Source organism: Lithobates pipiens, unplaced genomic scaffold (genome assembly GCF_037356315.1).
Source record: "Lithobates pipiens isolate NorthernLeopardFrog02 unplaced genomic scaffold, aLitPip1_a1.2 Scaffold_18, whole genome shotgun sequence".
NCBI lineage: Eukaryota > Metazoa > Chordata > Amphibia > Anura > Ranidae > Lithobates > Lithobates pipiens.
The window spans coordinates 77075295-77219473 of NW_027507758.1; the positions used below are offsets into that span (position 1 = coordinate 77075295).

At 44.7% G+C, this 144179-nt stretch overlaps 1 protein-coding gene across 1 annotated transcript; it reads right to left on the bottom strand.

Moving 5' to 3' along the window:
• Positions 1-10599: 10599 nt before the first annotated feature.
• On the bottom strand, positions 10600-96188 carry HHIPL2 (HHIP like 2). Its single transcript, XM_077485797.1, has 9 exons — positions 95734-96188; positions 55997-56646; positions 47243-47386; positions 44235-44566; positions 37846-37972; positions 32242-32387; positions 28956-29037; positions 14708-14790; positions 10600-12691 (listed from the first exon to the last, which is right to left on the bottom strand). The coding sequence occupies exons 1-9, from the start codon at positions 96070-96072 to the stop codon at positions 11787-11789; spliced, it is 2808 nt and encodes a 935-aa protein (XP_077341923.1). The 5' UTR covers positions 96073-96188; the 3' UTR covers positions 10600-11786.
• Between the last annotated feature and the right edge of the window lie 47991 nt (positions 96189-144179).

Consider the following 144179-nt stretch of genomic DNA (forward strand, 5'->3'; position numbering starts at 1 on the left):
ACATCAAGTCCGCCAGACCCACTGCTTGGCTCCCCCACTGGCCAATCGGAGAGAGTATGAGCGCACCCACGAAAGCTAGTGCACGAATTGCTGTACTGCTAGGCGATTTGCGCAGCTGAGTCACCTTGCCACAGTACATCTGTGATGGGTGGTCGGCAAGTGGTTACGTTGCATTAAAGTGCAACTGAACTAAAAAAAGTGAAGATTTGCTATGTCATAGGAAACATCTAAAAAAAATAGCAGTGCACTTCCTGTTCATTCTGTTCTGTAGCCTCATAGCTTTATATCTGCAGTCTCCCTTGATGCAGTAGTCTTGAGCTCAGTTGAGAGGTCTCGCTCCTGTGATGGTGAAGGTGAACAGCTAGGCAACCCTTAGCAAACATCCTTAGCATAATCCTAGGAGTTTTCTCAGTCAGGCTTCATGAGGTACGTAAATGATCTACAACTGTAGCAAGGGCATTTTTCCACTTTGGTCAAAACTGTTCTCCTTGTGCCTGCCTGGGTTTCCCCTGGGTACACCATGTTCCTCCCACAGTTCAAAGACATGTTGGCAGGTCAATTGACTCCTGTTTTCCCGAAAATAAGACCTAGAGCAATATAAGCCCTACTCCGAAAATAAACCCTAGTTTAAATTGCTTGTGTGCTTTTCAAGAAAACACTGTATGATCCTCTGTTACGGTGGTGTGCAGTGTGTGTGTCTCTGATTTCCTGGCTGTTGGCGGGGGATCTCGGCCCCCCCTCCCTGCAGTGTTCAGAGCAGAGAAGATGGCTTGGGGCTGGCGATATAAGCGCTGAGCGGCAGCATAAATAGTAAGGGTGTTGGCAGTATTGCAGCAGCACCTTTTGCATTATATGATGCTTTTACTGGTATGTTCATATTGGGGATTCCTGCATGGCAAGCCCTGCCTCAAAAATAAGCCCTAGTGTGTTTTGGTATATATACACACACATGCACACATGGCATGAACATGATGCATACATATGTTTCAGCGTGGCAGCACAAGAGAAGTATTGAATATTTATAAAAAGGTATAAATACAAATATGTAAGATGTCATAGAAAAGGCATTTGGCAATAAGGTGAAAAATATCAATCTTGAGCATGATTAATTGTAGATATAATACATTTCATATAATTGACGCAACTGTTTCCCATGAATCTCCTAAAATCAAGAGGGTTCATGGGAGATGGGGATTTTCAACCACTTATGGACCGGGCCTCTTTTTGAGATTTGTTGTTTATAAGTAAAAAAACATTTTTTTTTTGCTAGAGAATTACTTAGAACCCCCAAACATTATACATTTTCTTTCCAACACCCAAGAGAATAAAATGGCGGTAATTGTAATACTTTCTGTCACACCGTATTTGTGCAGCGGTCTTACAAGCGCACTTTTTTTGGATAAAATACACTTTTTTGAATTAAAAAAAAAATACAACAGTAAAGTTAGCCCAAATGCGACAGGTTGTATGTTTTGAGTTACAGAGGAGGTCTAGGGCTAGAAATATTGCTCTTGCTCTACCAAACGTGGCACTACCTTACATGTGTGGTTTGAACACCGTTTTCATATGCGGGTGCTACTCACGTATGCATTCACTTCTGCACACAAGCTCGGTGGGACGGGGCACATTTAAAAAAAAAAGTTTTTTCTTATTTGACCTTTTATTTTTATACTGTTCTTTAAAAAAAAGTGTCACTTTTATTCCTATTACAAGGAAAGTAAACATCCATTGTACTAGAAAAAAAGCACAACAGGGCCTTTTAAATATGAGATCTGGGGTCAAAAAGACTTCAGATCTCATATTTACACTAAAATGCAATACATTTTTTTTTTTAATTTGTCATTTTTAAAAACAAAATAAAAATGACCCTTTAAGATAGGGTGGCCAGACATCCCCCCTTTCCGGGGACAGTCCCTGGATTGAGGATACTGTCCCCGGACCAAGTCTGTCCCCGGTTTTGTCCCCGGATTGGATTTGAACAGGGAATTTGGCAATTTCAAAGACAGTCAGTGCAGAATAATAATAAAAAATAAATAAAAAATCTGAATTACAAACCTCCGCTCCTACTAGCTTAGGGGGGGTGTATTTTTTTCCATTATCTGTGGCCCTTTCTGATAATCATGTGCTGGTCGGAGCGGAGGGAATATTTCTTAAGTTTTGGGCGCATGCCCATCCAGCTCTGCTCGCATGTTCTTCTGCCTTGGCTCAAGCCCCGGCCAGCCGCCTGCCTGCTTATCTCCTTGCCTTCCCTAGTGGAGTGATCTTCCTCTGCTCCCCACCCAGTAATAGCCGGGGCCTGGAGAGTAAGACTTGACACGCTGTGAGGCGGGTGGCGGTGGCAATGGGTAGAGAATCACTGATTGGCGCCATTACCAGTAAAAAAAAAAAAATAATTTTAAAAATCTGGTCACCTTACTTTAAGAGCTATAGGCGGAAGTGACGTTTTGACGTCGCTTCCACCCAGCAATGGTATGGAGACGGTTGGGGGCCCATCTTTTCCTCACTCGTCTCCATACCCAGCAAGGGAGAAGATCCTATCACCTACGCCGCTGCGGACGGCTCTGGAGGGCACCGGAGCGCGGCAGGAGGGGGGCCCCTTTCTCGCCACCGATAAAAGTGATCTTGTGGCGATTCTGCTGCAGAGACCACTATTATAGGAAAAAGGACCAATAGCTCCTGCCATAACATTGATATTCCACTATAACCAAAGTTAGGACGTATATTATCTTGCCGCAGTCCGGAAGTGGTTAAAGTGCCCAGATAATAATAATTATTCAAACAAAAAAATAATCTAAAATAAATGCATTTTATTTATACAAAACTTTAAAATGTTTGCTAATAATTTTTTTGTTTGAATAATTATCATTATCTGGGCACTTTATAAACCCCCTTTATTTTAGGAGATTCATGGGAAACATTTCCCCTTCCAATATGCATGTAAAGGAGATTGTGCCAGAATTGTACCTACAGGTACTCCCACCTAACATTCTGATGTGAATGTATAATACATATGTAAAGCGCTGCTTACATTGACAGTGGGGGGCTATATAAGTACCTAAAATAAATAAATAAAATAAACAAAGCTGCACATTTTGTTTTTATCTATAGACATACCTTACCTGCATAGGTAGCTTTTTTGGTAAAGGTGTACTTTGCCTTTAAAGTCACAAGAAACCTAGAGTTGGGCTTTTAATTATTCTACTTTTGCTTAAGGATCTATTACTTTAGCTTGTCATTTCTTTTGATGAATGCTATTATAGAAGTCTGGACTGCCTGTATTGTTTTTAATCAATAACATCAGCAGATGGCAGCAAAGGACTATTTGTGCTCCGGTGGAAGTTTTTTGATCAAAGTAAATTAAAGTTGAATTCCAATCATAGTAGAAAAATGTTTAAAACCTCCCTCACCATCCCCCCTAAAATCATTAGAAAGAATTTTTCATTTACGTGGCTCTTTTTTCTTGAGTTTCATTCCCTGTGATATCATCTCAGGGTTCTCTTCCAGATCTCTGCAGCAAAGTCTGCAAGGTGCCCTACAAGTCTTCCTAAACACATACTGCATTTGAATGTGTTTTCAGTGCATTTTTCATGCATTGCTATTGACTACAATACCAAAACACATAAAAAATGCAGCAAGTATAAGTTTTCAAAAACACAATGCACTGCAATGTGAAGAGTTTCATGCGTGCGGGAGCCGCCGGTCATGGCACAGGGCCTTGAAGAAACGGCACGGACGGTACTTCCACCCGCATCAGCACTTCTCCTGTCCAGCCACTTATGTACTATGGCCAGATGGGAAGCAGTTAATACAGGAGCACCCATAACATAGATCCCAACAGTCCCTGATTTCGAGGGACTGTGCCTGATGTCCCTCTGTCCTTCTTTTCTCCTCATTTGTGCCTCATTTCGGTCTGATCTATATAGTTGTATATAAAATGCACTATTTCTTTTTTTTTTTTAAAGTGTTTCTCACTGCTAAGATTTTCATCCAATTTTGAAATGGCTGCATCTGTAAATTTTGAAAGTCAATATAAAGGAATTAGTAGTGGTAAAAAAAAAGCATGTGTGGCTTTACCTGATCGTTTTACATTTTTTTTGTATAATTCTCCTTCAAGGGGGCATGGCAGGGGGTGTGCCCTATGCCTACATAATTTTGCTAATAGATGTTGCTTGTTCCCATCTCAAAAAGTTGGGAGGTATGCCATTATACAAAATCCACGGAACATTGTAGCCTACCAAAAGCTATTTCCCTTCAGTCTGTCTCTCTCTAATTGAAACTTTATACGGAGCCATCTAAAAAGAGCAGAAGAGAAGAGGAATAGTCACTGCTCTGACTCATTGATGTGTGTGTAAAATTTCAGTTATTGAGCTCTAGACATTTTAACCAGCAAAGTAGATAACTATAGATGTGTGTCCGCAGCACCACCTATTGGCTTAAAATGAAAAATACAATATATACATGTTGGATATTACTCAGGTACTCGGGTACTTGTATGGACTGTGACAGGCACTCAAGTACTCAGGTACTCATATAGACTGATATGCACGCGCAGTGTGCTCGAGATCGTGCGCATGCGCTGTGCAAAGTGGGGTGGTACCACCTGTGATCGGCCGTGACTTCATCACGGCTGATCACGTGGTAAACAGCCATGCCCAATGGCTGTTCACCCCCCCCTCGGTGGCGAGCGGTGTCTCCGAAGGAACAGGAATGAGCGCACACGATCGCACGCATTCCCTGTTTAAATGGAGGGATGTCATATGACGCCCTCCCAGAACGAGAGCCGTGCTGCCTGGCTGTCATACGATAGCCTGCGGGCACCAAGCGGTTAAAACCATAAACATAAACAAATAATATATAGTGTGTTCCTGTGCAATATATAGTGTCCAACGATGTCGTAAATGACGTGCTGAAAATAAACAACACTGCAGGAGATATGTGATTCAGGACATAATAAAATTGCCCATCATGTGCATATAAATTGCATCCAAATTGCATCCAACTGCGTCTCTAGTAATGTGATAAAAGTTTGTGTAATTCAGGAACAATAAAAAGTGTGATCCAAGACGTGCTGGGTTGTCTTCACTCAGGTGTTCCCCCTTAGGTAGTAAACGCTCATCTTGGAGCGTGCGACTTTATCATGGTACTAGAGACGCAGTTGAATGCGATTTGGATGCGATTTATATGCACATGAGCACTTTTTCTTGTGATCTGAATCACATATCCCCTGCAATGTTGTTTATTTTCAGCACGGTCATTTACGACATATTTGGACACTATATATTGCACAGGAACACTTTTTCTATATATTATTTGTTTATGGTTTTAACGGCTTGCCGCTGTAGTGTCACAGTTTGCTGCCTATCACAGGATGGTGCGGAAGTGACGTTGTTGCGTACTGCGCATGCGCGATGCGTTCCAAACGCTCGCGCCGTGCGTTCCAACATAGTTTCGGCAATACAGTTCAGCGAAACCATCACATAATGTTACGGAAGTGATGTTACACACAACACAAACACGGGCCACGTTGTTGCGTACTGCGCATGCGCGATGCGTTCCAAACACTCGCGCCGTGCGTTCCAACATAGTTTCGGCAATACAGTTCAGCGAAACCATCACATAATGTTACGGAAGTGAAGTTACACACAACACAAACACTGGGCCGTTCGTTACAACACTAATACTTCCCTTGTTACCTAGTAGGTTTTGCATTGCTGGGACTTGTAGTGCCTATCCTGAGCTACATGCTTCAATGTTCAGTGTCCTCATCCCTATCCCCATGCTTCAATGTTCAGTGTCCTCATCCCTATCCCCGAGCTTCAATGTTCAGTGTCCTCATCCCTATCCCCGAGCTTCAATGTTCAGTGTCCTCATCCTTATCCCCGAGCTTCAATGTTCAGTGTCCTCATCCCTATCCCCCTGCTTCAATGTTCAGTGTCCTCATCCTTATCCCCGAGCTTCAATGTTCAGTGTCCTCATCCCTATCCCCCTGCTTCAATGTTCAGTGTCCTCATCCCTATCCCCGAGCTTCAATGTTCAGTGTCCATCCTTATCCCTGTGCTTCAATGTTCAGTGTCCTCATCCCTATCCGCAAGCTTCAATGTTCAGTGTCCTCATCCCTATCCGCAAGCTTCAATGTTCAGTGTCCTCATCCTTATCCCCATGCTTCGATGTTCAGTGTCCTCATCGAAGCAGGGGGATAAGGATGAGGACACTGAACATTGAAGCTTGCGGATAGGGATGAGGACACTGAACATTGAAGCACAGGGATAAGGATGGACACTGAACATTGAAGCTCGGGGATAGGGATGAGGACACTGAACATTGAAGCAGGGGGATAGGGATGAGGACACTGAACATTGAAGCTCGGGGATAAGGATGAGGACACTGAACATTGAAGCAGGGGGATAGGGATGAGGACACTGAACATTGAAGCTCGGGGATAAGGATGAGGACACTGAACATTGAAGCTCGGGGATAGGGATGAGGACACTGAACATTGAAGCTCGGGGATAGGGATGAGGACACTGAACATTGAAGCATGGGGATAGGGATGAGGACACTGAACATTGAAGCATGTAGCTCAGGATAGGCACTACAAGTCCCAGCAATGCAAAACCTACTAGGTAACAAGGGAAGTATTAGTGTTGTAACGAACGGCCCAGTGTTTGTGTTGTGTGTAACTTCACTTCCGTAACATTATGTGATGGTTTCGCTGAACTGTATTGCCGAAACTATGTTGGAACGCACGGCGCAAGTGTTTGGAACGCATCGCGCATGCGCAGTACGCAACAACGTGGCCCGTGTTTGTGTTGTGTGTAACATCACTTCCGTAACATTATGTGATGGTTTCGCTGAACTGTATTGCCGAAACTATGTTGGAACGCATGGCGCGAGCGTTTGGAACGCATCGCGCATGCGCAGTACGCAACAACGTCACTTCCGCACCATCCTGTGATAGGCAGCAAACTGTGACACTACACCGCCCACCGGCTGTCACATGACGGCGAGGCGGCGTGGCTCTCGTTCTGGGAGGGCGCATATGACGTCCCTCCATTTAAACAGGGAATGTGTGATGAGGAGACCAAAGAAGGAAACATGCAATCAAGTTAAAGCTTTTGGCTAGATACCTCCCCTCTGGCACTGTCTCCAAAGTTTCTGTACCACTAACTCACCACTAGTTCTCATTCTCCAGCATCAGCTGAAGAGATGTCACCAGGACCATGATAGAAGGACACAGGTGAGATTTTTTATCTGAGAGAGGTTCTAGCCCATCCTACCTTTGGAGAGATATTCTATCTATCACATCCTGTCCTTGTGAGGTGAAAAGAGTTGAACCTACTAACCCATATAAGTACCCCCTAAGCTTCTCTGGGTGAGTAATTGTAATAAACACAGGACACATGTAAAGAAAAAAGTCCAGAACTTTATTATAAGGCCACAGCAAGCAAAGTAACCAAAATTAGCTTGTATTTACTGTCAACGATATGAGATAATACCCTGGGGATTGTGGAAGAGGAATGAAAGTGAGGAGAACAATAAAAGAAATGAAACGATCTTCAATTTTTTTATTTTTTATTCCTTAAACTTATTTATAAAAATATAGTGAGGAAAGACATTTCCCCAGATGGCTCATAGGAATCAATAAGATTCACAATTTTTACACCAACTACTTTATAAGTCACTTCTTTCAACAAAAAAAGTGAACTCTACCAACTCCCAGCAATCATGGGATGACAAAAATGGAGCCCTGAGCCAGAATGGTGCACATGTGCAGAAGTTACATCATCAATGGTCACTCAATGGATGAAGAGTAAGGGTGTTGGATGCAGAAGACTGGCAGAATATAGCAGCAGCCAAGGGTGGAGTGATGAGGGGGAGCATAAACCTCACAACGTTGGAGAAGGGCACACTAGAATGTATATCTATCACCAGCTTCTAAATTGCCAAACATTTTGTCCTCAAAAAGATATTCATCCCGTGAGAAACAGGGATGTTGGAGAAAAGAGTAAGTGGGAGAGATAGTGAAACCAGAAAAATAACTTTTTCCGATCGTTTGTAGAGAATTCCGACGGACAAAGTGCTGCGCATGCTCAGAATAAATTACGAGATGAAAGATATTGGCTACTGGCCTCTACGTAGTCCCGTTGTACACAACGAACGTCACCGCGTTCAGAACGATCAAATTTTCCGATAACTTTGTCCGACCATGTGTATGCAACATAAGTTTCAGTCAAAATCCGTCGGAAAAAACCCAACGGATTTTGTGGTCGGAATGTCCGACCGTGTGTACAGGGCATAATAATCTAATTATACCATCTGGCCCCCTTCTCCTGGAAAAATCAATGCGCAGGTGTAGAAGTTACCTGTGCAGAAAAAAAAGCCCTTCTGGGAAGATTCCTGCAACATCTTTTCAGAGGATTTCAGCTGTCCTGTAAAATTCACTTGCTATTATAGCTAGAGGCTGCTATAGCCGCTAGCAATAATCACTGTCGCCCCCCCCCCCCCCCCCCCCCTCCTCGCCAGAAGCAGAAAATTGCTCATCAGGGGGATTTCTCTGTCAGCACTGTCTGTGTTGATGGGGGAATCATTCCCCGTGGATGCAGGAAAGAAAATTTCACCACCTGTGGCCTGCTTAAGACTTATGGGGCTTCCACAGTTGGAGGGCAATAGAATGCCTGAGAAAACAAATGATCAGCATGTATAAAATGATAAAGCTAAACAAAAGTTAGATCCAAGACAAGTTATGACATCATCAAAATTAACTTTTTGACCTCGCGCATTGACCTTGCAGCCATTTTTAATATTTGTTTTTCCTAATGTGTTATTGTGGTCCCTGTGTTTTCTATGACAAAAAATCGATGCCCCGAGTCTCTAAATATTGAACACATATACATAAATGATCAGCATGTTTAAATTGATGACACAAAAAAAAAGAAAATAGAAGACAAGGCATATGGCAGCAACAATCAAAAAGTTCAAACGTAGAAAGGAAAATATAAGCCATACTTTAAACATTATTTGCTGTACGAGTTGTAGAGGTGGGTGAAAATAAATAAATAAAAATGTTATATGTATGCACCACTTGTACCGCCTCCAAGGTCCATTGTGGTGTCAGAGTTTTTCACTGATCATGTGTACCATTGTATGTTGGACAATTCCACAGTACAGCCACCTATATACTTCTCCACAGAGTTGCTCAAACATCATTTACTGTCTTCATGTGGGCATGGGACAATGTAAGAGGCTTCTTTTGGGACTGTTCCAGCCATGTTTCAGCCTGGAGGTCCTGCTTTAGCAGGGCACATGTTGGATTCGTCTTGGGAGTTTCTTGGAAACCCCAGGAAGAGGTTGCGTCTGTAGCTGAACAAAAAGAGAAGTTTAGATGGGCTTACTCATCCAACCGTTGAATAACTCCCAACAGATGATAATTGAAATAAATGCTAAAATAAATACTATTCAAGGGTGGTTACAGATTCCCTCTATTTATTGCATATATGTATTAACTTGTCTACTCCTATAGTTAGCTAGTCTATTAAAACACTGGTAATGGTACTGTTGATAAGCACAATGATATAAGGTTAGCCAGTGGTGGCTTGTGCTCAAACGTTTTGGGGGGGCGCAAACAAACTGAAAAGTATTGAACCCCCCCATCAATTGCAGCCTCACTGTGCCCATCAAATGAAGCCATTGTGCCCATCAAATGCAGGCACTGTGCCCATCATATGCAGCCACTTGTGCCCATCATATGCAGCCACTTGTGCCCATCATATGCAGCCAATTGTGCCCATCAAATGAAGTCAGTTGTGCCTGTCATATGCAGCCACCTGTGCCTAATATATGCAGCCACTTGTGCCCTTCAAATGCAGCCACTTTTGCCCATCATATGCAGCCACTTGTGCCCATCATATGTAGCCACTTGAGCCCATCAAAGGCAGCCACTTGTACCTGTCAAATGCAGCCACTTGTGCCCATCATAGGCAGCCACTTGTGCCCATCATAGGCAGCCACTTGTACCCATCATATGCAGCCAATTGTGCCCATCGAATGCAGCCACTTGTGTCCATCATATGCAGCCTCTTGTGCCCATCAAATGAAGTCAGTTGTGCCTGTCATATGCAGCCACCTGTGCCTAATATATGCAGCCACTTGTGCCCATCAAATGCAGCCACTTGTGCCCTTCAAATGCAGCCACTTTTGCCCATCATATGCAGCCACTTGTGCCCATCATATGTAGCCACTTGAGCCCATCAAATGCAGCCACTTGTACCTGTCAAATGCAGCCACTTGTGCCCATCATAGGCAGCCACTTGTGCCCATCATAGGCAGCCACTTGTGCCCATCAAATGCAGCCACTTGTGTCCGTCAAATGCAGCCACTTGTGTCCGTCAAATGCAGCCACTTGTGCCAAGTATATGCAGCCACCTGTGCCCATCATATGTAGCCACCTGTGCCCATCATATGCAGCCACTTTTGCCCATCATATGCAGTCATTTGTGCCCATCATATGCAGCCACCTGTGCCTCTCTGCGCCCTGAGCTTACCCTATTTTGGTGTGCATGGTCCCCTACCGAGGTTAGCTAAGAAAATAAAACACACTGCTTAGTAAAACAATGTCTTATTTATTTCCCAAGAAAATAGGAAAATGTTAACATGAAAACACTAAAGGAAAATATTATAGAGCATATAACAATAGAACATCAAATATACTTATTGCAAGTCTGTCCTCTAGATTTTGTCTTGTCAGCTGGGCTCAAAATTGTAATAGAGTCATTAGGCTCAAAGAACCATCAGGCAAGAACGAAAAGGGACAATTTCCTTTCTGTGTGCACTTTGTACACTTTCATTCAGACCCACTCGTAACCACACCCCACTAGCCTCCTTTCCAATGAGATTATGCCAAGAGGCAGCCCTTTTAATATATTATATTTCTGTCCATCCTGATGTATTGGCCTCTAGGGGCAGTATGCGTCCATGGCTTAGATCTTTGGCCTTTGAGCTTCTGTAACAGGACATTCATCAATCATCTTGTCAGCCATGGTCCTTTGTGAAGCTTGCTTGCAGAGTGCTAATCAAGGATTTCCATCTTATCACACCAGTTGGACAGGAGCCAAGCTTTTGTTTTACAAAGCTTTGATTTGCAACTTGTTACATTCCAAAGGCCACCTGTCTGCATTAACCAAGAGGTGAAACTCCAGAAATATGATTTTAAATCATGTTGCCTTTCAACAATAATGAAAAGAAAATGATAATTCAACTGATGATACCAATACCGAACAATGCATATCACACTCCGGGTTATGAATTCCTCAGTTAGTATATTGATTTATTTGGTATGTGGTATAGTTGATTTTTAAAACTCAAGCTACATTAGAGCTGATCTCTAGGTAGATACAATGGCATAAATTAATGCAGCCCTGTAATCAATAATACATCATAAAATATATTTTTAAATAGAAGCAGTGCTGCCATTTGACCTGGTATCAGCATCTTGTAGTCCCTGTACAGCAGGGCAGGAGTGTGAGAGGAAGAAGCAGCACAATAAGCCAATGTAACAGGCTAGTGGGCAGGATGACCTGGGAACTGAGGAAGTGGGTTGAATGATGCTGCCCATCAAACTGAGAGCATTCAGCAGCAGAATAAAAGTGCTGAAGGTAAAATGTCTGGATTGAAGTGAATAGCGTAGAAAAATATGGTGTTGGTATTTTATCTTTTAATGGGCTATTCATTTTTTATCTTGGGATTTTTGAGTTCTGCCTTACGTAAATAGAGGTATATGCTGCATGGCTTCAGTCTTTTTTGTCAACTTTTGTATCTGAGTTTTGTTTCTCTGCCTTTCTTTTCAATGAAAATGCAATGTTTCTGTCCTCTGAAGTCTCTAATCTGAGTTTCTTCTTGTTTTGGTTTCTGGTTTTATCTTTTAAATCTTTAGATTTCCCAGATTTTTTGCCATTGTTGTTGAAAATAACCTTTGGATTTTTCGATTTTTTGTCTTTTGTTTTTGGAGGTTTAGTTGAAGTTGGCCTCTTTGGCACCTTAGTGGTCAAAAGCATTTTGATATTTGTCCTATTAATCATTTTTGTATGCTCTGTTCCAGTTGGGTTCTTGATTGTACTTTCAATAAGGGAAGCTTTGGGGGCTTTGGTTGGCTTTGTTGAAAATTTAGTTGGTGATGGTTTTTTAAGAATATTCTTTGTCGGCTTTTTTATGCTTTTGGTAGGTGTGGGCTGTTTAACACTTGGCTTAACGCCCTTCTTTTTATCTTTGGTTGATGATGTTGCAGAGATGGTGACTTTTTTAGGCCTTATCGGTGTCATCAATGGGGTTTGGGTGGTAATGGAAGTTGAAATATTTATCTTTTCAGTTGGGTCCCACTCTGTTACAATAGGTTCTGTAGGTGCCTTTGTTCTCTCGGAGGGGGCTACAGTTGTCAGAACACCAGTAATGACAGTTGAAATATTTGTCCTTTCAAGTGGATCATACTCTATGTCAATGGATTCTGTAGGTGCCTTTGGTAGCTCAGTAGGTGACACATATGTCTTTGTCAAAGGTTTCTTAGTAGTTGTCAATTTGACTGGAGGTTTAGTTGTACGTGGAGGCCTGGGGGGCCTGGGGGGCCTGGAGGGTCTGGGGGGCTGTTTGACTGGTTTCTGCTGTGTTTCAATTTCTTCATTAAGAATTTCAAGAACGGTCCCTAGAAAAAAATGGAAAACCGTATAATCAATGTTGCATATTAATTGGAACTTTTGTGACCAGTATTTTATTGACCCCTAGACATTGAAGCCAAAATAAGCAAAAGCATGGGGCATATTTATAAAAGAGTGAATGTGACTTTCACCGATCATTCACTACATGAATTGCTGTCATTTAAAATGCATATACCAGGAGGATTTATCTACAGTGAATGTTTGGTGATTAACAGATTCACTGATTTATAAATATGTCCTATATTTCTGGCATTGTGACAATAACTCTATGAGTAATATTCCTACCTAGATTATTTTTATGTTTTTCAAGGGACATAAACTTCTTCTTTATCACACGATGTCTATATATTATTCTGGAAGATTGAGGGCATATTGTGAGTGCAAGTTGTCATGGCCCACCCCCTGAGGGGGGGCACCAGCACAACATCTTGCACACAGAGTGTATAGATGTCATGCCAACCCGTGCTCCTCTTTGACATTCTGCAGTTATAATGAAATGCATCAGTATACTGTACATGTGGTGACTCATTTTGCTGCATATTGAGGAGGAACAGATGTACATATGTACATGACACAATAATTTTTATGATAATGGTGTCTGAGCAGAAACATGGATAAATAGCAAAACCTCTAATACATTGAATGAGAACTGAGGGTTGCTGGAAAAAATATTTTTTGTATTATTAAAGGGGATTTGTGAATCCAAATTCTTCAGCCTTATATCTTAAAAATATTGCTAGATTCTGTAGAAATATAGGTTCATGAAATGAAATAGGTATGAAAACTGTGGAATGTACACTAACCATAAAAAAGACCATGTTTTGGGAAAAGTCCCTTTTTACAGTAAAAACTATAGATTTTGTTTTTGATGGTGTCTATATATGGAAAAGGGACATAAAGGAGGGTATTATAATGCTTATTTTCTGCAAATATGTGATGAATTATGCACAGCCCTGTAATGAATTTAAAGGCTAAGTTCACTTTAAAAAATAAATAAAAAATAAATGCAAATCTTTTTGCAGGTAACAAAATGTGCATTTATTATTTTTTTATTCTGCAGCATGTAATGCATTGCACCTGTGATCGGCAGATTGTGGGTGCAATGCCTGGATCCTGCAGACTCTCAGTATACTGTCTGCCCGTACTTCTGATACAGGCAGACAGTTATTTAAAGGCAGGAAGAATCAATAAACTATGAGAGCATTCACCAGCGCCCTGGCAGTTCATTGGGAACTTCAAGCTGTTGGCCGCAGAGGCTGATGGTACTTGTAGCTCGTTCATTCACAGGATTCTATTAATAAATGATACGCGCTGATTTTAAATTCTGACAGCGGGTGCAGGGAGAAGATCCTCTGCCCGCTGTCACAGCCAGGGGGTATTGGAAGGAGAGGCTGCAGGAACTGGAACATGTTACATTTTCCACCCTAAATACGAGTAGAATATGTAATATGTTCCAAAAATGAACTTCTCCTTTAAAATGTTTTTAACCTTTTCTTCTTTTTTTGTACAAATAAATTAAATGAGAATGCAATTAATGTGCTGTTAAACTCTAAAATTTAAATTGTCCCTATGGGTTAGATTCTAAGTCTTACCTGGAGGTACCATGAATATCTCCTAAACTTGTGCCAATTCGATTCAGCCAATGATGTCACTGGTGCATGCACAGTACGCTCTGCATTCAGGGCACACGGAGTGTTCCGGGCCATAATAATGACTCCCAATCGCACCTGCAGGAGTATTGTCATCACAGCCCCGCCATTTAAATAGACAGAGAGCATGAACCCTAAATGAAGACTTGGCAAAAATGTAAGTGCTCAGTGACAGCTCAATCCTGGAGGGCTTCCTTTGAAAGGGAAATTTGTCATAATGTGCTATTAAATGATGCATAAACCTGCAGGGGGCCTATTTAAAAAAAGTTTATTACCCCTTTAATAAAAGTGGATTGACCAGCTAGTGAAAATAGGCTATATGGATAACAGAAATGGGTATTTATATCTACTTACGTTCACGTGGAACAAATGGAATGACTTTGCTTCTGGTCTTTACTGGAGTAGGATTATAGTTACACTTCCCAGGGGGCGCTCTCCTGAAAAGAAAATAGAGTTATATAGTTAGAAAGTGGGCTTGTTCCCAGCAAACATGGCTCTATTTGGAGCTCATGTTGCCAAATGCACAAGAAAGAAATAATTGACTTAATAAATTGACTAGGTCAATTCAGGGCCATTCAGAGTGCATTTGCGTTGCATTTTTCCTAAGTATTTGTCTACTTACATTTCCTTTGAGGCCACTTCCGCGTGTGCTGCCATATATTGCATTTCAGCATGGTTACATGCATTTGCACTTGTTTATGCACATTTACAGTGTAAAAAATTGAAGCTTGCTGTACGTTTTTCATTGCAGTGCATCGTAATGTAATGGCATGAACTATGCCCATAGGTCTAACCTGGATTTTGGACTGTCTATATAGTGGGAATACATTCACAAATATGAATGGGCCCTTAAAAGATTCACCAAAGTATACATATAAATCAGAGATTTCTGCTTGTTACTTGAGTGACAGAGAGCCTGTTGACTAAGTAGACCATTTCCCAGGGCCCCCACAATTTTAAGGACCCCAAGAAGTTTCTTAACTGTCCTCCATCTCTCCACCTTACGAAAAAATGCATCCTTACAGCAGCAATGAAACAGACACTCAACAGCACTCTGATGACGTCACGGACATTAAAACCTTTTTTCCACACAGCCAAAAAAACCGAAGCACACACTCCCTACATGTTTCACTTACACAAGCTTAGATATGAAGGTGGGGAAATCAGACAGAGGATTCCATATATACACATATTGGGTTGAATCAGTTAAGAACAAAAAAATTCTTTACGGAATAAGCACAGTGTGGTTTAGTCTGTCTAAAGTGATATATTTAGCCATATGAAAAAAAGATTACAAATATGTGTAAATCAATACATTAGGTCAGCCTTTTTCAACCAGGGTGCCTTGAGGTTTCTTCAGAGGTGCCTTGACAAAATGCCTAAAAAGGTATCAAAAATTGTATACAAGCCAGTGTCAGGGCTGGGCTCAGCCCTTTCTTCTCTGAGCTGGCCACTCAGCTGTTGGCTAATTGCCAGCTCCTATCTCTCCACAGTGACTCTCTGTTGATGTCCTGCACGTCAGTCCTGCCTACTTATTCTGTACAGTCCAGATGATCTCTGCCTTTGCCTTGGTCACATCTCTGAAGGCGCTCTCCTGTGTTCCTGTTACAGACTTGCTTGGCTGGCATTCCTTCTGGTTCCAGATCCTGCTTGCTGTACTACTACACTGTTCTCTAGCTCCCTGACGTTTTGGCTTGTCTGACTATCCGTTCTGGTTCCTGAACTCTGGCTGTTTTGACTATGTTTCCTCTGTTTACCTTTTTTTATTATTATTAAACAAGTGTGATTTAACTGTACTCCTGTCTCAGTCTGAGTCATGGTTTCCAACAGCCAGCAGGTGGATCAAGCCTGCCTTTTAGTTACACAAAGCCTTTCTAGACACTGGCATCATAACAATCAGTGACATCAGTTAATAATATCTGTTACCTCTGCATCCTGGTTTTACCCTCCTCTGCCCCTCTCCCTCAGCACAGGGGTCACATTAGCTGACTGATGGAGATAAGTTGAGGGAGAAGTCAAACATTGGAATTTTAGTCAGTACCAGTGTGCAAAAATGTATTTGCTTCGGAAGTGTAAATCACCTCAAGCCTTGGGTGTCCTATGTGTGGATGTTGTTACATTATGTAAAGCTATTAGAATATTTTTTTACATTTTAGAATGGGGTGCCTCAAGACTGTCCATAATTTTAAAGGGTCCCTTGACTGAAAAAAGGTTGAGAAACACTGCATTAGGTTATCCAAATTACATATCATGTGCATAACCATAAATACATCAAAAATATATCCATAAAAAAATCTATCAAGACTATTTATTATTGAACTGTCAAGAATATTTATAAACCTGTTAAGACATCAAAAACTTTTCATTTTAAAAACCAAAGAATCCATATGTTCCATTCCTGGAAACAGTGGACAAGGACTTTGAGAGAAAGAGCTAAAGAGTGTGTTTTCTATGTTCAATAAAAGAGATATACAACGGATGGAATGGGGAAACTGTGGGAAAAGTGTGGAAGGAATAAATTAAGATATAGGAACCTGAGGAGGGGGATTGGGGGGAAGGATATTTTATACCTTGGGATATTTTATTCATAAAAATGTGTCACATACCACTCATAATGCATCCCCTGGGGATCCTAGCATCCATTTTAAATATCCAATAAACTTCCGTTTTGCTCCAGAGAGAGAGGCTATCAGCTCCTCTGGTGGGATGATACACTCTATTATTTGTACTCTAAAGAACAGCAAATCCTGATTATGGCAATCTACAAAATGTCTTACTACATTAATTTTTTTTGTTAGTTCTGATGTTAGAAAGATGATCTCTAAGCTGGTCACACAGACATCTTGTTCTACCTGCAAATTGCTTACAAGTTATGCAAGAAATTATATATACCACATACCTGGTCATATAAGGTGACCATTGTTATATGACCTAACCGAGTGTGGATCATCAAGGTAGACACAACTCGAAGAACGACCATGACCTCATTTGCACATGATTGTCTTGCTCAACCATGGGCCTGATAACATATTTCTAATGGTAGGTTCTCTCCTAGCTACAAAATTACCCTCTGTATATAATACCTGTTTCCTACCCTTGTCACCATTTAAAAATGGTAAGTACCGGAAAACAATTTGTTTCATTTTCTCAAATTCTAGGCTATAACGGGTAAAGAAGGTGGTAGACTGGTGGTCCATTCTCACTTTTTTCTTTTAAGATTGTTGTTTCTATTCCTTCAAAATGATTTCTCTGTGAGTCTGTTTAGCACTAGAGTATGCTTTTCTTATAATTGACTGATTTGGCCATACTCTAGAAATCTCTCCATCATTTGCACACTTCTTTCTAAACCCTCTAAAGTAGAATAATTTCACCGGCCCCTAATGAGGTTGGGTAACAGCTATCAGCATTGGCGTGGGGAATTACTATAGATTGTCACTTGAATGACAGTTCTGAGAATGTTGGGGCTGCTGACATCATGCCCAAGATGTCAGCACTGAGCAGCAGTCTCAGGGCTTTTAGATACCTGCACAAGGGAGGCTTTACTTTAAATAAAATGCATAAAACACAATAGATGTAGAAGATTTTTGTTGAAATACAATTTCTTGCAATATGGTAATTGTATTTATAAAAAAAAAGAAAAAAATGAAGGGTAGAAAGATGCATGGGAGTGGAACATTCAGTACCTAATGAACTGGGTCATGTTGGAAAGCCTGCCGTATCTGGCTAAAGTGGCTCCAGTATGATTCTGCCCAGAGCCCCATATCATCTAAAACCAACCCTGCCCCCATCTTCATAAACCCTGCTATATTTACATAAAAGTGGTGTGTACAGCCTTGACTGTTAATTGAAAACATGGACACAGAAAGGAAGTATGTATGCAGGATAATGGACCCTTCAAAGGAAGCAGACAGTTATGGCTGTAATAAGTACCTCCAATGGAGAACATGTGTACATTTCTCAACAAGAAGAAAATATCAGAAAGCAGAAATAGGACAGATATGGTCCAGCGGGCACTTATATTCCATTATAGATGTACTGGATATTTACACTACTTTAATATACAAGGAACAGGTGGGATGGGTTGGACTGTGCTTTGTAATCACTGAGCTATGTGGAGCCTAAACTGTAATTCAAAATTATTCATACAGAAACCCTAAAAGAGCCCCAACATCCACAAGGCACCTTCTCTCTGCCTGTCTCTCAATTCAAAAGCATCTATCTATCTATCTATCTATCTATCTATCTATCTATCTATCTATCTATCTATATATCTATCTATGTGCCATGGTGTAACAGTGGTTGATGGGCATAGTGCAACATGGGTGCTTCTAAAGGACATGGTTGCTTGGAACATACGTTTATACATTTTCCAGCATCAGTTTCTTTTTCGGCTCTCAGCATTTGGTCACGTGACATCTCAAGGCCACCAATGAATTTGGTGCTGAAAGACTTTCCTCTGCCAGATGCAGATCTGAGTGGGGAGCATGTAGCCATATAATGGCCATCATGCGTCATGCACTGTGAGTTCCATTCTGACTAAGGTCTTAACAGGGACCATCTCCCCTAAGGGGAACCATTATCGCCATTATTACCAATCTATAGCTATCTATCAAAAAGTTTGTGGTCAACATAAGCTATCTCAACAGACTAAAAGTGCAAGCTTTGGGATTCTTTGTCAGAAGTGGTGTAACTACAGTTCATGAAGCCCCATAGCAAAATTTTGATGGGGGCCCCTGGTCACCTCTCTCTGTGGCACCTGACAGTGTTAACTGTGAAACTGCTATCGTTGATCCCATCATACAGTATGCCAAAATCAAGGACCAGTAACATGGTAGCTTAGCTTAGTCAGTACTCTACAACAGACCAGTGCTGTGCATGAAAGCTTTTAGAGGGAAAGGGGCAGCAGTGCAAGGAATTAACGGATATGTAAATGTTTGTTTTAAAAATAAAAATAAACAAACATGTCATACTTACCTTCTCTGTGCAGTTGGTTTTGCACAGAGTGGCCCCAGTCCTCCTCTTCTGGTGTCCCTCAGTGGCACTCTTGGCTCCTCCTCTTCTCAAGTGCCCCGTTGGAGAGCCGCTCTCCCTCAGGGCACTCGTGTGGGTGCGCTCCCATGTCCTGCCGCTACGTCCATTGACACAGACAGCGGAACTCGGCCCGCATCATTGAATTTCATTGACAGCAATGGTGCTATAAATCTATCCAATCAGGACCTGAGACACCGGCTGGAGCTGGTGTGCTCGTCCCTATCGCTGAAAGGACCGGGTTCAGGTAAGTAAAAGGGGGGATCTGGGGGGCTGCTGCATCACAGGAGGTTTTTCACCTTAATGCATAGAATACAACCCCTTTAACTTTTAACCTTAAAGTTCCAACTTACTACTCTGTCTAGTACTCTATAACCCTAGTGCAAACTTTTAAGGTTAAGTTAAAGACTTTCCAGTGTGCCTCAGAAAGCAATAACTAGCTTTTCAAAGCAAGATTCATGTTGCCTCCACATTTACCAAAAAGCCAGTAAACAAACCCAGCAGTGGGTAGAATATATTTTTTAGGGCAGTCACAGCCAAAGTACCTAACATTCAACATCCTGTCCCTCACTGTCGCTCACAGTCAGTATAGCAGGGTGCATGAAAAACAGATTCTATCTTTCATTTTCAAATCTTAAGGGCTCTTTCAAACTGATGCACTTTTGTTCAGCTTAAGGGCCCTTTCACACTAATGCGCTTTTGATACCTTCCCATTGACTTTTAAAAAACTGCATCAAAAAAATGCAGCATACAGGACTTTTCAAAGCACAGCATATGTGCTGCATGAAGAATTCCAGTGGACTTAAAGCGGGATTCCGCCGGGACTCCGCGTTTTTTTTTTTTTTTTTAAAGCCAGCAGCTACAAATACTGCAGCTGCTGACTTTTAAAATAGTGACACTTACCTGTCCAGCGTGCCCGCGATGTCGGCACCCGAAGCCGATCTCTAGATCGTCTTGTCGGGTCCTGCCGCCGCCATCTTGGGTATGGGAATCAGGAAATGGAGCCTTTCGGCTTCATTTCCAGGTTCCCTACTGCGCATGCGCAAGTCGCGCTGTGCAATAAGGACGGTCCTCGCTGCCTCTGGGATCTGTGTGTTTCCCAGCAGGCAGCGGGGCACTTGCGGAAAGGGGCGGGCACTTGCGGAAAGGGGCGTAATCTACGCCCCTTTCCGCAGAGAGCTATCCCGGAAGTGGGTGCAGTTACCTGGATTATACAGGTAACTGCACCCCCTCCCCCCTGAAAGGTGCCAATTGTGGCGCCGGAGGGGGGGAGGATTCCGATGAGCGGAAGGTCCACTTTGGGGGGGACCTCCGCTTTAAAGAGATACATCTTAATGCAATTTTCTTCAGTTTTTTTAAGCCCTTAAAAGTGCATCAAAAACTGATCAGTGTGAAAGGGCCCTATTTGAACAAGTTTAAGGTAGAAGCTGATTGGTTGCTATGCACTGCTGATCCAGATTCTGTCTGCACCAGTTTTGATACATTCCTCTGATAGTGTTTAACCGGTTCCCGACCGCCTCCTGTACTTATATGTCGGCAGAATGGCATGGCTAGGCAAAGTAACGTACCTGTACCTTACTTTGCATTTCCTGCCGTGCCCATGCGCGCCTGCCGCGAGTTACGTGGCCGTGCCCACGGGTCCTGTGGACTCGATCACTGCGGGGATACCCGTGATCGTGTCACGGAGCTCAAGAATGGGGAGATGCCGATGTAGACAGCATCTCCCCGTTCTGCCTAATGACATCACACTGATCATCTGCTCCCTGTCATTGGGAGCAGCGATCAGTGTGGTGTCACACACAGCCACATCATCAGACAGTTAGAAACACGCCCCTAGGTTACACTTAACCCCTCCCTGCCCCTAGTGGTTAACCCCTTTACTGCCAGTGACATTTTTACAGTAATCAATGCAATTTTATAGAATCGATCGCTGTATTAATGGCAATGGTCCCAAAAATGTGTCAAAATTGTCCAATGTGTCCGCCATAATGTCGCAGTCATTATAAAAATCACTGATCACCGCCATTACTAGTAAAAAAAAAAATTATTAATAAAAATGCCATAAAACTATCCCCTATTTTGCAGACGCTATAACTTTTGCGCAAACCAATCAATAAATGCTTATTGTGATTTTTTTTTTACCAAAAATATGTAGAAGAATACGTATCGGCCTAAACTGAGGAAAAAAAAGTTTTTTTATATATTTTGGGGGGATATTTATTATAGCAAAAAGTAAAAAATAATGCGTTTTTTTCAAAATTCTCGCTCTTTTTTTGTTTATAGCGCAAAAAATAAAAACAGCAGAGGTGATTAAATACCACCAAAAGAAAGCTCTATTTGTGGGGAAAAAAGGGCGTCAATTTTGTTTGGAAGCCACGTCGCTCGACTGCATAATTGTCAGTTAAAGAGACGCAGTGCCGAATCACAAAAAACGCTCTGGTCAGGAAGGGGGTAAATCCTTCCGGGGCTGAAGTGGTTACGGTGCGCTGGCTAGTTCTTTCGTTTGGTTCTATACGGCACAGATGTTAGACACGCAACGCTCTATACTGTCTGACGGCTCATCCCTTTGATCTGCAGAAGAGTGCAACACATTAAATACAAATGTTACTTTGTATCTCTCTATCTCACATCCTAACAGTGTTTATAACTACTGTGTCAGATGATAGTAGCAGCTTCTACAGCAGATGTATTTACACAGTGACACTGCTATAATTTTTACGCTTTATATTTGCTGGCAAATGTAAAAGGGGGAGCTAAGCCCAGTAGGGCAGAAAGAAGCACTTGGATGATGTTTTCTGGGGCGTGTGTAGTATGCCAGATGTCTTCAACTGGTTAAACCCTTTGAGGACCATAAGATTACCGTCATCAATATAAAAATAATTATATTTTTTTCCCTTTGTATTAGAACAATAAATAAAACCATTTCCACACTTGTGTCATTTTTGGGAGAGGAATTATGATCCGATAACATCTGACTTATTTAGGTTACTTTTTATGGAAAAGAAGCTATTTTTATTTTTGGACAGTTTCGTAAGTTTGTACACTTCAGTTGCTGTAACTAAGCCATTTCATTAAATAACTGGCAAAAAGCTAGATCCAATTGTTGAAAAGAACTAATATTTTTACTCAAAACGAAAAAAAAAAAAAAGTATTTTAAGTTCTTAATCAGATGATACAGGCAATTATTTGATATGTCCCTTGGTCCTCAAAGGGTTAAAGTGGTTGTAAACCCTTACAAACCACTTTGACCTACAGGTAAGCCTAGGTCCAAGAAATATCTCCTAAACCTGCACGGTTTAGGAGATATTTGCCGAAAGACAGCGGTGCGCAGGCGCACTGAGCGTGCTGCTATCAACCGCGATATGCCGCGAGTGGCGGCTCCCGTGCGCATGTGCGGGAGTGACGTCATCGCGGCTTCGTCGAATGACAGCGGCGGAGCAGCGAGACCCACCGAGAAGATGGATGCTCTGGACTACAGGGGACAGCGGTGACTTCGCTGGCTCCTGTGTCAGGTAAGTGACACATAATGGGCTACTATGCGATGCATAGTAGTCCATTATGCTTTACCTTTGCAGGAAATCAAAGAGGAAGTAAACTCATCAGGGTTTACTATCTCTTTAAACATAAATGTTTAGACTCTTGAGTAATAATCATGACTGCTCTTTAAACCCTCAGACTCCCTAGCTGATCCATAACACACCTATAAAGTGTTTAGTTATTTTTACATTTTATCAAGGCAAAATATTTTTCTTACCCCTAAAGGCAATCACAAACACATAGAGGCAGGGTCTCCACTAGACCTCTGAAGGTATGCTTTTGTATCTACATCCGCTGGCTTGCCTTCTTTCCATAGTGCATCCTGGTGCCATCTCTTCCCCAGGTAAGCGATGCACACTCCCAACCATCCACATGATGTAAAAGAAAACTTGATTCATCAGAAGAGGCCACCTTCTTAGATTGCTCCATGGTACAGTTCTGATGTTCACGTACCAATTGTAGGCACTTCTGGCTGTGGACACGGGTCAGCATGGGCACCCTGACCCAAGGCCGTCTTTAATATTGATTGGACCCTTGGCAAACATGCTCTTGGGCCCCCCTCCATGCAATTTCATTCTCTACCTGCACACCATGGACTGGGGTGGTGAGAGGACCCATCAATAGACAGAAAACTCATAGGTATCCTAGAACTCCTGGGATAAGTGGCAGTGCTAGGGGAAGGGGAGGGTGTGATCAATGGCAATGCTGATTTATTTTTTTCCAACTACCAATATAAAGAGGAGTTTCAACATTGGCCACCAATGTAATAGGGATTTACACTGATCACTAATGTAATAGAAGCATTCACAGTAACCACCATGTAGGAAGGGGGACCTTCACACTGGTCACTAGTGTGAATAAAAGGAATGGACACCGAGCCCCAATGTAATGAGAAGATTTACAATGACCACCAATGTAAAGGGAATTTACACGGACCACTAATGTAATAGGAGCATTCACAGTAACCACCAATGTAAGGAGAGATTTACACTGACCACTAATGTAAGGGGGACCTTCCCACTGGCCACTAGTGTGAATGAAATGATCCAACAATCCTACACCAAGCCCCAATGTAATAAGATTTACACTGACCACCAAGGTAACTGAGACATTTAGCCTGCGTTTCACATTTGTGTGGGTCAGGAATGCATGCAAAATCACTTTCCTGAGACCACAGAAATGTGCTGCCCTTTAGCAGATACACAGCAGTGGCATTAATTGTTAATGACACCCTCACACATCTTCTGACATGTGCTGTGCAACCGTGTGATTTTAAAAAAGCGTTAAGGACTTTCTTCCTCATTTCTAGTGCATAGATCATCCCATTGAAATAATTGGGCTGCCCTACATCTTTATCCACCCTGTCAGTACACCTTTGCATCCTAAAACTCTGCTAACCTCTGCACCCTAAACCTCCCCCACCCTCTCCACTCCAACCCTCCTCATCTTTAACTCTACCTGCCTCCTTTGCTCATCTTTGCACCCACCTTCCTTACCTCTATACAGCCCCTCCTTGCTCACCTGTGCACCCCAAACAATAATTCCTTCTCTGTCTACCTCTGCACACCCCACACTACCCTCCCCCCACCAATTTGCACCCTTTGCAGATGTTAGGCTGAATGACCACAGTTGCAGGCAGGACTTTCAAGCATGCCCCTTTATCTCCCCAGTGGGCAGCATTCAGTATAGGTAATGGTTTTTATTACCTCAGGGGGTCATGATATACATATGAATGTTGCCTCTATTTACATATGAATCCCACCAGTCCGCAGGTATTTACATATGAATGCAGCCACTATTTACATATAAATGCTGGTTAATTACATGTAAACACAGGGTCTGCAGGTGAGTACACAACAATAGGGCAGAGCTGAGTAGCATTACTAGCAGCACTTCACACTGAGATATCGGGACTAAAACTTCAAGAGACAAGGGAATTTAAACCAGAATATTTGGCAAGTATGAGGTAGCTGCTTTGGGCCCCACAATAGTGACAGGGCCCAGAGCAGCTAGCCCCTTTTGCCCTGCCTTAAAGACAGCAACAAACTGTAATGCACTGTGTATTCTAACACCTTTCTATCGGAACCAGCATTATTTATATTGGATTCTTCTATTGGATCGGACTACACAGACCAGCCTTCGCTCCCTACGTGTATCTTTGAACCTTGGCTACCCATGACCCTGTTGTCGGTAGGCTGGTTTTCCTTCCTTGGACTTCCTTTGGTCGGTCCTGACCATTGAAAACCAGGAATATCCAAGCACTGCAGTTTTGGAGATTTTCTGACCCAGTTGTCTAATGCTGCATACACACGATCAGAAATTCGGCCAGCAAAAGACCGATGAGAGCTTTTGGTCGGAAAATGCCGTGTCTATGCTCATCGGACTTTTGCTGGCGGAATTCCTGCCAGCAAATATTGAGAGCAGGTTCTCTATTTTTCGGTCGGGAAAAGTTCAGATCGTCTGTAGCAATTCTGACGCGCAAAATTCCTACACATGCTCGGAAACAATTCAACATATGCTCGGAAGCATTGAACTTCATTTTCTTGGCTCTTTGTAGTGTTGTACGTCACCGCGTTCTTGGCGGTCGAAAGTTCCGAGAACTTTTGTGTGCCCGTGTGTATGCAAGCCAAGCTTGAGTGGAATTCCGTCAAAAAAACGTATTACAATTTGACAACATGTTTACTTGCTGCCTAATATATCCCACCCACTTTCACTTGCCATTGTAATAGAATAATCAATGTTATTCACCATCAAAGGTCATAATTTTATGGCTGATCAGTGTACAACAACATTCTGTTAAAGAGTAACTTTTGTTGAGGAAAAAAAACATTCACCCCCCTGGGTGAGCTATGTACATTGCAAGGATTTTAACAAATTTTGTTGCAGATTCCTACCTTTTATTATTCTGAAGAAATCCCTGTGTGTTGGTCTGTGCGCAAGGGCAAAGTGGGTCTAATGGGAGTGGTTTCATAATTATCAACCAGCTGCTGGACCTGCAGGACTCTAATGACAAAAATTGCAGGGTCTGCATCCTTTTTAGACATGATTTCCTGTTGGCAGTATCTCACCAAAAATCAAATTTTTGTTGCAGTAATGCCTGAAATCTGACTTGTATTGTAGTCCAGACTTCTGGGAAAATCAGTGAGCCAATCACTCAAGCTTGAAATTGTGTTTCTGGGGGCGTTATGTACACATTCTATATCTTTCTTATCCAACAGAAGTTATCACAGTGATCAGGAGACCTGGAATAGGACTTTCTGGGTCCTGATCATTAGAACGGGGCCCGTGGCTCTCGCGGCTGCGCTCTCCCAGCACAAAGGGAGATACGCAAATATGAGGACCCATGGCAAAAAGTCCAGTCCAGTGGGGCCGCATATCTGTGTAACGTCGGCGCCAAGGTGTTAAAGCTGAAATCGAGGCAGATATGAAGGACAAAAACTATACAACTTTGTATCCATTAGTGCATCATCAAATACTGTATGTTTTTTCAATGTAAACAGTAAGTACCTTAATTTGACTTGGTATTAGCCTCTTGTAGTCCCCGTACAGCAGAGCTCAGACTGGGAGAACAAGAAGTAGCACAAGATTCCAATATTCTTTGCTGTGGTGCTCATGTGCTACCATGGAGCATGTTGATTGGAGGAAAGCCACAGTGATAGAAAGATTAACTCATCAGTCAGCTGCCACTCTTTAAAATAATTGCAAAGCTTTATTTTTTTATTAAAATAAAAAAAGATGTTATACTTACCTGTTCTGTGCAAGGGTATTGCACAGAACAGTCTCCTCTATGGAATCCCTCGCTGGTGCTCTCCATGACTTCTGTTCGCGTACACACGGCTGGAATTTCCAATGGAAACAGTCCGATGGGAGATTTTCATCGGATTTTCCGACTGTGTGTATGCCCATCGGTCTTTTTCTGTCTGCATTTCCGACCGTCTTTAGATTGAGAGCCTTTTCCTAATTTTTCCAACGGAAAACCTTTCTATCGGATTTTTCGTTTGTGTGTATGTAATTCCGACACATGCTTGGAAACATTTTGACGCATGTTCAGAAGCATTAAACTTCCCTTTTATAGTGCCATCGAACGTATTGTATGTCGCAGTGTTTTTGACCGTTGGAATTTGGTGTGACCGTGTGTAGGCAAGACAGTTTGAGCGAAATTCCGTAGGAATTCTGACGGGAAAACCATAAGAGCTTTTTCCAACGAGAATTCCGATAGTGTGTATGCGACATAAGAGTTTAGAACCACTTTAAAATGTAAGTTCACCTTTACAGAAAATCTGTAAAGTGAACTTACACTGGGCCCCCTCCCCCCCCCCATTCCCACTGTACAGTTCCTAAGGTCGGCGATCACCTGCTAGGAGACATCAGGTCGCCGTTTTACCGGTCCAGGGATTTTAAATCCCAGTGGCTTCCTCTCTTCTTCTCCTCCCGCTGCCAGGACAGGCTAGACGGGTTTTTATTGGTCGGCGCCATCTATGTGACAGCACCTACCAATTAGAGTGCCTCCTATATGTACTTTTATGAGGTGCATTTAGATTATTAAGCCGCAGGGATTTCAAATCCTCGAACCGCTGAAGCAGCGACCCAATGTGTCATAGTGGGTGATCACCAGGTACAGCAGGACCGGGGGAGGGGGTCCAGTGTGAGTTCACCTTACAGATTTTCTGCAAAGGTGAACTTAACCTAAGTCTGGTGGAGGGACAAGACCTATAAGCATTAAATAACTGCAGCAGAGAAAAATAAGGTCATCTGCCCTGCCAAATATAGCTGTACCACAGAGTTGTGTCAATATGAGGACAGGATGACCAATAGTAAAAATTATTTTGCAAGTAAAAAAAAAAATCTCCCATAGTAATTTATCTGCATATTTGCCCCATTGGAGTTCAGCTTTAATCCTATTACAGTGCTAATTACTGAGACAAGAATGCAGAGAGCACATCATAGAGTCACTTATAGTCTTCTTCCCTAGACCTGTTGAGACTACGTTCCTTACACCACTGGCTTTATATCCTAGGAAACACAATTTAGGGTTGAGCTCTAAAGGGCACTCTAAAGTAAGACCATTCTAAGAATATAAAAGACATGCTCGGAGCTTGAAGGAAGTGAATAAGCATAGGGAATACATGACAGGGTGGAAAGAAAACCAGGCAGTAGTGGGTTAGATTAGTTATTAGGATGTGAAAGGGCAGGACTCTTACCTTATTGGCCAAGCAGATGGGGCAATGGGGAGGAATAAAGGGGGTTCAATTGCAGACTGGAAATTGTAGGAGGAGCGTCCCTCCCTCTTATCCTGGTGATTGTTTTGTGCTTCTGTTAAAGAGGTTGGATGTTGGGGTCCTTGATGAGGGTCCCAAAACATGTTGTCTATCGATAAAACAGTGGGATCCATCTCAGGTGTGGAGCCCTCAGGTTGGTCTGGTTCAGTCTAGACCGTTCGGGTAGTGTTAGGTGGTAGGGGTCTGGGGTCAGTTAGGATAGTCCTCAAGGCCGTGTTTGGTGGCTGGGAACAGAACCTAGATTAATGGTACAACAGACTCCAAAGTTGTGGAAGATGGTATCTGCAAAGATCTGCAACCGTTCTTTGATCTGGATTGTTCTGACTGTTTTATGTTTTCTGTTATTCATGGTTTTGTTTAATATAAGGCCAAACTGGCCATTTTGCTCCAATGTGGATTTAGTGTCATTATTTAATGGTAAAGGAGGGTGTAGTTGGGTACTGAGTTATGTGAGTACTGTTAAACAGGTGGAATCTAAATTACCCTAGTCAAGATAAAATATGTTTAATTCTTTGGGCACCTACATAGAGTGTACATGTCCACTATAGATGAATAAATGTATTAGGAGATACATGACATCTGACGCAAATCAGGTGACCGCAAGTATATGAGCATACAGTATATTGAAGAAACAAGCAACTGCGATTCAGCATCTATACTTTTGCCACTCGATCAGGATAATACGTCACAAATGTTTTGCACCTTTAATAACGCAAACAGTACATATTGAGCTCTGAATATTCTCTAGAGATACCAACCTGGATGGGTCTACGAAACGGTACAGGGTTCCATAGGGGGACAATGAGGTTGGATCCGATGTTGACAGAAAATACAGTTCCCCTATTAAGAATATGAAAGAAAATGTAAGTTTAGCTCTATGTGCACATACATATGGGTATCTGAGTATATGTGTGTTTGCATGCCTAGCACAAATCCTGCTTGTCATGACTGCTATAAACAGGCTACCTCATCTGGCCACTGGAGGTTGTTGCCCATTGTGACGTCATCACACACCAAAAGGATATACACTGCATCTTCCAGAGCCGAGTATTTGCGAATATCTAAATGACTGTTAAGGGGGCCATGCACCCCCAATGTGTACAGCTGTTTACTTGAGCGCACTGGAGGCAGTGTACCTACAAGTCTGAGTGTCATTCTGAATCTTTTTAAATAAAATAAAAAATGTTATAAAGTTCATCAGTTTCTCTAATTTTATGAGCACATTGTGTATGAGGTAAACCATACAAGTGTCCCAGGACCAACTGGGAAGCTGGCAGCCATTGGAGCTATTGGGTATTGGGTCTTTCTATGAGGTAAGTGTGACCGGTGGAGGGCCCATGCTATTTATGTTCGAAGAACACAGTATTCACAGAAGCTTGATATGTTTTAAGGAATGTTATCACAGATTGCTTGGCATGTTCACTTTGTGGACTTTAGTTCACATCCATTAGCTGTACACATAAACCTTATATCATGTGTGTCATAGCCAGTAGAGACTTTATTATCACAGGTATTTTTGTATATTCATTTGTGTATTTATTATTATTGCCTTTTATTGTCACTGAACCATACACAGATATTATGTTGGCTTATTATTTAGGGGTTATGACCATTATTGCAACATTGCAAGAATTACAAATACCAGTAATTGATATACTCACTGTCCCTTGAGTATTGTGTTATGTTTGTTATTTCACTTTGTTAGATAAGTAGTGCTTCACATTTTATTGTCATTATAATTGTTTGTCATATGTGGGAACACATACAAGTGTTAAGCAGCAACCGCCGGACATACTACCCCATTGGTGGTCATTTCTAGCCTGCAGATCCATTCATAGTAGTGTTTTTATATTATATTATTATTATTATTCAGGATTTATATAGCGCCAACAGTTTGAGCAGCGCTTTACAATATGAGGGCAGACAGTACACTTACAATACAAATCAATACAGGAGGGATAAGAGGGCCCTGCTCGTTAGAGCTTACAATCTAGAAATTAAATATATATATATATATATATATATATATATATATATATATATATATATATATACCATATATGTTCTTTTAGTGAACACTGATTGGGCCTCATATCTAATGAATATAAAGGATGTTCTGTCTTAGATCATCTGTGCTTGTAGGCTGGCCAGGTGGGGTCTATAGCGGTAGATAGGTTGCTTGTCACGTCCTCCATGTTTCCCCTTAACTTGTTGGGTGCCAGGTGCTGGGTTACATGGAAGGCCAACCCTGCGTGGGTTCTTCTGGGCACTCAATTACAGGGTCACTTTATTGCACACATGGGGTACCTTTGTGCCATCTTAAACAATGCACTGGGACAAGGCTGAGGCTGCCATGGGGGAATACTCCTACTCAAGGTAGACCTCTACAATTAGAGATGAACGTACACCATGTACACTAACACCATAACTGTTCTCCAGTCTCCAGTTAACTTTCGGTTCTCCATGAAAATATACACCTTCACCATAACTTGTATTTAGGGGGGCCCTCAACCACCTGTCCATCATTTTCTACTACAAATCCCCAGTAGCGGCGTGGGCCCTGCTGTGCACCCAGCATTGACGCCATACATACACTCAACTTAACTCTTGAACCTCCATACAGGGTGGGGAACCTCTGCGGTGCAATGAGCTCCTGTTGCTCTGGCAGACAGACTGCTGGCAGAAGAAGTGCTGATAAAATCTCTCCTGCTGCTAGAGGCCATGCCTCCTATAACAGGTACACGCTACTGACAGGCTGCTTGTCAGGCTTTTTCAACCATGGTGCCTTCAGGTTTCCTTAGGGGTGCCTTGGCAAAATGCCTAAAAATTGCTCAAAAATTGTATACAAGCTAGCGGAAGGATGAAGCTTGCCTTTAGTTACACAAAGCCACAGGCTTTCTTTGTGCACCATTACAACATTCCAGCTACCAGCATCCTGACACATTATCTGTTGCTAAGGAGGACGTTGGGCACCTGCACAGTATCCATGTTTTCCCCTCCCCTGCCCTTCTCCATCAGCATTGGGGTCACATTAAATAAACAAAGGAGAAAAACTGATGGAGAAGAGAAACATTGGAATACTAGTCAGTACCAATGTGCAAAGGTGTATTTGCTTTGGAAGAATAAATCACCTCTAACATTGGGTGTCCTACCTGTGTGGAGGTTTCTGTTTTATATAAAGCTATTAGCTTAGTTGTTTTACATTTAAGAATGGGGTGCCATGGGATTGTGCATAATTTTAAAGGATACCTTGACTGAAAAAAGGTTGAGAAACACTGCTCTAGGTAACCACTTGCGTCTTCATATTACTTCATTCCGCAAGAATACCTTCATAACCCAATGTGTTCAGACCCACTGGTTAACTGTCTGTGTGCCAGTTACTTGCAATACACCTCTTAAATAACTTCAGATCAGGCATGGACATTATTCATTACTTTACTTGAAAAAGTTAAAAATAGAAATTTCTTAGTCCAACATATAAAGGCAATATTATTCCTAACTTCCTAACTATAACTACCAGCTTATATGCTGCCCTGGCATACCTGCAAAAGGTCATTCCAATAATCATAGTCCTTCAGAGGTTCTCTCACACAAGTGTAAGTCCTTCAGAGGCATACTCGAGTTCTGGTGTCTTCAGGGTGAACTTCAAGTTCAAAGTCTCTACACGTGGACAGTAGCACACAACATCCTTTTGCTATTCCAGGTTCCATTTTCAGTCTCAATCCCTTACGGGTCTCACGTCCCACAGCTGCGCTGGAACTTTTTGGACTTGATTGTCTCTTTTCCAAGAAACCTCTCTGAGCCGGACCACTGACCAAATTTATATCACACAGGACAAGGGGGCCGAACCCAGACAGGATCGTGCCAAAAAGGCCAGGAATCCGTCATGGAATTAACTCTCACCTTCCGGCTGGGCAGCACCTAACTGTTTCAACCCGCCCACATGCTGGCTACATTTTGTTTTCTCTTAGAGAATAAGGAATCTGATTTGTTATTGAGACAATGATGTCATAATGGTTTAGCTTCGTCTGTTTAATGAGTTACCTGCTTCATCTTCTGCAAAAGAAATTATGTATTTGGTGTATTTGTTTATTAGCTTCGGGAAAGCGCAGACTGAATTGTCTCCCATACAGATATCCTGCCTTGTCCATGTCTTGGTTTTCTCATCCTCATGCAATGCCATAAGCCGACTGAAAAAAAAAAAAAATGTTAATGCATTATAATAAAGAAAACTTTTTCTTCTACAGATGGATGATGAAAGTATTTGTCTTCTATGTTATGGAGGACCCATCAATGGAGCATAATGTAACAAATGGGTGGAGTAGGGATGAGCTTCGTGTTCGAGTCGAACGTACGTTCGACTCGAACATTGGCTGTTCGGCGAATTCCGAACGTTTGGGCCGTTCGCGTCAAAATTCGAGTGGCGCGCGCGGACCACAATGCACTGCGGTGGCGCAGTGCATTGCTGGCTCATGATTGGCCAAGCATGCACTGTGACCCCGCATGCTTGGCCAATCGTAGCGCCAGCAGCGAGGAGAGCCATGATTGGCCATCCTGCCTGTGGCCAATCATAGCTCAGGCTGTGTAGTGCACGCCCCACACTATATAAGGCCGCCTTTGAGGCGGCCTCGTGTAGTGTGTTAGCATCTGAAGCAGTGGGTGTTCTGTGTACCTTCAACACAGTACACGCCGTTTTTGGCTGATTTCCTATCTTGCTGCTGTGTAGTGGTTGTTGTCTGTGCCCTGACCGCAGTATACACCACTATATTCACCTCACCTATATAGCTAGTGATCTAGCTTTAACCACTTAACAACTGCCCACTGCCGATTAACGGCTTCAGGGTGGTTGTTTAACTCTGAGAGGCCGTTAATTAACGGCCTTCCAGAATTCTGCTCTCGCGCGCCCCCTGGGGCGCGCACTCGAGAGCATCCGTGACCGACGGGTCCACAGGACCCGGCGCATCACGGATCACGGTAAACGGCCGCTCATCGCGGCCGTTTACCACGTGATCGCTCCGTCAAATGACGGAGTGATCACTTGTAAACAAACCGGCGTCATGTTATGACGCCGGTTCCTCCCTCCCCTCTCTGTACCGATCGGCACATCGGAGGGGAAAGAGATCGGTGTCAGCAGCGATGTGGGCTGCATCTGCAGTGCCCACATCGCTGCTCACCGAATTTAACCCCTCAATTCCCTGCCAATACTCTGCAATACCAGTGCATACTCTGCAGTACCCCGCCATTACTCTGCAGTACCCCGCCATTACTCTGCAGTGCAGTACCCTGCCATTACTCTGCAGTACCCTGCCATTACTCTGCAGTACCCCCCATTACTCTGCAGTAACCCCCATTACTCTGCAGTACCCTGCCATTACTCTGGAGTACCCCCCAATACTCTGCAGTACCCTGCTAGTACTCTGTAGTACCCCGCCAATACCCCGCCAATACTCTGCAATACCCTGCCATAAATTGCCATACCCAGCCATACTCGGAGATACCCAGCCATACTCGGTGATACCCCGAAATACCCAGCCATAGACGCCCCCCACCCCTCACCGCCCTCCGGTGCTTCTACCAACTCGCCAGTACGATCAAAGCCAGAATCTTTTTTTTATTTTTTATTTCAGGCTTCCCAGCCTAGAGGTGAGATGTGGGGTCATATTGACCCCCAGATTTCACTGTAAAGAGGACCTGTGACCCCATATTCCTATTACAAGGGATGTTTACATTCCTTGTAATAGGAATAAAAGTGATCAAAAATATATTTTTGGGGGAAAAAATGTCAAACTAAAATAAATAAAGTAAAATGAACAATAAAAAAAAAAAAAAAAAATTTAAAGCGCCCATGTCCCCATGTGCTCGCATGCAGAAGCGAACGCATGCGTAAGCCCCGCCCACGTATGAAAACGGTATTCAAACCACACATGTGAGGTATCGCCGAGAACGTTAGAGCGAGAGCAATAATTCTAGTCCTAGACCTCCTCTGCAACTCAAAACATGTAACCAGTAAAAAAAAATTTAAAGTGTCGCCTATGGGGATTTTTTAAGTAGCGACGTTTGGCGCCATTCCACGGGCATGTGCAATTTTGAAGAGTGACATGTTTGATATCTATTTACTCAGCATAACTTCATCTTTCACTTTATGCAAACATTGGGCTAACTTTACTGTTTTTTTTGTTTGTTTTTTAAGCACAAAACTGTTTTTTCCCCCAAAAAAACGCTTTTGAAAAATTGCTGTGCAAATACCGTGTGAGATAAAAATTTGCAACGACCACCATTGTATTCTCCAGGGTCTTTGCTAAAAAAAAATATATATATAATGTTTTGGGGTTCTCTGTAATTTTCTAGCAAATAAATGATGATTTTTACATGTAGGAGAGAAATGTCAGAATTGGCCTGGGTGCTCCAGAACGCCTGATGGCGCTCCCTGCATGTTGGGCCTCTGTATGTGGCCACGCTGTGTAAAAGTCTCACACATGTGGTATCGCCGTACTCGGGAGTAATAGCAGAATGTGTTTTGGGGTGTAATTTGTGGTATGCATATGCTGTGTGTGTGAAATAACCTGATAATATGACAATTTTGTGGAAAAAAAAAAAAAAAGGAAATAGGCCGTCAGTACTTCAGGTGTGATCAATTTTCAGATATTGGCACCATAGCTTGTGGACTCTATAACTTTCACAAAGACCAAATAATATCCACCAATTTGTACTTATTTTTACCAAAGATATGTAGTAGTATGAATTTTGGGCAAAATTTATGAAGAAAAAATTACTAATCTGCTAAATTTTATAACAGAAACGAAGAAAAATTCATTTTTTTGCAGAATTTTCGGTCTTTTTTCTTTTATAGCACAAAAAATAAAAAACTGAGAGGTGATTAAATACCACCAAAAGAAAGCTCTATTTGTGTGAAAAAAAGGACAAACATTTCCTATAGGTCCAGTGTTGCATGACTGAGTAATTGTCATTCAAAATGTGAGGGCACCGAAAGCTGAAAATTGGTCTGGTTATTAAGGGTGTTTAAGTGCCCAGTGGTCAAGTGGTTAATAATAGAGCTTGCAGTCAGTAGTGTTAGGAGTGCGTGCTGTCTGCGTGCTCTGTACCCAGTACATACCGCTATAATATAGGGCAGGCCCCTACTTTCAAACATCCAACTTACAAACATCTCCTACTTGCAAACGCAAGGAGACAGCAGCAAGTGAGATGAAAAAAGATGGACGACAAAACAAATTATACAGGGGTGATAACCCTTCCCTATGTTTTCCAAAAAGCTTAAAAATAGTTTTTTTGACTGGAGCTACACTTTAAAAATGTACCGGTTGAAAATTACAAACAGATTCAACTTAACACAACAAACCTACACAGTCCCTGTCTTGTTTGCACCGCCTGTATACTGCTGTTCTGAGTATATAGGGCCTGGGGGCCACACGCATTTGCTTTTTTTAATATGGGTACGGGGTTCCCCTTAATATGCGTACAAGACCCAAATAGGCTGGTAATGGGCAGGGAGGGCTACCCATGCCATTTTTCTGAATGATTTTCAACCATATTGCAGGAACCAGATATAACATTAAAACCGCAAGCAGTTTTAAATGGTGTTATTTCTGTTTAATGTCATTTTGTGCAGGGACTGTTCTAAACACGGGAAACACGTGGCACTTCACAGGCATACTACAGACACCCCCCAGGCACCATATTTAAAGGAATATTTCACTTTTTTTTTTCACTTTAATCGTCATTAAAATCAGTGCTCCCGCCAAAACGGCCGTTTTTAAAACCTTTTTTTGCATTGACCCATGTCCCCTGAGGCAGGAGTCAGGTCCCCAAACCCTTTTTAGGATAGTATCTTGCATATTAGCCGTTAAAATTAGCACTTTCCATTTCGAACGTTCAAGTCCCATAGACTTCAATGGGGTTCTAACGTTCGTTTCGAACGCGGGGTCCGTTCGAAAGTTCTGGTGCGAACCGAACCGGGGGGTGTTCGGCTCATCCCTAGGGTGGAGGTGGGGATGGAATCACTGGGGTTCCCAAGGGTATTTTGATGTGTGGATTGTATAGAAGATGTTTTTGACCCTCAGAACTTTCATAACAATGTGTTCCAGCACCAGACTTTTTTATTTATCTTACCAATAGATAAATAGATTAAGCATGTTCAGTTTTCAGTAATAATGCTAGTATAGCCATTAAAATATTTATCAGCACATTAGTGTCTTTATTACAGTGACATACGTTTCCCTTCTGGTTTAGAGTTAGGTTTAAAAGGCAAGGTCAAGAGGTAAATAGAATTAAAAGCAGATGCACTCCCTGAAAAAAACTTTAATGCAAACTCTGGGAATGAGACAAAGGCTTAGTTCACATGGGCATACTTAAGTGTACGTCCACCCGCGGGCTGTGGTTTCCAGTATGGAGATGCACAAGTGTTCCATGCATCCCTGTGCAGGCAGTCCCATTCATGCCAATTGGGATGCAGTGGCAGCATGGACACAGCCACTGTTCCAAATTTGAAAACCGTGTGGGTGCCAGTGGGTATGGGTTCACGAACACACACCGCCTGCATTCCAAACCTCCACATACCCACATAGCTGTCAAATTGAGACCAGCGGCTGTCTCCCAAGTAACATGAATGGGACTGCCTTCATGGGAATGCATGAGACACCTATGCATCCCCATACAGGCAAACAAGGCCCTTGCACAGGCATACACTTAAAGTAGAGCTATAGGAAAATGTTTTTTTTTTCATTTTGGATAGATCAAAGATTATAACCCCATGTCAGACTTTTTTCTGCCATCTGTGTCCCATTAACCTTGCATTGTATATGATAGGCAGACCTGCAACTGCAACCTGAAGCTGCTTAGAGTAGATGCATAAATTAGCCAGATCGGGGAATAAGGTAAGCAAAACACCTTGTCTCCGCACCCCTGGTCTAAACCGGAGTGCGGGGTGGGGAGGGGGGCCCACTGCAAGGGTAGACTTTGTTTCACTCGCCCACACAAATTTTCCACTTATACAAAATATTGGTGCTGGGGGTTTATACACTAAATGTTCTTTTTCAAAACAACCATACCAATTTCAAAGTGAACCCATGCTTCTCCCATGCAGGGCAAGTCAACGAGTTAATTTAAATGCCGGTCCCTAGAGCTGCTTATGCTTAGGTCCCTTCACTCCCCTGTCATGTTGACCCCAAAGAGTAGACACCCTGCGTGAGCTCTTGTTGTTCTGGTCAGAAATTACACACGAAATAGGACCCTCTGCCCACCTCTGACTGACAATATTGATGCATAGTGATTGGCAGCAAAGGCACCCAGTGCTTCCTCATAGGAGGATGGAAAATGAGACGCTTACTTCTCATACTCGGAACCAAAAAAACAAAGAAAAGGGGGTTAAAAGGAAACGTATGGGCATGGGCAAAGCACAGGCTCACTTTGAGAAAATAAGAACTAACTTCCATACCTGAAAGATAAAAGAAAGCATATGATTCAGAAACCACTCAGAACTGAAATATTAATGTTCAGCGGAGGTGGACTTACAGCCTTTACAGTGCAGGCAACCACTTTGTTGACTGAGCCAAGATTTCACCTTTGATTGTCTGGAATAGGTGACATAGGTATCACTATGATATCTGCAGACCATATTGCCTCAATTCTTACCCATTCATGAAATCTCCGAAGATGTAAAGGCCATTTAAATTTGGTGAGTGGCAGCCCCGGTAGACATACCCACCAGTCACTGACTTGCCAACATTGTGACCATAAGAAAAAATTGGTGGAATATCACCTATAAAAGACAAACCAAATGAAATAGTCATGAATGCACAGTCACAGAAAAATTAGTTACAAAAGAAATATACAAAATATGAATTCCTTTAGCAGGGAAAAAAAAATCTGATCTGTAATTTTCTAAACAATATTATAAACAAAAAATAAATATAAAAGTAGTACCACCTTCTGCTAAGCCAAAGAGATGAACCAGAGGAATTGACCTTCTTCTCAATTTAAAAGCAGTGTTTTCTCCTATGGGGAACTCAGAAGACCTGTTTCCAGACCTTCATCTTTGAACATACATGGTCCTAAATACAAGTGCCACTCGGTACACGTTCAGCCACAGTCTGCCATAGACTTTGACTGGCGGCAGGGTCCTGCACCTATCCCTCCCAAATGGAATACACCTAGATGGCCACACGTTCAAGGGGCCTGAAGCTGAACTCCAGGCTAAATGCACAAATGACATGAATATATGGAAGCTATTTTACCTACCATTATTATTTGTATAATTGTCCATTAAGTTCTGAGATTTACACAGCGCTGCCACACAACACATCCCCATCTTGCAAGGAGGAAGACCTGATTTTCTCTGCTGCAGTTCAGTAACACTTGCCCCACCCCAGTGAAACAACTGAAAGGAGAAGCAGCAGACTAATGCGGTCATCTCTTGGTCACTCTCTGTCACAATTGATTGGCTCCTTGTCCTGCTTCTTCCTCATCCCCTTTCCCCTCTTCCCCCACTGTACATGGACTGGAAGAGGTTGATACCAAGTCAAATTTAGGTACTTATACTGCTTGCATAAATATGGTAAGTATAAAAATGTAATCATTAACACAGAGCTTCATTAATTTGTGTGTTTTATATGTGACTTAAAAAATATAGATTTGTCTACATACGGTTACTGCCAGCGGCTATAGCGTTAACCATTGTATTCTGCTGGTCAGGAATATATCCTGTGCCCCCGTGCTGGACCTTGTTTGTGCACTGGTGTCCAGTCATGTTGGAACAGGAAGGGGCCATCCCCAAACTGTTCCCACAAAGTTGGGAGCATGAAATTGTCCAAAATGTCTAATGCCCCATACACACGGTCAGATATTCCCACCACAAAATCCATCAGATTTTTTCAGACGGATTTTGGCCGAAACTTGTGTTGCATACACACAAGTTGTCAGAAAAGCCAATCGTTCGGAACGAGGTAACGTACAAAAGGTACTAGGGGACTACGTAGAGGCCAGTTGCCAATAGCTTTTCTCTCCAAATTGTTTCTGAGCATGCATGGCACTTTGTGCGTCGGAATTCTCTACACACAATTGGAAAAAGTCAGATCGGATTTTGTTGTTGGAAAGTTTTAGATCCAGCTCTCAAACTTTTTCCGTTGGAAATTCCGACGGAAAAAGTCCGATAGAGCCCACACACGATCAAATTTTCCGACAACATAATCCGATCTGACTTTTTTCCATTGGAATTTCCGACCGTGTGTATGGGGCATTAGTATGCTGATGCCATAAGAGTTCCCTTCACTAAAATTAAGGAGCATGTCTATGTCTCGGACATAGGAGACATGGGAGCTGTTACTCTTAATATGGCAGCCAGCCAGTCCTTTCCATAGCAGTTCTCCACTCCTTATCATCTGTGATTGGCCATCTCTGGAGCCAGTATTTGGCTTTTTAGCTATGAAGAAAAGCCTGTGGAAGTTTATGGAAGCTCTGATTAACAGTCTACAGCTGTGCCGCACAGTGCTGCCTTCATAAGCTCTACACAGGCAGTGAGTAATTGATCCATCTGTATCATCGAGTTTTGCTATCTGAACCATTGTCATTTTCTCACTTTGAACTGTATCATTGTCCAGTAACGGATCACCATTTACTATTGTTTTCCAGTGAAAGTTTCTGCAAATCATAGCAGCTTTTTGATTACTCATCAATGAATATGAATTATAAAATATTGGATCACATTAAATCTATGGACATGCAGCTCTGACTATTTTCCATAGCTCAGTGGAGTTTACATGATCTGTATCTGCAGACGGCTCTTTTGTCCTTGCCTCCCCTTTTCTCCAATCCCTTGGATTGATTCTGTCACACAGTCCCTCAATTTAGCCACGGACTGGTATATACCCTTTTATATATATTTTTTTGAATAATGCAACGGCCGTTGCTTTTCAGTCAATTTGACCCAGGTTTGATGGTGATGCGGTTCACCGCAATTTGCATTTACGATATTATATTGATGATAATATTTTTGGGTGGTCTCCATCATTTGTCTTGTGTGTGTTTGCTGTTTGTCCCTGTCTCCAGACCTTTATGTTTATTTTTTTATAGTTTTAGGTGTGGAACTGCTATATTTTTAACAATTGGTCTTTTTTCAATAAATCATATTTAATTCAACATTACATTAGTCTGGTAATTACTTCCCAGGGCTCACCTATGTGGCACTTAGTACTGGGTTATCTTTCTGACACAGTGCACAATTTTTTCATATGCTTTTTTGGTCACTAAGCCCTGCCCATTTTAAGTGTGTGGATAAATACTGGTTGGTACTGTTATGTACCCTATTCCATTGGTTTCACTCCCTCTTTTCTGTTGAAGCTGTTATAACTGCAAAGGGTGGGCCAACTCAATATTAAACTCTATGGACGAAGACTGGGATGTCATTAAATTTCATGTGTGTGTAAAGGCAGGTGTCTCAATACTTTTGGTAATATAGTGTATCTACTTCCCTTTGATTTATCAAGACCTTTATTGAACTAACATATCCTGAAGCAATCAAGTAACTGTGGGGGTTGGATGTAATTACTCATGGGTCAACAGAAGTAGTGGCTCCACATATTATCTCATCTTATTTTTTAGAAATGGTTATAGTAATGTACGTGGAGATCACTATCTTACCAGGCACAGGAACATGTGTGTTGCTCTCATACAATCTAGCTATCACCATAGACTGATTTGCATTGCCCCACTCTACAGCCTTAATAAAGAATCCATCTTTCTTTGGTTAATGATTAAAGTTATACCCGGTATATACTGTATTTAAAAGGTTAGTCCACCCAAACCTGATATTCCAGTTTTGAGTAATTGAAGAGTTTGAACAGTTAATCCACCAAATGGTGTCTCTTATGCCGCGTACACATGTAGCCGACTATCCGGCGGACTTCCCGCTGAACTTAGTCCGGCGGACTTTCCGAATGGGCTACTTGCCCACACACTGCACTTTTTCAGCGGACTAATACGGCGCACTAAGTCCGCCGTACTATCCGCCGTACTTTTGAAATGAACGGACTCGCCCACACACGCGGAGGAAAGTCCGCTCACTTTGAGCGCGTCTCCAGGTAGGCGGGGCCCGCGAAGGAGACGTCGCTGGCCCCGCCACCTGGTATGGACTTAAAGGGGAACCCCAACGCCGAAAAAATCGGCGTGGGGGTCCCCCCCATCCACTTTAGACCCTTGTCCGAGCACGCTACCCGGATGGCCAGGAAAGGGGGGGGACGAGCGAGCACCCCCCCCGAGCCATACCAGGCCGCGTGCCCTCAAAGGCCCCCCCACCCAAAAGCACCTTGTCCCCATGTTGATGAGGACAAGGGCCTCTTCCCGACAACCCTGGCCGTTGGTTGTCGGGGTCTGCGGGTGGGGGGCTTATCAGAATCTGGGAGCCCCCTTTAATAAGGGGGCCCCCGGATACCGGCCCCCCACCCTATGTGAATGTGTATGGGGTACAATGTACCCCTACCCATTCACCTGTGAAAAAAAGTACCAAAAAAAAACACAACACAGGGTTAAAATAGTTTATTGCACAGCTCCGGGGGTCTTCTCGCCGGACTCGTCTGCTATCTTCTGCTAGCTCTTTTGCTAGCGGAGGAGCCTGGCTTTCTTCCTCGCCGCCGGCCTTTTCTTCTGACCTCGTGGTCTTGTCCCCCTCTTCGGTTCTTCTTGCCGGGCCACTGCGCCTTCTTCTAGCTCTTTTACAGGTGGTGGCCCGGTCTTCTGTCGTCGCCGCCGCCTTCTGTTCTTCTCTTCAGATGTTGCCTCATGGCTCCCTCCGCTCACAATGACGGGGACCGGGCTGCGGCGACTTATATAGGGACATCGCCGGATGATGATGTCACAGTCTATTATATATTATTATGATGTCACAGTCCCAGAGGATCCAGCATCCTCTGGGTCAGAAGACCGAAGAGGGGGACAAGACCCCCGAAGTCGGAAGAGGCCGGCAGCAAGGAAGAAAGCCGGGCTCCTCTGCTAGTAAAAGAGCTAGCAGAAGATAGCGGCACTAGGAGTCCGGCGAGAAGACCCCCGAAGACGGAAGACCCCCGGAGCTGTGCAATAAACTATTTTAACCCTGTGTTGTGTTTTTTTTTTGTACTTTTTTTCACAGGTAAATGGGTAGGGGTACATTGTACCCCATACTCATTCACATAGGGTGGGGGGGCCGGTATCCAGGGGCCCCCTTATTAAAGGGGGCTCCCGGATTCCGATAAGCCCCCCGCCCGCAGACCCCGACAACCAACGGCCAGGGTTGTCGGGAAGAGGCCCTTGTCCTCATCAACATGGGGACAAGGTGCTTTGGGGTGGGGGGGCCGCGCGCCCCCCCCTTCCCCAAGGCACCCCCCCATGTTGAGGGCACGCGGCCTGGTACGGCTCAGGAGGGGAGGCCGCTCGCTCGTCCTCCCCTTTCCTGGCCGGCCGGGTAGCATGCTCGGAGAAGGGTCTGATGTGGACCTGGGGGGCCCCCATGCCGATTTTTTTTGGTGTTGGGGTTCCCCTTTAAGTCCATACCAGGTGGCGGGGCCAGCGACGTCTCCTTCGCGGGCCCTGCCTACCTGGAGACGCGCTCAAAATGAGCGGACTTTTCTCCGGGCGGGAAAAGTCCGTTCATTTCAAAAGTACGGCGGACTGGCATACGCATGGCCGGATTGTCCGCCGAAATGCAAGTCCAGTGGGAAGATTGGAGTGCAAAACTACTTTCTAAGTCTGGCGTACTTTCGGGTCAAAAAAGCCCGCCGGAGGCTACACACGGGGGGATTGTCCAGCGGACTTGAGTTTGCCGGACTTTTCCACCCGATTGTTTGATCGTGTGTACGCGGCATTAGGGACTCTGTTGGTGAGATATCTGTACTGTTCCCAAATTTGCACACCATGCCTTATTGATCGTTTATTTATTTGACATCATGGAAAAATAAATGGAAGGAGCTTGGACACATGATGTTGGATGAGAACACCCCAAAACCCCAGGTGGACAGTAACAGAGTTAGCAATTAAAAGAGAAGTATTGGATATATAACAAAAAAAAAAAAAAAAAACCTTAAACTCACTAAGGTGGATGCGGCATCGAACCCCTGCCACCTCTGCAGCACTGAGAACTGAGCAATTAAACATAACCGATCGCTCAGTTCTCCCTCTTCACTCTGAGCAGAGAGCTGTGATTGTCAGTCACTGGCTCTCTGCTCTGCCCTCCTGCACTCCCTGGAGCGCTGGGGAGGGAGCAGCTGGCTCAGTCTCCCAGGGGTGCAGCTGACAGGCTGAGCCAGCTGTCGGTCCAATCACCTGGGTAGATCCCGACTATAAAGTTGGGATCTTTCCCCAACCTGGACCGACTGAGTGATCTTACTTCTTTAAAGCAGGGAAGTCTCACTGTTGGAATTTCCAAGACATATATGGAGTTGACTCAGCTTACCAGACTCCACCTTTGATAAAAAATGTAGGGAATTATAATGCACCTCCTAATATCCAAACATGGAACATTGGAGTGGAGGGATGGATTAAGTGGCACTACTGACAAAATATAAAAGTAAATACAGGTTTATTTATACAATAAAACATACAAACTTGTTAAAAAATTATCCATATCCAAAAGAGTATATAGTCACGATGATGCACTTTGTAGAGCTTAGTGGATCCTATACTCTATACGCTTTTGGATATGGATAATTTTTTTAACAAGTTCATATGTTTTATTATATAAATAAAGCTGTATTTATTTTTATATTTTGTCGGTAGTGACACTTAATACATCCCCCCACCTTAAAATCCCTTGTTTGGATAATTGGAGGTTGGTTATAATTCTCTGCATATTATGCACAGTTGGGGGAATGATGTCCAATTTCTAAAGACATACTATAGCTCTTGCACCCACATACACAAAAGAACTTTGATTAAATATCACTTTTGGATGGACTGACCCTTTTAAGAAGTAATGCAATATGTCATCTGCTATATCCAGAACACATTCAGAAGACAGAAATATGCAGGCTGAATGCAGGCCCAATGGCAGGACTTACGTAAGGAAGAATTGAAGCACAACATGAGATCAAAACATTCAGGGCCCTCCTTGGCCCTCCATCCAAAATTTCCACCTTTGACAATGATGTCGATTTCTTCATATCTGCTTTGGCCAACATCCCCACAAAATATCCTCCCCCTTCCTTTTCCTGTCACACGATCACCTTGATCGACAGAGCACCGCCACATGTTACGACATCCATAGGCATAGACCTCCGGAGCAGCACCACGTTCAGACACAAATGGATTGTCTTTCGGAATTCCATAAGCTTTTCCAGGAGCGTGTTCCCCATCGACATTTATCCGGAGAACCTTACCCAGCAGGGCACTCCTACAGCAGATTCAAAGCATGGAAGGAATGTCAACAGTGTGAAAAATTACATATTCATATAGTTTGTAATTAAGTGTAAAGTGGACTTAAATATATGCAGGGTAACAAAACCCAAACAAAAGCTGACTTTTGAAATCTAAACGATAGAAAAAGAAAAAGCTCCTGGAACTGATTAGAAGGTAACATGTTATGTGAGATGGAGTGTGGAGGAGACACATATGTGATTTTTGATCAGGTTGTCTCTCTGTAAATTTGTTGAAAGTCTTAGCCCTTGTACACACAGTCGGACATTCCGACAACCAAATCCGTCGGATTTTGTCCGACGGATTTTGTCCGAAACTGTTGCATACACACAGTCGGACAAAGTTGTCAGAAAATCCGATTGTACTTAACGTGATGACGTTATTTCATTAGGATGGGACTACGTTCAGCCTAGTAGCCAATAGCTCTGGTCTAGGAATTTGATCTGAGCATGCGTGGCACTTTGTCCGATCGGAATTCTCTACACATGATCGGACAAAGTCCGATCGGATCATGTTGTCGGAAAATTTTATAGCCCAGCTGGAAAACTTGGTCCGTCGGATACTCCGATGGAAACAGTCCGATGGAGCCCACACACTGTCGGATTATCCGACAACACGGTCCTATCGGACATTGTTCAATGTCCGACCGTGTGTACAAGGGCTTAGGGTAGTTTCCATGACCCAATCCCATTCCCATCCCAATGACCTCATGTGACATTTAGAGAAAAAATTCTGCCATGAGAGGAACTCAGGTAAAGAAGAGTCTGCTTAGGATGTGGGCAGTCTTTCCCTGTTTCCAGTCCACAAGATATTGGACAAGCAGGACCACACATTGCAGTACATGAAGGGTGTGACCGAATGTGCAGAAAAGCATCAGGTTCATTTAAATAGAGACCCCACCAGCAGCTTATACTTTTATAAAGTAGAGGACTCAAGAAAAGTATCAGAGGGTAGCTTTAGGTTGAACTTTCCTAAACAGTTCTAGAGTTGGATTAAAATGAAAACAGGGTCAAAATAGCAAAAGGATGTGCATATAGTACAGAATAACATTAAACAGATTATGAATCTGTAAAAACAGATGCTTGTAGTAGCAATGTCTTTACAACTCAATAAAGACACAATGTACTTCTATAAGGTGCTTTATCCACAGATACTAGAGAAGGCCACTATTTTAGTAAACAGTACAATACATAAACAGCTATTTGTGCTTAGCCTCTGCAGCAGTGTCTCTTACAGTGAATTCTGGGGTATGGCTCATAAACCAGGTGAACAGCTGGTGGAATCTCAGTGTTGGTAACACAGGTAAGTGGCTAGAAGAATCCCAGGGCTGTACCATAGGCGAGTAGCTGGGGAGTTATAGTCACTCCACCTGTGTGCTTTTGGGCTCATGCCTAGCTGCCTTAAACAAGAACAGCTACCTCTATGTAAGCTCCAAGTGCTCGGAGTTTCCTGCCCCTAATGACAGTACTGGATCCCTATGTAGCCAAGCTCTAGGCTATCATGCTGGCCTTTAACCACATGCCAAACGGGCTCCTGTAGGTATACATCGGCAGAATGGCACGGCTGGGCAAAGTAACGTACCCGTATGTTACTTTGAATTTCCCGCCATGCGCACCCCTGCCACAAGCTCCGTGACCGCGCCCACAGGACCCGAGGACTCAATGTCCGCGGGGATACCTGCGATCGTGTCACAGAGCTGAAGAATGGGGAGATGCCAATGTAAACACAGCATCTCCTCATTCTGCCTAGTGACAGGACACCGATCGTCTGCTCCCTGTCATCGGGAGCAGCAATCAGTGTCATGTCACTGCTAGCCCACCCCCCAGACAGTTAGAAACACTCCCTAAGACACACTTAACCCCTCACCGCCCCTAGTGGTTAACCCCTTCACTGCCAGTGACATTTTTTACAGTAATCAATGCAATTTTATAGCATATTTTATAGCATGTATTAATTCCAATTAATTAATTCCAATGGTCCCAAAAATTTGTCAAAATTGTCCAATGTGTCCGCCATGATGTCGCAGTCACAATAAAAATCACTGATCGCCGCCATTACCAGTAAAAAAAAAAACTATTTATAAAAATGCCATAAATCTATCTCCTATTTTGTAGACGCTATAACTTTTGCGCAAACTAATCAATAAACGCTTATTGCGATTATTTTTTACCAAAAGTATGTCGAAGAATACGTATCGCCCTAAACTGAGGAAAAAAATGTTTTTATATATTTTTTGGGGATATTTATTATAGCAAAATGTAAAAATAATTAGTTTTTTTCAAAATTGTCGCTCTTTTTTTGTTTATAGTGAAAAAATTTAAACCGCAGAGGTGATTAAATACCACCAAAAGAAAGCTCTATTTGTGGGAAAAAAAGGACGTAAATTTTGTTTGGGTACAACATCGCATGACCGCGCAATTGTCAGTTAAAGCGACGCAGTGCCGAATCGCAAAAAGTGCTCTGGACAGGAAGGGGGTAAATCCTTCCGGGGCTGAAGTGGTTAAAACAAGATAATCAAACCCCCAAATCCTTATCCAGCAAGACTAAGCTCATTTACTGACAATAGGACAATGCCTCTCCAGCAGAAATAGAAAAAGCTTTGCTTATAGTTTAGATGTCTTAGAAATTTCCTACATAATTTTCTGTGACTTACTTGTTCTGTGCATTTCCAAATTCTCCATGTGGATCACCCAGTTCTCCTCCATCTCCAGTGAATATATAAAGATATCCGTCTATGCCAAACAGCAACTGACCCCCATTGTGGCTTCTGGCTGGCTGCACAATCTCCAAAATATACCTATGCAGAAAATAATGTAGACAGAAGACAACATTGACAAAACTGACTTTGGGCTGTGCATTCCCCAAACTGACATTTAAAAGGTAACTATGGACTGCCATTGCTGATCGTCTTTTAAAAATGCTGTTTTTTAGTGAGGTCTTCAATAGCAGACTTCATATTCTCTCCTTGTTTCCTTTACCGTTCTTCTATAAAACTGTCAAAAAGCACTCAGATCCCCCCAGATTCTGGTGAAGCTTGCAATGATCATATTTGTTACCATGATGAGTATGCTGCATACTCTTCCTTTTCTTCAAATACAAAGATATCATTTTTCATTACAAAATGTAGCATCTGACTGAGACACAGACATTTAGATACATTAATAAGCAGGGTTGGAGATTAGAAGTTATGTCATATATGTATGTATTGTTCTCTATCCAGGATTTACATGATTGATCATCTCTGAGTAGGGATCTCATGATGCCTGAAAAAAGATAGCTCCAAGGTATTGTAAGGTTATATGTGCGTTTACTGTATTTTATGCTTGGTATTTACCTGTAAATGCCCCCCTTCATGTAGACATCCAAAAGTCGCCAGAACGCAGCTTGGTGCCGCCATCTTGGATGTGATCTCAGCAGCCCCAGCATAGTAAAAGTTGCCGCTCCAGAGATAGTCTATAGCCAGGGGCGGACTGACAACTCATGGGGCCCCCAGGCAATAGGAGATTATGGGGCCCCCAGGCAATCAGACATTATGGGGCCACACAGTATACACAAACACACCCACACACAGTATACAGTCACACAGTATACACAGACATGTTTCTATTAGCTGAGAAGGTACTGGAGAGGTGGGGCAGCTATAATCTTGGGATTTTTAGACCAAAAGGATGTTGGTAAGGGACATTTCAGAGACAGATGTAAAAAAAAAACACAGATTTTTACATACTTTCCCTGGTTTTACTGAGGCTGGCAACCCTGATGGGGCCCCCTAGTGGCATGGGGCCCTCGGGCAGTGCCCGAGTGGCCCAATGGTCAGTCCGCCCCTGTCTATAGCATTCCCTTTCCCCACTTTACCAGCTACATATATGATTATGTAGGGAGGTGAGAGGTGGAGGAGCTGGGCCAGCAGAGAAAGTAATTAAAAACTCCCAGAAGAGGATAGGCATATGAAGTTCTGGGGAGTGAGGCAGGGGGACTATGGCCGTGCCAGAGAATTGTCATTTCCTGCAGTGGTTAAATTCCCTAACAAGGCCACACATACATTGCAAATTAATAAAAAAATGTTAATGGAAAGGAAAAACATAGTCAGCAAGCAATTTAAATCCTTGATTTCTCTGTGTTTCTGCTTGCAACCTTCTATATCCTTTTTAGGCAGCTTTTTAACTCTTACATTTCACATGGGTAATGAATCTGGATCACTTTATCAGTGGACAGGGATCCTAGGGCTGGATTACTCTGGGGCTGAATACTGATGGGGAAAGCGGAGGATTTTTTGGGGGTCTTTCCACTTGAAATACAATCCTAGTATTGGAAGGCACATAGGCTGCAATCAGTATAGCTGATGTTTGTACACTGACCAGCCCTATAGTTTAGAAGCTAGCAGCCCATATACCTAGACTGCCAGGCTGGTATCCTCTGGTAGCTGAACTGTGCCATTTTTTAAAATTTTTCATACAAAAACTATAAAGAGAATGAAAATAATGAAGCATTCAAAATCTGTAATAGCAGAGGGTCAGTGCTGGACAGCTCCTGAAAATGTGGTGCTTCTGGTGTAAGATTAAATGAAGCTAAGGAGAGCACGACAGCCAGGCACCAGACATCAGATTTACAAACTGTGACACTTTCCTTACTTTGTTTCCACCCTATGGCCACCTATAGACGTTTATGGCTAAATTCATCAAGAGAACTATACAGGGAAGAGGGTGCTAACGATGGAAGTGGAATCTTTAGGCTCTTTAAAGTTTAGGAAACATGAAACCATCCATTTTATTATTTGGAGGTCTGTACCATTAAAAAGAATTGCTATATGTAAAAGAAGACCCCGTGCTTCCTCCAATAGAGAACTATAGGGGAAAGGGGGTGTTGGTGATGGGAGTGGAATATTTGGCCTCTTTAATACTCAGGAAACATGAAACCATTTCTCCGTTCCATTGTTTGGTGGTCTGTGTAACATTTAAAAAAAAGATTTCCTAAGAAAGAAAAAAAAAAGAACCTGTTTACGCCTAAATCTTATTCCATCTATAATTTTACCAAAATTTGACATCACATGGCATGCTTGATGATAATGCCAGTACAAAAAAGTGTCATCAACCAAGTATCCCTAGGGTAGCATGGTGTCTAAATACACCTCCACACATGGTATAAATGCAACTGGTGCAATGCACAGTAGCACACCAAGCATGATGCATTAAAATGCATTTAATTTTGAATGGCACCCCATCACAGAAGGCACCTGCGCTACAGCACACCACTGTAAATTATATGCATTGGTATCAGTAGAGACCAGTGGTAATTTTTTGGGGGGGCTGCCATTAATACCATTGGTCAGGTATGGAGAACTTACCCTATCTTTGGTGGGCAGTGCTTTTCCTGGGCTTCACCGGCGGCTTCCTGTTGTAACACCCGGGTGGGCTCATGGCACAATGCTCTGCGCCACGAGCCCATCCTATTTTGAAGCCTGTTAGAGCCTATGGCTCTAATCAGGTGTTTTAAAAAAAAACACCTCCCACTGTAATTCACGTGCCTGGTGTCTTGAAAGGGGCCAGATGCATGAACAGGGGGTGGCCGCAGCAGCTGTGGATAGATTCACTCATAGCATGAGCTCTATCTATTCGTACAGGGGATAGCATTGATAAAGGGGCGGCCCCTGATGGACTGATTGGTATGTGTAGCTTTAAATAATTTAATACATCAGGAGAGATTTTTCCTGCACTGATGCCCATTCAGAATGTATTGGTTGGGAGTGCTTGCTAACTGGGGGGGGGGGGGGGGGTGGAGGGGGTTTGCTCTGACTGGGGGAAGACAGAACTTAGTGATCCTGCTTAGCAGAAACACAAGATCTCCATCTTCTTCTGATTGGCTCCCCCTCTGTCCAATCAGTACTTGATCATGGTCACTTAAAGTATAATAAATGCACATTTATTTGCAGGTAAAAAAAATATGTGAAACTATTTTTTCTCTTAGGAGCCTGCATAGCATTGCATACACCATCAGCAGATTGTGGGTGCAATGTCAGGCTCCTGCAGATGCTTAGGACTACAGCTGTCTACCCGAACTTCCCATTTGGGCAGAATGAGAGGTGCAGCATCCTAAATTCAGGTGTAACATGTTACTAAAGGTGAACTAAGCCTAGGACACAACATTAAATATACTTTTGTAATGCACAATAAAAATTTAAATTTGACGTGGTATCTGCCTCTTGTGGTCCCTGTACAGTAGAGCTCAGAGTGGGAGAAGAAGAAGCAACACAGGGAGCCAAATAGTTGTGCCTCAGTGTTCATATGCTAACAATGAACATGCCAATAGGAGGAGAGAACAGATTGACACATACAGTGGTGTGAAAAAGTGTTTGCCCCCTTCCTCATTTCCTGTTCTTTTGCATGTTTGTCACACTTAAGTGTTTCGGAACATCAAACCAATTTAAACAATAGTCAAGGACAACACAAGTAAACACAAAATGCAATTTGTAAATGAAGGTGTTTATTATTAAAGGTGAAAAAAAATCCAAACCATCATGGCCCTGTGTGAAAAAGTGATTGCCCCCTAAACCTAATAACTGGTTGGGCCACCCTTAACAGCAACAACTGCAACCAAGCGTTTGCGATAACGTGCAATGAGGCTTTTACAGCGTCCTGGAGGAATTTTGGCCCACTCATCTTTGCAGAATTGTCCTAATTCAGCTACATTAGAGGGTTTTCGAGCATGAACGGCCTTTTTAAGGTCATACCACAACATCTCAATAGGATTCAGGTCAGGACTTTGGCTAGGCCACTCCAAAGTCTTCATTTTGTTTTTCTTCAGCCATTCGGTGGTGGACTTGCTGGTGTGTTTAGGATCATTGTCCTGCTGCAGAACCCAAGTTCGTTTCAGCTTGAGTACACGAACAGATGGTCGGACATTCTCCTTCAGGATCTCTTGGTAGACAGCAGAATTCATAGTTCCTTTTATCATGGCAAGTCTTCCAGGTCCTGAAGCAGCAAAACAGCCCCAGACCATCACACTACCACCACCATATTTTACTGTTGGTATAATGTTCTTTTTATGAAATGCAGTGTTCCTTCTACGCCAGATATACTTGGACACACACCTTCCAAAGAGTTCCACTTTTGTCTCATCGGTCCACAGAATGTTGTCCCAAAAGTCTTGGGGATCATCAAGATGTGTTGTGGAGAAATTGAGACGAGCTTTGATGTTCTTTTTGCTCAGCAGTGGTTTTCTCCTTGGAACTCTGCCATGCAGGCCATTTTTGCCCAGTCTTTTCCTGATGGTGGAGGCATGAACGCTGACCTTAACTGAGGCAAGTGAGGCCTGCAGTTCCTTGGACGTTGTTGTGGGGTCTTTTGTGACCTCTTGGATGAGTCGTTGCTGCGCTCTTGGGGTAATTTTGGGCGGCCGGCCACTCCTGGGAAGGTTCACCACTGTTCCATGTCTTCGCCATTTGTGGATAATGGCTCTCACTGTGGTTCGCTGGATTCCCAAAGCTTTGGAAATGGCTTTATAACCCTTTCCAGACTGATAGATCTCAATTACTTTTTCTTTCTCAATTGTTCCTGAATTTCTTTGGGTCTCGGCATGATGTGTAGCTTTTAAGGATCTTCTGGTGGACCTTACTGTGTCAAGCAGCTCCTATTTAAGTGATGCCTTGATTGTGAACAGGTGTGGCAATAATCAGGCCTGGGTGTGGCTAGAGAAATTGAACTCAGGTGTGGACAACCACAGTTATAGTATGTTTAACAAGGGGGGCAATCACTTTTTCACACAGGGCATGATGGTTTGGATTTTTTTTCACCTTTAATAATAAACACCTTCATTTACAAATTGCATTTTGTGTTTACTTGTGTTGTCCTTGACTATTGTTTAAATTGGTTTGATGTTCCGAAACACTTAAGTGTGACAAACATGCAAAGAAACAGGAAATGAGGAAGGGGGCAAACACTTTTTCACACCACTGTAGGCTCATCAGTGTGCTGCTTCTCCTTTACTGTTAATTAACCTAACCTTGACTTGATATAAGCCTCTTGCAATCCCCTGTGTAGCAGAGCTCAGCAGGAAGTGGTAGAAGCAGCACAGCATTCTCCTCATGCTGTTTCTCTGCCTCTCATTCTGAGGAATGTAAGGCTGACCATACAACTTTCTTGTAGCAATCAGCACAAATAAAAACTCGAGTGTGTTTCGTTTGTGCTGTTTTGTGTCCTAAAAATCTACATTCGTGCTGCAATTGTTTTTTCCAGACTATGACATCACCCAGCCCCCTTACAACAGCCAAATGGCTGGTTAGGTAGTTCCGCGTCTGTGCTGGTTTGTGCTGTTTAATTTTCCGTTCTATCTTTTATAATTTTTGTGTTATTAATGATTTATTAAAGGTCACCAAAGGTCACTCAGCCCCCCTACAACAGCCAAATGACATGAATCTGGTTTTGTTGGTTAGTGCTACGTTTGTACCAATTTGTGCTGCTAAAATGTATATTTGTGCTGTTACAGTTTTTAAGTTATAACAGTTTTTTTTTTAAACCCCACTCACGTTGCCCCCCTACAATCAGCACAAATGTGTTTATATAGTTCTACATTTGTGCTGTTTACATTTTCTTTCTATCTTTTATCGTTTTTGAGTTATTAATGATTTATTAAAGGTCACTCTGCCCCCTTACAACACCCAAATCACACGAAACTGGCCTTGTTGGTTAGTGCTACGTTTGTGCTGCTAAAAGTTTTATTTGTGCTGTTACAGTTTTTAAGTTATAACAGTTATTTTTTCAAACCCCACTCACTTTGCCCCTCCCCCACAATCAGCACAAATAAAAACTCAAGTGTGTTTCTTTAGTTCTATGTTTGTGCTTTTTTAATTTCTGTTGGACCTGTTATCGTTTTTGCGTTATTAATGATTTATTAAAGGTCACCAAAGGTCACTCAGCCCCCCTACAACACCCAAAAGACACAAAACTGGTCTCCTTGGTTAGTGCTACGTTTGTGCTGGTTTGTGCTGTTATGGTTTTCAAGTTATAACTGTTTTTTTTTTTTATCAAACCCCATCCACTTTGCTCCCCTACAATCAGCACAAATAAAAACTCAAGTGTGTTTCTTTAGTGCTACGTTTTGTGCCGTAAAAATTTACATTTGTGCTGCTTTTTTTTTTTTTTTAAAGATGTTAGCAACTTTCAATTTGTATGCAATGAGGCAGGCCCTTGCACTTCATAGTTGAAGGTAAATCTTGAGGAAATTGAACAGGAAAATTGTATATATTATAGACCACATATAGAAACATTTTTTTACAACATTAACATATTGATATGCCTTGTACACACATTTTTTCAGACGGATTTTGTCTGAAACTGGTGTTGCATGCACACGGTCGGACAAAGTTGTCAGAAAATCCGATTGTTCGTAACGTGGTGACACGTGTTGCGTACGATAGGACTATGTTGAGGCTAGTAGACAATAGCTTCGGTCTCGTAATTTGATCTGAGCATGCGTGGCACTTTGTCGGAATTCTCTACAAACGATCAGAAAAAGTCTGATTGGATTTTTTTGTCAGAAAAGTTTAAATCCTGCTCTCAAATTTTTTCCCGTCAGAACTTCTGACGGAAAAAGTCCGATAGAGCCCACACACGATCGGATTTTCCGACAATATAATATGATCGGACCTTTTGCGTCAGAATTTCTGACCGTGTGTACAGGGCAATACAGTTACAGTGCCTTGCGAAAGTATTCGGCCCCCTTGAACTTTTCAAACTTTTGCCACATTTCAGGCTTCAAACATAAAGATATCAAATTTTAATTTTTTATGAAGAATCACCAACAAGTGGGACACAATTGTGAAGTGGAACGAAATCTATTGGATATTTTAAACTTTTTTAGCAAATAAAAAACTGAAAAGTGGTGCGTGCAAAATTATTTGGCCCCTTTACTTTCAGTGCAGCAAACTCACACCAGAAGTTCAGCAAGGATCTCTGAATGATCCAATGTTGTCCTAAATGACTGATAGTGATAAATATAATCCACCTGTGTGTAATCAAGTCTCTGTATGAATGCCCCTGCTCTGTGATAGTCTCAGGGTTCTGTTGAAAGCGCAGAGAGCATCATGAAGACCAAGGAACACACCAGGCAGGTCCGTAATACTGTTGTGGAGAAGTTTAAAGCCGGATTTGGATACAAAAAGATTTCTCAGGCTTTAAACATCCCAAGGAGCACTGTGCAAGCGGTCATTTTGAAATGGAAGGAGTATCAGACCACTGCAAATCTACCAAGACCTGGCCGTCCCTCTAAACTTTCAGCTCAGACAAGGAAAAGACTGATCAGAGATGCAGCCAAGAGGCCCATGATCACTCTGGATGAACTGCAGAGAACTACAGCTGAGGTGGGAGAGTCTGTCCATAGGACAACAATCAGTGGTACACTGCACAAATCTGGCCTTTATGGAAGAGGGGCAAGAAGAAAGCCATTTCTCAAAGATATCCATAAAAAGTCTTGTCTAAAGTTTGCCACAAGCCACCTGGGAAACGCACCAAACATGTGGAAGAAGGTGCTCTGGTCAGATGAAACCAAAATCAAACTTTTTGCCCACAATGCAAAACGATATGTTTGGCGTAAAAGCAACACAGCTCATCACCCTCAACACACCATCCCCACTGTCAAACATGATGGTGGCAGCATCATAGTTTGGGCCTGCTTTTCTTCAGCAGGGACAGGGAAGATGGTTAAAATTGAGGGGAAGATGGATGCAGCCAAATACAGGACCATTCTGGATGAAAACCTGTTGGAGTCTGCAAAAGACCTGAAACTGGGACGGAGATTTATCTTCCAACAAGACAATGATCCCAAACATACAGCAAAATCTACAAAGGAATGGTTCACAAATAAACGTATCCAGGTGTTAGAATGGCCAAGTCAAAGTCCAGACCTGAATCCAATCGAGAATCTGTGGAAAGAGCTGAAAACAGCTGTTCACAAACGCTCTCCCTCCAACCTCACTGAGCTCGAGCTGTTTTGCAAGGAAGAATGGGCAAGAATTTCAGTCTCTCGATGTGCAAAACTGATAGAGACATACCCCAAGCGACTTGCAGCTGTAATCGCAGCAAAAGGTGGCTCTACAAGTATTAACGCAAGGGGGCCGAATAATTTTGCACGCCCCACTTTTCATTTTTTATTAGTTAAAAAAGTTTAAAATATCCAAATAGATTTGGTTCCACTTCACAATTGTGTCCCACTTGTTGGTGATTCTTCACAAAAAATTAAAATTTGATATCTTTATGTTTGAAGCCTGAAATGTGGCAAAAGGTTGAAAAGTTCAAGGGGGCCGAATACTTTCGCAAGGCACTGTACATACACCAAGAGTCTCCCTTCCGTATATATGTTTAAAAAGCATTAAAAAAATAATTTCTTTTTGTCATATTTATGTAATTCTGCTTACCTTTCGGTTCTCCTATCTGCTCTATTTATGTCATAGCGTGAAACCCGAAACTCACTGATTCTGATTTTCTCCATATACTCATCATCCAAGATGGAATAGTAAACATAAAATTTGCCATTGTAGCGGAATTGTGGGTGAAAAGCCATGCCAAGGAAACCCCTTTCATCTCCATGCCATGGAGTGGACACCACGCTGTCCTGCAAGTACAGAAAGGGCTCCACTAAACGTCCACCATCTGGTAAGTAGACCCAAACTATCCCAACCTGCTCCGCTACGAACATCCTGTGAGTTCCATCATTAGCATGGATCATGAGGACAGGATTTCTAAGGCCATTGGCCATCTCCACTAAGCACATCTTAAGACATCCTTCCTGGTCCTCCACTACCGCCCCAAGCCTGTTATTGAGGTCCATGTTTTGTATCACATCTGGGAAACAGTAATCTGGATCAGGCAGTTCCATAAGATTACAAAACAGGTCCATGTCCTTTGCTGACTCCCTTATGGCGGAGTCATTGGTGAGAAGGGTGATAATGTATTGGCAGTTGTAATAGAAATCATAGCAGTAATCGAAGCACAGGCCGGGGAGGGTCCTTAGAGGGGTTCGTGGGTCTTCAGCATCATACAGATGAGCAGCATATGGAGAACACTCCTGTAGGATAAATCAAATAAAATATTAAATTAACAGCACTTTAACAAAATAATTGTAGTTTAGCACAGGGACTACAGGGTCAACTACAGGGCTAGGGCTTCGCTTCACCTTTACATTTTCAACAATACAGGAATACAAAATTTGCCATATTCTTTTATTGAGAAATAATTGCTCAGTTGTAGTTTTTCTCTGTGAAAAAGGTTAACTACTTCTAAAGGTAGGCAAACGCTATAGTTTTCCTCATCAGGACACTGAGATTGCCCCAGGTGGTTATAAGGAGTGCTGACTCTTCCATTCAGGAACCAGTCTGGAAAGGATAAGGTGAAAAACACAGCTATTTCTTCAGAACAGAAAAAAGTAGGAATCTTCAACAAGGATTATAAAAATGATTTTACTCTATAGAGATCACCCAGTGGGAATTGTTTTTTTTTTTCTCAACAAAAGTGGAATTACACTTTAAGATTGGACAGTGAGTATGATAATAAGGGCACAGCCATCAAATGTACAAAACCTGCAAATAAGAATAAAAAAAAAAAAATAATAATTTATGAAAATTCTTAGGAAACAATATTACCCATTTCTAAAGTAATTTCCTACAATGAAAGTGAGTCTAGTATTAAAAGATCAAAGATCATTTAGGAAAACAGTTACACCAAACTTTTGCCACATGTTGAGCTAGAAATGTATGTTTTCTATTAACCCCTCGGATTCAGGATACTACATAGACGGAGAGGCATGTGCTGATTGTAAACACATCTTTATTTAATGCAGTAATTTTCTTAAATGTTTCTTTGTAGTAAATCTTTTTTTTACATGATTTTGCTCCATGACGCAACTTAGGGCCCCTTGGTTAAATTCTGATCCATCCCACCGACCAACGCTTTCCATTTGTATTATTTATACATGCTTTTATTACCATAGCTCCCAACTGTCTCTGGTTTTGAGGGACTGTCCCTGATTTGGAGCAATGTCTCTCTGTCCCTCTTGTCCTCATTTGTCCCTCATTTTGGTCTGATCCATATAGCTGTATACAAAATGCACTTTTTGTCTTTCAAAAAGTGTTTTCCAGTACTAAACCTTTCATCTAATTTCTAAATTGCTGCATTTGTACATTTTAAAAGCCAATATAAAGGAATGGTAGTGGTTACAAAAAAAAGCGCTTGTGGATTTATTAACCTTTTTTTTGGTTAATTCTCCTATATGTTTGTTAGTAGTTGTCCCTTATTCCTATCTCAAAGTGTTGGGGGGTATGTATTACCACTACACAATGTGAGCTTTGAAGCAGTTGCATGTAAACACCCTCACCCATGTCTTTATGCACCTTGGTTTATGCAATGGTCCAAATCATTTGGTGGAGTGGGGATTATGATGTGGGGTTGTTTTTCAGGGGTTGGGCTTGGCCCGTAAGTCCAAGTGAAGGGAACTCTTAAAAATGTTACGAATCCCAGGACCCAGCATTTACTATATCTGGTTTCCCACAGTACACAGAACATGGAAATGCAATCGTTTTAGTAAATATAAACTGCTAAATACCTTTTCTCATCAGCAGTATATAGAAGACTTATGACGTCTATCAGTGTCTGGTTAAAGCTTGTAGGAGGAGTTTTCATTCTGCTCTAATTGGCTTATCAGGCTGCAGGACCCCGACATTCTGTCTGGACAATGCTAATTGTCCCTGTGCTAATCACATGCACCCTCCCAAGGGAAAAAAAACCCTAACCCTCTAGCGCAGGGGTCTCAAACTGGCGGCCCTACACCTGTTGCAAAACTACAATTCCCATGAGGCATTGCAAGGCTGACGGTTACAAGTACAACTCCCACAGGGAGAGGCATGATAGGACTTGTAGTTTTGCAACAGCTGGAGGGCCAACAGTTTGAGACCCCTGCCTAGCAGAAGCTGACAGTGGAACAGAGTTCTTTGAGGATATACCAACTGAGATTTAAAGTGTTAATAAACCCAGGACCTTGCATTCACTATAATCTTCTGAAGTCTTTCAATGTCCAGCAAAGCACTGGGTAAAGCTTGTTGTTCTCCCCTGATTGTCCTACGAGGCTGCCATGGGCGTCCGCAGAACTTTTTCCAAGGGGGGGCATCATTTCAAGGCCACTCATGCTCCGCCCCTTTTCGACAATCTCATGAAAATCTTTCCACTGGTAATACATATGTGTTATATAACAGATAATTCATCTTCACTTTGTATTGGAAGTTACTCTGGCAGCTGTGTTCCATGCCCATATAGCCTAGAGAATGTAAATTTTTTTACATTGCAATAGATCTGTTGTGGCCATATTTTGAACTCATACTGTCACTGTATAGGCTGTTTTCATTAAGATAAAAATATGGCAACAACAGATGTATTGCAATGTAAAAAGATGTACATTCTCTAGGCTATATGGGCATGGTACGCAGCCACCTTGCGGACGCCCATGCTTTCAAAAACCAGGCCTGGAAAAAAATTCATACCTGCCTTGTTATACCAGCCCAACAGCATAATGTCATTATTTTCTTGTTCATGAAAGGGAAAACCATACATTTTAAAGCACATTTGATGAAGAGAGTGTTAGATATAGATATGAAATCACATAGGGAGATATATATATATATATAATTTTTTTTTTTCAAATTCCAGTTAATAGTGGTAAGTGATCAATCATCAAGGGGGGCCCGAGAAACTCAGAACGCGGGGGGGGCACCTTCTGCAGAAAGAATACTCTAAGGTAAGGGGGGTGGGTTACTAATATAAGGAGGAAACCCTTTATATCAGTGCCCCTTACATTATCATATTCACTCCCCCTTACATCAGTGACCCCCTCCCCCCCCTTCAGACTGGCCTGGTGGTGCTTTCAATTACCTCCTCTGCACTGTGCAGGGCTCAGTCAGTCGGCTCCAGCTTGGTGGTTCTGGTTTTATCCTATAGTCTCCTGTCCACACAGGTCTGACTTCTCCCATGACCCCCATCCCGGTGGTGCTCCCACTCTTGACTCCTCTCCAGAGTCCCTCAGAGACTGCAGACATGCTACAGGAGATGGTTGGAGACTGCAGACTTGATGCAAGAGCTCAATTCAGCCTCACCAGTGGCCATCAAATGCAGCCCCACTGTGCCCACCAAATGCAGCCTCACTGTGCCCACCAAATGCAGCCTCACTGTGTCCATCAAATGCAGCCTCACTGTGTCCATCAAATGCAGCTTTACTGTGCCGTGAATGCAGTCTCACTGTGCCCATCATTGCAGCCCCTCCTGTGCCCCATGTCCCAGTCTGCAGTCCCTGTCTGTGGGAAGGTGTGTTGTTGATGCTCGGTACGGTACCTTGCATGCCAGCAGGATATCCATGACGGCCAGCAGCAGGCAGGGTCTGGGAGGAGTGGAGGGCACTGGGGGGGAGAACAGGGGGGAGAGCACTGGGGTAGAACGGGGGAGAGCACTGTGGAGGAGAACGGGGGGAGAGCATGAAGGGGAGAGGACTGGGGGGAGTGGAGAGCACTGTGGGGGGGGGGAACTGGGGGGAGCACTGAGCGGAGTGGAGAGCACTGGGGGGAACAGGGGGAGAGCACTGGGGGGGGCGGGACAGGGGGGAGAGCACTGGGATTATGGCTAGAGAAGGATGGGGAGAGCTGGAGAGCAGCAAGAACAGGGGAGGAGAAAACTGGGGGGGGGGGGCAGGAGAGTGTGGTGGAGGCTGGAGGAGAGCACTGGGGGAAGACAAGGGGGAGAGCACTGGGGGGACAGGGGGGAGAGCACTGGGGGGAGTGGAGAGCACTGGGAGGACAGGGGGGAGAGCACTGGGGGGTGAACGGGGGGAGTGGAGAGCACTGGGATGGTGGCTAGAGAAGCATGGGAAGAGCTGGAGAGCAGGGAGGGCAGCAAGAACAGGGGAGGAGAGAACTGTGGGGGGGCAGGAGAGTGTGGTGGTGGAGGAGAGCACAGGAGAGGGGGGCAGGAGAGTGTTGTGGTGGAGGAGAGCACTGGGGGGGGCAGGAGAGTGTGGTGGTGGAGGAGAGCACTGTGGGGGGGGGGGTGGCAGGAGAGTGTGGTGGTGGAGGAGAGCACTGTGGGGGGGGGGGGGGGGCAGGAGAGTGTGGTGGTGGAGGAGACCATTGGGGGGGGGGGGCAGGAGAGTGTGGTGGTGGAGGAGAGCACTGTGGGGGGGGGGGGGGGTGGGCAGGAGAGTGTGGTGGTGGAGGAGACCACTGGGGGGGGCAGGAGAGTGTGGTGGTGGAGGAGACAACTGGGGGGGCAGGAGAGTGTGGTGGTAGAGGAGAGCACTGGGGGGGGGGGGGCAGGAGAGTGTGGTGGTGGAGGAGACCACTGGGGGGGCAGGAGAGTGTGGTGGTGGAGGAGAGCACTGGGGGGGGCAGGAGAGTGTGGTGGTGAAAAGCACTGCAGCCCCCCTCCCATCCTCCTATCCAGGCACTATGGCACACAGGGCGGGCTGTACGGGCAGCATCTACTCCTCTGGATCACACAACGCTGGATGGCTCTGTGTTCGGCGGCCACTCTGTAACACAGTCCCGCCCCCCCCCAGACCGGCTTGTGTGATAGGCGGAATGTTGATTCCCTCTACTATCACACGAGCAGGTCTGGGGGGGCGGGACTGTGTTACAGAGCGGCCGCCGAACACAGAGCCATCCAGCGCTGTGATCCAGAGGAGAGAGTGGAGGATGCCAGCGGACTCAGAAAAAAAAATTGCAGCATGGTGGCGGCTGCAACACCTTGGGGATTCCAGGGGGGGGGGCACTTGACCCCCCTTGCCCCCTGCTGAGGACGCCCATGGAGGCTGCAGGAACCCTGACCCTCTGTATGGAAAGTGCTGATTGGCCCTGTGCTGATGACATGTACTCTCCCAAGAAAAAAGAAACAAAAAACACTCTAGCAATACACAACAAACTGAGCATGTGCAGCTTATCCACTAGCCTCTGTTCCATCAGGAGATGGCTTGGGGGGGGGGGGGGGGTCAGAGAAGACAGGGTTAAACAACCTTTTTACACAATGCGCAGGATTAACCCCTTAGGTTCCACAGTGAGTACAACAAGCATGCTTTAATGCATATAGAGACTGATTTTACTGTTGTGGGTTTAGTAACACTTCAAGGCATCAGCATAACAAAGAAATTTGGGATAATTTCAATGCTTCCAAGTTTGTGGGAACAGTTTGGGGATGGCCCCTTCCTGTTCCAACAGGACTGCGTACCAGTGCACAAAGCAAGGTCCACAAAGACATGGATGAGTGAGTTTGGGGTGGAGGAACTTGACTGGCCTGTACAGAGTCCTGACCTCAACCAGACAGAACACCTTTGGGATGAATTAGAGCAGAGATTGGGGGCCAAGCCTTCTTATCCACATCAGTGCCTGACCTCACAAATGCACTTTTGGAAGAATGGTCAAACATTCCCATAGACACACTCCTAAACCTTGTGGACAGCCTTTCCGGAAGAGTTGAAGCTGTTATAGCTGCAAAGCGTGGGCCAACTCAATATTGAACCCTACGGACTAAGACTGGGATGCAATTAAAGTTCATATGCATGTAAGGGCAGGTGTTCCAATACTTTTGACAATATAGTGTAATTGAAATTCAGGGTGTAACTTAAAATGTGATTTTACAATTTAACCATTGATACTTTAAAGGATATCTATACCAAAAAATATTGTATTCAGGTTAGTGTATGGAGCTAATACCTGTAATGATTGTATTCAGCATATGAATTCCTTTTTCATTTGACATATCAAACTGCCCAAAAAAGGAACAGTTGGGACAAACCAAAGCATTCTTTAATTGGATGCGGTGGAGAGTGTGGCACCGATACTGTCCCGCCTCTCCACCTCTTCCTATCAGAGAACAATTTGCATTCAACACATACTCTGAATGGCACCCATGCCAAGCGGCCGACCCCCTCTGTTCATGATGCAGCAGGGCAATATAGTCGTATCCCCCAGGTATGGTTTATGCATAGTTACATTGGTTTAAGCTGGACCAATGTAACTACTGTATGTATTAAATTCCATACCCAGAATTCTTCTTTAAAACAGAGCGTATAATATGCACTTTTTTCCACTTAAAATCAGGGGAAAATCGTGGGTGCGTGTTATACACCAATCCCCGCTGTCTGTGAGGGCAAGAGGAGTGCCGCCGACATTGACTGAGCTGAGTGTATTGTGTACTCGGCTTGGCTCAGCTCCGCTCGCAGTGACGCCCAGTCCCGCCTCCTAGGCTTTGCGTCCTGCCATTGGACCGGTGTTGTGGGAGGGGAGGGGTGTGACTGCGAATGGAGCCGAGTAGCCTTGTACACAGTACACTCGACTCGGTATATGCTGGCGGCACTCCTATTGCCCTCAGAGATACACACAACATCTGTGTATCTCGGCAGTGCTAAATTTAAAAACTCATCATGCTGCAATATTGGACACTGGGCAAGGCTGCAGATGGACACTGGGCAAGGCAGCAGATGGGCACTGGGGAAGGCTCCAGATGGACACTGGGCAAGGCTGCAGATGGACACTGGGGAAGGCTGCAGATGGACACTGAGCAAGGCTGCAGATGGACACTGGGCAAGGCAGCAGATGGGCACTGGGGAAGGCTGCAGATGGACACTGGGCAAGGCTGCAGATGGACACTGGGGAAGGCTGCAGATGGACACTGGGCAAGGCTGCAGATGGACACTGGGGAAGGCTGCAGATGGACACTGATAAGGCTGCATTGATGGTCATTTAAAATGTAAGTTTTTTTCCTTAAACTTCCCTCCTAAACTTGCGTGTTATACGCCGGCTCGTGTTAAAAGCCGATAAATACGATACTTTACCTACAATATCTAATAATCTATGTAAAGTATGAATTTTATTTCCCGATTTTTATTATGAACTTTTTTTTGTTGTTCTACAGCTGTCATTTCTACAGGATTTTTTCACTCTCAACAAGAAAACACTAAATAACAGTTTTAATTCTTCATTTATGGCTGGCCTCAATTTAAATTGTGATGTGAATGGAACACATTAGAATGTGTATTATATGATCAATATAGAGGAAAAAAAGAGAATGCAATAACACAGCAATCATGATAACTCATCAAAGAAGTTTATCTGAAGTAGTGTTGTATAAGGCCGCGTACACACGGGCGGACTGTTCGCCCAACCTTGTCCGCTGAACAGTGTTTGGGCGGACAGTCCGCTCGTGTGTGGGCTTTTCAGCGGACAGTTTCAGCGGACAGTTGGACGGACAAAGTCTTTCGGAAATTCCGAAAAACTGTCCGCTGAAACTGTGTTTGAGCGAACAGTCCGCCCGTGTGTGGGCCTGTCCGCTGTACTTTCGAAATGAGCGGACTGTTCCCGCTCGTAAAGTCCGCCCATTTCGAGCGCGTGTACAGGTAGGCGGGGCCCGCGAAGGAGACGTCGCGGGCTCCGCCGCCTGGAATGGGCTTAAAGGGGAACCCCAACGCCGAAAAAAATCGGCGTGGGGGTTCCCCCAAAGTCCACACCAGACCCTTGTCCGAGCACGCTACCCGGCCGGCCAGGAAAGGGGGGCGAGCGAGCGCGCCCCCCCTCCTGAGCCGTACCAGGCCGCGTGCCCTCAACATGGGGGGGTGCCTTGGGGAAGGGGGGGGCCGCGCGGCCCCCCCACCCCAAAGCACCTTGTCCCCATGTTGATGAGGACAAGGGCCTCTTCCCGACAACCCTGGCCGTTGGTTGTCGGGGTCTGCGGGCGGGGGGCTTATCGGAATCTGGGAGCCCCCTTTAAGAAGGGGGCCCCCGGATACCGGCCCCCCACCCTATGTGAATAAGTATGGGGTACAATGTACCCCTACCCATTCACCTGTGAAATAAAGTACAAAAAAAAACACAACACAGGGAAAAAATATTTTATTGCACAGCTCCGGGGGTCTTCCGTCTTCGGGGGTCTTCTCGCCGGACTCCTCCGCTATCTGTGTGTAGCTCTTTTACTAGCGGAGGAGTCCGGCTTTCTTCCTCCCCGCCGCCGGCCTCTTCTCCCGACTTCAGGGGTCTTGTCCCCCTCTTCGGTTCTTCTGCCGGGCCACCGCGCCTTCTTGTAGCTCTTTTACAGGCGGTGGCCCGGTCTTCTGTCGCCGCTGTCGCCGCCGTCGTCGCCGCCGCCGCCGCCGCCGCCGCCTTCCGTTCTTGTTCTTCTTCTTGTTCTTCTTCTTCTTCTCCTGGAGATGTTGACTCGACGAGCTCTCCGGCCGGAATGCCAGGGCCGCGCTGTGCGGTCACTTATATAGTGACAATGGGGCGGTGTCACATGGTATATGTCACATGGGTTGGTCACATGGTGACCCCGCCCCCTTACGATGTCATAGTCCCCATGTGACACCAACCCATGTGACATATACCATGTGACACCGCCCCATTGTCACTATATAAGTGACCGCACAGCGCGGCCCTGGCATTCCGGCCGGAGAGCTCGTCGAGTCAACATCTCCAGGAGAAGAAGAAGAACAACAAGAAGAAGAACAAGAACGGAAGGCGGCGGCGGCGGCGGCGACGACAGCGGCGACAGAAGACCGGGCCACCGCCTGTAAAAGAGCTACAAGAAGGCGCGGTGGCCCGGCAGAAGAACCGAAGAGGGGGACAAGACCCCCGAAGTCGGGAGAAGAGGCCGGCGGCGGGGAGGAAGAAAGCCGGACTCCTCCGCTAGTAAAAGAGCTACACACAGATAGCGGAGGAGTCCGGCGAGAAGACCCCCGAAGACGGAAGACCCCCGGAGCTGTGCAATAAAATATTTTTTCCCTGTGTTGTGTTTTTTTTTGTACTTTATTTCACAGGTGAATGGGTAGGGGTACATTGTACCCCATACTCATTCACATAGGGTGGGGGGCCGGTATCCGGGGGCCCCCTTCTTAAAGGGGGCTCCCGGATTCCGATAAGCCCCCCGCCCGCAGACCCCGACAACCAACGGCCAGGGTTGTCGGGAAGAGGCCCTTGTCCTCATCAACATGGGGACAAGGTGCTTTGGGGTGGGGGGGGCCGCGCGGCCCCCCCCTTCCCCAAGGCACCCCCCCATGTTGAGGGCACGCGGCCTGGTACGGCTCAGGAGGGGGGGCGCGCTCGCTCGCCCCCCTTTCCTGGCCGGCCGGGTAGCGTGCTCGGACAAGGGTCTGGTGTGGACTTTGGGGGAACCCCCACGCCGATTTTTTTCGGCGTTGGGGTTCCCCTTTAAGCCCATTCCAGGCGGCGGAGCCCGCGACGTCTCCTTCGCGTGCCCCGCCTACCTGTACACGCGCTCGAAATGGGCGGATTTGCCTCCTCCCTACGTGGGCGAGTCCGTTCATTTCAAAAGTTGAGCGAACTGTTTGGCAAACAGTTTGCTGAAACAGTCCGCTCGTGTGTGGGCAAGTCCGCTCATGCAAATTTTGAGCGGACTGTTTGCCGAAACTGTTTGACGAACAAGGTTGGGCAAACAGTCCGCGCGTGTGTACGCGGCCTTACACATGGAATTCATGTTCTTGTGCCAATATTGCCGAATTCAGATTTTTTTACAGCGTAGATGGAGAAGATAAGTGGATGTTACAAACCTCTTGTAATTGGGTCTGTGCATTGGTGGAGGATTATGCAGCTAAACACAATCAATGTGTGAATGTTGTATGACGTTGTAAGACCTGAAAGGGTCCATCAAATGAAATACATCCTTGTAAAGTCATGTGTACACCCTTCAGATTGTCTGCTTCCCAAAAATGATCTAAAGAGGACCTCATACGGTATTAAAACTCACTCTTCTCATAACTCTGTGGGGGACGTGTCAACACTAAAGTGGATGTAAACATCAGACATGGAAGACAATCAAAACATGTCCCTCTATAGCGTGTACTTGTCTCAATCCAGAGCACTAAAGCCCCATACACACTATCAGATTTTCTGCTGATTTTGTCTTCTGATTTACCAAAACCATGTAGTGCGAGGGCCTGCCTGATTGCATACACATTGAAACTCCTAAGGTTTGACCTCATATTATATGGTTTTGGTAAATCTGAAGGAAAAAAAAATCAGCAGGAAATCTGATAGTGTGTATGGGGCTTAAGTTTCATTTCTCTCCTCTACTATGCATGAGTCACTTTTATCAAGTTTTTCTAATACCAAGAGGTAAAAAGGTGACAAAGGAGGGAGCTCCAGCACACAGCATGTGATTGACAGCCTCAGCTCTGTTCCTGTGTGCAATGTGAAGGGGGATGTGTCTCTTCGTGCCTATCAGCTTTCAGAGCTCCCCCAACTGAGCGTAATTTTAGCTTCCCGAACCCTGCTTTCTGAAAGCTCACACAAGCTGTAAATATTATGAACTTTGAATGGCTGTAGAGAAGAGAGGGCTGCAGATAAACAGTTATAATTTATGTAAAAGGATTTGTTTCATCTCATTGTATCACCCGGGACCAGTCACATCACTGGGTAGATGTAACATACCTACCAACCGTCCCGGATTCGCTGGGACCGTTACAGGATTTTAAGTAAATCCCGGTGTCCTGTGAATTTGTGCTGAGTCCCACAGTGGAGCCAAGTACCGGATTACGTTTTGATACTTGATTCCACCAATGTCTCTGTCCGGTTCACACCGCACCATGTACTGCCCAGCCAACACAGCCCCCCACCTACTCTCATTTTCCAGCCCGGACAAGGATCTTATATTGAACAACATGGCGGAGGTCAGCAATGGGGAGAAACAAGCGGTCTCTATGTTCTTCCAATCAAATGACCCAATCTGATATGGTCACGCCTGGCAAGGGAATTAAATCTGGGATAGCACGGCTCTCCATGCCTTGTGCGGCAGGAAGTTGTACTTTCGGTGATATTTCACTGAGCCTGCAGCATGAGGAATGCGTTCCTTCCCGGGGGTGAGTACCAATTATGGGAGGGCAGGTGCTGCCGGTGTTCTGTGATAATCTCCAATCTATCATAAAATCCAACTGCTTGTACTGCGCATGCACCAGAAGGGGCACGTCGGATTGCGACGTAAAAACCATCAACTACACCAACTCCTCTTGCCGCTGCACCGTGCCTGCGCGGTCATCCCCTGTCACATCTTCCGACGGTCTCACTTAAACCAAAGGAGATACATGGACAGTTCAGCAAAAATATGTTTTATCATACGAGATTCAAAGCAATGAACATGAACTGGGAAGATAATGTACAGAACAATGTATTTGCAGAATGTTCACATTCGCATACATATCCACACATTGTTCTGTATATTATCTTGCCAGTTTAGGGGATATGAGTCTTCCCACCCAATGTGAACGTAAGATTGTCACGTAAAAGGCATAAAAAAGACCAACTGCTCTCGCTGCCACAGTGCACCTAATGCCACGTACACACGGTCAAACTGTATTGCCGCGTACACACGGGCGGACTGTATGGCCTACTTAGTCCGTCGAAACACATTTCAGCGGACAGTCCGCTCGTGTGTGGGCTTCAGCGGACTTTTTCAGCGTGCAGTATGGCGTACTAAGTATTTCGGATTTTTTCGAAATTCTGTCCGTCATACTTTGGTTTCAGCGGACAATCTGCTCGTCAGTAGGCTAGTTCGATGGACTAAGAATGGCGCATGCTCAGAAAGGATTTACACGGCGGAAGGGTGCATTGCTGTGTATTGGACTTCCTATTTCTAGTCCCGTCGTACGTGCTGTACACGTCATCGCGCAAGCTTTCGACGGACTGTTTGTGCATCCGTGTGTGGTCAAGTCCGTTCATTCGAAAGTATGACGGACTGTACGTCGGATTGTATGACGGACTAAGTAGGCCATACAGTCCGCCCGTGTGTACGCGGCTTATGACGTACTTAGTCTGGTGGAAAAGTATGCCAGACTGTCCGTCGGAATTTCCAAACGGGCTACTTGCCCACACACGGCACTTTTTGAGCGGACTAATACGGCGTACTAAGTCCGCCGTACTATCCGCCCTACTTTTGAAATGAAAGGACTCGCCCACACACGCGGAGGAAAGTCCGCTCATTTCGAGCGCGTCTCCAGGTAGGCGGGGCCCGTGAAGGAGACGTCGCTGGCCCCGCCGCCTGGTATGGACTTAAAGGGGAGCCCCAACGCCAAAAAAAATCGGCGTGGGGGTCCCCCCAAGTCCACAACAGACCCTTGTCCGAGCACGCTACCCGGCGGGCCAGGAAAGGGGGCGAGCGAGCGCCCCCCCTCCTGAGCCGTACCAGGCCACGTGCCCTCAACATGGGGGAGTGCTTTGGGTAAGGGGGGGCCGCGTGGCCCCCCCACCCCAAAGCACCTTGTCCCCATGTTGATGAGGACAAGGGCCTCTTCCCGACAACCCTGGCCGTTGGTTGTCGGGGTCTGCGGGCGGGGGCTTATCGGAATCCGGGAGCCCCCTTTAATAAGGGGGCCCCCGATACCGGCCCCCCACCCTATGTGAATGAGTATGGGGTACAATGTACCCCTACCCATTCACCTGTAAAATAAAAGTACAAAAAAAAACACAACACACGAGATAAAATACTTTATTGCACAGCTCCGGGGGTCTTCTGTCTTCGGGGGTCTTCTCGCCGGACTCCTCCGCTATCTTCTTGTAGCTCTTTTGCTAGCGGAGGAGTCCGGCTTTCTTCCTCGCCGCCAGCCTCTTCTCCCGACTTCGGGGGTCTTGTCCCCCTCTTCGGTTCTTCTGCCGGGCCACCGCGCCTTCTTATAGCTCTTTTACAGGTGGTGGCCCGGTCTTCTGTCGCCGCCGCCGCCTTCCGTTCTTCTTCTTCTTCTTCTCCTTCTTCTCCAGGAGATGTTGACTCGACGATCTCTCCGGCCACAATGCCAGGGCCGCGCTGCGCGGCCACTTATATAGGGACAAGGGGCGGTGTCACATGGCTTTATGTCACATGGGTTGGTGTCACATGGTGACCCCGCCCCCTTACGATGTCATAGTCCCCATGTGACATCAACCCATGTGACCAACCCATGTGACATAAAGCCATGTGACACCGCCCCTTGTCCCTATATAAGTGGCCGCGCAGCGCGGCCCTGGCATTGTGGCCGGAGAGAGCGTTGAGTCAACATCTCCTGGAGAAGAAGGAGAAGAAGAAGAAGAAGAAGAAGAACGGAAGGCGGCGGCGGCGACAGAAGACCGGGCCACCGCCTGTAAAAGAGCTATAAGAAGGCGCGGTGGCCCGGCAGAAGAACCGAAGAGGGGGACAAGACCCCCGAAGTCGGGAAAAGAAGCCGGCGGCGAGGAAGAAAGCCGGACTCCTCCGCTAGCAAAAGAGCTACAAGAAGATAGCAGAGGAGTCCGGCGAGAAGACCCCCGAAGATGGAAGACCCCCGGAGCTGTGCAATAAAGTATTTTATCTCGTGTGTTGTGTTTTTTTTTTGTACTTTTATTTTACAGGTGAATGGGTAGGGGTACATTGTACCCCATACTCATTCACATAGGGTGGGGGGCCGGTATCCGGGGCCCCCTTATTAAAGTGGGCTCCCGGATTCCGATAAGCCCCCCGCCCGCAGACCCCGACAACCAACGGCCAGGGTTGTCGGGAAGAGGCCCTTGTCCTCATCAACATGGGGACAAGGTGCTTTGGGGTGGGGGGGCCACGCGGCCCCCCCTTACCCAAAGCACCCCCCCATGTTGAGGGCACGCGGCCTTGTACGGCTCAGGAGGGGGGGCGCTCGCTCGCCCCCCTTTCCTGGCCGGCCGGGTAGCGTGCTCGGACACGGGTCTGTTGTGGACTTGGGGGGACCCCCACGCCGATTTTTTTCGGCATTGGGGTTCCCCTTTAAGTCCATATCAGGCGGCGGGGCCAGCGACGTCTCCTTCGCGGGCCCGCCTACCTGGATACCCGCTCGAAAGGAGCAGACTTTTCTCCGGGCGGGAAAAGTCCGCTCATTTCAAAAGTACGGCGGATTGGCATACACACGGCCGGATTGTCCACCGAAATGCGAGTACGACGGACAGAATTTAGAAAAAAACTAAATTCTTAGTACGCCGGACTGCACGCTGAAAAAGTCCGCTGAAGCCCACACACGAGCGGACTGTCCGCTGAAATGTGTTTCGGCGGACTAAGTAGGCCATACAGTCCGCTCGTGTGTACGCGGCATAAGGCATCAAAATGGTCAACTGCTCTCGCCGCTGCAGTGCGCCCGAGGCATGAAATAGACCAGCTGCTTGAGGCCGCCGCAGCGCACCTGAGGCATCAAATAGACAAACTGCATGAGGCCGCCGCAGCATGCCTGAGGCATCAACAAGGCCAACTGCTCTCACCGCCGCAGCGCACCTGAGGAATCAAATAGACCAACTGCTCTCACCTGTAGAACCTCACCTATTCTGTAGAACAAACCCCTTCTTGTGCATGCACGCATGCATGTCAAATACACCCACCTATGGCACGGTTGGAGTTTTTGACAGGTTGCAGATTTTGCTAGAACGCCGGTGTTCTAAAAAAATCCTCGACTTATTCAAAGCCTTGACCGCGTCACTTCCGCTAAGCTTACGTCAGAAAACAGCTGTTTGTGCGGCTTGGCTTTACCATAATTTTTTTTTCAGGTCCAGAAAGATTATAGATTCGAGCGGCATGCCAGATGATATATGACATCAGCGGGAACACTGCGTCCATTCTCACCCTCGCCAATAACACGTCCCTAGGCTGCTCTGGAGAGGGGGGCAGGCCCCGTGCATACCCATGTATGCATACCTCCCAACTTTTTGAGATGGGGATGAGGGACACCTATCAGCAAAAGTATGCAGGGATAGGACACAGCCCTTACTACGCCCCCTTAAATGAGAATTGTACAAAAAAACAAGTTTGGTTAAACCCACAAGTGTTTTTTTTACCACTACTATTCCTTTATATTGGCTTTTGGATTTACAAATGCAGCAATTTAGAAAACAGATGAAAGGTTCAGCATATATAGCATTACATGTACAATACATGTACATTACAATACATAGCATTTGATAGATAAAAAGTGCATTTTATATACAATTATATAGATTAGACCAAAATGAGGGACAGATGAGGAGGAATGAGGGACAGAGGGACATTGCTCCAAATCAGGAACAGTCCCTTGAAATCAGGGACAGTTGGGAGCTATCATTTATGTGTCACTGGAGCTCAGATTGCCAGTTGGGGGGCCTGAATAGCTGTCAGAATGTTGATCCCTGTGCCCAAGAGCTTGCAATCTATGACAATGACCTACAGTTTAGTTGCTAATATAAGAGGAGCTGTGTCTATTCTGATCTCTGCCACTCTTTGTTATTTTGAAAAGTGTCCTGTAGATAGAGCATGTCAAGCCATAGCTGTGCTTCCTGGGGATATGCTGATCGCCCAACCTTGCCATTGCTGGAGAGAGCCCAGGGGACCATGAATGAGGGACCTGCAGACTTGGTCATGGTGAGACCATCCCATACCCCCCCCACACCATCTCCCCTGGGGACTGGGACCCCTTCTCCCTTGGGGACAGGCATCCCATCTCCCCTGGGGACAGGGACAGTTGGTCCACTGTGTTTTATGAAGTCCAAAGTCAGTGCAGTCCTCTAGCAGGAAATTCTAGAGCAATTCATGCTTCCCTCTGCTGACCAGCTTCTATGAGATACTGATTTCATTTTCCAGCAGGACTTGGCACCTGCCCACACTGCCAAAAATACCAATACCTGGTTTAATGATAATGGTATCACTGTGTTTTATTGCCCATCAAACTCACCAGACCTAAACCTCATAGAGAATCTGTGGGGTATTGTCAAGAGGAAGATGAGAGACACCAAGCTCAACAATGCAGACAAGCTGAATGCCGCTATCAGAGCAACCAGGGCTTCCATAACGCCTCAGCAGTGCCACAGGCTGATCGCCTCCATGCCACGCCACATTGACGCAGTAATTCATTCAAAAGTATCCCGACCAAGTATTGAGTGCATACTATACTGTTCATGGACATATTTTTCAGTAAGCCAACATTTCTGTATTAAAAATCCATTTTTTTTTTATTGGTCTTATGTATTATTCTAATTTTCTGAGATACTGAATTGTGGGTTTTCACTAGCTGTAAGCCATAATCATCAATATTAAAAGAAAGAAATGCTTGAAATATATCACTCTGTGTTTAACTCATTTATATAAAATATGAGTTTCACTTTTTGAATTGAATTACTGGAATAGATTAACTTTTTGATGATATTCAAATTTTATGAGATGCACCTGTATATACTGTATCTGTATACAGTCTCCTTCACTTTCCTCCTGCACACACACTTGCTTGCTCTAGCTGAATCACTCTGAGATGGGGCTCCCAATCAGAGCAGGAGCTCGTAGCTCCCTTTTTAGTGTACTACAAATGTAGTGAAGCAGCATGTAACTTCCCCTCTGTGGCCACTGATCTCAACACCACCCCTTCAGGCACTGCCAACCCACCTGGTTGCAGCTGCCCATGTCACCACCCTCCTGGCTGCCTCTCCACACCAATCCTCCCAATTGACTCTTCACCGGCCCAAATGGCTGACTCTCGGGAGATCACTCAGAAGGATTGAAGACTTAAGCCCACCACTGCCTTCAAGGGAGACTGGCTACAAGTGACAGTCTCCCCCCTTTGTTAGTCCCCACAGAGTGACTGCTCACTCTGTCCTCTCCTGCTCCTGTGCCTCCAGGAAGACCTCCTCCTGTTTGTTTTAGCAGGATTCTTCCAGCACCCGAGCCCGGGCAAATTTCCCGACCCCCCCCCCCCCCGCCTCCAGGCTGTTCAGGTTTCAAAGGAATAGGAAACTAGGGACTCTTTCAGCCTATGAGGCTTTACCTGTACCTAAAATATTACTTTGGGGGTAAACAGGTCATTCAAGCAAACTTCTTTATTATAGAGTTGGTTGGAATACTTGCCAAGAATGTGAATACTGAATAGTATTATATGTGCCTTTAGCATGTGCTTAACATTTGTGTTTGGCAAACAGATGTAATGCATGCGCACTGCATTGCCATCTGCTTGTAAAGATATTAATCCACTACATATCAGGTTAAGAGAATATGCCTTGTTTATAGGACTGTAACACAGAAGCCCGGATTCCTCAGAAATTTTTCAAACAACAGGTCGGTAGCAAAACACAAACGCTAGTGTGCAAAAGTCCTACAAATGTCTAGAGCAGAGCTACAGCCTACAACTCCAGTATACTGTATGTAACCGTCCCGCAACCATGTGCGTCTAAATAAGGCCTTACTCTCTGGCCAGCAGGCTGACTCTACTGACGCAACATATTTCTCAAGGTCAAAACCACAGATAACAGAGGAGAATGGCTGACATCTGGAAACAGAGGTTCACATACAGTTTTAGACATCTGTAAGCTTTGCTGTGGTGGGGGAGATCATAGAGACATTTGTCAGTGTAATAAGAACTTCAATCCATGCTGGTGATGGGAAACTGGCTTACGCTGACTTCTAAATGATAACTGGACCATTGATCTGTGGAAATGTCTGCCACATCATGGGAATTTGCATCAAGAGTGGATAATATTTTACCAGATTTGTTGTACTATCTATCTATCTATCTATCTATCTATCTATCTATCTATCTATCTATCTATCTACCTATCTATTTATCTACCTACCTACCTATCTATCTATCTATTTCTATGATTGGACTAGTGATCAGTGGAAATACCCGGCACACATCTTGAAAGGAAATTTGCTTTACATCAAGATACTACCACATTCCTTAGGAGACACATATTGGATAATGTACCTCACGCATGCATGTCCACATCACAGATACCACTATACAACCTCTTTAGAACCTCCAAAATATGTAAATGGATATATATCTGCCAGGATATATCAATAAATGTTCAAGAATAAAGACATAATATAATAAAACTAATATATACTGGTCATAAACATAATTGTCCTTTATATTGGTATGCCCTCAATGACGTCTCTCGAAAAAAGAGTTTCCAGATGTTCAGAAATATATATAAAGTTAATTTACTGTCTGCCGCTAAGTTGGTTAAAGCCAAGGCCTAGGCCTGGTTATCACCGAACATACCCTTCTCAGAAGTTAAGTCAAAAGTGCATTGCACCTTGATAAACAAACACTTCACAGTCCTACTACAAAACACAATGCCAAGGTTCTGCAAATTTGGGACCCTTGGGTCACAGAACTCTTCCCAAGCCTTTGATTGTGGTCTGCTGGACTTATGATACATTTAATACTTCTGCATTCTGTTCTCAGTCGTCCAGAACCCTCTCCAACCTGACTCATGCCCTACCCTTCCCCTTCTCGCTAAACCTTTCCTTACCCTTTTCCTATTGTGCCCTCTGCATATATTTTCACTACATGCAATGATTACTAATGACATGCATATAGGCAGGTTGAAATATGTAGGAACCGATAAGTTAGCCGCTGGCCAAGGCTAGAAGAAAGGGCTAACTGTTGTAAGCTCAGTTCCCGAGCTTTTTGATCCTAGCCAGCCCACCTGTGCTATAAAAAGGGGGGGGCTTGAGGTCTAGCCTTCTTCTAATGCCGCGTACACACGAGCAGACTGTATGGCGTACTTAGTCCGTCGAAACACATTTCAGCGGACAATCCGCTCGTGTGTGGGCTTCAGCTGACTTTTTCAGCGTGCAGGCCGGCGTACTAAGAATTTCGGATTTTTCTAAATTCTGTCCGTCGTACTTTGGTTTCAGCGGACAATCCGCTCGTCAGTATGCTAGTTCGACGGACTAAGAATGGCGCATGCCCAGAAAGGATTTACACGGTGGAAGGGTGCTTTGCTGTGTCTTGGACTTCCTATTTCTAGTCCCGTCGTACGTGCTGTACCCGTCATCGCGCAAGCTTTCGACGGACTGTTTGTGCATCCGTGTGTGGTCAAGTCCGTTCAGTCGAAAGTACGACGGACTGTCCGTCGGATTGTATGACGAACTAAGTACGCCATACAGTCCGCTCGTGTGTACGCGGCATTAGTCGATTTGGTTGGTTCTGTTCTGCTAGTGGTATTGGGACTGCTGCACCTTGCAGTTCGCTGAAGACACCTGGGACTTTCAGAGACATCCAAGTTATGGAGAATGTTAAGATGGATTCTCACCTCATAGAGGTATGCTTGGGCAGCCAAACTACTGTAGTTGGCCAATAAAGTATATTGAATAAGAAAAATATTGAACAATAAATATATAAATGAGATGGCCACTTGTCCATCAGAGAGTACTTGAAATGATAACGATGTTCCTTCAGGTTTCCTTATAGATTTAGGGAAATATATCTGAAAACAATATAATCCTTAATTTTTAAGTGCTGCCATATATCTACAGCCAACAAATATCAAACATGCATACCTCCCACCTTTTTGAGATGGGAATGAGGAAACCTATTAGCAAAAGTAGATTGGCATAGGACAGACCCACTGCCACACCCCCTTAAAGCTTAATTATACAATAAAAAGTATTAGTTAAACCCACAAGCGCTTTTTTTACTACTACTATTAATTTATAGTGGCTTTTGAAATTTACAAATGCAGCGATTTAGAAATTGGATGAAAGGTTTAGCACTGGGAAAATAATGCATTTTATAAACAACTATATAGATCAGACCAAAATGAGGGACAAATGAGGAGAAAAGAGGCACAGAGGGACTTTGTTCCAAATCAGGGACAATCCCTTGAAATCAGGGAAATTTGGGAACTATGAAACATGGCAGCAGCAGATTGGGTTTACTCTTAGTATGGGACATTATCAAATGTAAATATTTTGTATGGCATTTCACTGATGCCGTGTAAACATGACCGGACTTTTCGATGGACTAGGTCTGACGGTCTTCCCAACGGACTTTCAGCAGAGTTCCAACGGACTTTCCAAATGAACGGACTTGGACTTGTTGCACACACAATCACACCAAAGTCTGACGGATTTGAACGTGATGACGTATGACTCGACTAGAATAAGGAAGTTCGTAGCCAGTAGCCAATAGCTATCCTAGCGTCGTTTTTTGTCCATCGAACTAGCATACACACGAGCGGATTTCTTGATAGGAACTGGGTCTGGCGGAGTTCAGGCGAAAAAATTTGAAACATGTTCTATGTCTAAAGTCGGTCAGATTTTTAAACAGCAAAGGTCCGATGGAGCCCACACACGATCGAATTGTCCGACAGATTTGTTCCGTCTGACCTTTGCTGACGAAAAGTCTGGTCGTGTGTACGGGGCATTAGATGGTTTAAATTGGCCAGTGCATGCAAAGATCAACATTTATGAACACTTTAGTGGACCAAAACACACAGAATACAAGAAGCATTAGCTGTGTGTAAACCATCAAATTGAATAAATCTGTTTAATCCATGATAAAAGAGTTATGGCCCGTTCACACAACCCGAAAATCAGACGAAAAATACCGCTTCCTACGTGATGGTATGATAATCGGATCGTTAGTACAGAGCTTTCGAGAGCCGATCGCAACAATTCATCCAATATTATTCCATGGGACGAGCACGAAAATTTTCCTTGTATGATACCAGAAAATACGATTTTCATTTAGTCAGTACAGTTGTTGTCCGAAAATACAATACAAATACATTACAACACTTGACATCACTTACTTTTTTTTTTCTGTTGTACAAGAATTTTCGTGACTTTAGTAACCTATTCAATTTCTACTTGCGACTATTAAGCGAAAAAAGTGGTACGATTTGTCGTACGATATTCGGATCGTGTGTACGGGTCATTAATCCTTGGTCTGCAGCCCACGGTAGACTCTTTGGATGGCTCATTAGGCCTCATGCACACTGGTCATTTTTACATCTGCTGTTTTTGGCTTCAGACGTTTTTTTTTTACAGTCAATAAACTCTCCAGCATGTTATCCTATGTGTCCATGCACACATAGGCTGTTATTAACTGTTTTTGGCTGGAGCGTTTCTTGGCTGTAAAAAATCCCAAAACTAGTGCATTCTGAGAGGAGTTTTTCAGCTGTAAAAACAGTCTAACGTCAATAAACGCTCAAAAACGTGGCTTACCAGCATTTAAAAATTTTCATCCCCCCCCCAAAAAAAGCTTAAAGACGCTAACGCTAACAAAAACGCTAAGAACGCTATTGCAAAAACATTGAAAAATTCACTGCAAAGCTACTGGCGTTTTTATAACATTATTATAATGTCCCGTGTGCGTGAGGCCTTATGCCCTGTACACAGGGCCGTCTTTAAGGCAGGGCAAAAGGGGCAGCTGCCCTGGGCCCTGTCATTGTTATGGGGCCCAAAGCAGCTGCCTCATACTTGCCAACTATCCCTGTTTAAATTCCCTTGTCCCTTGAAGTTTTTGTCCCGAATATCTCAGTGTGATGTGCTGGTACTAATGCTGCCAAGCTCTGCCCTGTTGTGTACAGATGACTCACCTGCAGACCCCGTGTTTACATGTAAATAACCAGCATTCATATGTAAATAGCGGTGGCATTTATAAGTAAACAGCTGCGTCCGGTGGCATTGATATGTAAATAAAGGCGACATTCATATGTAGATCACGCCCCCTGCAGTGAGGAGAAGATGTGCTATAACCTCTAGCAACCACTCAGTGAGCAGTATTACTGCACAGTTATCTCTATCAACTAATTAGTGAGCGTAATGTGTGCTGTAACCTCCAGCAAGCAGTAATGATATCCTGTAACAGCTGGCAACCAATCTTAATTGCTGCCTGATCTGATACAGTAAACTGATTTTAAGTCTAGCTGCTATTTATTGCATGTCTCAGCAGTCGGAGGGTGGAATTGCATGGGGGGGGGCCCCAAGAAAAATTTTACCCAGGGTCCAATCAATATTAAAGACGGCCCTGCCTGTACACACGATAGGATTTTCCGACAACAAATGTTGGATGTGAGCTTGGGAAAGTCCAGCCGTGTGTATGCTCCATAGAACATTTGTTGTCGGAATTTCCGCCAACAAATGTTTGAGAGCAGGTTCTCAAATTTTCCCACCACAAAACTTGTCGTCGGAAATTCCGATGCACCAAAGTCCACACATGCTCGGAATCAAGCAGAAGAGCCGCACTGGCTATTGAACTTAATTTTTCTCGGCTCATCGTACGTGTTGTACGTCACCGCGTTCTCACATTTGTGTGTATGCAAGACAAGTTTGAGCCAACATCCTTCAGAAAAAAATCCACGGTTTTGTTGTCGGAAAATCCGATGTGTGTACAGGACATTAGCCCCTGTACACACGGTCGGACATTCTGCCAACCAAATCCGTTGGATTTTGACGAACGGATTTTGTCCGACGGATTGTGTCCGAAATTGTTGCATACACACGGTCGGACCAAGTTGTCGGATTTTGTGGTTGCCAAGAACGCGGTGACGTAAGCTGTGTAAGCCGGGTCTAGAAAAGGGAAGCTCAGCACCACGTCCGGCACCCTTTGGGCTCCTTCTGCTGATCTCGTGTTAGTAGAAGTTTGGTGAGAGACGATTTGCGCTTTTTAGATTTGTGATTCAGATCGCTACTGCTCTTCGGTTTGTGCTTGTCTTTGCGTATCTGATAATCAGTGTGTGCAGTCAGTAAGTATTTGTTGATCATTGTGGACTATATCTTGGTATAGTACGCTTTGAAAGGCATTTTTATTGTCTGCTTGCTTCTGCTATTCAGTTCGTTCTTTCAGGCCTTGCTGTTTATCGGTGCTTGCTGTTTATCGGTGTCTGTTCTGACCAGCCAACCGTTTTCAAACCATGTTTTGACTACGTACTCGTCGTACAGTTTGTGCTGTGCAGGGGCTTCGTGTTGGGGTTCTTACTTTGACACAAGCCCGGTCCATGAACAGGGAGGGGAGGCGTTTGTGGACCAAGAATTGGTTGCGCCAGCGTCACCAGTTCTCGCACATGCCTTTGCTCCGTGAGATCTGCGAGAATAATCCTGATGATTTCAGGAATTATCTCCGGATGACGGACCCATTTTTCCCCATCTGCTGGCTTTGCTGACCCCTTATATCACCAGGCAGGATACCTGCATGCGGCAAGCCATCACTCCAGAGCAGAGGCTCATCGCCACGTTGCGCTACTTGGTGACAGGGAGAAGCCTTCAGGACCTCAAGTTCTCTACAGGCATCTCCCCCCAGGCTCTGGGAATCATTATTCCAGAGACCTGTTCTGCCATCATTCAGGTCCTGCAGAAGGACTATATGAAGGTAAGTTTTCTCCTTAAACATCACATTCTATGTATTTCATGCTTGCTAATGTCTTGCATTTCTTTCCTCATTCCCTAATTACCATCATTGCAATATGCTCTAATTCATATACTCTGCCCCTTTGTCCTCATGCATATTTGCCTCACTAACTTCCCCACCATGCTCTTCTTGGCCCCTCAAACTATAGTCTAGTCACTTACCAATGTCTTTTGTCAGCTCCATAGTATTGTTTTCCCCTACACACCCCCTAAAATCTCTACAAATTTTATGTGTGTGCTTCAATTCACTTTGACTTTTTTGAAATTTTTGGGGTTGTGCCAAACTCATTAGGAGCCCCCCCTCCCCCCAACTGCTAGCTCATCTGATGACTTGACCAAACCCAATACACACTATACCTACCTTTTTCATGATCACATTTATGGACGAGTTCACCTAAGCATGTAGTGTAAGGGCCTGCCTCAATACTTTCAAATGCTATTTTTTTTTTAACATATTAATTGTCTTGATATGTAATAGCAGAATGTCAAAATGTGCTTCCATTTTGTTTTCTTTTTGTTATTATGACACTTCTTACCTGTCCAGTGGGCTGCCAATAGTGTAACTAAGGAGGGGCTTCCCAAAGTATCACACATTATTTAGGCATTCAGCTCTCAGTCAAGTGGAGAGATTTACCTGTCCTAAACATCCCCCCTCATTTTTTAGCAAGGGCACATCAGAATGGGGGGGGGGGGGATGATGACTCTCATAAGGGGACCTTATACTTTAGGCTTTAAATACTCAGTTCCCAAAATGTTATACTAATTTTGACCAAAAATGTGGGTGTCTAATCTGCTTGCAATGTTGATTTGTCAAATTACTCATTTGTGTTCTTGTTTCACTACACAGTGTCCTTCAACGCCACAGGAATGGCAGACTGTGGCCTCCCACTTTGCCAGTTTTTTTCAAGTTGTGCCTTTTTCACCAACAGATCAAACACAAGTTCAGAGCGAGATGAGGGGACAGTCTCTTCTTCAGATAATGTTATTATGTTGTGGGTCTGCTACACACACACACCTTGTATTTGTAACTAATGTATGTAGTGCATTACTGACCAAAATCGTGTTAATTTTCAGCACCATGGCAGGAAAATGGCATGCTTGTCAAAATTTACACCTCACTGTGGGTGCTTTTTACTAAAGGCACATCCACTATGCACTACAAGTGCACTGCAAAAGTACACCTGAAACTGCACTTGGAGTGCAAAGTGGAGTTTCCTTTAGTAAATCACACTCCTTCTCAGCACAAACTCAAATTTGACTACAAATAAATTTTTTGCGCAATGAAAAAGGAAGCCACACATTGTTGAGAATTAAACTTTTTAATACAAGCACATTCACATGTGCGTTTAAAAAAGGTTTTTACAACAAACCAAGAAATTGTGTGTATCAAAAACAGAGTTTAATCAGAATTTTGTTTACTTGTTGTTTTTGTGTATACAGGCATGTATCAAAGCGTAAAATACAGAACACAGGAACTTACAAAGTTCAACTTTGAAAAGTGAAGACAATATCAGACATGAGTATGTACAAACTGGGCTGATATTGCCTTCATCACATGGGGTGTGACCCCTGAAAATTCCAAATTTGGAAGATGCACACAGTGTGTCAACATGTGCTATCTCCCATCATGGGGGATCAATGTACATGCTTTGGGGCTGCAACCCCTTCATCTCAGACACTTTACACAAAACACGTACATTGATCCCCCATGATGGGAGCTAGCGCATGTTTACACAATCTGTGCATCTTCCAAATTTGGAATTTCGATAAATACAAAATTTTTTGTTTCAGATATCAAAAATAAAACCCTATCTAGTTTTTTGTGTTTCACACTCTCCCCAAAACATCAATGATGTTCTTCATTTTATTTTTAACATCACTTATGTTTTGCTGTATATTTTCCAAATCCCGATTGCACCCCATTATCTCCCCAATCAGGATCTGGGCACTTTCACTGGTAAAACGGGAATCTTCTTCCACATCACCTACAAAACAAAGCAAAAAAACACACCATGTAATAAAAATATGGTGACATACATTGATGAGCTTACCGAAATCTGTGTTCTCCAACACCTGTTGTGGTGACAATTTGCCCAACCTCCACGATCTCTCCTTCCTCCTCCTCCTCCTGCTCCTCTGTTTCTGCTTTTGGAAGTTGGCCTTCTTTGGGAGGGGTGTGGTCCCTGGTGTCCTCATACTTGCCAAGTCTTCTCTCCCCTATGAGAATGTAAACAAAGAAGAATTAGCACACAGAGGGCAGAAATAGGAATCTGAAACATTGCTTGGAAGTGTTGTACAATTGTGTTTTTTGGCAGAGTTCAAAGGTGAGAACATTATTGTGGACACTTTGTTAAGCTGGAATACTTCCCTGCAGAACGATGTTTCTTACGAACGAATGAAACCATGAACTTGAAAGTGGCCATTTTAAAATGCACAACGTGAAATCAAAGCACATGGAGCAGTATGCAAGCAAGAATAATGATATGAACACACGACAACTACTTACTTTTTTTAAGAACACGCTTGATCCTTAGGTACTGCTCGTGCTCCCTCAGTTTCAGGTCTGACCAGCGTTTTCTCAGTTGATCCTTGGATCGGCATACCCCAAAATTCTTATAAAGACTCTTCACAACTTTAGACATGATCTTGGCCTTTCTGATATTTGGGTTTGGGTAAGGTCCATACTTCCCATCATAGTCGGTCCTGTTCAATATGTCGACCATCTCCAACATCTCTCCAAAAGACATATTTGAGGCCTTAAATCTTGTCTTCCTGGATCGGGACGTTTCAGGCTCCGGGCTTTCCTCACCCTCCTCCTTGTTAGTGTAACTATTATTAGTGCACACCTGCGTTCTCTCCGCCATGTGCTCTCCCCACTGCGCCGGAAGTGAAGGGGCGGGGAATAGTCTAGAAAGAACGTCAGGGGCGGGCGTAGTTTCACGCATGCGCACTGTATATAAAACGCAACACGCGTGTATCGTCCGTAGGATCTGGGAAGAGAGTGAGGCACGGACGCAACGAACGTGCAAACAAAGGTAAAATGTTTAACTTGGTGCTTCACTAGACTAGACTACTTCTATATAGGCCGATGTTGGGACAAGATTAGAAGGGTTTTTAATGGCATTATTTGTTTTTGAGGGTTTGTCTTGTGTTGTTTCTTGCAGACAATATGGATCCATTCCAAAACCCAAATTTTATGGGGCTATTCCTAGAACTCTACAAGGAGATGCCCTGCCTGTTGCAGTTCCACAACGAGTTTTATGCCGACATAACAAAGAGGAACGCAGCACTGGAGAAACTGCTTTCTTTGGTGCGGATCATGGTCCCCACGGCAGACATGGCCTATCTGAATAGGAAAATTGGGGCCATGAGGATTACATATTTCATGGAGAGAAATAAGCACCTGGAGTCCTTGAGAGCAGGAGATACAGATGCTGTTTATTACCCCAGGATGGTTCACTTTGACAGGCTGCTTTTTTTGGTAGACCAGGGGGTACCAAGGCCACCACTCAGGCCACCACTCTCCAGTCTTCCTTCAAGGCATCCTTCACCCCCAGCTGAGGCTTCCAACATCCAATCTGGGCCTTCCAGGCAGCAACATGTGGTGGGGCCCAGCTTGAGACAGGTATTGCATTGTTGAACATATTTTTTGTGTTACATTTAATGAAGTTAACTAGATGTTCTTATTGATCAGTAAGTTGAGATTTCTCAAAGTGGTTTACATCTCAATAGACAGTAGTGACCAAAAATGATTGGGACGGGAAAGAAAAATGCTGGTCTCAGAATGATAGTCTGTTCTATTTGGTAACATTCAATTATCAAAAGCCAGGAGCACAAAATGGTGTGATTGATGATCAAAAAACTAAAACTATGTCCCCTTTTCATACACAGGAAGACCTCAGTCGGGGGGGAGGCTGTGGCAAGTGGCAGCCAGGAGGTCGAACAACGCCCTCCTTCTCCTCCTCCTGCCCCAACTACAGGAGCCCAGCCACAGCCTTGAAGGATGCCTGGTGGGAAGTGCCCAAGGAAGACGAGAGAGTGATGGCCTGGGTTCAGTCTGGTCTGCCAGAAGATGCAGCCTCTTGAAGATCCACATCCTGGGGACATAAATGGCATCTGAATTTCCTGTTCTCTAGGACTTCGGGACCAGACTTCTCTCCCTGAGATATGTACTCCTCAGGCCACCAATTTTTTATATTCTAATTTGTTCATGTCTGCCCTGGGGGCCAAAGGCTACACCAAAGTAAGAAGTTTCTCCAGCGCTGCATTCCTATTTTTATTTTATAGCGACCAAAATAAAGGTTTTTTTTGTTTGATGAAATACTTGTGTATGTGTTTTCCTTCCAAAAGGCCAGTTTATTTGTGAGATGGCAGGTACATTTCAAAAATACAAAGTGAAATTAATAACAAGGGGTACCAACACTAAACAACCTCCTGTAGATTAAAAAAGAAAAGCCAAAGATAAAAAATAAAATTATGTTGTTGTGGTAAGTTTACACACAAAAAACACCCCAAAAAAAGGAGAAATTAGCAATCTGTCTTTAAAGGAGATTTTTAGGAATTTAAAATAAAAAAACATCCAAAAAAGAATAAACAAAATCTAAAATTGTGTAGATGTGACGCAAACTAAAATTGTATTGCTGAAATGGTTAAAAAAAGAGTAATGAAATACGTTCGGGAGAAGTGTGTGTGACTATGAGTATCAAAAGAAGTTCATTCTTGCAGCATTGTAAAGAACAAGAGAATGCGCTTCATGAAAGAATTTTTAACATTGCAGCGTGACAAATGTGCTATATCGCTTACGAGCAGTAGTTTTACCTGAACGAGCGCTTCCGTGTCAGAATTTGAATGTGAGCATGCGTGGCACCTTGTCCGTCGGAGTAGGCTACACATGATCGAAGTATGTCCGATCGGACCAGTTTGTCGGAAAATATTTCCAGCAAGTTGGAAAATTGGGTCTGACGGATATTCAGACGGAATCAGTTCGATGCATACCACACACAGTCGGATTATCCGACAACACGGTCCGATAGGACACATTCCGACGGATTCTCCGACCGTGTGTACAAGGGCTTAGAGTGATTGTAAATGACCACCTTGAAAAAGAACCCATTCAGTGCAAAACTGAAATGAAAATGCAAAATATAGATATAAAAAAAATATAAATATATTTTTTTCCTTTAACATAATCTCTGTTCTTGGCTGCATAAGAGTTGGGGATAGAAAAACCAGCAGCACACTGAGCTTCCCAGTGAATGGCTGTGCAGGGGGGGGCCATGTCAGGACAAGTATGATTATTGGAGATCTGGCTGATTTCCCAGCATAGCTAGAGAACCATTTTGTGTTCTGCTTAGTGTGCTCACTAAATTGACAAACGTTCCTGACACCAAGAGAATAATGGTGACAGGGTATGGATCTCTAGCTGATTAACAGTATCAGCTCTGTTCATGTTTGCTGTGTGAAGGGGTGTCCCTTTACTCCAATCAGCTCTCAGAGCTCTCCTCACTGAGCTCTGCAGAGTGTAACTTCAGCTATCCTTCCCCTTTTTTCCGAACCCTCAGACGAGCTTTATAAGCCAGCAATTTGCAAAGAGAGGGTTTTCAGATAAATAGGTACAACTTATGCAGGGAATTTGTTTAATCTCCTGTGGCCAGTCACTTTACTGGACATATAGAAAGGTTTACAACCACTTTAAAGTAATTATTCGCACGTGTTTGATTGTTTTTTAAGTGAATATTCTCAACCTATTAGAAAATCCTAATGTCTGTGAATTTTACAAACAGATTTTGTGGATGTGTTTTAAAAATGTATGTAAATCTTAACAATAACCTTTCTTATAATATACATCAGAAAGCAATTTGTTATAACTGTTCTACACTGTTATCAGTTAGTATTGTCCCATGTTCTCGCTGTGGACTACAGACCCACCTTCCGGCTCATGTTTTGAAATAATACAAGGAGGAGGAATTCTGTAGTCCTAACACACTTCTTGTCCTAGGGTGACAATGCTGTTCCTCCATAGACACATTATAGCAGATGGTGTAAAAATACATTATGTAATAGCAGCCAATTGTTGTACACCTATGTCTTTTCCAGGATATTGAACTGTGTGTGAGACCCACTAATGGAACATTCAGCTGCAAATGGAATCTACTGTGGGCTTCGGGCCAAGTCTCAATCCACATAAACTATGAAGATCACACAAGTTGATGGTGTAGAACCAGCATGATGCATCCAGAGTGTTGCTCCATCATAAGGAATGACACGGTCCTGACGGATGCACACAGAGTGCAGAGAACGCTGTTCACACCTCTTTACTGTTACTTGCAAAGAGTTAGTTATCTGCTACTACAGCTTACCCCACAATCTGGGATTTGTTTATTGAATATACCACTATTAGATAAATACAAGGCTTACCCTGGTGGAAAAATCATATGTACACATCTCATGTTGTGGACATACTATATGTAGGGAAGTTCATTGTGAAAAAAAGATTTTACTATTGATCTGCAGAAGGATCTGGATTATATTTTGGAAGAAAATTCCTTCAATTTGCAGCACATTTTATTTTGGTTTCTTTTGAACAACAAGACTATCTATCTATCTATCTGTATATGTGTTTTTCAAAATTTAACTTTACCCAAACTACAGTTTGGTTTGGGTCTATTTGCCTAAACTTGACTTCTGTGTCAGTCTGATTGGGCTGTGAGATGTTCAGCCTGGCCACAAGGGGGCGCTGTCTCTGGTGGCAGGCGTGGAACTATGGTCTGGTTGGGCGTTTAAGTTACTCTCTCTCTGAGTCAGGGAGTGGCCCTCTCGCTGTGCCCTCTGGGAGAGGGTTCAGGGTTCCGGTCCAGTATGCTGTGCTGATTACATGGTCCTGGTCCTCCTGACCAGCCCCCAGGAAGGCTATGGCCTGGAGTGCAGATCCACCCGACTTTAATGCCTCGGGGCTGGCTAGCCCAAGGCAAGGGATCTAAGGAAGGATTCCAAGGTGGAAGGGGGCCATCTCCGGTTCGGGAGAGACCCATTGAACTTCGAGCATTCCAGGGGAGGACTCTTTAGAAGAACACCACGTACGGGTTGGTTTTCTTAACAAGAGCCTGGAAGGGCTGAAGTAACCAAGAGAATCCTGTCTTGTGGATATCACCAAGCAGGCTGAAAGATCCAAGTATCCTACAAGTGTTCTACAGCTTAGTTTTCCCTATGTGTTCTGCAACAATGTCAGTGATAAAGACTTTGTTCCTGAGTAAACAACTGGTTGGTTGCTAGGCCTTGTGAGAGAGGGACTGTCCAATCTGAGTGTCCATCCAGCTGCGAATGGCTATTCTCTGGATGCAGTCAAAGTAAGCAAGTTCTTTAATGTTTTTGGACTTTGGCATGGAGAGTACCTGAACTTTCCTTTCCAACCCTCTGATCCCAAGTTGAAAGACTGTTCAATGGTTTCAGTTTTTGCAAATAAAATCCATTCAAGTGGATCTATTGTCAGTCTCAAGTTACTGGGCCATCTACCACGGGACATCCCCTAGACGTGAAACATGGAGAACGAAAGGTAACAGTAAGCCCAAAAATAACCAGCAGCTCCTTCTAGGGTTAGTGCTACCTATCTATCTATCTATCTATCTATCTATCTATCTATCTATCTATCTATCTATCCATCCATCTATCCATCCATCTATCTATCACACATTATTTTATCTACTTATCCAACTAGCTATTTAGCTATCTATCGATCATATATCTATCTATTCCTTATATAATGTCATTCTATGAATCTCTACTTTTGTTTATCTATCCATCCATACCAAATCTATCTATCTATCTATGTATCTATCTATCTATGTATCTATCTATCTATCTATCTATCTATCTATCTATCTATCTATCTATCTATCTATCTATCTATCTATCTATCACATATCAATTTATCATTTCATATCACATTATTCTATCTACCTATCCATCTATCTATCTTTCTGTTTATCTATCTATCTATCTATCTATCTATCTATCTATCTATCTATCTATCTATCTATCTATCTATCTATCCATACAATATCTATCTATCTATTACATATCAATCTATCTTTTTACAATACATTATATTATCTACTTATCCAACTAGCTATCGCTCTATCGATCATATATCTATTTCTTATATAACATCATTCTATGAATCTCTTCTTTTGTTTATCTATCCATACCAAATCTATCTATCTATCTATCTATCTATCTATCTATCTATCTATCTATCTATCTATCTATCTGTCTATCTTTTCACATCACATTATTCTATCGACTTATCCATCTATCTTTCTGTTTATTCACTATCTATATATTTTATATCACATTATTCTAGCTATCTCTTCTTTTGTTTATCTATCCATCCATGAAGTATCTATCTACTTGTCTCTCTATCTAATATTTTTCTATCTACAAGATTTCCTACTTGAAGCCCAACTGAAATATTGGTCTTCCATTTTCAGATCAAGACATGGATGCATTCCCTCCGAGGCCTGGGGCACCTCCGCGCCCCTTTCTGCTGCGGCTGTTAAATTACCGCGACAGGGACCGCATCCTGGCGGTGGCTCGTGCCATGCCTGAAATCAAGTATGAGAACACCAAGCTTCTATTCTTTCCGGACTTCTCTCAGGAAGTGCAGCAAAGACGCAAGTCCTTTACCGATGTGAGACGCCGGCTCAGAGAAAGAGGAATTCGTTTTGGTCTTCTGTATCCCAGCAGGTTACGAATTACCGATGGTGACAACACCCGCTTTTTTGACACCCCGGAGGCTGCGGCGGCGTGGCTGGATGCCCGCTGATCATATCTGCTCGGGGGCTTGATGTGGCTGAACGTGATCGCCTGGGGGTAGCTACGTATCCCTCTTCTTTTTCAATGCTTCGACCCAAGTGGAATCCTGGCAACTTTAATCTTTGTTCCCGGCCCTTTCTCCCCATTGAGTCCAGCTTTTCCCTTGCAGATTGCTTGTTTGTCCTGCATCGCGAGATGTAATGTGCTTACTCCTGTCTAAGGAGCTCCACTGGAGGTCACTGAGGAGTCCACCTTTTGTTTGAGACGCACCCCCTGTCTACTTCCCCTCCCCATTCTCCCTCCAAGACTGGACTGCTCCTTCCAAAATTGGTGAGGACTCTACTGGGAAGGACTGTACCCACCTGGGGCCCACCATCCGGGGGTCTCGGTGACCTGAAAGTTCTACAGTTATGGGAAGAAACCCCGCATCGGTTTGCATGGGTGGATGGCCTAGTGTTTTGGTCATCACCCTCGGTTCTTGTGATGTTGGGGTAGGGTTTTGTATGTTCTGTGGGGAGAGGGTTTTTGTCTTAAAGCTAAGGTCAAAATATGTGCTGTTCGTCTACTGAAGAGTATGTATACTAAATTTGGGTTTGCTTCCACCTACGGGTGGTGTTGGATTATCCTGTTCTTGTTTCCCCCTGACGTCCCATGATGACCTCCTCTGATACCGAGTCGCTAACTATTATTTCATGGAACGTCAGGGGACTCAACTCCAAATACAAGCGCTCGCTGTTATTTCAATATTTAAAACTACATAGTCCCCACATAGTCCTGCTGCAGGAAACACACTTGACTGGTAGTAAGGTTTTGGCTCTGAAAAAACCTTGGGTGCAAAGGGCGCTACATGCGACCTACTCCTCGTACTCTCGAGGGGTGTCGATACTGATCAGTAAGCGAGTGCCATGTATGATCCATGAGGTTCACTTGGATCCCCAGGGGAAATTTGCTATGGTGGTCTTCAGCATCTTTAATAAGAAATATGTTATTGTTAACGTGTATCTCCCTCCTCCGAGCCAGGTGCAGGTTTTGTATACTTTATATGAGAGGTTGGCTCCGCATTGCCCGGCGAGTGTCCTGTTTATGGGTGACTATAACGCCACATTGTCCCGTGACCTAGATAGGCCCTCTCCACAAGCGACCTTCAATCCTGACCTTGGTTCGTGGGCCCTAGCTACGGACTACCAGGAGGTGTGGAGATGGCTTCACCCCCAGGATAGAGCATACTCTTGTTTTTCCTCCACGTTCAAAACGTCCTCCCGCATTGATCTGGCATTTGCAAATGACCTCCTCCTGGCTAATGTCCAGGATGCTAGCTACCTTCCCTCCGGTCTTTCGGATCATCACCCCCTTAAATTGATTATCAGGACCACCAAGATAAGGAGTAAAGCCCTTTGGAGGCTACAGCCCCATTGGATCAGTAACGTAACAGTTCACGACAGAGTTGCTCCCTCCTTGCAGGACTACTGGGTGCGCAATGTGGGGTCAGCCTCCCTGGAGATGACGTGGGATGCTTCCAAATCCTATGGTAGGGGACAGTACATTTCCGCTGTGGCGGCAGTCAGAGCAGAACTTGGGACAGGGTATCTGAGTTGCAGCACAGGGTTGAGGAGGCTCTAGATCAGTACTCCGCCTCAAGGACGGTCCCCAATTTCGAGCACCTCTTGTCGCTCAGGCGAGAACTGCATCTCCATGTCTCAAACACCACCAGGCTGGGTCTACAAGACAGCAGACAGAAATACTTTGAATATGAAGATAAGAATAGCAAATTACTAGCTATGCTGGCGCAGCAGGACAGGCCTGTGGCGGTTATACCTGAAATACTCACGGAGGACGGGGTACTGGTTACCTCTCCGGAGGATATTTTATCTGCATTCACCAGGTTCTACACCTCCCTGTATGTCTCCTCACTCCCTGAATGTTTTGACCCTGCACCAATGACCTCATTGTTAGATACGCTGGCACTGGGGTGGCTCTCTGATGCGGAGCGACAGCTCCTTGTTTCGGAGATCCCACCAGAGGAGGTCACGATGGCCATTGGGTCTTTCCCGACAGGGAGGACCCCGGGGCCGGATGGGCTACCCATTGAGTATTATAGAGCACACTTAGAACTGCTTGCCCCCAAGTTGGCTCAGGTGTATTGCTCATGTCTTGGACGGGGCTCCCTGCCCCCTCTATGAGAGAGCCCATATTATTCTTATTCCGAAGCCTAATAAGGACCCCAAACAGTGCGCCTCTTACAGGCCGATAGCACTCCTTAATTGTGATTTAAAAATATTGACTAAAATACTGGCCATTAGACTTAATAAGGTAATCAAATCTCCGATTGATTCTGATCAAACTGGCTTTATGCCGGGTAGGTCCACGGATATCAATATCCGTAGACTGTTTTCCAACATTCATGCGCCCCATGATAATCAAGGCACTAGGACTATTGCCACTCTAGATATGGAAAAGACATTTGATACAGTGGAATGGGTCTATCTGTGGGAGGTGCTATGGCACGCATTAAACTGAATGGCTCCTTGTCTCCTCCGTTCCCGCTGCAGAGGGGCACCAGGCAGGGATGCCCTCTCTCCCCGGCCTTGTTTGCCCTGGCCATGGAACCTATTGCTGAGGCTCTCAGGAGTTCGGCTGTGGTCCGTGGTCTTCGGGTGGGCTGGCTGGAGGAGAGAGTGGCTCTCTATGCAGATGATCTTCTGCTCTTTTTGAATGATCCTGGTGACTCTTTGCGGGGTGCACTTGGAATTATGGATGCCTTCTCTGTCTTTACTGGGTTGAAGGTGAATTGGCATAAATCTCAACTCTTCCCGGTGGACGAAGGGGCCAGGACCTCTCCATCCTCTACCAAGCTTCAGTGTGTGGATAGGTTTACCTACTTGGGTATTATTGTCTCAAGGGAGAGCAGGGTCTTTGTCCGGCTCAATCTTGAGCCTGTTCTGGTAGGAATCAGGTCCAGGTTGAAGGCGTGGGGCAATCTTCCCCTTTCCCTTATAGGTCGCATTAACCTTCTAAAAATGAAGATCCTCCCCAAACTTACGTACATTTTTAGGAACTCCCCACAATGGCTGACTAAAACCTTCTTTAATTCTCTGAAACAACTTTTCCTCTCCTTCATTTGGGGACCCAAGCCCCCTAGATTCAGATATTCCACTCTCACCAGGCCTGTGGGGAATGGGGGGTTGGCTCTTCCTGATTGTCACAAATATTTCTTGGCCACTCAGCTCGTGACAGCCCACTGGTGGTTGCGGCCGGGCCTGACCAATGCTGCAACGGTCCTGGAGGCAGCTATAGTGGGGTCGCTGGAGGCCTTGCGGGGGTTGATATTCAGGGGGCTGAAAACTCCTCACTGCCTCACCCCCTTCTATGCGCACCACTATAAGGGCGTGGAGGGCGGGGGAGGCACTGAGGACCCCCCTGCCGAACTCCTGGTCTCCCCACACCCCCCTGTGGCTGAATCCTAACCTCCCGCAGTTCAGTACCATCCCCGACCCGCAGGCCTGGGCCAAATGTAAAATATTAACTCTCGAACATGTCATCACTAACGGGGAACTTACTCCCTTTCATATACTACGCACTAAATTTAATGTGCCTGCGTGGGCCCATTTTCGTTATCTCCAAATAGCACATGCATATCGATGTCAATTTTTAAGTCAACCGGTCGTGCTAGAATACTCTGAGCTTGAATCCATCCTTCGGGTAGAGGACCTGGAGAAACCCATGTCTCAGATTTATAGGTCCCTGCCGTCCCAGAGTTGCTGCCGTCCCCGAGTTGTCCTCCCTCCGCAGGAAATGGGTGGAGGACATACCGGAGTTGGATGAGGTTGACTGGAGGGAGGTTTGGGATTTTCCATTCTCCCCTTTGGTATCAGCCAGGGACAAATTGGTCCAATACAAAATTGTTCACAGAGCCCATTAAACACCTCACAGATTGCATCAGATGTCGCTGACGCATTCTTCAGCGTGCTGGCGATGCTCCTATCGGCCAGGAGACTTCATTCACATTTTCTGGACTTGTCCAGCGATTGAATGCTACTGGAAGGAGGTTCTCCTGGTGATAGGCAGGACTACTAAGATCAGTATCCTTTGTGACCCTAAATACTGTCTGCTGGGGCTCGTGGAACAAATGTCGATCCTCAGAGCTAGGAAAACGCTTATATCCTTGTTATTGTACTATGCACGAAAGGCCATCACCATGACCTGGAAGCAATCGTCCCCCCCTTCTATCAAATTTTGGAAGAACCTGGTGAACGCTAGTTTGCCCCTCTATAAGGCTACCTACTCGAGCAGGGGTTGCCCACAAAAGTTTGACAAGGTGTGGACCTGCTGGTTGGATGATACCACTACGGCAACTGATGTAGTGATTGACCCATAATCCTTCATTGAGGTCATAGCGGGCTGTTAGGATGCCCAAATGCTCCTATGCTATTTTATCCTGTACGTATAACACTTAGCACAACACCTCCTGCAATAACCTCTCCCCACATTGGGGTTTAGCTAGTTAAGGTTTTATTGTTTTGACCTGTCTGGATGCGGCCCGTTGCTGCATAAGTGACAGATTATATGTTAAGAGAATGTGTCCATATGTGGCCTGTTGCCGCATTTGAAGGTTTGCCCCTGCGTGGGTAATGTTTGGCCCCTGCGTGGGCAATTGATGTGCTGATGAAAACTCAATAAAAACGATTTTATAAAAAAAAAAAAAAAGACATGGATGCACATCTAATGCCGCGTACACACGACCGGACTTTTCGACGGACTAGGTCCGATGGTCTTCCCGACGGACTTTCTGAATGGAACGGACTTGGCCACACACGACCTGACTAAGTCCATTAAAAAGTCAGTTCGTTTTGAACGTGATGACACAAACGGGACTAAACAAGGAAGTTCAATAGCTAGTAGCCAATAGCTGCCCTTGCGTCATATTTGGTTCGTCGGACTAGCACACAGACAAACAGTTTTCAAGATTTTTAGTCCGTCGAACTAGAGTCCGTCAGATAGATTTGAAACATGTTTTATTTCTAGGTCCGTTGGACTTTTGGGAAAAAAAGTTTGCTGGAGCCCACACTCGATCAAATTGTCTGACGGATTCCGGTCCGCCGGACCCAGTCTGCCAGAAAGTCTGATCGTGTGTATTTTAAGGGTTTTTAACTTTATTTAAAGTGTCACAAAGTGTACAGCAGCATGGTTCATTGTGATGGGATGCCATCCAGTGTGAGGCAAAACTGCAAACCACCTGCATTGGACTGCACTGTCATGCACATCACGCCAGCATTGTGGTGTGAATGGGGCACATAGTCTGTATGTCCTAGCAATGATCTGTAGGTCACTGTATATAGTAAGAACGAGCCCATACAGGTGAACATTGATGGCCTGCATCACTAATTCATTTTATATTTGTCCATCTGATTTCTCCAGCCATGGAGATTCTTTACACAGGCTAAATGTTAAAACATATAATGTACATAAGAATTCCTTGATTAAGAGTAGTATCCCTCATAAATAATATGACAATATTTTTGTCAATGAAATTAACACTATTTTAGTTGACTAAAATACATTAAAACAATTCAGATGACTAAAATACGACTAAAACAATTCATATGACAAAATACGACTAAAACGAAAACAATTAAGATTACTAAGGTACGACTAAAACTAAAATGGCATTTTAACCACTTGCCTACAGGGCACTTACACCCCCTTCCTGCCCAGGAAATTTTTCAGGTTTCAGCGCTGTCGCATTTTGAATCACAATTGCGCGGTCATTCTACACTGTACCCAAACACATTTTTTTGCATTTTATTCACACAAATAGTGCTTTCTTTTGGTGGTATTTAATCACTGCTGGGTTTTAAATTTTTTACAAAAAAAAGAGCAAAAATTGTGAAAAAATTATTTTTTTTACTTAGTTTTTGTTAGTAAATTTTGTAACTAAGTTGTTTTTCTCCTTCACTGATGTGCACTGATTAGGTGGCACTTATGAACACTGATGAGGTGGCACTTATGGGCCCTGATGTGGTGGCACTTATGGGCACTGATGAGGTGGCACTTATGGGCACTGATGAGGAGGCACTAATATGTTGCACTTATGGGCACTGATAGGTGGCACAGATAGGCGGCACTAATAGGCACTGTTAGGTGGCACTGGTGGGCACTGATAGGTGGCACTGATGGGCACTGACAGGTGGCACGGATAGGCAGTACTGATGGGCACTCATGGGCATTGATGGGTCATATTGATGGGCATTGATCGACAGCGGTGATGGGCATTAATGAGCAGCACTGATAGGCGACACTGATAGCCAGCACTGACTGGCATCATTAATGGGCACTGATTGGTGGCACTTGTGGGCAGTGGTGGGCACTGATTGCTGCCACTGGAGGGCACTGATTGGTGACACTGTTGGTGCTATATTGTAATCAGGGCACTGATGATCAATGCCCTGATTACATGTGTAGATGTCCCCCTGCGTGGATATGCCACTGATCAGCTCTCCTCGCCACACACTCTGTCGGTGTGAGACGAGAAGCACCAATTACCGGCATCTCCATGTTTACATGTGACCGGCTGTGATTGGACACAGTGGGTCACATGGGTCACAGCGTGCAAGAGCGGCCATTCTGGGACACCTTCCTATGACAGCATCCTAGAATGAGAGCCGCACCACCCCGCTGTCATTTGAGGGTGGGCGGCAACTAGTTAATCAAAAGACTATGACTAAAACTCGAAATTTGATGTCAAAATTAATACTGGTTATATATTACAACAGGTGTCTATAGTGCATGTTAAAGCCTTAATATCATCAATAATAACAGAAGTATAAAATGAGTTTGGCAATTCTAGAGAAATGCTTAAATAATGCATTACAATTTGACTAAATTAGATTCGATTTTAGTCAACTAATATGTACTGGAGATTTTAATTGACTAAAATACGACTAAAAATGAAACAATTCAGGTGACTAAAATACGACTGAAACTAAAATGTAATTTTAGTCAAAAGACTATGACTAAAAGTAATCGCAATTTGACGTCAAAATTAACACAGATAATGGGCATAACTGTTGGACAAAAGTGAGTTTACTGGCGTATTTCCCATGGGGTAATGACTGGCACAGCTCTTTAGCTTCCAATTAAAACTTAAAATGCTCTGAATGGACTGACCCTTCAGAACAGCAGAACTCACCTGGCAAAAAATATTCTTGACATAATCTCCACACAGCTCCTGCTCCTTATGGTCAAAGTTGTCCATGACCGACCAGTATCTCTCCGCTATGATGTTGTCCTTTTGCTGGTCACAGCATCCAAACTCTTGATACAAGGAGCAAAACTCCAAGTGTACAGGGGGCTTGAATGGGGGTCCAGAATCCAGGCACTGCGGATGACTGAGGACTCCTGTCTGGATGAGGATGATAAAGGATGATAGAAGATAAATACCTTTGAAGAAAGTTCTTTCTCCCCAGTGTGGACACAACAACAAGGAGCATCCAAGAGCTGCCAGGAATGTAGTCATCTTTACTGACATCTACTACTCTCATCCTGTGGCCCCCACACTTCAGTTTGTGTGTTCTGCTTTTTATAACAGCCCTGAGCACTCCCTCACCACTCCAGAATGTGCGTCTCCACCTTGTCTCTTCCATTGCTGATCTTTACATGTCCTGCTCATCCCTTTTTGCTCATCCCTTTTCATCATGATCCCTTTTCATCATAATCCCTCTCAAAGATCTGTTGCAGTTTCTAGCATTTGCTCAGTTTGTCACACTTCATTCCTTCCTCAACATCCAGCTCCATCTGGATTTACACGTGCCCACCGCTTTTGCTTTTCCAAAGTTTTCTCCCCACACAAATTTTTAACATCAATGCCAATAACTGGAAACACCTGAAATGCCCTCTATGATGCTTTATCTACATTTTCTTCACTTAGTTCACAGCTGGCAAAGAACATTCCTCTGTTATAATCACTTTTATTTTTGCATGTGTGTTTTATATGGATGTGGCTTCTCTGACATCTCAATCAGTACAGTGAGAAATCTCAAAAAATGTGTCCACTAGGTTTGACAGTGATCATCCATAGAGGGGCTTCTATAACTGGGTCTGCATGGGTTTTTTTTTTTTTTTTTTTATAAACTGCCTTGAAAAACACCAGTGTAAAATAAAAACAGATTTTTTTTTAATTATTTTACGGTGTGTGGTATATAAGGATCCATTCACACATGTGTGACTTAAAAACCGTGTGATTTTCATTGCAACTTTTTTTTTTTTATATTTAAGAAAGGTTCCATTTCAACTTTACTCTAAAACTTGATGCGACTTTGATGCACTTTTGATGCGACTTTGGATGAGTGTGATTTTGTTGTTACATCTTTGGCTTTGACCAATGTGATCGTTTTGTTTGTGCTCCAAAAAGTCGTTAGACATGTGCAAAATGGAAACATTTCTTTCATTTTGCTTCTTTATTTTTTAACAAATTCCAATTTTTCAGAACGATTCGAATCGGTCTAAAGTTGATCGACCGATTCAAATTCTGTGCAAGTTGTTAAGGAGCAGACCAGGAAGCTGGTCACCACATCCTTAGCAACCGATGACTCATCAGCTGTCAGCGGATTTCCCCACTGACAGCTGAATGTGAAATATAAGAATGGCCAGCAATGAAAAAGAAATGAAAAAAGGGCATGGCTCTCCGTTTCAATGGGCCTGATATAGATTTTTTTTAAAGGAGTTGTAAAGGCAGAAGGTTTTTTTTTATCTTAATGTATTCTACTCATTAAGATAAAAAGCCTTCTGTATGTAGCAGCCTCCCCAGCACCCCTAATACTTACTTGAGCCCCATATCTGTCAAGCAATCTCCATGAGTGAATTGGCAGTCTAGAACCTTCCCTCCTGATTGGCTGAGACCCAGCAGCGGTGCCCCCCTAACAAGCTGCTTGCTGTGGGGGCACTCGACAGAAAGGAGGGGCCAGGAGCAGCGAAGAGGGACCCCAGAAGAGGAGGATCCGAGCTGCTCTGTGCAAATCCACTGCAACAGAGCAGGTAAGTATGACATGTTTGTTCTTTAAAAAACAAAAAACAAAAATGAGACTGTACAATCACTTTAAGATGAACCCCCTGCCAAAATGTAAAAAAAATAAATAAATCCCCCAACCCCCCAAAATCCATACTAGACCCGTATCCAAGCATGCAGCCAGGCAAGCCAGGAAAGGGAGGGGGAACGAGCAAGCTCTATCCCCCCCACCCCAAAGTACCTTGTCCCTATGTTGATGAAGCCAGGGTTGTGAGGTCTGTTGGTGGGGGGCTTATTGAATCCTGGAAGCCTACCTAACATGTGGTCAAGATTCATTTTAGGACCCCGAGTGGGAGGGATATGTTTAGAAGTTCTGACTTGTTATGATTTATTTTAAAGTTATTGACACCCACAAATGTCTGGGATTCTGCTAGGATCGAGGGGAGGGAGGTTAGAGGTTTTGCAACAAAAAGCAGCAGATTATCTGCAAATAGAGGTAACTTATTATGAAGGGGACCTACCAAAATGTCTTTTATGGTTGGGTTCTGACGTAAGGCCACAGCTAGATGTTCCATTGTGAGAACATAGAGGAAAAGTGATAAGAGGCATCCTTGTCGCGTACTATTGTGAATAGAGAACACGGGATAAAGAACCATTAATTCTGATTTGAGCCTAAGGTGAGGAATAGAGAGACATTATCCTGGAGACCATGTGCGAGCAGGGCTGGACTGGGACAGAAATTTGGCCCTGGACTTCATCCAGACCGGCCCACTTACCTTTTGAGTGTCCCATCAGCACCCCCTTACATCAGATTCCCATCAGCAGCCCCCTTACATCAGATTCCCATCAGCAGCCCCCTTACATCAGATTCCCATCAGCAGCCCCCTTACATCAGATTCCCATCACCAGCCCCTTGCATCAGATTCTCATCAGCAGCCCCCTTACATCAGAGTCCCATCACCAGCCCCTTTATATCAGAGTCCTATCACCAGCCCCTTTACATCAGAGTCCCATCAGCAGCCCCCTTACAACAGATTCCCATCACCAGCCCCTTACATCAGATTCTCATCAGCAGCCCCCTTACATCAGAGTCCCATCACCAGCCCCTTTACATCAGAGTCCCATCAGCACCCCCTTACATCAGAGTCCCATCAGCAGCCCCCTTACAACAGATTCCCATCACCAGCCCCTTACATCAGATTCTCATCAGCAGCCCCCTTACATCAGAGTCCCATCACCAGCCCCTTTACATCAGTGTGCCATCAGCACCCCCTTACATCAGAGTCCCATCACCAGCCCCTTTACATCAGAGTCCTATCACCAGTCCCTTTACATCAGAGTCCCATCACCAGCCCCTTTACATCAGAGCCCCATCACCAGCCCCTTTACATCAGAGTCCCATCAGCACCCCCTTACATCAGAGTCCCATCACCAGCCCCTTTACATCAGAGTCCCATCACCAGCCCCTTTACATCAGAGTCCTATCACCAGCCCCCTTACATCAGAGTCCCATCACCAGCCCCTTTACATCAGAGTCCCATCACCAGCCCCTTTACATCAGAGTCCCATCACCAGCCCCTTTACATCAGAGTCCCATCACCAGCCCCTTTACATCAGAGTCCCATACCAGCCCCTTTACATCAGAGTCCCATCACCAGCCCCTTTACATCAGAGTCCTATCACCAGCCCCCTTACATCAGAGTCCCATCACCAGCCCCTTTACATCAGAGTCCCATCACCAGCCCCTTGCATCAGATTCTCATCAGCAGCCCCCTTACATCAGATTCCCATCACCAGCCCCTTGCATCAGATTCTCATCAGCAGCCCCCTTACATCAGAGTCCCATCACCAGCCCCTTTACATCAGAGTCCTATCACCAGCCCCTTTACATCAGAGTCCCATCAGCAGCCCCCTTACAACAGATTCCCATCACCAGCCCCTTACATCAGATTCTCATCAGCAGCCCCCTTACATCAGAGTCCCATCACCAGCCCCTTTACATCAGAGTGCCATCAGCACCCCCTTACATCAGAGTCCCATCACCAGCCCCTTTACATCAGAGTCCCATCACCAGCCCCTTTACATCAGAGTCCCATCACCAGCCCCCTTACATCAGAGTCCCATCACCAGCCCCCTTACATCAGAGTCCCATCACCAGCCCCCTTACATCAGAGTCCCATCACCAGCCCCTTTACATCAGAGTCCCATCACCAGCCCCTTTACATCAGAGTCCCATCACCAGCCCCTTTACATCAGAGTCCCATCACCAGCCCCTTTACATCAGAGTCCCATCACCAGCTCCTTATATCAGAGTCCCACCACCGGCCCCTTACATCAGAGTCCCATCACCAGCTCCTTACATCAGATTCCCATCACCAGCTCCTTAAATCAGATTCCCATCACCAGCCCCTTACATCAGATTCCCATCACCAGCTCCTTAAATCAGATTCCCATCACCAGCTCCTTACATCAGCGTCCTATCACCAGCCCCTTACATCAGAGTCCCACCACCAGCTCCTTACATCAGCGTCCTATCACCAGCCCCCTTACATCAGAGTGTCCCCCTCCCACATGTACTCACAGTTCTGAAGGCAGCCTCTCTTCTTCCTCTCTCCGGTCATGTGATAAAAAGTGATAGGGGAGAGAGGAAGGAAAGTCTGCTGACTGTGTCTATCTCCCCCTGCAGGCTGGAGGGAGCAGAAAGCCTAATGCTCTCTCCAGCATATCACGGAAACTGCTCCTCCTGACAGGAGTGAAATCGAGATCACTCACTGTCAGAGAGGAGCGGCTCCAGGACTGCACCTGACCGGCCCACTGAGCCATCGGCCCACCGGGAATCTCCCGGTAGTCCCGATGGCCAGTACATGCCTGTGTGCGAGCCTAAACCTAACTGCTGGAGGGATAAGCGAAGGAACTGCCAACTAACCCGTTAAAATGCTTTTTCGGCATTGACCGCAAGAAGGCACATGGGAACAGCCTGAGAGCGAGCATAATCAGTCAATAGGAGGGTTTTCAGAGTGTTGTCTCTGGCCTCTCGTCCACTCAAAAAAAAATTTTATATTTATATGTAAGCAAAAAGTGCCAGAAAAAAGCCTGGTCTTCAAGTGGCTTGAGTACAGTTTTAACTTACTTTTTAATTGAACTTGACAGGACATTTGTCTGTTTTGGGCTATAAAGAGAGTGGGCTGTGATGGAGAAACGGCTAGTTGGCTTTCTGAAAGACTTCCACTGTTGTGGGCCAAAGTATCTGGGTCTCTCTTCTTGTGACACTGTATAGTCTTGCTGCCTTTTGGGCCTCGTGTGTAGTGGAATTCTTTGGGGGCTCTGGCTGGAGCTACCGTGATTAAGAGGCCTCTCGTAAGTGATATGCCACGTAGACATGATCAGAATTTCCAACAACAAATGTTCGACGTGAGCTTGTTGTCGGAAATTCTGACTGTGTGTAGGCTCCAGCGGACTTTTTTTGTCGGAATTTCCGACAAACAAAATTTGTGAGCTGGTTCTCCAATTTTCTGGCAACAAAATCCATTGTCGTAAATTCCGAGCGAGTGTAGACAATTCCGATGCACAAAATTCCACGCATGCTCTGAATCAAGTATGAGACAGAAGCGCTCGCTCTGGTAAAACGTTCATAATGGAGATTTGTCATGCTACAAAGTTTTTAATCTTTTAATGCAGAGCATTCTCTTCTTCTTTATAATGCTAGAATAATTAAGTTGTTTTGCTGCTGATATTCACACAGAGTTCTGACAAACTGATTTCTTTATTATTTCTCGTGATCTCATGAATAATCTCTATTTTTTTTTTTTTTTTTTTGCCAGATCTCCAGAATAATCTTTTTTTTTTTTTATAGTGATCAATTTTTTTTATTTTTTATCAAGATCTCCTGGTTTTTTTTTTGTTGTTTTTTGTTTTTTTATAGTGATCTCCATAATATTTTTATTTTTTTCGTTTTGTATGTCAAGTTACCACAACACCATTATTATCTTGTATTTTTTAACCTCAAATTGGTTTGGTGTTGGTGACCCTTGTTAATTTGACATTCTCTTTTTGAAATATACCTGCCTACTCACAAACAAACTGTCCTTTTTTAACTAAAACACATAGCAAAGTATTTGTGAAAATAAACTAGGCATTTATTAGGGGTCATAACAAAATAAAGAGGAACGCAGTCTGTCATAGTACCAGAGCCTGGGGACATAAACCCCATCTGCTGCTGCTCTTAATCTCATGGAATCCTGGACCTTCTTGCGTTCCCTATTATATGTGCTCCTCAGGCCACCGATTTAGGCCTTCAAATAGTTGATGTTTGCCATGGGGATCTGTGGCTTCACCAATTCCAGCAATCGATCCATTGTTGCTTGCCTCTTTCTTTTATTAGTACAAAAGGGGGTGTTTCACCTGCCACAGACAGAGCAGCTCTCTGTACATATCAATGAATTGGGGGAGGAAGTCGTGATCATTGAATTGATCCATTTTCTCTGCAAGACACAACACAAGACAAACCCTAATGTCAGGCTAAACTCTCCTTATCTTGTCCCAATATAGGCCTCAATCTAGAAGCAGTATAAACCACTGATGCCCCAAGTTAAAATTGTACATTCGTTATCACGATCGGCACTTACGCTATTCCGTCCTCCTCTCACAGATCGTACATACGAGGCATGCACAGTACGCTTTATATACATTGCACATGTGTGAAACTCCGCCCGCCCCTGACCTTCTTTCTAGTATATTCCCCTCCCCTTTTCTTTCGGCGCAGTGGGAGAGCACATGGCAAAGAAAGTGCAAGTGCATGCAGAGGAGAGCAGCAACGGACGAAGAAAGCCCGGAGCCACAAACGTCCCGATCCAGGAGATTTAAGGCCACAAATATGTCCTTTGGTGAGATGGTGGAGATGGTGGACATCTTGAAGAGGGCCGACTATGACGGGAAGCATGGACCTTACCCAAATCCAAATGTGAGAAAGGCCAAGATCATGGCTAAAGTTGTGAAAAGTCTGCAGAAACGTTTTGGGATACGGCGATCCAAGGATCAACTGAGGAAACGATGGTCAGACCTCAAATTGCGGGAGCAGGATCAGTACAGAAGAATCAAGAGAGTGCTGCAAAAAAAAGTAATTATTTTGTCATGTGTTCCTATTATTATTACATGCGTGCTGCTCCATGTGCTTTTCTTTACTGTTGTACAGTTTAAAATGGCAAATTTCAGTTTCGTTGGCACAGTAATCGTTTGTAGTAAACATCGCTTGTACGTCCACTAATATGATGCTTTTGGCAGATGCAGGTTAACTACATTTGTTCATGCCTATTTGTATTAAAAGAAGTTTATTACATTGTTGTCTAGATGGGTTTGTAACTACAAGGAAATGCAAACTTTGTTCAGTGTAAGAAGAGGACACTCAGCAGTTGTTTACACATCTGGACGCAGGAGCACTAGTGTGGGACACCAGAACAACATTTTTAGGGTGTCTCACACAGGTGCTGCAGTGGATACTAGGGGTGTCTCCATCTATGAAACTTGCACAAAAAAGGTAATTATTCCAGCTTTTCCAAAGGCAAAAAAAAAAATCATGCTTTCATCTTGGAATTCTGCCAAAAACAGACAATTGTATGACACTTCAAGCAATGTTTCATATTCCTATTTCTGGCCTCAAATATCTGTGTGCTAAGTATACCTATTTTTTAATTCAGATAGGGGAGAAAAGACTCGGGACATCTGAGGTCACCAGGGACCCCAACCTCCGAAAGAAGGGGAACTCACAATACAATAACCTCAGGATGTGGAGGAAGGAGAGGTTTATGAAGTGGGCAAAATAGTGACCACAACAGGTGAGTGTCTGAGACCACAGCTTCAGGTAATAGATGTATGCCTGCATATTTATAATACATGGTGTGTGTTTTTTTATTTTAGGTGATGTGGATGTTGTGGAAGAGGAATCTCATTTCACAAGTGCAAGTGCACAGATCCTCATTGGGGAGATCATGGTGTGCAATTGTGATTTACAGACGATCAAGGAAGATATCAATGATGTGTAAAAAAGACTCAAAAATGTCACTGATGTTTTAGGCAGAATTTAAAACACCCCAAAATTATTCTAGTTTGTTTGTATTTTTATTATTTTCACACATTTTAAATATTTTTTAGAAAGCCACATTTTGAAGATGCACACAGTGTGTTAATATGTGCTAACTGCCATCACTGGATATCAAGGTACGCGCTTTGTGGGTGCAACCACTTCCTCACAACTAAAGTAGATGAGAGGAAGGGGTTGCACCCCCAAAACACATCCATAGATCCCCCATCATGAGAGCTAGCACATGTTGACATTAGGCATGGGATCAGGAGGGAAATCCACATTTTGAATCCCAATTTGTGTGCAACTTCATAATTTGGCTTTCACAGGGGTGACATCACCCCATCTGATGAAGGCAATATCAACACAGTTTGGACATACTAATGTCTTATATTGCCTTCACTTTGTCAAAGTTGAACTTTGTAAGTTCCTGAGTTGTGTATGTTTATGGTTTTAAACATGCCTGTTTAACCCAAAAAAGGCTATTTGTACTGTCAAACCTAAAAATGTTATACAACAAATATGTTGGTTTGTTCAAAAACCCTTTTCTAAAGCACATGTGGCTTCTTCTTTCAATACTCAATACCAGTTTTTGTAGTAATTTGGCGTTTACAGTGACAACCCCAGAGAGCTCTAAAATTTGCCCCAATCAAGCCAGTTTGGGGACTCAAAATAATTAATGGTGCTGAAAAGGATTTTTTTATCATTAATGCATTACATACATTAATAACAAAAACAATGTGTGTGTGTGTGTGTGTGTGTGTGCTTAGCAGACCCACAACATAATAGCTGGAGAAGAGGTTGTCACCTCATGTATCAACTAAATTACGTTTCTACTATTGAAGAAAATGGCCAAAAATAAAAGCCCATTGGAGAACCCAGGAGACAGCTATAAGAAACACAAGCAGTAGATCAAATGAAATATTCTTTCATTTTAACCAAAAAATATTTTAAAAAGGTTTATCAGACATTTGCTGCCATATCAATGGTCCCCCTACCCGTGGGGTGGCACGATGTGGACATGCTTCCCATCAATTGCCCCTCCGCAGTTGGGAAAGTCCCACCGCTGGGCAAATTGGAAAGCCACAGTCTGCCATTCCTGTGGCATTGAAGGAAACTGTGGAGTCAAACAAGAAAAAAATAAAATTAGCACTTTTGCACATAACATTGCAAGCAGATTAGACACAAACATTCTTGGCCAACATAAGTATAAAACATTTGCAGGACCTGAATGATGGCAGAACAGGTCTCTGGAATAATGATCCCCATAGCCTGGGGGAGATGCCAGTCGAGAACTTGATGTCCTGCAGACTTCTACCCGTTGCCAAGTACCACAAGGTGGCGATGACATGAGGACACATGCCCCATGCAGGTGTCCTGCTTCATAATATAAGGGGACAGCAAAGCCAACAAATGGTGAAAAACAGGGTCCGTCATCCGGAGATAATTATTCTCACGGATCTCTTGCAACAAAGGCATGTGTGAGAATTGGTCACACTGGAGCAACCAATTCTTCGTCCATGAACTCCCCCTCCCCCTGTTCATGGACTGGGCTTAGGTCAAAGTAAGAACCCCAACACCAAGCCCCGATATAGAACGGACTCTATGACGAGTACGTAATCGCAACATGGCTTCAAAACGGTCCATTGGTCAGAACGAACTAACAGAATGCGCTGAAAATCAGAAAGAACCTGAGAAGAAAGAGTTGAAAATCAGAAACGAGCAGACAAGAACACACTGAAAATCAGATACCGTATTTTTCGGACCATAAGATGCACTTTTTCCCCCAGAAATATGGGGGAAAATGTGCCTGCGTCTTGGTGCGAATATACGCTTGGCACCGGCCCCCGCCGCACTCAGGAGCGCTCCGCGGCCTCAGCCTAGCTCTAGAGCGGCGACCATCTTGGTGCACCCACCGTTTGCAATGTGATCGCTCTGTCAAATGAGGGAGCGATCACCTGTAAACAATGATGACGCCGGTTCCTCTCTCCCCTCCGTGTACAGATCTCTACAGTGGAGGGGAGAGATTGGATGGCAGCAGCGCTGTGGGCTGCATTTGTAGTGCCCACAGCGCTGCTCTGTGACAAGTGCAGTCACAGCCACCCCCCCCCATACCCTGCCAATACTCTGCCAATACTCTGCCAATACTCTGCAATACCCTGCCAATACTTTACAATACCCTGCCAATACTTTCTATGGTAATGGTCACTCTGCATTTCATGGGCACTGGAAAATATTTTAGTATACCATTTGGTTCAGAATATTTTTTTTTCTTGTTTTCAACCTCTAAAACCTAGGTGCGTCTTATGGTTAGGTGCATCTTATGGAGCGAAAAATACAGTATGCACTAGAAATAGTACGCACTGAAAACCAGATGCAAACTGACTACACGTACAGAAAACCAGATACGATCCCACAAACACAAACTGAAGAGCGGTAACGATTGGAAAAGCACGAGGCTGAAAAGTGCGAATCGTCTTTCACCAAACTTCTACTAACACAAGATTAGCGGGAAGGAGCCCAAAGGGTGGCGCACTGGCTATTGAACTTCCTTTTTGTAGTCCCATTGTACATGTTGTACGTCAGCGCGTTCTAGCCGATCGGAATTTCCGGAAAAAAAATTGCGACCGTGTGTATGCAAGACAAGTTTCAGCCAACATCCGTCAGAAATAAATCCACGGTTTGGTTGCTTCCCTCACCAGCCAGTAAGTGGAGTGTTAATACCACTTTAATTATAAAACTGAGATGCCACTAAAATCTCAGTTGTCAAAGAGCCACTTTTGAAGTTTATGAGGCTGTGTAAGCCCTTGTACACACGGTCGGACATTCTGACAACCAAATCCGTTGGATTTTGTCCGACAAATTTTTTCCAAAACTGTTGCATACACACGGTCGGACAAAGATGTCGGAAAATCCGATTGTACATAATGTGATGACATTATTTCGTTACGACGGGACTACGTTCAGGCTAGTAGCCAATAGCTTTGGTCTAGGAATTTGATCTGAGCATGCGTGGCACTTTGTCCGTTGGAGTAGGCTACACATGATCGGAGTATGTCCGATCGGAGCATGTTGTCGGAAAATTTTATAGCCAAGTTGGAAAAAATTTTCCATCGGATATTCCAACGGAAACAGTCCGATGGAGACCACACACAGTCGGATTATCCGACAGTACGGTCTGATCGGACACAGACCCAGGGACCCAGAAGGTTAGGAAGACATGCAGTAGCCCAGGGACTGTGTTCTGAGCAATGGTGGGCCATCAGGCCATCAGGGCCAGCAAGGCCTTCTCTACTGGTCTAAACACTGCCTAGACTATTAAAATCACTGACCTACATTTTATTATTTTGTTTTCCTTTAATATCCTATTTCCAATATTATAATATATTAATTTCATAGCTTTTCTCTTGGTTCTGCTATTGGTACTTCAGTCATGACGGCACCATGGTTGGTATGGTGTCAGAATGATTGAAGCACATTATTTCTTATATTACATTGTAATATAAATTAAATTGTTAAACTCACCATAATGCAGAATGAGTGGGAGCCCTGAGTGAAAGGTTTATCACTGGGAAACACTTTTTAAAAGATAAAAAGTGCATTTTTATATATAACTATATAGATCAGACCAAAATGAGGGACAAATGAGGAGGAAAGAGGGACATTGCTCCAAATCAGGGACAGTTCCTTGAAATCAGGCACAGTTGGGAGCTATGCATACAGTAAATTATTATTATTATTATTATTATTACAGGATTTATATAGCGTTGACAGTTTACACTGCACTTTACAACATTAGGGCAGACAGTACAATTACAATACAATTCAATACAGAGGGGGAATCAGAGAGCCCTGCTTGTTAGAGCTTACAATCTAGGAGGGAGGGTCAAGTTATACAAAAGGGTAATAGCTATGGGAGATGAGCTAATGGAGAAAATAGTGCAGTTGTTAGATGGAGGCAGGATAGGTTTCTCTGAAGAGGAAAGTTTTCAGGGAGCGCCTAAAAGTGGATAAATTTGGAGGCAGTCTGACAGATTGGGGTAGTGAGCTCCAGAGGATGGGCGAGGCTCGGGAGAAGTCCTGGAGGTGGATATGGAAGGAGGTGATGAGGGAGCTAGAGAGCAGGAGGTCTTGGGAGGAACGAAGAGGACGATTAGGTTGGTATTTTGAGACTAGGCTAGTGATGTAGCTGGGGGCAGAATTGTGGATGGCTTTGTAACTTATTGGTAGTCTTCTGAATTTAATTCACTAGGCGAGTGGCAGCCAATGGAGGGACTGGCAGAGAGGGGTAGCAGATACTGAGTGGTTTGTAAGGTGGATGAGTCTGGCAGCAGCATTTATGATGGACTGAAGGGGGGATAGTTTATTTAAAGGTAAGCCAATGAGGAGGGAGTGATTGGATGTGGGGCTGAAGTCAGAGTCCAGGACAACACCTAGCCTGCTGACATGTGGGGATGGGTGAATGGTTGTGCCATTGCTCTTAACAGATAAGTCAGGGGAGAGGCACGTAACCAGCGGAACATCATTGGGTTCCTACTCATATGGTGGAGGATACATCGAGAACTTTGTTTTAATATAATTTGCCAGTTTCACACTGTGACATACTTGCATTGTACAAATGCATAAACAGACGTTTTTCTTTTAGAGAATGGTTTTATTAGATTATGTATAAAAAACAATGCTTTTACATAATACTTAGTCCTGTCTTATATTGCTGTCAGGAAAGGTTCCACCCGCTGATGATACTGTCTGACATTTGGCATGCAGTACTGTGGTCCACCAGCAGGTGTCTTCTGGCAGTCTGGAACTGCCTGGGGAGCCTTCCCCTTTTAGTAGTATTATATGATCCTTGGGCCGCAGTACTGGCGTCCACCAGCTGTGGTTCCTGGCAGTGTGGGGCTGGCATCACCTGAGTAATTGCAGGAGGGGTGTATAAGTACCCGGCAGACACAATTCATATGGGGAAAAACAACAGACTAAGAGCCGGTTCACACAGCGGGCGATGCGAGGCGACACGACTCGCCTCGCCTCGCACTCGCAAGTCGCCCCCGTTCTGTACAATGGAACCGTTCTGAGAGGAGCGACTGGAGTCGCTCCGACTCAGAAAAAAGGTTCCTGTACTACTTTTGGGCGACCTCGGGGCGACTTGCATTGACTTCTATACAGAAGTCATTTGCAAGTCGCTGCTGAGGCCGCGGCAGGTCGCGGCGAGGCAAGTCGGAGTCGCCTCGCCTCGCCTGCTGTGTGAACCGGCCCTTACTGACTAGACTACCAGATAAAAATAAAAGAATACAAATTTAAAAAAGAAAACAAATACAGCCATCAAATTTAAGAATTGGTAAGGTGCAATATAATAAATATATACTATTGGGTTTCATACCCTTTAAAGTGATTGTAAAGTCTTGTTTTGTTTTTTTCTATAAAAATAACAAACATGTTATAATTACTTACTCTGTGCAGTGGTTTTGCACAGGGCAGCCCAGATCTTCCTCTTCTTGGGTCCCTCTTTGGCTCTCCTGGTCCCTCCCTCCTGTTGAGTGCCCCAACAGTAAGCAGCTTGCCGTGGGGACACCTTAGCCGAGTCACAGCTGGTTTGGCTCCGGCCCTCTCCTTCCCGATTGGATAACCGACTTTAATTGACAGCAGCAGGAGCCAATGGCGCTGCTGCTGTGTCTCTGCCAATCAGGAGGGAGAGTCCTGGATGGCTGAGGCACTCGTGGACATCGCTGGATAGAGATGGGGCTCAGGTAAGTATTAGGGGGTACTGGGGTGGCTTCTGCACACAGAAGGCTTTTTGTCCTAATGCATAGAATGCAAGATAAAAAAAAAAACTTCTGCCTTTACAACACTTTAAGTAATTTTACTGATTTATAAGTAATCCAGACCCTGCTTTTTCTGTTACCCATTTTTTCCATGCTGAAATTTTAAGGTTACAGCAAAAAAATGCTAGATTAAGTAGGTAGGGCATCACTGAAGGCCAGGGCCGTTTTTAAGGCAGGGCAAAAGGGGCAGCTGCCCTGGGCCCTGTCATTGTTGTGGGGCCCAAAGCAGCTGCTTTGCTACTTATACTGCTCAGTTCTGCCCTTTTGTTGTGTACAGATGACTCACCTGCAGACCCTGTGTTTACATGTAAATTACCTGCATTCATATGTAAATAGCGGTGGCCGGCAGCACTGATATGTATATCTTGCCCCCCTGAGGTCATATCCACAGCAATCTCTAGCAGCCAATTAACAAGCAGAAATCATGTGCTGTAACCTCTAGCAAATAACCAGTGAGCTGTAATGTGTGCTGTAACTTCTATCAACCAGTCAGTGAGCGGTAATGATACAGTATAACCTCTGGTAACCAATTGCAATAGCTGCCTGATCTGATTCAGTAAACTGATTTTGAGTTTAGCTGCTATTTATTGTATGTCTCAGAGCAGGTGGAGAGACAAAATTGCATGGGGGCTCCAATAAAAGTTTTGCCCGGGGTCCAATCAATATTAAAGACGGCTCTGCTGAAGGCCTAGGTGTGAAATGCACGGCCCGTCACTGTTTCTGCATAGAAACCTGCAGGTATCCTGTGTTCCCTGCCCCCTCCTTCCAATTTCTTCATACACATGAGCAATAAAACCTTAAAAAAACGAATTTAAAGTGACTGGCACCCATCTTTCTGAACATCTATAGAAGACTTACTCCCTGAAAAAAGTGCGCCTAGGACATTATTTGCAAAGTAAGTGTGACTGAGAATTCACAATATAGTCACTAGTTCGTTGGAGAAGCAAAGATTAGATGTGAGACAAACTTTGCTGCTGCTCTGAAAAGTGATTTGTGGTGAATTGTTTTTCAGAGGCATTTGACAGGTGCTGAGGAAGCGATATGTCACTTCCTCAAAGCCCGTTTTAACCCTGCAAATGCTGCACCACAGTTTCAATGTGGCTGTGACAAGGCACCATTCATTTAAATGTTTGCAGCGGTACTGCCCACTTAATGAGACTGGGGAAATCATTTTTGCTCTGGCCGCAGCATGTGTACACCTCTGTCCGGCTGCCTCAACAGATTTTCTGCACCCCCTCCCAACCGTACCTCTAATTGAGCAAAAAATCCTTTGAATTGTTTCTGCTTAGCCAATGGTGTAGCATGGGGCGCAGCTGGCGCAGTCGCCCGGGCACAACATTTGGAGGGGCGCAGACAGGGCCGCCACCACCACTATAAGGCAGCCCAGGCAGCAAGAAAACTAAATCCTCCATGCTTTGACGGTTAATAGGAGAGAGGGTGCAGCGTGGAGGTTTTCGTTTACCTATTGTTTAGCAGCTGTCAACAAGAAAGAGAACTCATATAAGCATGCAGAGGTGAGGAGGAGAGGTGAGCAGATTGTGTGTGATGGGGGGAGGGGTGTGTGATCAGAGTGGAGGATCTAGGGGTATCTGGAGGTGTGATCAGAGTGGAGGAGTGGAGCGATCTGGTGGGGTATTGTGAGGTGTGACCAGAGCCGAGGAATCTGGTGGGGTATCTGGAGCTGTGCTCAGAGTGGAGGAATCTGGGGTTGTGTGATCAGGGTGGGGGTTTTTGGGAGTGTGATCAGGGTGGGGTGATCAAAATGGAGGGATCTGGTGGGGTATCTGGAGGTGTGATCAGAGTGGGGGGATCTGGAGGTGTGATCAAAATGTAGCGATCTGGTGGGGGATCTGGAGGTGTGATCCATGTGGAGGGATCTAGGGGGATCTGGAAGTGTGATCAGAGTGGATGAATCTAGGGGGTGTGATCAGGGTGGGGGTGTATCTAGGGGGATGATCTGAGTGGGGGTGGTACCTGGGAGTGTGATCAGAGTGGAAGAATCTAGGGGGTTTGTGATCAGGGTGGGGTGTATTGGGGGGGGATCAGAGTGGGGGTGGTATCTAGGAGTGTGATCAGGGTGGGGGTGTATTGGGGCGATGATCAGAGTAGGGAATGTATCTGGGAGTGTGATCAGAGTGGAGGGATCTAGGGGATTCTGGAGTTGTGTTTAGAGTGGAGGGATCTGGAGGTGTGATCACAGTGGAGGGATCTGGAGGTGTGATCACAGTGGAGGGATCTGGAGGTGTGATCACAGTGGAGGGATCTGGAGGTGTGATCAGAGTGGATGGATCTGGAGGTGTGATCAGAGTGGAGGGATCTGGAGGTGTGATCAGAGTGGAGAGATTCCGGAGGTGTGATCAGAATGGAGGGATCTGGAGGTGTGATCAGAGTGGAGGGATCTGAAGGTGTGTTCAGAGTGGAGGGATCTGAAGGTGTGTTCAGAGTGGAGGGATCTGAAGGTGTGTTCAGAGTGGAGGGATCTGGAGGTGTGTTCAGAGTGGAGGGATCTGGAGGTGTGATCAGAATGGAGGGATCTGGAGGTGTGATCAGAATGGAGGGATCTGGAGGTGTGATCAGAATGGAGGGATCTGGAGGTGTGATCAGAATGGAGGGATCTGGAGGGGTGATCAGAGTGGAGGGATCTGGATGTATGGTCAGAGTGGAGGGATCTGGATGTATGGTCAGAGTGGAGGGATCTGGATGTATGGTCAGAGTGGAGGGATCTGGATGTATGGTCAGAGTGGAGGGATCTGGATGTATGGTCAGAGTGGAGGGATCTGGAGGTCTGATCAGAGTGGAGGGATCTGGAGGTCTGATCAGAGTGGAGGGATCTGGATGTATGGTCAGAGTGGAGGGATCTGGAGGTGTGATCAGAATGGAGGGATCTGGGGGTGTGATCAGAGTGGAAGGATCTGGAGGTGTGATCAGAGTGGAGGGATCTGGAGGTGTGATCAGAATGGAGGGATCTGGGGGTGTGATCAGAGTGGAAGGATCTGGAGGTGTGATCAGAGTGGGGGATGGGGGGGGGGGTGTTGGGTGTGATCAGGGTGGGGGTGTATTGGGGGGAGGGGTGATCAGAGTGGGGGTGGTATCTAGGGGTGTGATCATGGTGGGGGTCACTAAAAGTCCACACGGTTAGGGGCAAAAATGACTTGCCTTTCCCCGGGCACTGATAACCCACGCTATGCTTAGCTACAATAAGCATTATACAGGCAACAGGTGATACCAATTAGTGAATTACCAGTCCTTGCCATAAAACATTACAACTGTGATAAAATCAAAAAGTACAATCTAATTGCGTAAAGCGTATGCATAGCCAAAACTATGAAAGAAAAAGAACTACAGTCGGGCTTTTTTATTTTTTAATTTGCAATCCGTGTCCTCGCTCGGTATGTTAATCCTCTCTATGCAACACAATAAAGTTTCTTTGCGCTACTCCCAAATATATAAAGTCCACAAGCAGTTTGCCAGGACAATATACATTCCAGATATCATATAAAAGCCTTTATCAGCAGCTCTTCAGATGTGAGCACTAATGCATGTGGTGAGAAGTGAGCGCTCTGAGCAAGGAGGAATCTCTTCAGTGGACTTGCATCAATAAATGATGAAAGCGAGGTTGAAATGAGGCAAGACACCGCACTGTGTGAAAGTAAACAGATGATAAACTCGAGATCTTGTTGTGGAAGTTTTAATCAGCCCCGGATCACACTGATGCAATGTGGGAAACGCAGCGATTCCTGTGCGTTTCCCGCACTGCATAGCAATCAGCATTCGCATTCGTGTTCATGCCATCTGCTGCGCGTGTCAAGTAAAAGTTAATGATACCTCAAAAGCAGTTGGCAAAGCGCGGTGCTCTTGCCTGAACCGGATCACATAGGTATAAACACCCATGCGTTCCGCCACCAGTGCAAACAAATAAAGCTGCCCACACCTTTTACAAAATAAATAAGCTCAAATCGCACTGCACAGAATTGCATGTGATTTGCACAGGAAGGTGGTGCGATTCCTGTGCAAATTACATGCGATGTGACAGTTTGAACCGGGGCTTAAAGTGGTGTTCCAGCCGCAATTTTTATTTTTTTTAAAAGTCAACAGCTAAAAACATTGCAGCTGCTGACTTTTAATAAAGTCCAGCGAGCCCGCAATGTCGGCCACCCAAGGCCGATCCGTCCATCAGATCGGGTGCCGGTGTCCCATCATATAAGGTCCCCCATCAGATAGTGTCCGCGCAGTACACAGCAATACAGATTCCGAAAATAGCCGAGGATGAACGGCGCCTGCGCCGTGAGTCCAGGTTCTAGCCCCACCATCCAAGTGGACATAGAGTAGGAATAAAAAAGAGCCGAGCGCAGCGAGGCTGAGCCCGAAGCGCGGCGAGCTAAGCTCGCCCACGAGGGGCCCTCTAATTTTCTGAACCCTATGTCCGCTTGGATGGTGGGGCTTCCACCTCCACTCACGGCGCAGCCGCCGTTCAGCTTCGGAGATTTTACAAAGCTTCTTCTGCCCCGTACTACGCATGCGCAGTACGGGGCGGACACTATATGATGGCAGGACACTATCTGCCAGAACACCGGCACTGCCAACTTAACAAAGGGAAACAGGCAGTGGAGCCTTGCTACTGTGCATGCGCGAGTCACGTAGGGTTTTGTGAATGGCCCCGTTGTTTTCTGGGACACACAAGTGTCCCAGAAGACAACAGGGCAGCTCGCCGAAGAGGAGGAAGTGCCGCGGAATAGGAAGAGGCAGATTAGGAAGACTGCCTAGCAACAGGGGTTTCTGGTAAGTAAAATTTATTTTTATTTTTTTCAAATGTGTTTTTTTTTTTATATATTTTTGTGAAGGGTGGCCCTCCACTTTAAAGCAGTTGTATACCCGCTGAATTTATAATTTTTTTTAACTCACCTGCAAAGGAAAAGGCATAATGAGCTAGTATGCACCGCATACTAGCTCATTATGAAATACTTACCTTAGAACGAGGCCCCGACATCTGGCCCGATCCACGCCGAGGGAGCTGACATATTTTTTTTTACCTACAGGTAAGCCTTATTATAGGCTTTCCTGTAGGTAAAAGTACCTAAATTGACTATACAACCACTTTAACCACTTCAGGACCGCCGTATTGCCAATGTACGTCAACACAATGGCACAGGCAGGCACAATCACGTAGATGTACGTGCCTGCCTTCCAGCGGGTGGGGGGTCCAATCGGACCCCCTCCCGTTGGATACGACCGTCCGGTTCGCTCCAGGAGCGCTCCGTGATGAGGGGATGGCCGTTGGTTTTCGGCCACCCCCTCTGGATCGCTCCTGGCCAATGAGAAGCTTCCTCCCACTGTGTATTGTTTACACAGGAAGGAGGAAGTGATGTCATTCTCCTCGGGGCGGTCTTTTTGACCGGACTACGAGGAGAAGACTAATAGTAAGTGTGCACCAACACTACACTGACATGTAGGTACACACAGGCACACAAACCCCCCCCCCGCCCCCCCTCCCCCCCCAGTCACAGTGTCACTGATTGCATTGATCATTTCTTTACTGATCAATGCATTCAGTGTCAGTTGTGACAGTAAAAACTGTCAGGACAGTTAGTGTTAGGTCCAGGGTAGCCCCCTATCACCCCCCAATAAAGATTTAACCCCCTGATTGCCCCTAGAGTTAACCCTTTCACCCCCTTTTGCCAGTGTCACTAAGCGATCATTTTTCTGATCGCTGCATGTGTCGCTAGGTAGCTAGTTATTTTTTTAGGTTCACCGCCAGGTTTTTATATCGCTAGGTACCCCGATATACTACCCAATAATGGTTTTAACCCCCTGATTGCCGCTAGTTAACCCTTTCACCCCCTTTTGCCAGTGTCACTAAGCGATCGTTTTTCTGATCGCTGCATTAGTGTCGCTACAGTCGCTAGGTAGCTAGTTATTTTTTTAGGTTCACCGCCAGGTTTTTATAGCGCTAGGTACCCCGATATACTACCCAATAATGGTTTTAACCCCCTGATTGCCGCTAGTTAACCCTTTCACCCCCTTTTGCCAGTGTCACTAAGCGATCATTTTTCTGATCGCTGCATCAGTGTCGCTAGTGTCGCTAGGTAGCTAGTTATTTTTTTAGGTTCACCGCCAGGTTTTTATATCGCTAGGTACCCCGATATACTACCCAATAATGGTTTTAACCCCCTGATTGCCGCTAGTTAACCCTTTCACCCCCTTTCACCAGCGATCACAGTATAAGTGTCACTGGTGACGCTGGTTAGCCAGTTAGTTATTTAGGTTCCCCGTCAGGTTTTTATATAGCGCCAGGAACCCCCATATACTACCTAATAAAAATTTGAACCCCCTGATTGCCCCTAGTTAACCCTTTCACCACTGATCACCGTATAAGTGTTACGGGTGACTCTGGTTAGTTTGTTTTTTATAGCATCAGGGCACCCACCATTTATTACCCAATAAAGGTTTAACCCCCTGATCACCCGGCGGGTGATATCAATTAGGTTTTAGGGTCAGGGTCTGCGTCGCCCCAGGCAGCGCTAGGTTAGTGCCAGTACCGCTAACACCCACACGCAAAGCATACACCTCCCGTAGTGCTATAGAATCTGAACAGATCAATATCTGATCTGATCAGATCTATACTAGCGTCCCCAGCAGTTTAGGGTTCCAAAAAAACGCATTGTTAGCGGGATCAGCCCAGATACCTGCTAGCACCTGCGTTTTGCCCCTCTGCCCAGCCCACCCAAGTGCAGTATCGATCGATCACTGTCACTTACAAAACACTAAACACATAACTGCAGCGATCGCAGAGTCAGGCCTGATCCCTGCCATCGCTAACAGGTTTTTTGGTAGCATTTTATATTTAAATCCGGAAGGCAGTGCTTGGTTTTCGGGGTCCCGTACGTGGCTAGGCTCCCAAAAAGTCCCCCACATGTGGTATCCCCGTACTCGGGAGAAGCAGCAGAATTTATTTTGGGGTGTAATTTGACTTCTGCCCATAGCATGTGTGAGCAATATATCATTTAGTGACAACTTTGTGCAAAAAAAAAAAAAGTTTGTAATATTCCCGCAACTTTTGGCAAAATATAAAATATTCCATGGACTCAACATGCCTCTCAGTAAATAGCTTGGGGGGTCTACTTTCCAAAATGGGGTCATTTGGGGGGGTTTTGTGCTATTTTGGCATTTTATGGCCTTCGAAACTGTGATAGGTAGTGAGGAGTTAAATCAAAAATTTGCACCCTTAGAAATCCTGAAGGTGGTGATTGGTTTTCGGGGTGCCGTGCGCGACTAGACTCCCAAAAAGTCCCACACATGTGGTATCCCCGTACTCAGGAGAAGCAGCAGAATGTATTTTGGGGTGTCATTTCACATATGCCCATAGCATGTGTGAGCAATATATAATTTAGTGACAACTTTGTGCAAAAAAAAAAAAGTTTGTAATATTCCCGCAACTTGTGGCAAAATATAAAATATTCCATGGACTCAACATGCCTCTCAGTAAATAGCTTGGGGTGTCTACTTTCCAAAATGGGGTCATTTTGGGGGGTTTTGTGCTATTTTGGCATTTTATGGCCTTCGAAACTGTGATAGGTAGTGAGGATTTAAATCAAAAATTTGCACCCTTAGAAATCCTGAAGGTGGTGATTGGTTTTCGGGGTGCAGTGCGCGACTAGACTCCCAAAAAGTCCCACACATGTGGTATCCCCATACTCGGGAGAAGTAGCAGAATATATTTTGGGGTGCAATTCCACATATAACCATGGCATGTGTGAGCAATATATCATTTAGTGACAACTTTTTGTAAAAAAATTTTTTTTTTTTTTTTTTTGTCATTATTCAATCCCTTAGGACAAAAAAAATAAATATTCAATGGGCTCAACATACCCATCAGCAATTTCCTTGGGGTGTCTACTTTCCAAAATGGGGTCATTTGGGGGGGATTTTTACTGCCCTGCCATTTTAGCACCTCAAGAAATGAGATCGGCAGTCATAAATTAAAAGCTGTGTAAATTCCAGAAAATGTACTCTAGTTTGTAGACGCTATAACTTTTGCGCAAACCAAAAAATATACGCTTATTGACATTTTTTTTACTAAAGACATGTGGCTGAATAAATTTTGCCCTCAATGTATGACTAAAATTTAGTTTATTCGATTTTTCTTATAACAAAAAGAAGAAAATATCTTTTTTTTTCAAAATTTTCGCTCTTTTTCCATTTATATCGCAAAAAAAAAAAATCGCAGAGGCAATCAAATACCATCAAAAGAAAGCTCTATTCGTGGGAAGAAAAGGACGCAAATTTCGTTTGGGTGCAATATTGCATGACCGCGCAATTACCAGTTAAAGCAGCGCAGTGCGAAATTGCAAAAAGACCTCTGGTCCTTAAGGTGTTTATTGGTCCGGAGCTGAAGTGGTTAAGCGGATGCCACCATAGCACAGAGGATATTGCCAAGATTTATTTACCTGTGGAGGATTCTCCTAGGAAACTGCATTGTAGATTGCAAAAGCGTTTTTTTAAACTCTTGGTAATTATGAGGTCAAAGTATCCGACGAGTGCCGTACAATCGCTCTGGTGGAGGTCACACTCCTCGATTGTTTTGGAACATTGAGTCAGGAACAAGATTGTAAAGGCAGCGCTGATAAAGACAATTACGTTCATCCACCTAATTTGTTCTGTCTCAGGCTGGGTTAACACTATTGCGATTGCATATGATTTGCACCACATTCCTGTGCACATCACATGCAATGTCTGTGCGATGCGACTTCAGCCATACAATTTGTATGGCAGAAATTGCATTTGCACCAAAATGGTGCAAGACCATTTTTTCATTTGCACTGGAATCAGATTCCATCCGATTCCACAGTTCGCACTGCGCTCTGCAAACTGATTTTGGGGTGTCATTAACCTTACTTTGACACCCGCACCAGTTCACAAAGCGTATTGTGAACTGCCTGCGATTCAAATGCGATGCAGGAACCCGCACAGGAATCGCTGTGGTTCCCATATCGCACCAGAATGAACCTAGCCTTAAAGACGAAGAGGGAATGATGTAATGAGATGGGTAATCCAACATTTTAAAACAAGAGGTGAGGGGAAATCTTTTAGTGGGACACCTGTTCTGGTGACAACTGTCTAATAGTAGGAATACACAGTTAGAAAATTGTACAAAAAAATTTGTTTGATCATACAATGTTCTAACCGTTGATGACCATGCTGTCTTAGGCTTGATTCACACTAATGTGTTTTTTGATGCATTTTGCAGAAATGCAGGGACATTTTTTAACATGGGTTCCTATGGAACATGTTCACATCAATGCATTTCTGTGCCTCTGTGTTTTTGGAAAGGGTCTGGGACTTTTTTCCATGCAAAATGCAGTGTTTTGCATGTAATAGAAGTCAATGGACCCGCACCAAAAACGCAAGTACCGCGTTTTTACCACGTTTTGCGTTTAAAAAAAAAATAAAAAATTACACTGTATATAGCTGGTTGCTAAGCAACCACACTGTAAAAAAAAAAGCAAAATGCGGCAAAAATGTGGTAAAAATGCATGTCCAAAAACGCAGCAAGCACCGCAAAAAGCACTGCAAAAGCGCTCAAAAGCAAGATGCATAGATTTGAATCGAGCCTTATAGAGCGGGAGAGCATCAAGTCAACATTGGAAGAAGAACAGAGGGAGAACACAGGGCAAAAAAGGAGAGTAAAACAGTGAGAAGACAGCGGAGGAGGCCCAGAGAGGGGAGAAGAACCGACAGAGGCAGAAGACGTTAGCAGAGGAGGCAGAAGAGCCGGAGAGGGGAGAAGAGATAAGAAGAGACGACAGAGCTGCCTTAATAAATTACTTTAACCACTTAAGGACCGCCTCACGCCGATGTACGTCGGCAGAATGGCACGGTTGGGCACAACCACGTACCTGTACGTTGCTTTTTAAGTGCCCAGCTGTGGGTCAGGAGCGCGGTCCTGTGCTCTGTGACCATGGCCGCGGGACCAGCAGACCCGATCGCCGCTGGTGTCCTGCGATCGGGTCACAGAGCTGATGAACGAGGAGAGGTCTGTGTAAACAAACCTCTCCCCGTTCTTCCCTGTGTGGTTGTCACCGATCGTCTCTTCCCTTTTATAGGGAAGGACGATCAGTGATGTCACATGATAGGCCACACCCCCCTACAATAAAACACATAACGTCATACATAACACCTACACTGCCCCCTAGTGGTTAACTCCTTCACTGTCAGTGTCATTTACACAGGAATCAGTGCATTTAAATAGCACTGATTGCTGTATAAATGACAATCGTTCCAAAAATGTGTCAAAAATGTCCGATGTGTCCGCCATAATGTCGCAGTCACAATAAAAATTGCTGATCGCCGCCATTACTAGTAAAAAAAAAATATTAATAAAAATGCTATAAAACTATCCCTTATTTTGTAAACGCTATAACTTTTGCGCAAACCAATCAATAATCGCTAATTGTGATTTTTTTTTACCAAAAATATGTAGAAGAATACGTATCGGAAATGAGGAACTGAGGAAATAAATTTTTTTTTATATATTTTTTGGGGATATTTATTATAGCAAAAAGTTAAAAATATTGAATTTTTTTCAAAATTGTCGCTCTATTTTTGTTTATAGCGCAAAAAATAAAAACCGCAGAGGTGATCAAATACCCCCAAAAGAAAGCTCTATTTGTGGGAAAAAAAGGACGCCAATTTTGTTTGGGAGCCACGCCGCACGACCATGCAATTGTCAGTTAAAGCGACACAGTGCCGAATCGCAAAAAGGGGCTTGGTCATTTGGCTGCAAATTGGTCCGGGGCTTAAAGCGGAGGGCCGGTTATAAAAAAAAAAAAAAAGTCAGCAGCTGCAAACACTGCAGCTGCTGACTTAATAAACACACTCACCTGTCCAGGGCGCCCGCGATGTCGGCCGCCCGAGGCCGACCCGTCCCTCGGCTCTCGGGTCCCGGCGCCGCCATCCCTTGTAAGGGAAACAGGCAGCGGAGCCTTATAGCTTCACTGCCCGTTTCCTACTGCGCATGCGCGAGTCCCGCAGCGCTTTCTGAATGGGACGCGCTGTGTTCTGGAACACACAGTTCCCAGAACACAGCGCGACTCATTACCCAGAAGACGCCGCGACGAAGAGAGAAGACAGAAGATCTCCGCGGAGGAGGAAGAGGAAGATTAGGATAAAGTGCCTAGCAACAGGCATTTCTGGTAAGTAAAAAAAAAAGATTTTTTTCATTTTTTTTTTTTTTTAGATTTTTTGTAATTTTTAAAATTTTTTTGTTTTTCAGGGTGGCCCTCCCCTTTAAGTGGTTAAAAACCTGTGTAATGTGTTTTAATTTTGACACTTTAGGTGAATGGGTAGGGGCACAATGTACCCCATACTCAATCACATAGGGTGGTGGGCCAGGATCTGGGGGCCCCCTTGTTAAAGGGGGCTTCCAGATTCCGATAAGCTCCCTGGCCACAGAGCCCAAGAACCAGCGGCCAGGGTTGTCGGGAAGAGGGCCATTGCCCCAATAAATTGCCTGAAAAAAATGTATTTTCTGGCAGTTCCCCTCCTGAGACTAGACTCTGGATCCGCCCCTGGTTTGTACATTTGTTGTCTGCCGATTGTCACAATTGGCTGTTTTCTGCCTTTGTATTGCAGTGATTTCCCAATTTGCACCCTGTCTATTGTAACACTTGACTGGCTGTTGCCTCTGTGTTGTATACTTTTGCCCACATGGGGTCCAAGTATGGTTATTGCCATTTTTTGCCCACATATTTGAAGTCATGGCTGTTTAGAGGATCTATCAAAATGATTTAGTCCCATGTAGGCCTGTAGCTATCAAAGCATAACCCTATTATCCTTATGTTTTGCCATGGTGTACTACATGAACCCCCAGAGCCGTACTGGGAATAAAAATCAGCCCTGGAAATAATTTTATACCAGACCCATAGCATTATTATACCAGCCTAAAAGCATAACATCATTATTTATTTTGTTACATCAGGGGACACAGAGCCATAGTAATAACTATGTGGGTTATATCGGACTATCAGGTGCTGGACACTGGCACGCCCCTTAAGGAGTGAACTTCCCCCATATAACCCCTCCCATTACTGGGAGTCCTCAGTTTTTTCGCCAGTGTCTAAGGTGTTGGGCACGTGTAAGGATGTGTGTACTGAGCTCCATGGGCAGTAATCCTTTGATGAGAGCCAGCCATCCTGACCGGATCCGTTCTGATGTCTCCGTAATGGACTAAATGAACGGTACCCGGGCCTCGTCATCCGAAGACACAAGGTTTTGCTTGCGAATGCTTTTAAGCTGGGCCCTGGGATCCAGTACTTTTTGGTAGTAAGGCCAATAAAAGTTTACTGGCAGGGTCTTCTCGCAGGTCCAGGATTGCGGGATTACCTGAGTGTACCCCTGTTCCTGAAGGTTTTCTTTCAAGGTCTTGGAGCCTACCGTGAAGGGCGAAGATTGGGCTTTTTATCTCTGATAAAGCCCTGCGGCGGAAAGGTAGGGGAGATTTTCTGCAAGGAATCTTTCCTTCCATGTATTTATGTTGTCATGTCATGTCTATGTGCCACCACTGGAGGCAGTATTGAGCACTCACCATTCTGACACTGGAAACAGCAGAAGCTTTCACTCTCCTCTCCATTCAAGCCAGCTCAGGCCCTCAGGTATGAAGGGGGGTTCTGATCACCTTCTGGGCCCCAGAGTGGCATTTTTTGTTCCTTTGGATGCCAGCCCGCTGCCTCTTTTTTTCTTTCTTTTTTTTCTTTTTGTTTTTGGGGCAATTCGCGGCCGTTTTACCCCCCGCCGCCTGTCGCCATGTTGCCAGCACTCATACACTTCCCTAGTGGGAAGGGGGGGCCCGTCTCCACGCGGAAGGTGTGGCTAAACGGCTTCAGACGCCGGCCACACATGGAGGAAGTATTTTTAGCTATAAAGGAAAAGCTGAAGTCTGCCAGTGGAGGGACAGAGCAGTGTGGTTGCTGGTTAGGTTTGGTGACACAGGCATCTCCCTTTTGTTGACAACATTGTACTGTATAGCGAGGATTAATAGCAGTTATTGTACTGTACTATAGTACTGTACTGTACTGTACTATAGCCTAGCAAGTGTAACATTCTTTTGCTGGTACTGCCTCTGCTTTGTACTGTAAGCTATGAGTGACAAAGGGACCAGGAACCCTCTAAGGGTTCTAAGGGGTTAATGGTATACAACAAACTAAAAACCCTTCCAAAAGAATGTCTGTCTTCCTCCCCTGAGAGGTAAAAAGAAAAATACGGTCAGTCAGATGAAGCCGTCAAGGGTAGAACACTTCTGTCCCTGTATTTCATACAAACAGGTTTTTCTCCTACCATTAAAAGATTATTGCTATGATGTCTCTCCATAGTAGGACTAAACATAGCAGATTCCCATCTAGTCCCCTGGGCCCTTTTGTTGAGGTGCAGGAGGCTGGGGATCAGGTAGATCTTCCCAAATATTGGAAGATACTTATTTTCCTCTTCAGAGAATCCTAACAGGGAGGGAGTAGCCGCACAAGTCAGGTGTTAGTCTACTCCCTTACTTAACCATTCTGTTGCCTGCCGCAGGCTCTTGAGGTATCTACCTCTAATAGGGTTCATTTGAACCTCCCCCACCTGGGAGTCCATTTAACATGGTGTCCTATCGAACAAGTTCTGTAGTGCAAATCTGCAAGATGCAAAAAAGCACTAAAAATGCATAACTATGTATTCTGAATGGGAACATTTTTATGAAAGAAGTGGGGGTGGGGGGGGGGGGTCCAGCTATTAATGCTGCAATCACCTTAGTGAGCAGAGTCTCACATGTCACAGTGGATAATGCACTGATGTTAAAGTATCCAGCAAGTTAAGGTTGGATTTTCCTTTTAAAGACAAGATGTCTTTTGCAGTTCTGGCTGCAACTGGAGTGGCTCAATCCATTAAACCCTTAACGTCTGCTCCACTATTGTGGTGGAGCACATTTTGAGTCCCGCCAATGCATTGGAATGTGGACTCCAAGGGGTTAAGAAACAGGTGTGAGATACCTGAAAGTTCTGCCTGATCAGCAGGCCCAGCAAGGGGCTGGTGTATTTGACGCACTGTGTCTCACAGATGCTATGAAGGACTCGATCATTTAAGCCCTATGGCTTATACTTGGACTAGTGCATTTTTGCAGAGGTCCGTGGCTGAGATATTGGTCAGCTGAAGCACCAGGTGAAAACCCTTAGCCAGTCTGTGTCCCTTCCTGGGGTACGACTATTTAGAGTGGATAAGTACATCCAAAAGGCAGTAAAAGGAGGTTCAAACAGTTCTCCTTTAATCAGGCAGCCTCTCCTATGCCTGGGGTATCTGCCTTTAGGCAGTCTCGACTGTCTCAATCGTCAAGTTCAGGAGAAAGTTCCCAGGGGCAGCACCAGGATCTTGGGGGCAGAAAGCCCATAAAGCAGAATGCTAAGGCCTTCTCATGAAGGAGCACCCTCACTTGTTTGAGTAAGGGGAATTCTCAAAGTCTGGCAGGAACAATGTTAAGAGCAGAGTGATTTCTGCAATTTTTTTTTCTCTAGGTTACATCTAGAGTTTCAAGAGCCCAGATGGCCCAGTAGGCTTTCGATCCAAGGGTTCGGGTCCTGTTTGGGTGCTGCCTGTGGGGTCCTTGGGGCTGCTGATGCGGCAGTCTTATGCAAGAGTGTCCGTCTCCTCAAAGCATGCTCCTAAAGGCCCGTACACACGGTCGGACTTTTTGACAACAAACATGCAAATTAGCTGTTTTGGAGCAACATCCGACTGTGTGTACGCTCCATCGGACAAACTTTTTCTGTTTTCATCGGACTTTTGTTGGCTGTGCGAACGGACAAACTTTTTGACAACAGAAGTCCGAAGGAGCAAAGTCCGACCGTGTGTATGCAAAGGCATCGGACTTTTGTACAAGGTACAAACACGCATGCTCAGAGCCTATGCAAACGATCAGACTACAATACAGAAGTTGACCAAAGGTGGCGCAGGAGTCATTGAACGTCCTCTTTTGAAGCGGCGTCAGTACGTTGTGACGTCATTACGTTCGTGTTTGTTGTCAAAAAGTCCGACCGTGTGTATGCAATACAAACTTGTGGACCACGCCCTTTGTACAAAAGTCCACGGAAAAGTTTGTACAAAGTCCGACCGTGTGTATGGGGCTTAAGGTTCCAGAGAAAAAAGAAAAAAAAAGAGGAGAAAGAAAGAGAAAGGAGAAGTGTCTCTTTCTGGTCTCTGGATCAACTGTTATCCCAGTTGGTGATATCAGAGATTCCCTTAGGCCGCGTACACACGCGCGGACTGTTCGCCCAACTTTGTCCGCTGAACAGTGTTTGGGCGGACAGTCCGCTCGTGTGTGGGCTTTCAGCGGACAGTTTCAGAGGACAGTTGGACGGACAAGGTTTTTCGGAAATTCCGTAAAACTGTCCGCTGAAACCTTGTTTCAGCGAACAGTCCGCTCGTGTGTAGGCTTGTTCGTCAAACAAAGTTGCGCGCATGCTCAGAAAGGATTTTCACGCCGAAAGCTATAATGCAGTGTATAGGACGTCGTATTTTTCGTCCCGTCGTACGTGCCGTTCACGTCATCGCGCACGGTTTCAGCAAACTGTTCGTCCGTCGTGTGTGGCCATGTCCGTCCATGCTAAGTTTGAGCGGACTGTTTGCCGAAACTGTTGGACGGACAAAGTTGGGCAAACAGTCCGCGCGTGTGTACGCGGCCTTAGTAGAACAGGATTTTTTGGCTCAAACCTTTTAAGGTCCCAGAGCCAAGCAGAGAGGTAAGACCCACTCTAGATCTCGGAGATCTGAATCGGCACTTAAACATCCGATCCTTTCATAATTCGATCGGCTGTGTCCATCTTGCAAGGAGGGGAGTTGCATATCTCCATGTGCCAAAGTTTCCTGCTTACCAGAAATCTCTGCAGTTTAAAATATAAAATTATTTTTATCAATCGTGGCACTGCCATTCAGCATAGCCACAGCACTACCTAGGAAGATTCTCCTTAAAACCATCAAGGAGGTTAATTGGAGGCTGGTTATAGAGACCATACAGAAGAGGGTATTCTTACCCCAGTTGTGAATCAGTTCCATTGTAGGACTAATTCAACTTATCAGGAAAGGAAAATTCCTTCATTTTGGCTGCAGGCGATTTTTTGGAGGAAATGGTGGCCTCCTTCATGGCCGTCCCTTTCGTGCAGTTTTATTCAAAGACTGCTTCAAGACACCATCCTGTTGGTCTGGAATAAAGAGGATTCAGGCCTTGTTTGTTTCCAATATGCTTGGCTCCCGACATAGGTCAGAGCCTAAATTGGTGGTTGTTATCCAGCAGGAGGGAAAATCTTTATCCTGCAAGGTGTTAACAGATGCCAGCTTTCTAGGCTGGGGAGCAGCCCTGGAAGAAGATTCTGTCTAGGTGAGATGGTCCAGGTTAGAGGACCTTGCTTATCAACTGTGTTGGAAGTTTCAGGCAGTACATCTGGCCATTGAATCTTGGCGGTCAGATTACAGGACTGTCCTGACAGGATTCAGTCTGACAGAGCCACGGTGGTGGCTTACATCAAAAAATAAATAAATAAAAAAAGAGGAGGTGAATAATGTTCTAGTTTTGGCAGAACACAACACTCCTTGCCTATCGGCAATTTTAATATTTCAGGCGTACTACTTGAGATGCCAACAATTATTTCCGGGAGAATGATCTCTTCATCCCGACATCTTCCTAGCAATATGTCAGATGGGGTACACTGGACATGGACCTATTTGCGCCCACATTCATAAGTAAGATCGACAACTTTATGTCAAACAGGAGGTCCGCTAGCAGGTGGAACAGACGCATTAGTCTTCCCAGGGGATCAGTTCTCACTGATCTATGCATTTTCTCCAGTTCTGCTACTTCCACGCCTTCTCCACAGAATTAAGCAGGAACAGAAGGAGGTGATTCTGGTGGCCCCAGCGGGTCTCAGAAGATCTGAATTTATTGAGATCATAAGGAGGGCAGTTTAAGTCCTTGGACTCTGCCATTATGCCATTATAGCCAGACCTTCTTGCACAGGGTCTGGTATTTCATCCTACTTTACGGACAAGGAGTTTAACAGGTTTGACTGTTAAATCTCACTCTATAAAGGATTGTGGGTGATCTCCTTCAGTAGTGTCTACTTTGACTAATGCCAGTAAGCCAGCTTCCAGAGTCACTTACTATGGAATCTGGAAGGCATAGGTTTCTTGGTATGGATCCAGGGGTTGGCACCCCAGGAGGTATGTCAATAGGCAGGATTCCTGCATATGGGATCTGAAATGAAGCCGGCCTTGACCTTTATTAAGAGCCAGATCCAGGCCAATGTCGATGTCTTTTCCTACGGCCTCTTGCTTCCCACTCTTGGTGCATAGCTTATTCAGGGGGTAACACAGTTTATTCCCCTTATCAAGGCACCTCTAAATCCTTAGGATTTAAGATTCGTCTTGTCGGCTTTGTTAAATCAGCCGTTTGAGAAATTCTCTTGGTTATTTGACAAGAAAGATAATCTTTTGCTTGCCATTTCTTCTGCTAGAAGAGTTTTGGAACTAACGGCTCTGTCTTGTAAGAGCCATATTTCATCATGTATAGGATGAGGTGATTTGATGTCCTCATCCTGAACTCTTACCAAAAGTGTAACAGGTTTTCATTTAAACCAAGATATTATTCTTCCTTCTTTCTCCCCAGAAGCCTTAATCTGGGGAAGAGAAAGCACTACAGTCTTTTGATGTAGTAAGAGCGAACAGAATCTATTTAAGGGCGACCGCTCAGGTTCGCAAAACACAGGTTTTGTTTGTACTGCCAGAGGGTCCAAGATATGGACAGGCAGCGTCAAGATCCACTATTTTCCAGATGGGTTTGTCAAGTGATTGATCAAGCTTCAGCTTAACCACTTAACAACTGCCCCATAGCCGAATGACGGCTACAGGGCGGTTTCTTAACTCTGAGAGGCCGTCATATGACGTCCTCCCAGAATTCCGCTCTCGCGCGCCCCCTGGGGCCCGCACTCGAGAGCATCCATGACCGCTGGGTCCACAGGACCTGGGGCATCACGGGTCACGGTAAACGGCCGCTCATCGTGGCCATTTACCACGTGATAGCTCTGTCAAATGACGGAGTGATCACTTGTAAACAAACCGGCGTCATGTTATGATGCCAGTTCCTCCCTCCCCTCTCTGTACCGATCAGTACAGCAGAGGGAGAAGAGAGCGGTGTCAACAGCACTGTGGGCTGCATCTGCAGTGCCCACATTGCTGCTCACCGAATTTAACCCCTCAATTCCCTGCCAATACTCCGCAATACCCTGCCAATACTCTGCAACACCCAATACCCTGCCAATACTCTGCAATACCCTGCCAATGCCCTGCAATACCAGCCAATACTCTGCAATACCCTACCAATACTCTGCAATACCTACCAATACTCTGCAATACCCTGCTAATACTCTGCAATACCCTGCCAATACTCTGCAATACCCTGCCAATACCAGCCAATACCTGCCAATACCCGCCAATACTCTGCAATACCCGCCAATACTCTGCAATACCCGCCAATACTCTGCCATAAATTGCCATACCCAGCCATACTCGGAGATACCCAGCCATACTCTGTGATACCCTGCAATACCCAGCCATAGATGTTCATAACATGACACTGGTTCCTCCCTCCCCTCTCTGTACCGATCGGTACAGCGGAGGGAGAAGAGATCAGTGTCAGCAGCGCTGTGGGCTGCATCTGCAGTGCCCACATCGCTGCTCACCGAATTTAACCCCTCAATTCCCTGCCAATACTCTGCAATACCCTGCCAATACTCTGCAACACCCAATACCCTGCCAATACTCTGCAATACCCTGCCAATACTCTGCAATACCCTGCCAATACTCTGCAATACCCTGCCAATACTCTGCAATACTCTGCAATACCCTGCCAATATTCTGCAATACCCTGCCAATATTCTGCAATACCAGCCAATACTCTGCCAATACCGCCAATACTTTGCAATACCTGCCAATACTTTGCAATACCCGCCAATACTTTGCAATACCCGCCAATACTTTGCAATACCCGCCAATACTCTGCAATACCAGCCAATACTCTGCAATACCAGCCAATACTCTGCAATACATGCCAATACTCTGCAATACACGCCAATACCCTGCCAATACTCTGCCATAAATTGCCATACCCAGCCATACTCGGTGATACCCTGCAATACCCAGCCATAGACGTCCCAGTCCCCCCCCCCCGCCCTCCGGTGCTTCTACCGACTCGCCAATACGATCAAAGCCAGAATCTTCTTCTTTTTTTTTTTTTTTTTTATTTCAGGCTTCCCAGCCTAGAGGTGTGATGCGGGGTCCTATTGACCCCATATCTCACTGTAAAGAGGACCTGTCATGCCATATTCCTATTACAAGGGATGTGTACATTCCTTGTAATAGGAATAAAAGTGATCAAAAAATTTATTTTTGGGGAAAAAAAATGTCAAACTATAAAATAAATAAAGTAAAATTAACAATAAAAAAAGTGCTCGCATGCAGAAGCAAATGCATACGTAAGTCGCGCCCACATATGAAAACGGTGTTCAAACCACACATGTGAGGTATCGCTGCAAACGTTAGAGCAAGAGCAATAATTCTAGCCCTAGACCTCCTCTGTAACTCAAAACATGTAACCAGTAAAAAAAATTAAAGCGTCGCCTATGGGGATTTTTAAGTAGTGACGTTTGGCGCCATTCCACAAGCGCGTGCAATTTTGAATAGTGCTAACTTTACTGTTTTTTGTTTTTTAAGCATTCAAAAAATTGCTGCGCAAATACCGTGCGAGATAAAAAGTTGCAACGACCACCATTGTATTCTCTAGGGTCTTTGCTAAAAAAAATATATATATAATGTTTTGGGGTTCTATGTAATTTTCTAGCAAATAAATTATGATTTTTACATGCAGGAGAGAAATGTCAGAATTGTCCTGGGTGCTCCAGAACGCCTGCTGGCGCTCCCTGCATGTTGGGCCTCTGTATGTGGCCACGCTGTGTAAAAGTCTCACATATTTGGTATCGCCATACTCGGGAGTAATAGCAGAATATGTTTTGGGGTGTAATTTGTGGTATGCATATGCTGTGTGTGAGAAATAAACTGATAATATGAACATTTTGTGAAAACAAAAGTAAAAAAAAATAGATTTTGCAAAGAATTGTGGGAAAAAATGACAACTTCAAAAAACTCATCATGCCCCTTACTAAATACCTTGGAATGTCTTCTTTCAAAAAAGGGGTCGTTTGGGGGGTATTTGTACTTTTCTGGCATGTTAGGGTCTCAAGAATTGAAATAGGCCGTCAGTACTTCAGGTGTGATCAATTTTCAGATATTGGCACCATAGCTTGTGGACTCTATAACTTTCACAAAGACCAAATAATATCCACCAATTTGTACTTATTTTTACCAAAGATATGTAGTAGTATAAATTTTGGCCAAAATTTATGAAGAAAAATTACTAATCTGCTAAATTTTATAACAGAAACGAAGAAAAATGCATTTTTTTTACAGAATTTTTTATAGCACAAAAAATAAAAAACCCAGCGGTGATCAATCGCTTGAGATCCGTGCTATAGCCGAATGACGGCTACAGCGCGGACCTGCTTTGCCGGGACGACGTCTATTGACGTCATCCCATGCACGAGCAGCCTGCGCGCCGCCTGAGGGGCGCGCGCGGCGCGCTCTGTGATCAGCGAGTCTATGAGACTCGCCTGATCACAGATCGGAGCAAGGGGTCGATCCCGACCCCTTACCACGTGATCAGCTGTCAGCCAATGACAGCTGATCATGTGATCACAACAGAGCCGGTAATCGGCTATTTTTCCTCCACGCGCTGACAGCGCGAGGAGAAAAAAAAAAGCCGATCACCGGCGGCCGTGAGGGGGACTTCAGTCCCGATCACGACAAGCTGGGGCCAAGTCATCAGTGCCCACCTGCCCCCTGCTAGTGCCACCTAATTATAGTAAAAGTGCCACCCATCAGTACCACCCCTTAGTGCCCATAGTGCCACCCATCAGTACCCATAGTGCCACCTATCAGTGGCACATAGTGCCACCTATCAGTGCCCACAGTGTCACCTATCAGTGCCCACAATCTGCCTCAACAACAGTGCTGCACCTCATATGCCACATATCCGTGCCCATCAGTGTCATCTACCAGTGCCCATAAGTGCCGCCCATCAGTGCCCAGCAGTGCCACCTATCAGTGCCAATCAGTCCCATCTATCAGTGGTACCTATCCGTGCCCATCCGTGCCATCCATCCGTGCCATCTTATCTGTGCTCATCTTTGCCCATCAGTGCCACCTTATCTGTGCCTATCAGTACCGCCTTCTCTGTGCTTATCGGTGCCACCTTAACCGTGCCTATCAGTGCCCACCAGTGCAGCCTATCAGTACCCACAAGTGCAGCCTATCAGTGCCCACCAGTGCCGCCTCATCAGCGCATTTCAATGAAGGAGAAAAATTACCTGTTTGCAAAATTTTATAACAAACTATTAAACATGATTTTTTTTTTTTTTTTTATTTTGCATCTTTTTTTGTTTGTTTAGCAAAAAATAAAACTCCCAGCTGTAATTAAATACCACCAAAAGAAAGCTCTATTTGTGGGAAAAAAATGATAAAAATTTCATTTGTGCATCAGCGCTGAAAGTTGAAAATTGGTCTGGGCAGGAGGGGGGGTTTAAGTGCCCAGTAAGCAAGTGGTTAAATACCACCAAAAGAAAGCTCTATTTGTGTGAAAAAAGGACAAAAATTTAATATGGGTACAGTGTTGCATGACTGAGTAATTGTCATTCAAAATGTGAGAGCACCGAAAGCTGAAAATTGGTCTGGTTATTAAGGGTGGTCAAGTGGTTAAAGAAGAAATTTCTTCCTTCACATATTAAGAGCACACTCATCCAGGGCGATTAGTGCCTCTTGAGTGATGCATCATCAGGCCTCTATGGCTCAGATCTGTAAGATCGCAACATTGGTCTTTGGTTCAGACGTTTATCCAATTTTTTTTTTCAAATCCATATTAAAGGTCATGAGGAGATTGCCTTTGGGCACAGCATATACTGCAGGCTCCAGTATGAGTCCTCTGGCCTCCTGTTTCCTTGATTCTGTCTCCCCCCTTCGCTTGCCATTGCTATGGGACATCCCACAGTTATTACTATGGCGCTGTGTTCCCTGATGTAAGAAAAGAAAATAGGATTTATAAAACAGTTTACCTGTAAAATCCTTTTCTTTGATGTACATCAGCGGACACAGAGGTCCCTCCCTTCCTCTTCTTATACACTTTGATTGCTTGGCTACAAAACTGAGGACTCCCAGTAATGGGAGGGGTTATATGGGTGAAGTTCACGCCTTAAGGGGCGTGCCAGTGTCCAGCACCTGATAGTCCGATATAACTCACATAGTTATTACTATGGCGCTGTGTCCCCTGATGTACATCAAAGAAAAGGATTTTAGAGGTAAGCTGTTTTAAAAATCCTATTTTTCTTGTTCATAAAAGGGAAAACCATGCATTTTGAAGCACATTTGAAGAGTGTATTATATATAGATAAGGCAGATATTAAAGCACTCAGGGCTTTATATATAAATAAGAGCAATTTCTGGTTAAAAGTTTTAAAAGTGGAGCAATCACCAAAGGGGACCCCAGGAACTCTGGGAATGCAGGGGGGACTCTGGTGACCAGAGACCACCTTCCGCAGAAAGAATACACTAAGGTAAGTGGGGGGGCTGATATAAGGGGGAAACCTTTATATAAGTGCCCCCTTACATTATTGTATTCACTCCCCCCTTATATCACTGACCCCCCCCCCCCCTCAAACTGGCCTGGCGGCACTGTTAATTACCTCCTCTCAGGTTCACTGTGCAGGGCTCAGTCAGTCTGCTCCAGATTGATGGCTCTGGTTTTATCCTATAGTGTCCTCTCCACAGTCCACACATGACCAGTGTAGACTAAATGTTCCCTTCCCCATTTCCTGTTACCCACAATACCCCAAAAACCCCTTCTAACTTGCCACCTAAATGCCACACCTTCTTTGGAGAATAATGGCCATAACAGCCTTTAACCAGGCCTTCAGCTGGCTGTGACCGCTCGGAGACAACTTCCGTCAGTGAAAACCATACCAGCATTCCATGCACCCTTCAGGAATACACCGGAGGGGATCATACTACCGATGAGCCCCCCACCCCTTTCAGATCACCACTGATTTACCGCCAACTGTCAAAGACCACCATAAACACTGCCCTTGCTCCTCCGGGCCCACTCCGCTGTTATGACGACCATCACACGAAACCTGAAAAAGAATAAAACAAAAAACACCACAACCAACCATCATGCCATACAAATAGGGAGGGCAGGTGGGAAAACTGCCTTCTTCGGCTTCTTCCTTGCACTGCCCAGTTAGCTCCACCCACTTCCTTTATACAGCTCCGCCTCCTCCACTCACTGAAGCCCAGAGCCTCCCCCTCAGCAGTTCCACTTCCCACAGCTTAACCCCTTACCATCCTCCCTTAGTCACCCTGTCATGTCCAGCCCCTTCTCTGCGTCCCTTCAGTCCTTCATTCTGGGGCTTCTCTCGTCTGACATCTCCCATGACCCCCATCCCGGCGGAACTCCCAATCCCACTTGACTCCTCTCCAGACTCCCCCTTGGAGACTGCAGACATGATAAAAGACAAGTGATGGTTAGAGGCTAGATGGTACAGGAGATGGTCAGAGACTGCAGACATGATACAAGAGGTGGTCAGAGATTGCAGACATGATATAAGATGGTTAGAGACTGCAGACATGATACAAGAGATTAATGCATCAATTCTGCCTCACCGGTACCCATCAAATGCAGCCTCATCAGCGCCCATCAAATGCAGCCTACCCATGCCCATCAAATGCAGCCTAATTAGTGCCCATCAAATGCAGCCTCATCAGTGCCAATCAAATACAGCCTTATCAGTGCCCATCAAATGCAACCTACCAGTGCCCAACCAATGCAGCCTTATCAGTGCCTATCAAATGCAGCCTATTAGTGCCCATCAAATGCAGCCTATTAGTGCCCATCAAATGCAGCCTTATCAGTGCCTGTAAAAAAGTCCAGCCTAGTAGACCGGCTCCTAAGATGCATGTCACACTGATTCAATTTCCCAGCATTTAATCAGTGTTATGTCACAGGAGCCGGTCTAGGAGACGGGACTTTGTTACAGCAGCCGCAGAACATTTCAGACCCAAGCTCCTTGACACAGCAGGAGATCCCCGCTGTGTGTGACATACACAAGGAGAGGAGGATCGGGGGCTCGAGCACTTAAGCTTCGGTGCCCGAGCGCAGTGCACCCTATGCGCCACAGCTTAAAGCGGCTCCAGGGCAGACGGCCTACCGGAAAATTTCCCGCTATCCTGGTAGGCCAGTCTGGCCCTGGGCACTGCTAATAAAACCTTTACATTTATTTTATTTTATTTAGCATGAAGGTAATCTCCCATTTTTTGCCGCAACACACTATGTGCCCCAATAATTTTAAACAACATGAATATATAATGAATATAAATTATTCAGAGAAAGAAAATCTTTACTGTTTCCAATGTTGTTCTGCCCCTTATTGGTATTCACTTAAAGAGGGATTCCACTGGAAACAAAAATATTAAAAGCCAGCAGCTATAAATCTACAGCTGCTGACTTTTAATAAATGGACACTCGCCTGTCCCAGGGTCCAGCGATGTCGGCAGCCGAGACCGATCGATCACTCGGCTCTCGGCTGCTGCCGCCGCCATTCTCAGTGAGGGAATCAGGAAGTGAAGTGTTGTGGCTTCAATTCCCGGTTCCCTACTGCGCAGCAATGGGAATGGTCTGTGCTATCTCTGGGACCCATGTGTGTCCCAGCAGACAGTGCGGCAGGACAGGAAACAGCATAGACTCCCGTGGGAGTCTATGTCCGGAAGTGGGTGCAAATACCTGTCTTAGACAGGTATCTGCACCCCCCTCCCCCCTGAAAGGTGCTAACTGTGACACCAGAGGGGGGAGGGTTCCGATGAGTGAAAGTTCCACTTTAATTTCAATTGTTACTATTAAAAAGTATGGGACATATAAAGGAGCGTGGAATGGAGCGGGGCAAGTTAAAAAATTATCTGCCGCAGGTTAAGGCTCGGTTCACACCAGACGCGGCACGACTTGCCGCGCCGCGACCTGCCGCGACCTCAGCGGCGACTTGCAAAACGACTTCTGTATAGAAGTCAATGCAAGTCGCCCGAGGTCGCCGCAAAAGTAGTACAGGAACCTTTTTTCTAAGTCGGAGCGACTCGAGTCGCTCCTATTAGAACGGTTCCGTAGTACAGAACGGGGGCGACTTGTCAGGTCGCGGCGCGGCAAGTCGTGCCGCGTCTGGTGTGAACCGAGCCTTAAACTATGCTAAATATATCACTGCATTGAGTTCCTAAAATAAGAGGAGAATGGATAGTGACCTGTTTAAACCCAAACAAAACATATATATGCCTCCATCCCTGTATGTATGTGAAAAAAAGAAAGAATGGATTTTGTGACTTTACATAAGGCATGTGTATGTGAATGATGCTGTATAAAATACCTAATTGTAAACAAAATGGATGTCACAATCCCCATGGGCAAGTCCATATAACCATAATGAATGAATATATTGATAAATCCAATAAATTTAAATAAAATGATAAATACAATAATGAATATGATATATGTATAATATAAATAATATATAATACATGATGTAAACAAGAAATGACATAATAAATATAATCATATTTATATTGACATATTTAATATCAATGATAGACAGACATGATTGGTACAAACAACAATTAATGAGTTAAATAAACATATAAATCAGATACATAATAATCAACAATAAATGCTATTGACAGAATTCATGATTTTGCGCAAGCTTGACTTGGCACCCTTGAGTGAAGACTCAACGCGTTTCATGGCGTTTACATCCAATCAGGAGTAGGATGCATGAATTTTGTCTACAAAATTTAATAAATGGATAAATGGGTGAACAGAGTCTCAGATGATATACCATGCTTTCTAAAAGAGAGCAGGAGCTAGTGATTTATGTTTAATAAATGTTTATTAAAGATAAACAACAAACATATACTGTTAAATCCACATACAGCACCCAGTCCCATAAACCAGGGGACAGGATTAGTAATTAGCATCAGAGCATCTTAGGGCAAACACAGTAAAGCAATAACGGAAGTGCCAGTGAAGAAAAACAAACAAAAAAAAAAAACACAAAAGCAAAACCGAAAAGCATTCAAGAGATAATGAGCAAAGTACACAGCTCTGATTCAAGGACCAGGTATCATGTTGTCTATCACAGAAACTGAGAGATAACAGAAAAAGGCAAGAGAGTGTAAAAAGGGGGGGGGGGAAGAGAAGGAGAGGAGGGTCAAGGAGGGGAGAAAGAGGGTGGGGGTACGGTGGCTCGCGTGGTGGCATGTAGAAACTTAGTTTGCGCTGCTCAGTGGGGCTGCGCTAAGATATCTGCGTAAAATGTAGTGGAGGCAAATTCTTTCCAACAAGCCCAAGTCAAGAGGGTTTTTTGCGAGGAATTCTTATTGGCATGAGTGATGTCCTCCATGAGGTAAACTGCCTCGATTTTACGCATCCAACTTTTCAGTGACGGAGTCTTTGATTGGCCCCACAGGGCAGGTATCAGTGCCTTAGCTGTGTTCAGTAGGTGTGGGATGATAGAGCGTTTGTATCGGCCCACAGGGTCTATAGTAGCAATGGAAGAGAATGGTCCAGGGTTCATCAGGGAGGAGGGTGCCAGAAATACGTTGAATAATCTGGATGACATTCGACCAAAACGGCTTGATAACGGGGCATGACCACCATATGTGTGCATGAGTGGCCCGGAACCCACAATTCCTCCAGCATAACAGGGAGTTGTCAGGGAACATCCTGTGTAGCTTCACAGGGGTGTAGTGCCATCTGGTGAGCAATTTGTAGTTAACCTCAGCTATTTGTGAGGCGATGGATGAGACCTGGGTTAGTTGTAGCACCTTCCGTTTTTGCAGGTCAGTGAGGTTGGTACCTAAATCTTTCTCCCATGAGGCCAGAAAGGACGGGAATGAGTTGTGGAGGAGACTGTTGAGGGCCTTATAGAACAAAGAAATGCAATGCAAGGGAGGATCCTTGGGGTAAAACACCACCTCAATTTAATTTAAAGTCTCGGAGTCTCGCAGTGGTCGGGGCAGGGCCCGCAGGAAACACTGTAATTGAACGTACCTCCACTTATCCAGGAATGTAATCGGCTTGGTGCCGAGTATTTCTGACAAAGGTTTAGGGGCATTGTTCCGGAGGACCTGGTGCAGCATCAGGGACCCATCCGAGGACCAGGCATGAAAGCCTGGATCTAGTAGACCCGGTAGAAAATATCGTTGGTGGAGAAGTGGCATTAGAGGGGAGTTGTAAGACCAGGAGAACCGCTTGTGTAAGTAGTCCCAAACAGCAAAGGTGGAGGAAGTGAGTGAGGAGGTTTCAGTACCAAGATGTCTGTGAACACGAGGGATCCACGGTGCAACTCTGAGGTCTGCCCCAGATAAAAAGTGTTCCATGGCCACCCACAGCTTGGTGTTAACCGCGTACTTCCAATTTGCTATCCTGGTGAGTATAATTGCATGGTAATACATCCTAAAGTTCGGTAGAGCCAGGCCCCCAGCATCTTTGGCACGGTATAAAACGTCCCTAGATACCCTGGGATGGCTGTTCCTCCAAACATAGCGGGAGATCATGGTCTGTAGTGTTGTAAAAAAACCTATGGGTACCCCCATGGGGATCATTTGGAATAGGAATAAGACTCTGGGCAATATGTTCATTTTAACAACGTTAACCCTCCCTAGCCAGGAGTGTGAAAGGTTCTTCCATTTTCTCAGGTCCTCTCTGATATTGTTGAGTAGTGGGAGGTAGTTATATCGAAAAAGGGAGTGAATATTTGGTGTAAGGTTGATTCCTAGATATTTCATATGACGCTGAACCCATGTAAAAGGGAAGAGGGGCCGCAGTAGATCTGCTTCCCGTCTGGGGAGATTAATGTTTAGAATTTCGGATTTCGAAAAGTTAATTTTAAAATTGGAGAGGGTTTGGTAGGTAGAGAGGGCCGACATCAGATTAGGAGCTAGTGATTTATACATAACCTATGGAACAGTCCATAGGTATGACCCAGCAGTTCCCAGGATGGAGTAGGACATGGCCCTGAATGAGCTGTCTCCCCTGGGGCTGAGACAGGGACAACCCCCCCACCCTCCCCAAGCTCCAAAGTATGAGGTGTGCACATGTCCAGTTCTGTGAAAAAAAAAAACTATCACTATTGTAACATAGATCAGAAACAGAGATTTAAGGGAAATCAACAACCTCTAAAGAAAAACAAATCAAAGGGCAGTGTGTAAAGCTACCATATATTAGTAGATTTTATATACATTCCCACAAAAATGTCCAGTACCTTCCATGTCAATTTGATTTTGGAATGAATGTGATTTCCCAAATGAAAACCACATACTCTGTTAGAAATTTGCACGTTCAAGAAAAACTTTCCTTCCTGTTCCTTCAAATTTTTTGTCACTATGGCTGAAAATGAACACTGATTTGACTCCATTAACAATTCAAAAATCACACAAGCTGCACCATGTTGCCGTCATGTGATCCTTGTTGATTGTCCCTGGCCATGACATATTGCTGTTAAAAGATTTACTGTTTGGAAACAAGTACATGGCATATGATTGTTGAAATGGTTACTAAACTTACTAGTGTTAATCTCTCATTTCCTTCAGTATATCATCCTAAGTGATGTCACATGTTGCACATATGGATATGTCCACTACAGTAGTGTGGAAGAATGGCTTTGATAATAAAGTTGTCAGCCAGGACAGGGCTTCTTTGAACAGGATTCCCTTCCTGGAAAATTATCCAAAGTGGACGAACTACTGCAGCCAACATATAACATTAAAGCGGGGTTCCACCCTAAAGTGGAACCTCCGCTGATCGGATCCCTCCCCCCCTCCGGTGTCACAATTGGCACCTTTCAGGGGGGAGGGGGGTGGAGATACCTGTCAAAGACAGGTATTTACACCCACTTCCGGGCATAGACTCCCATGGGAGTTTACGCCATTTCCTGTCCTGCCGCGCTGTCTGCTGGGACACACACGGGTCTCAGAGACAGCGCGGAGAATTCCTATTGCTCTGCGCGACTCGCGCATGCGCAGTAGGGAACCGGGAAGTGAAGCCGATTCGCTTCACTTCCTGATTCCCTCACCTAGAATGGTGGCGGCAGCAGCCGAGGGCCGAGCGATCGATCGGCCTCGGCTGCCGGCATCGCTGGAACCCGGGACAGGTGAGTGTCCATTTATTAAAAGTTTTTTGGTGGAATCCCTCTTTAACTATAAATATATAGATGTGCACCAGTATCTAAATAGCATGATCTTTATATAATATGTAGTGGTACCCTCGTAAGGGCTCCTGAGTTGGTTATAGCAATCCGCCAATCACCCTGCTGCCAACCTCCCATTCACCATGATAAAGACAATAAACAGACATTCTGCTCCGTTTTGTTGCTTTTATTGTGGGGTAGAACTTGGATAGGAGAAAAGCATAGTTGCCAACTGTCCCGAATTTCCCGGGACATTCCCAGGATTAGGAAATTTTTCCCGAATTAATTTTTTCCCTGGAAATGTCCTGGGAAATTCGGTTTGTCCCGGGAAATTGAATTTCCTGTTTTTTTGCCACCGCTCGCTAGAGGTCATTGTCTCCGCCGGCCGCCATTTTTAAGAAGACCAGAAGCTGGTCTTCAATAGAGAGCATTGCTGTAGCGCCGCCCACCCACGCTGCCAGTGTGTGTGTGAAGTGCAGTGGGCGGCGCCACAGTTGGTTCAAAGTCTCCGCGCGGGATGACAAGGGCCAATGAGTCTGTGGATCATGTCGGGGGCCAGTGAGTCTGTGGATCATGTCGGGGGCCAGTGAGTCTGTGGATCATGTCGGGGGCCAGTGAGTCTGTGGATCATGTCGGGGGCCAGTGAGTCTGTGGATCATGTCGGGGGCCAGTCTGTGGATGTCGGGGGCCAGTCTGTGGATGTCGGGGGCCAGTCTGTGGATGTCGGGGGTCAGGCTGTGGATGCCGGGGGCCAGTCTGTGGATGTCGGGGGCCAGGCTGTGGATGTCGGGGGCCAGGCTGTGGATGTTGGGGGCCAGTATGTTTGCCGGGGGCCAGTCTGTGGATGTCGGAGGGGCAGTCTGTGGATGTCGGGGGCCAGGCTGTTAGCCGGGGGGCCAGTCTGTGGATGTCTGGGGGTCCAATCTGTCTGAATGTCAGGGGGGCCAGTCTGTCTGGATGTCAGGGGGGCCAGTCTGTCTGGATGTCAGGGGGGCCAGTCTGTCTGGATGTCAGAGGGGCGCAGTCAGAGTCTGGATGTCAGAAGGGCACCAGATGTTAGGGGGGCTGATGGGGACACCGGATGTGAGGAGGGCTGCTCTGATGGACACCGAATGTGAGGAGGGCTGCTCTGATGGACACCGAATGTGAGGAGGGCTGCTCTGATGGACACCGGATGCGAGGAGGGCTGCTCTGATGGACACCGGATGTGAGGAGGGCTGCTCTGATGGACACCGGATGTGAGGAGGGCTGCTCTGATGGACACCGGATGTGAGGAGGGCTGCTCTGATGGACACCGGATGTGAGGAAGGCTGCTCTGACGGACACTGGATGTGAGGAAGGCTGCTCTGAAGGGGCATCTGATGTAAGGAGGGACTCTGCTGGGGGCACCTGATGGCATCTGGTGGCAGGCAACGTGGCTAGTGACGCACTCATGGCTCCCACTGATTCTGCATTATGGTGAGTTGAATGATTTCATTTCATATTACAATGTAATAATAGAAATAATGCGCTTCAATCATCCTGACACCATAACAATCACGGCGCCGGGATTATTGAAGCGCTAACACCAGGTATTTGGAGTATCTTTATCTGCTGATTGTCAAACTCTGAAAAACACATTGCTATTGTGGTGTAGGATCGGGGAGCTGCTGTTCCTCCATCCCTCCACCCCTCCACCCTCCCCCTCCCCCTTTCCCTCTCCATCCCGCATTCATCTAAGACACTAACCACAACCATTTGAGCCACGCCCCATGTAAGCCACACCCACTTTTCCGTAAACCACACCCTTATTTTGCCACGCGTGCCGCGCGCGCCGCATTTTATCCTTTTCCTAAGCCACACCTATAACCGCATGCCCCGCCCCCTAATTATAACACAACTCCGCCTACTGCCAAAAAAGTGTCCCAAATTTTTTCTTTACAATGTTGGCAACTACGGAAAAGGGAAATATGAGATGTCCATGATACAGCACATTCCTGAAATTACTTGTGGCCTTGGCCTTGTATCTTTGTAGTTCTGTGCATTAACTTCTTTACTGACTGTTGTTTCTTTCCTTTGTGCAAATCCTTTACTGCATAGTTACTGACTTCCAAAAGAACAAAAGGAACCACTCTGAATCCGCATGTTAAAGTGTAATCTGTACTGGCGCTCCAAATGGAGCCGTTTTGCCTTGTAATGTCGTGTCTGTATTGTTTTACATTTTCATAAATAAAAGAAAATTCTTTATGGGGAACAAAAAAAAAAGGAACCACTCTGAATAATTCCCATTGGTGAATGATGTTGTCTAAGTCAAAGAACCAGAGATGCACACAGCTTCCTTCTCCGCTTTCTATGACAGTCACCCAGTCTTTGGAAGATATCACCAATGTGCTAACCAGGCTAGAGATGACACAGCATCTCTCCCCATTGACCTGGCATATGGCAATAAACAGACTTCTTTCAGTCAGTCCATACCTAAAGAGGGATTCCACTGGAAACAAAAATATTAAAAGCCAGCAGCTATAAATACTACAGCTGCTGACTTTTAATAAATGGACACTCACCTGTCCCAGGGTCCAGCGATGTCAGCAGCCAAGACCGATCGATCGCTCGGCTCTCGGCTGCTGCCGCCGCCATTCTCGGTGAGGGAATCAGAAAGTGAAGTGTTGCGGCTTCACTTCTCAGTTCTCTACTGCGCATGCGCAAGTCACGCAGTGCAATGGGAATGGTCCACGCTGTCTCTGGGACCCGTGTGTGTCCCAGCAGACAGCGCGGCTGGACAGGAAGAGGGTGAAAATACCTGTCTTAGACAGGTATCTGCACCCCCCTCCCCCCTGAAAGGTGGCAACTGTGACACCAGAGGGGGGGAGGGTTCCGATGAGCGGAAGTTCTACTTTAGGATGGAACCCCGCTTTAACAATGTTATATACCCCAGCCACACAGCATTCTACACTGCTCTGACCAATTTCTCTTCTTATGTTACACTGACCTTCTCCTCCAGAACAGTTGCTCTAAATGCTGCTCTAACTCCTCTGTTTGACTGCTACTTCCTTTGCTTGATCCTCTGTACATCCAGGTCCTGTGTTCCCCAGTCACAGCATTTGAAGGCCTCCTTAGAGATGAGGATTTGTATCTTTAGATCCTTCCTAGTGGTTCTCACCATCCATCCTCCACGTTCGCTGCATCCCCCACGTGGGGATGTGTGGAACAACACCTCAAACCTCAATTCTGTCTTTCTGCTCCACAGAAATCCTCCTGGGAAGCATGTCACCCCAGCTTATATGAGGGGCCTGCCAATACAGAAAGATAATTGGTCAGGGATCCCCACATGAGCTGCCTGCCACTCAGGTCTCAAGCCCCACCTCTCTTCCAGAACAATCCTTCTGGAAGCAGAGAAAGCATCTCTGAGCCAAAGTACAGGTGGCCACACCCCCCACTACCCTAGACACTCCCACTCCCATATCAAAACAACCAGGCCTGAAATAACACACAGGCCTAGCTAAATTTACGTGTACCTGAGCTCTGCAGCAGAAAATACTAATCTAGCACCTACCTTCAGGTAGAGGGTGCTACAAATAAAAGAGTAATAATAATACATACATCCAATGTACCAACAGCTAGTATGAACAAATGACCCAACAAGGGTCCTGATGGAATTTGTACACATGTGCCCGGGTATATATAGTTATTAATAGAGATCCCTCCAGATGCATTTGCAATGTGGAGAGGCCTGGAGGCAGGATTTAGGTGATATAGATGAGGACAGTGGACGATAGTGCTAGAAGCAATACTGGCTGTGTCTATTCCTCCTTCCCATAAACTCTCAAAGCTGCTTATTTGTACACCTCACTCCTCAAAATCTGTACTCCTGGGGGAGGATTGTTGCACTGTGTTGCCCCAGGTGCTCCAGTGCTAATGGTACATTAATCCATATGCTCTCGAAGTGCCCTAAACTATTTTGATATCGGTGAGCTGTCTTTTAAACTATCCAATATCTGTGTTCCATTTAGCTGCCAGATGAAAGTTGCAGCAAAATTCAATTGCAGGGGCCCTGGGAATAATTGCGTTGCTGTGTCTGTGTCAGAAATCATGAATCAGACTGAGACAGAAGTACAGTTAAATCACACTTGTTTAATAATAATAAAAAAAGATAAACAGTGTAAACGTAGTCAAAACATAGCCAGAGTTCAGGAACTGTAACAAATAGTCAGACAAGCCAAAACGTCAGGGTGTCAGAGATGAGCATAGTAGAACAGCAAGCAGGATCTGGTGCTAGAAGGAATGTCAGCCAAGTAAGTCTTTAACAGGAACACAGGAGAGTGTCTCTAGAGATGTGACCAAGGCGAAAGCAGAGATCACCTGGACTGGACGGCTTAAGTAGGCAGGACTGATGAGCAGGATATCATCAATAGGTGAGTCACTGTGGAGAGATAGGAGCTGGCAACTAGCCGACAGCTGAGTGTCCAGCTTTGAGAAGGAAGGGCTGAGCCCAGCCCTGACAGTCTGTCTTGGCGTTGGAGACCTAACGACAAGATCAGCGATGATGGGGAGAACCTCCAGCCATGTGGGAAAAAGGGGAGTAAGAGCCTTTTTTATAGGCCCCCCTTTCCTCATGGGATCTGAGGCAGCGGCTTAAAATGATTAGAATATCAGTTTTGAAATTTGCTACATTTCAATTGGTCAAAATAAGATAGCCAGTTAGAATATTATAAAATAGTAATTTGAATATAATTGGTCCATTAAATATATTTCTCCACCAATAAATGATTTAAATCAAAAAGGTACCCCTATAATTAAAGGTCATTAATAATGATTTTTTGACAGTTGTCAAGAAGAACTGAAGAAGACAGCTCTAGACAGCACTGCGGCTCCAGCTCTACTTCTGCCTACTATGCCTTCTGACAACTCATCTAGCACAGTATGATCCCTTATGCAACAATTGCTTGATAAGGCCGGTATGGAGGATGTGGCTTGGTTTAAATCTTGCCTTTCCCTACATTCATGTATGGCTGACCGAGTGATTGAGGGTGTTGGATCGTCTGCTGCCACCACTTCTATGGAGGGTTCAGTTATTTGTCACCCGGATACTGATTGGAGGCTGGATTTACCTGAAGATATTGTGTCAGCTGACCTGATACCGTCATCGCAAGATCTGACTGATCGTGTGGGAGGGACTTCGTTCCAAGGTCTCGGAAAATGGAGACACATGCACGACGGAGCTATAGTTCTCCCCCACATGTAGCTACGTCACGTCGCCCAGCTGTGCCGTCCTCCTCCAAGAGTAAGCGCATGTGAGAAGGCTCTTCAGAAGTGTCAGGTGGCCATATTCCCCTTGAGCAACGGCGCAAGTGTGGCGCA

What these genes read in the sequence shown, in the direction of transcription:
- HHIPL2 (XM_077485797.1), bottom strand. Translation starts at nt 96,072, where the DNA reads ATGTCAGTAAAGATGACTACATTCCTGGCAGCTCTTGGATGCTCCTTG. An exon ending in GTGCTTCAATTCTTCCTTAC is followed by an intron (nt 37,973 to 44,234) that starts GTAAGTCCTGCC and finishes TGTCTTTTATAG; the next exon opens with GTGATATTCCACCAATTTTT. An exon ending in TCCATTTGTTCCACGTGAAC is followed by an intron (nt 12,692 to 14,707) that starts GTAAGTAGATAT and finishes ATTTTTTTCTAG; the next exon opens with GGACCGTTCTTGAAATTCTT.